Genomic DNA, 144,179 nt, shown 5'->3' with positions numbered 1-144,179 from the left:
GGAAGGTAGAGGTGATGGTGGAGGATAATGAAGAAGGGAAGGTAGAGGTGATGGTGGAGGGTAATGAAGGTAGGGAAGGTAGAGGTGATGGTGGAGGGTAATGAAGGAAGGGAAGGTAGAGGTGATGGTGGAGGGTAATGAAGGAAGGGAAGGTAGAGGTGATGGTTGGAGGGTAACGAAGGAAGGGAAGGTAGAGGTGATGGTGGAGGGTGAAGAAGGAAGGGAAGGTAGAGGTGATGGTTGTAGGGTGAAGAAGGAAGGGAAGGTAGAGGTGATGGTTGGAGGATAATGAAGGAAGGGAAGGTTGAGGTGATGGTGGAGGGTAATGAAGGAAGGGAAGGTAGAGGTGATGGTTGGAGGGTAACGAAGGAAGGGAAGGTAGAGGTGATGGTGGAGGGTGAAGAAGGAAGGGAAGGTAGAGGTGATGGTTGGAGGGTAACGAAAGAAGGGAAGGTAAGGGTGATGGTTGGAGGGTGAAGAAGGAAGGGAAGGTAGAGGTGATGGTTGGAGGATAATGAAGGAAGGGAAGGTAGAGGTGATGGTTGGAGGGTAACGAAGGAAGGGAAGGTAGAGGTGATGGTTGGAGGGTAACGAAGGAAGGGAAGGTAGAGGTGATGGTGGAGGGTGAAGAAGGAAGGGAAGGTAGAGGTGATGGTGGAGGGTGAAGAAGGAAGGGAGGGTAGAGGTGATGGTGGAGGGTGAAGAAGGAAGGGAAGGTAGAGGTGATGGTTGGAGGGTAACGAAGGAAGGGAAGGTAGAGGTGATGGTGGAGGGTGAAGAAGGAAGGGAAGGTAGAGGTGATGGTGGAGGGTGAAGAAGAAGGGGAAGGTAGTGATTATGATGGAGGGCGATTTTGGAATGTTAGAGGGGATATGTGGAAAGCATTGTAGTAAATTTGAGTCTTTTACATTTGTGGATTTATTTCCCCTTACAGAAACGAAACGAATGTACTTATTTATTGAAGAGGAAGCCTCCTTAGGCCAGTGTTCTTCTCCATGATCAGGTATAGGCCTTACATTGGTGTCATGGGTGATTTACTTTTTCTGCCTGATTAGTGTGTATTTCATGATGAGAAATGTCAGTTCACACTGAGAGGTTAAGTAACAGAGCTGTGATCCCTACATCTCCGTACATGAAGCGCTTTGTTGGTACAGTTCAAAGGCAGAGTGCGATTCCTCCGACTATCTACAGTAAATCTGCACTCATAATACAATCCGGGTCACCGATCTCCAAAGACAAAACAGACATCAAAGTGTCTGACACACCAAGAGACGAGTACTAATAATTCTCAGCTGCAGGCCGGGTATCCGACACCCATCCTATTATACATCTGAACCTGGAAGAGGGCGAAGACCCAAATCCTCCGGTCCTTACCGGACCCAGACATTTCTTATCCATCTTCTAGATAGAAAATCAGCCCAGGTAATGAGCGGATTATACAGGAAAAAACAATAACCGGGAGCCGGATCCTCACCTCCATGTACTCAGCATCTCTATTCATTATTACAATTACAATGTATCAGATTGGGACAACTGTCCTTTTGGTTCTTATTTGCTGAATGAATTGTCAGCTTTAAATGTATGTAAAGTATTCTTTATCCAATTTTAAACCCAATCAAAACCTCCATATATACATCTCATTCTGTATGTATGGACTCTGCACAGTACTACTTCTCGTGTCCTGCATGCAGGGCAGCCATCACAAATTTTGGGGCCCCTTTACACAGCTTTAGGCAGGCCCCCCCTGGAGCAGAGAACAGGGGGGGGGGTGTGTTATGATGGGGAAAAAAAACAAGTGTAATCTCTTCTCTCCTGAAGCAAGATAATAAACAGGAGGGGGACCATCACAGGTGTAATGCAACCGTAGGAGGGCCAGCCGAGCCTGTAAGGGGCCCTGGGGAACATTGGGCCCCTTACAGGTGAAATGCAAACAAAAATAAAAAATTAATAAAAAAATAATAATAATAATAATAATAAAAAAACGGGAGGGGGGCCAGCCGAGTGTCTGTAAGGGGCCCTGGGGACTATTGGGCCCCTTACAGGTGTAATGCAAAAAAAATAAAAAATAAAATAATTAAAAAATAAATAAATAAAACCGGAGGGGGGCCAGCCGAGCCTGTAAGGGGCCATTGGGCCCCTTACAGGTGTAATGCAAAAAATAATAAAAAAATTTAAAATAATAATACAAAAAAAAACGAGAGGGGGGCCAGCCGAGTCTGTAAGGGGCCCTGGGGACTATTGGGCCCCTTACAGGTGTAATGCAAAAAAAAATAATTAATAAAAAAAAAAAACGGGAGGGGGGCCAGCCGAGCCTGTAAGGGGCCCTGGGGACCATTGGGCCCCTTACAGGTGTAATGCAAAAAAAAAAAAAACGGGAGGGGGGTCAGCCGAGCCTGTAAGGGGCCCTGGGGACCATTGGGCCCCTTACAGGTGTAATGCAAAAAATAAAAAATAAATTAATTAAAAAAAATAATAATAATACAAAAAAAAAAGGGGGGGGGGCAGCCGAGCCTGTATGGGGCCTTGGGGACTATTGGGCCCCTTACATGTGTAATGCAAAAGAAAAAGAAAAAATTACAATTAAAAAAAAAAACTGAAAATAATAATAATAATAAAAAAAAAAATGGGAGGGGGGCCAGCCAAGCCTGTAAGGGGCCGAATGGTCCCCAGGGCCCCTTACAGGCTCGGCTGGCCCCCCTCCCATTATTTTTTTTTTATTGTAATTTTTTTTTTTTGCGTAATGCAAAAAATAAAATAAAAATAAATAAAACAAAAACAAAATAATAATAATAATAATAAATAAAACGGGAGGTGGACCATCGAGCCCCTTACAGGTGTACCCCCCTGATGGCGTCCCTGCTTGTATGCTGGGTGTAATTCTCGGTATCTCTTCTCATTCTGTATGTATGGACTCTGCACAGTACCACTTCTCTTGTCCTGTATGCCGGGTGTAATTCTCGGTATCTGTTCTTATTCTGTATGTATGGACTCTGCTCAGTACTACTTCTCTTGTCCTGTATGTTGGGTGTAATTCTCGGTATCTGTTCCTATTCTGTATGTATGGACTCTGCACAGTACTACTTCTCTTGTCCTGTATGTCGGGTGTAATTCTCAGTATCTGTTCCTATTCTGTATGTATGGACTCTGCACAGTACTACTTCTCTTGTCCTGTATGCCGGGTGTAATTCTCGGTATCTGTTCCTATTCTGTATGTATAGACTCTGCACAGTACCACTTCTCTTGTCCTGTATGCCGGGTGTAATTCTCGGTATCTGTTCCTATTCTGTATGTATGGACTCTGCACAGTACTACTTCTCTTGTCCTGTATGTCGGGTGTAATTCTCGGTATCTGTTCTTATTCTGTATGTATGGACTCTGCACAGTACCACTTCTCTTGTCCTGTATGTCGGGTGTAATTCTCGGTATCCCTGGAGGATGTTGGAATGACTGGCAGGGCTGCGGCAGGACAGGAGTTAAGGATAGCTGTGGTTTGGTGGTAGGATACGGATTTCCTGTATACATGTTCCACCTTGTACTCGCTTGGTAACACGGCGCGGGTGTTGCATCATGTAATGTTAGCCGTATCCGATGAGGCAGAAATGCGATGGACGGGCAGCTGCAGGAGAGGCGGGCAGCGGTTTGTGTAGCGCAGTCACATGTCTGGAATACCTTTGTGAAAATCGCTGTCCAGACTTTTCATCTCTTTGAGGATTTTCTCTCCCGTCTCTCTCTGTGATTCCTGGCTCTCACGTTTCACGGGGCTGCCCAATTCTCACATTAGTGGCATTTTCTTTAGAAATCCCCGCCAGACTGAACTGCGCCAGACTGCACTGCGCCAGACATTCCCAATCCCATTCCTGGAAATTCTTCCATTGAAGTCTATTAGAAAGTGGAGATTTCAAAAGCTGTAATGAATTGGGGGGCAGAAGGTCTGCGCCGTCTCCTGAGATGATCCAACTGAGCCTCTATAATCCGATGAGTGACTCTTTCTGGGTCTGTGCTGTAGATCCGTGTCAGACCTGCGCTGTAGATCTGTGTCAGTCCTGGGCCTGTGCTGTAGATCCGTGTCAGTCCTGGGTCTGCGCTGTAGATCCGTGTCAGTCCTTGGTCTGTGCTGTAGATCTGTGTCAGACCTGGGCCTGCGCTGTAGATCCGTGTCAGACCTGGGCCTGCGCTGTAGATCTGTGTCAGTCCTGGGCCTGTGCTGTAGATCCGTGTCAGTCCTCTGCCTGCGCTGTACATCTGTGTCAAACCTGGGCCTGCGCTGTAGATCCATGTCAGTCCTGGGCCTGTGCTGTAGATCCGTGTCAGTCCTGGGTCTGCGCTGTAGATCCGTGTCAGTCCTGGGTCTGCGCTGTAGATCTGTGTCAGACCTGGGCCTGTGCTGTAGATCCGTGTCAGTCCTCTGCCTGCGCTGTAGATCCGTGTCAGTCTTGGGTCTGTGCTGTAGATCTGTGTCAGTCCTGGGTCTGCGCTGTAGATCCATGTCAGACCTGGGCCTGCGCTGTAGATCCTTGTCAGTCAGGGGCCTGCGCTGTAGATCTGTGTCAAACCTGGGCCTGCGCTGTAGATCCGTGTCAGTCCTGGGTCTGCGCTGTAGATCTGTGTCAGTCCTGGGTCTGTGCTGTAGATCCGTGTCAGTCCCTGGTCTGTGCTGTAGATCCAGGGCTTCTTTTTTCAGGGGGAACTCAGTTCCACCACCTCTGGCTCAGACCCTTTGGTGCCTGCTCATCACAATCACTTGTAAACACAGAAGTCTGGTTTCTGTGTTTACAAGTGACAGCTCTGCACACTGTGTGTAACCCCCTAAATTCTGCACTGTATGGAATGCAATCCTGTTATTTAATGCCCCTTTAAGATCCTTCTACTGTTTGTGAAATATGAACGGGGTCATGGTTGAGTTCCTGCACCTATTTTCTGAGAAAAAAAGCTCTGTGTAGATCCATGTCAGTCCTGGGTCTGGTTTGTAGATCCATGTCAGTCCCTGGTCTGCGCTGTAGATCCATGTCAGTCCTGGGTCTGCGTTGTAGATCCGTTTCAGTCCTGGGCCTGCGCTGTAGATTTGTGTCAGTCCTGGGTCTGCGCTGTAGATCCATGTCAGACCTGGGCCTGCGCTGTAGATCCGTGTCAGTCCTTGGCCTGTGCTGTAGATCCGTGTCAGTCCTGGGTCTGTGCTGTAGATCCGTGTCAGTCCTTGGCCTGTGCTGTAGATCCGTGTCAGTCCTGGGTCTGTGCTGTAGATCCGTGTCAGTCCTGGGCCTGCGCTGTAGATCCATGTCAGTCCTGGGCCTGCGCTGTAGATCCGTGTTAGTCCTGGGTCTGCGTTGTAGATCTGTGTCAGTCCTGGGCCTGCGCTGTAGATCTGTGTCAGTCCTGGGTCTGCGCTGTCGATCTGTGTCAGTCCTGGGTCTGCGCTGTAGATCCGTGTCAGTCCTGGGCCTGCGCTGTAGATCCGTGTCAGTCCTGGGTCTGTGCTGTAGATCTGTGTCAGTCCTGGGTCTGCGCTGTAGATCCGTGTCAGTCCTGGGTCTGTGCTGTAGATCCGTGTCAGTCCTGGGTCTGTGCTGTAGATCCGTGTCAGTCCTGGGTCTGTGCTGTAGATCCGTGTCAGTCCTTGGCCTGTGCTGTAGATCCATGTCAGTCCTGGGCCTGCGCTGTAGATCCGTGTCAGTCCTGGGCCTTCAGGATTTATAACCAATCAATAGTTTTTGCAGATCCATGTCAGCTCTGGATCTGTGTTTATAAATCCATGTCAGTGCCGGGTCTGCACTGTAGATCCATGTCAGTCCTGGGTCTGTGTTATAGATCCATGTCACTCATAGGGTGCACAGGGTGTGCCGGGTGTGCCCAGGCACACAACCTAATCCAGGGTTTGACAAATTTGCTTGGAATCTAGGAGCCAGCTAAAAAAGTTAGGAGACAGAAAACGCGCCCCGTCCCGCCGAGCTTGCGCGCAGAAGCAAACACATACGTGAGCAGCGCCCTGCATATGTAAACGGTGCCCATCAGTGCTGCCTATTGGTGCTCATCAGTGTCGCCTATACGTGCCCATCAATGCCACCTTTCAGTGCCCATCAGTGTCGCCTGTACGTGCTCATCAAGGCCACCTATTAGTGCCCATCAATTCCACCTATCAGTGCCACCTATCAGTGCTCATCGATGCTGCCTATCAGTGTCCATCAATTTCGCCTATTAGTGCTGTTTATCAGTGACTATCAATGCAGCCTGTCAGTGCCCATCAGTGCCACCTATCAGTGCCCATCATTGCTGCAGGGAAACAAAATCCAGCACATCCCCGCTGACAGGACGGAGCTCTGCATTGTTTATATACGCAGAGCTCTGTCCAGTTTGTCTCCTCACCAATCAGCGGGTGCCAGTGGTCATCCATTGTCCGGCACCCGATGATCAGGTTCTGCTGTGACTAACCCCCCCGAGCAGAATGGCGTACAGTATATATATATATATAGTTAATTAGACTCTAGTTACTTCCCAGAGGGAGGGGCATTGTGTGTGCGGTGCCAGGTGGTGCCCGCGGGGGGGGAGGCCGTGGCTGGCACACAGCTCCGCTGTCACGGAAAGGTAACAGAAATGTGACACGGGCTTTATGTAAAGGGAAGTTTCCTTTCATTGGGGATCAGGCTCAGGAGGTGTTGTCACCTGATGTAAAACAAGAAGAAGGCGTGAGCGCCCCCCGGGGGGGAGGATTATAATATTATGAATATACATTATGAGCTGTTTTTATTACCCCCCCGGGAGGGATCATGTGATTGGATCCTGACATGAATCACACACCTTGTCCTGCTGGCTCCTTCCGTCACGATATCCTCCATTATATATATATATGTGGGACTTGCAACATTGTGGACTTTTTTGTTAGTGTTTTTGTTATGATGCATTTATTGACGGCGACCAATCACTTCTGTGTTGTGCAAGGAGTTCAGATTTCACATCCCGTGCGTCTTCCACTTGCACACGCCGGGGCTCCATTCACACAGGAGCCAATCCCAGCAGGAGGAATCTACCGATCGGCACTGAGTGACAACTACGTGCGGAGAGCCGAGGCACTTCAATGACGGGCTGTAGGCGGCCGCAGCCATTCAAGGCTGTTCGGCCCGGATTCACAAAGCACTTACGCCGACGTATCTCGAGATACGCCGCGTAAGTGCAAATACGCGCCGTCGTATCTGTGCGCCGTGCCCACAAAACTGAGATACGCTTGAAAATAGGCTTCATCCGACCGATGTAACTTGCCTACGCCGGCGTATCGTGGGCGCATATTTACGCTGGGCGCATTTGCCGCCCCCATTGATTTTCTATGCACATATGCAAATGAGGGAGATACGCCGATTCACGAACGTACGTGTGCCCGGCGCATCATATACGCGGTTTGCGTAAGACTTACGTCCAGGGTAAAGTTATTCCCCATATAGGAGGCGCAACCCGTGCAAAGGTATGGACCAGGGAACACAGCCGTCGTATTTTACGTCGTTTACGTAGTACATGAATAGGGCTGGGCGTAGATTACGTTCATGTCGTAGGCAGTGATTCGACGTATCTTAGGCAGTTGTTTTGACGTGATTCTGAGCATGCGCACTGGGATGCGGCCACGGGACGGCGCATGCGCCATTCGTTTTAAGTACTTCTTTGACGCTTGGCTCATCATTTTCATGGGGTCACGCCTCATTAGCATGGCTCACGCCCACTTCCACCTACGCCGGAATACGCCGAGGAAACCCAGCGTAGATTTGAGAGCGAGTGCATTGAGAATACTGTGCTTGCCTCTGTGCGCTGCGTTGGCGTAGCGTATATTCCATACGCATAAATATGCGCCGATGTCTGTGAATCCGAGCCTTCATGTTCACACAGCCAGCCATTTCCTGCAGTGATTGCGCCTGGACACTATGCAGGTCAGGTATGTGAAGGAGGCTATACTATAGGTCAGGGATCTCCAAACTGCGGCCCAGGGGCCAAATGCAGCCCTTTGCTTGCATTTATTCGGCCCTTGGGGCACTATTCCTCCCACTGACACCAATGATGGGGCACTATTCCTCCCACTGACACCAATGATGGGGCACTATTCCTCCCACTGACACCAATGATGGGGCACTATTCCTCCCACTGACACCAATGATGGGGTACTATTCCTCCCACTGACTCCAATGATAGGGTATTATTCTTCCCACTGACACCAATGATAGGGTATTATTCTTCCCACTGACACCAATGATAGGGTATTATTCTTCCCACTGACACCAATGATGGGGCACTATTCTTCCCACTGACACCAATGATGGGGTACTATTCTTCCCACTGACACCAATGATGGGGCACCATTCCTCCCACTGACTCCAATGATGGGGCACTATTCCTCCCACTGACACCAATGATGTGGCACTGTTCTTCCCACTGACACCAATGATGGGGTGCTATTCTTCCCACTGACACCAAAGATGGGGCTCTTCTCCTTCCACTGACACCAATGATGGGGCACTATTCCTCCGCTTATACTAAAGATGGGGCATAGTTTACCCCCCACTGACACCAAGACATTTTCTACTCCCAATAGCCACAGTTCGGCCCCCCTAAAGTCTGAAGGACAGAAAACTGGCCCTTCGTTTAGAAAGTTTGGAGACCCCTGGTACACAGTATATCTCAGTAGGGTGACCACATTTCCAAACTACCATTCAGGGACACCCTCCATTCCCAAAAATCAGCTTGTGGTGTAACGAATCACAGCACAGTGATTGGACACAAGAGGCGGGATTTATGATTTCTCCAATCACAAGCAGGGGGCGGGGACTGTGCTCCTCCAAGGCATTCCCGGCCAGGGCAAGTACTGTTAGTGAGTAAAGAGGTGATGTGGCGGCCTTTTTTGGGGGCATTGGATTGGCACGGGGGATGGGGGGGGGGGGGTTGGCTGTGTCAGTTTCATTCTGGGACACTGTATTGTCCTGAAATGAAGGTGCCCGGGACAGACCTGCAAAATGCGGGACACGTGGTCACCCTATAATCTCAGGTAGGGAGCTCCAATAGTTAAGAGTTAGGGAGCACACCAGTTGCGGTTCGTCCATAGAGGGCGCTGGAGCACCGCCCCCTCTGGCTCTCGCCCGCCGCTGAGTCTAATAACATACATTCATGCATTGCATGAATGTATGTTATTGTTGCCAGCTGCAGCTGGTCTATTCAGAGATGGTCGGAAATTGAGCGCCGGCCACCTGAATAACGGCAGCTGGTTGGCTGTGCGGAAGTGCCTATCAGAGCCAGCGGCTTTCCGAGGACAGCCCTCGGCTCCCGGATGTCTTATCCTCGGGACGTACAGGGGGTGAGTGCCTTGGATAAGACTGATGGCCGTCTCAGCCAATCAGGTTCCCCGATTCTGGTTATTGGTAACCTGATTGGCTGAAGAGTCACCAAGGCGGGAGAAGACATCGAGGGACGTGGAAGGATTAAGGTAAGTGCATTTTACAGGGCACAGCGGCGACAATGGGCACAGAGGCGACAAAGGGCACAGTGGCATCAATGGGCACAGTGGTGACAAAGGGCACAGTGGCATCAATGGGCACAGTGGTGACAAAGGGCACAGTGGTGACAATGGGCACAGTGGTGACAATGGGCACAGTGGCGACAATTAAAGGGCACAGTGGTGACAATTGGCACAGTGGCGACAATTGAGGGGCACAGTGGTGACAATTGAGGGGCACAATGGCTGCGTTTGATGGCATGGCACAGTGGTGATAATTGATGGCACAGTGGCTGCGTTTGATGGCATGGCACAGTGGTGACAATTGAGGGGCACAGTGGCTGTGTTTGATGGCATGGCACAGTGGTGACAATTGATGGCACAGTGGCTGTGTTTGATGGCATGGCACAGTGGCTGCGTTTGATGGCATGGCACAGTGACTGCGTTTGATGGCATGGCACAGTGACTGCGTTTGATGGCATGGTACAATGGTGATAAATAATTGATGGCACAGTGGCTGCGTTTGATGGCATGGCACAGTGGTGACAATTGATGGCACAGTGGCTGCGTTTGATGGCATGGCACAGTGGCTGCGTTTGATGGCATGGCACAGTGGCTGCGTTTGATGGCATGGCACAGTGGCTGCGTTAGATGGCATGGCACAGTGGTGACAATTGAGGGGCACAGTGGCTGTGTTTGATGGCATGGCACAGTGGTGACAATTGATGGCACAGTGGCTGCGTTGGATGGCATGGCACAGTGGCTGCGTTTGATGGCATGGCACAGTGGCTGCGTTTGATGGCATGGCACAGTGGCTGCGTTAGATGGCATGGCACAGTGGTGACAATTGATGGCACAGTGGCTGCATTTGATGGGCACAGTAAGGCTGCAATTTTTTTTTCTTTTTTTTTTTTTGATTGCGCCCCCCCAAAAAATTCTGAGCACCAGCCGCCACTGGAGCGCACTATATAGAGGTACCTTGATGTGGCTTCAGGTGTATTTGCAAATGTACGCCACAAACACCTCTGTTTTTAACCTAAAATATTAGACCCTGCGCACCGACTAGCTGAAGGGGGGGGGGCATACATTTATGAAGGTGTAGGCCGGCCTTTCTTAATATTTTCAAGACAGAGGAACCCTTGAAATATCTTTCTGGTCTCAGGGAACCCCTGTTCTGTTTGTCTCAGGCAAAAAATTGCTGCATCAGTTTATCGGTGACCGCCGGTCAGATGAGTTCAGCGGGACTGGCTGCGGGTTTTATATTGCACCTCGTGAACGGTACTTCCCCTTAGACAATGATTGAGCAACGTTCATCTGAATGAAGTGTTATAAGAAGATTAGGAAGAAAGGTTCCCTATTCATGGAACTCGTCCGACACTCGGGGTCAGGCTTTGTCTGCAGATATTAGGTATTGGTAAGAAGAGAAGTCCGGACATCTGATGCTCTGAATGCAGACAGTCAGCTGACATCACCGCAGTATAAACCGGAGTCACACCTATAAACACCGCTTATGTATCAGATAATCCCCAGCATGACATCACCCAGCGCCAGTCTGTTATGTATCTGAACTATCAGTATACAGACATGTGCATCAGGAATTATGGGGCTCCCCCTACACAGCTTCAGGCATGGGCCCCCTGGAGCAGAGAACCCGGGGAGGGGGGGCAACGAATTGAGAAGCAGGGGACTTTGGGTGCTGACGAACAAAAAAAAAAAAGTGGGGGTTTCCCTGGGGACCTATGGCCCCCCTTACGAAAAATATATATATATAAAAAAAGGGGGGTAGCCATCCTAGGGACCTCTGGGCTCTTTAATAAAAAGAAAAAATAAATAAAAAAAATATAAAAAAAATTATATTTTTTTTATAAAAGGAAAAAAGGGGGGTTGCCATCCGGGGGCCCTGGGGACCTCCGGGCCACTGGGGACCTCTGGGCCCTTTAATAAAAACAAAAAAAATAAAGAAAAAAATATATAAAAAATAAATAAAAAATGTAATTTATATATATAAAAAATGGGGGGTTGACCTCCGGGCCCCTTACAAAATAAATAATAAATAAAAAAATGTACTGCCTGTACCCCCCTGATGGCGGCCCTGCATGTGCAACAACTCCCAACACCCAGCCCTGGGCAACAGGGGCGGATCCAGAGTCTAGTCTCGGGAGGGGCACTGCCAGGGCACTGCAAATACTGCAGCTGCTGACTTTTAATATAAGGACACTTACCTGTCCTGGAGTCCAGCGCCGTCCTCAGCAGAGGACTAACGATCGCTCGTCACTCTGCTGCCCCCCGCTGCCATCCTAAATGATTCGTTCCACAACCATTTATTCCTAAATCCTTCAGTTTATAGTCCATATAAAAAGATTAGAGCGATGTGATTGGTTGTGTAACCATAAAATGTCCATCCACAAATGGAAGCCTCCACAAGGGGATTAGAAACAAAATCCAGCAGGAGCTACAGAGTATAAAAGAGAAGAGAGGCGCCTCTAAGTGTAGCAATATGTTGCTAAATGTTGTATCTTCATTAACCACTTAAGGACCGCCTACTGCACGTATACGTCGGCAGAATGGCACAGCTGGGCACAAGCACGTACCTGTACGTCCTCTTTAAGTGCCCAGCCGTGGGTTGCGGGCGCGTGCCCGCGACCCGGTCCAATGCTCCGTGACCGTGGGGCCCACGGACCCGATCGCCGCTGGAGTCCCACGATCGGTCCCCGGAGCTGAAGAACGAGGAGAGCCGTGTGTAAACACAGCTTCCCCGTTCTTCACTGTGGCACTGTCATTGATCGTGTGTTCCCTTTTATAGGGAAACACGATTAATGACGTCACACGTCCAGCCCCGCCCCCCTACAGTTAGAAACACACATGAGGTCACACTTAACCCCTTCAGCGCCCCCTAGTGGTTAACTCCCAAACTGCAATTGTCATTTTCACAGTAATCAGTGCATTTTTAATGCATTTGTTGCTGTGAAAATGACAATGGTCCCAAAAATGTGTCAAAATTGTCCGAAGTGTCCGCCATAATGTCGCAGTCACGAAAAAAAATCGCTGATTGCCGCCATTAGTAGTAAAAAAAAAATTTATATATTTTTTGGGGGATATTTATTATAGCAACAAGTAAAAAATATTGAATTTTTTTCAAAATTGTCGCTCTATTTTTGTTTATGGTGCAAAAAATAAAAACCGCAGAGGTGATCAAATACCACCAGAAGAAAGCTCTATTTGTGGGGAAAAAAAGGACGCCAATTTTGTTTGGGAGCCACGTCGCACGACCGCGCAATTGTCAGTTAAAGCGACGCAGTGCCGAATCGCAAAAACTGTCCGGGTCCTTTAGCTGCCTAAAGGTCCGGGTCTTAAGTGGTTAAATGCAACCATATTGCTACACTTAGAGGCGCCTCTCTTCTCTTTTATACTCAGTTGGGATGTGACGATACTCTTATATCAAGACATCGCTTGTATATCAAGACATCACTTGTATATCGAGGCAAATTACCGTATTTATCGGCGTATACCGCGCACTATTTTGCCCTGAAAATCAGGGCAAAATCGTGGGTGCGCGGTATACACCGATACCCGCTTTCCCGCGCCGAGTTTGAATACTGCGCCGGCATATACCGAGCGCAGTACACTCGTGTATCTTCGGGCAGTTTCGGCGCCTCTCGCGCTGACGTCTTGAGCGTACAGGACGTCAGCGCGAGAGTTGCCGAGCCTGCCCGATGATACACGAGTGTACTGCGCTCGGTATATGTCGGCGCAGTATTCAAACTCGGCGCGGGAAACGAGCGGGGAGGACGCCGCAGAAGGACGCCGGACCTGACGAAGAGGACACCCGAAGCCGCAGACGGACGCCGGACCCGACGAGGCCGCCGATGGACGCCGCGCAAGACACCAAAACTGTAAGTACATAAAAACTTTTTTTCCACAGGAATTCGGGCAACTTTAGGGGTGCGCGCTATACGCGGGAGCGCGCTATACCCCGATAAATACGGTATGTTAAAAAAATGTTGCTTGTCTTGCAAAACGCTCTCAAACCAAGTTACTCTCAAACCAAGGTTTTACTGTACTAGGAATTTGGATGACTGATATGAGAACGGCTTTACTGAAAAATGTTTCGTCTTTTGTAATGACCGCCCGGCAGCGCGCAGGAGAGCCGCGCCGCCCCCAGAGAAATATTTCACAAAACAGGCCGACCGTGTTTGTCAACAAAAGGAAATGGGTTTAGCTGAGGTGTTGAACAGAGAAAAGGGGAATTATCGGAGTGTCAGGTCTAATTTTCTCCCTGTTACTTTCATTCAGCGAGTGTCAGGCCTTTCAGACGCCCCGGGGGAGGGGGGCGCATAGATAAACACAGCAGAGGTGTCAGGTATGTGCTGCTCATGTGCCTGACCTCTGACCCCATTCTGTGTGTTGCCAATCACTCTCTTAGAACTGCCGCTGTTCAGCTTCCCTGTACCAAGGAGGAAAAATCAATGTACGTAGCTTTAGCCGCTTAACCACTTCAGCCCCGGAAGAATTTACCCCCCTTCCTGACCAGAGCACTTTTTTTGCGATTCGGCACTGCGTCGCTTTAACTGACAATTGCGCGGTCGTGCGAAGTGTCTCCCAAACGAAATTGGTGTCCTTTCCCCCCCCCACAAATAGAGCTTTCTTTTGGTGGTATTTGATCACCTCTGCGTTTTTTATTTTTTGCGCTATAAACAAAAAAATAGCAACAATTTGAAAAAAAATATGTGGGCCAGATTCACGTAGAATCCCGGCGGCGTAACGTATTGCATTTACGTTACACCGCCGCAAGTTTTATGGGCAAGTGCTTGATTCACAAGGCACTTGCCTGTAAACTTGCGGGGGCGTAGCGTAAATCCGTCCGGCGCAAGCCCGCCAAATTCAAATGGGGCGTGTATCATTTAAATGAGGCGCGTTCCCGCGCCGAACGTACTGCGCATGCGCCGTCCCTAAAATTTCCCGACGTGCATTGCGCTAAATGACGTCGCAAGGACGTCATTGGTTTCGACGTTAACGTAAATGGCGTCCAGCGCCATTCACGGACGACTTACGCAAACGACGTTAAATTTCAAATTTTGACGCGGGAACCATACTTAACATTGGCTAGACCACCTAGGGCGCAGCTTTATCTTTACGCCGCGTATCTCTACGGAAACGGCGTACATTTACAGCGACGGGCAAAGCGTACGTTCGTGAATCGGCGTAACGGCTCATTTGCATATTCTACGCCGACCGCAATGGAATCGCCACCTAGCGGCCGGCCTGAAATTGCAGCCTAAGATCCGACGGTGTAAGTCACTTACACCTGTCGGATCTTAGGGAGATCTATAGATATAGATACGACGGCCGGATTCAAAGATACGACGGCGTATCAGGAGATACGCCGTCATATCTTCTTTGTGAATCTAGCCCCCTATGTTTTTTTACTTTTTGCTATAATAAATATCCCCCAATTTTAAAAAAAAATAAACACATTTCTTCATCCGTTTAGGCCGATATATATTCTTCTACAAATTTTTGTGGTATTTGCTCACCTCTGCAGTTTTTATTTTTTTGCACTATAAACAATAAACGAGCAACAATTTTGAAAAAAAAAAATATATTTTTTGTACTTTTTATTATAATAAATATCCCCAAAAAATATGAAAAAAACAATTTTTTCCCTCAGTTTAGGCCAATATATATTCTTCTACGTATTTTTGGTGGTATTTGATCACCTCTGCGGTTTTTTTTTGCGGTATAAACAATAAACGAGCAACAATTTTGAAAAAAAATATATATTTTTTACTTTTTATTATAATAAATATCCCCCAAAAGTATATGAAAAAAAAATATTTTTTCCTCAGTTTAGGCCGATATATTCTTCTACATATTTTTGGTGGTATTTGATCACCTTTGCGGTTTTTATTTTTTTGCACTATAAACAATAAACGAGCAACAATTTTGAAAAAAAAAATATATTTTTTGCTTTTTATTATAATAAATATCCCAAAAAATATATGAAATTTTTTTTTTCTTCCTCAGTTTAGGCCCATACGTATTCTTCTACATATTTTTTGTGGTATTTGATCACCTCTGCGGTTTTTATTTTTTGTGCTATAAACAATAAACAAGCAAATATTTTGAAAAAAAATATATATATGTTTTTTACTTTTTATTATAATAAATATCCCCCAAAAATATATGTAAAAAATTTATTCTTCCCCAGTTTAGGCCGATACGTATTCTTCTACATATTTATAGTAAAAAAAATAACACAATAAGTGTTTATTGATTGGTTTGCACAAAAGTTCTACAAGTTTCCAAAATAGGGGATAGTTTTATGGCATTTTTATCGTACGCCTTCGAATCCCACGCCACGCTGGCGCAGCGTTGGGAGCACTGGCTTGCTGAATGCTTTGCTTTCCTCTCTGCGCTGCGTTGGCGTAACGTACATTGGTTACTCTACGGCGGCGTAATGTGCGCCCACACTCTGTGAATCTGGGCCATTGTTTTTACTGGTAATGGCGGCGATCTGCGATTTTTAGCAGGACTGCGACATTGCAGCGGACAAATCTGACCCCAAATGGGGACCAGTGACATTATTATATTGATCAGCATAGCTCCCAACTGTCCCTGATTTCGAGGGACTCTCCCTGACTTGTAGAAATGTCCCTCATTCCTCCAGTGACCAGTATGAGAGAGTAATGCCGCATACACACGACCATTTTTCGGATTCTAAAAAATTTAGTTTTTTTTTTTATGTCAATAAAAACGATTGTGTGTGGGCTCCAGAGCATTTTTCACGATCTAAAAAATGGGCATTAAAAATTTCGAAGCGCTCGTTCTGGTAAAACTACCGTTCGTAATGGAGTAAGCACATTCATCACGCTGTAACAGACAGAAAAGCGCGAATCGTCTTTTACTAACACGGAATCAGCTAAAGCAGCCCCAAGGGTCATCCGCATGGAACTTCCCCTTTATAGTGCCGTCGTACGTGTTGTACGTCACCGCGCTTCGCTAGAGCATTTTTTTTTCACGATCGTGTGTGGGCAAGGCCGTTTTAACTATCGGGTTGAAAAAAACGTTGTTTTTTCTAGACCCTTAGACCCCTTTCACACTGAGGCCCCGTACACACGACAGAGGAACTCGACGTGCTTGGCACGTCGAGTTCCTCGTCGAGTTTTGGGATGAAGCCGCCGAGGAGCTCGGCGGGCCGCCTTCTCCCATAGAACAACGAGGACAACGAGAAAATAGAGAACATGTTCTCTATTTTCTCGTCGAGTTCCTCGGCGGCTCCATCAAGCCAAAACTGTACAGACGACAGAGTTTCTCGGCAGAATCCGGGTTTTGACCGAGTTTCTCGGTGAATTCTGCCGAGAAACTCTGTCGTGTGTACGAGGCCTGACATGTTTTTCAGGCTAAAAATAGCGCTGCTATACCGCCTGAAAAAATCGTGCCCTGCAGTCTTCAGTGTGAAAGCCCGAAGGCTTTCACACTGAACCGGTGCGCTAGCAGGAGCGCTCCAAAAGTCCTGCTAGCCGCATCTTTGGAGCGTTATAGGAGCGGGGTGTTTACGCTCCTTCCCATTGAATTCAATGGGAAACCGCGGTAATACCGCCCGCAATGCGCCTCTACAGAGGAACATTGCGCGCGGTATTAACCCTTTTTCGGCCGCTAGCGGGGGTTAAAACCGCTAGCGACCGAATATTTCGGTAAATATGACGGTATATCGGCGCTAAAAATCGCGTCGCTATAACGTCACCGCACCTCCACTGCCCCATGTAAAAAGGGGCCTTAGAGCCTATAGCGAAGCGTTAAAATCGCGTTAAAACACCACGATTTTACCGCGTTTTTACGGCGTTTTCAATTCATTTCAATGGAGAGGGGCGTTTTTGGAGCGTTTTTTTTTTTTCAGCGCTCAAAAGCTGCTCCAAAGATGCTGCTTGCAGGACTTTTCTCAACGCTCCTCCATTGCAACACCTCAGTCCATTGAGATGCATAGGGAGTGTGAAATGAGCGTTTTAATAGCACTATTTTTTACCGCAAAAACGCAGCAAAAACGCACCAGTGTGAAAGGGCTCTTAAAAACGTAATTCTTTAGAACCCCGAAAAACGGTCGCGTGTACGCGGCATGAGAGCGATAACACCACATTTAACACACCTGCTCCCCATTCACACCTGAGACACTTGTAACACTAACGAGTCACATGGCACCGGGGAGGGAAAATGGCTAACTGGGCCCAATTTGGACATTTTCACTTAGGGGTGTACTCACTTTTGTTGCCAGCGGTTTAGACATTAATGGCTGTGTGTTGAGTTATTTTGAGGGGACAGCAAATGTACACTGTTATACAAGCTGTACACTCACTACACAACATTGTAGCAAAGAGTCATTTCTTCAGTGTTGTCACGTGAAAAGATACAAGAAAAGATTTACACAAATGTGAGGGGTGTACTTACTTTTGTGACATACTGTATATAGGATCATACTTTTGTGATAACATAAATATTTCACAAAGTTTACAGTAGTAAAAATACATTATAAATAATAATGCAAAGCCCGGTGTTCACCGATTGGCTGGAGTCGGGTGGGCGGGGCTGAAAAGCGTCTTCCATCCTCTCCTTGGCTGTTTCTCCTCTTTGGCCGCGGAGAGAAGCCCCTGAAAACAGAGCCGTCCCGGGAGACCCCGCAGAACATTCTGAGCAGTGACCGGGACAAAGTTCAGCCTGGATCTGCCGCCGGGTCTGTGTATGGAGTCCCATCTCCGATTGGGGCCTGGGGATCACATAGCAGGGAATCTGACCCATCCTACAATCAACAACCCGACTCACTTCACTGCAGAGTTACAGATTACCGATCCGATCAATATATGTAATGATGGGGCTCAGAGCAGAGAATGGCAATCGTCTAGATCAGTGCTCTCCAAACTGCGGCCCGGGGGGCCCAATACGGCCCTTTGCTTGCCGTTATCTGGCCCATGGGGCACTATTCCTCCCACTGTCACAGATGATGAGACACTATTCCTCCCACTGGCACCCATTATGGGGCACTATTCTTCCCACTGACACCAATGATGGGGCACTATTCCTCCCACTGACACCAATGATGGGATACTATTCTTCACATTGATACCAACAATGGAGCACTATTCCTCTCACTGATTCCAACAATGGGGTACTATTCCTCCCACTGACACCAATGATGAGGCACTATTTCTCCTACTGACACCACTGATGGGGCACTATTCCTCCCACTAACACAGACGATGAGACAATATTCCTCCCACTGGCACCCATGATGGGGCACTATTCCTCCTACTGATACCCATGATGGGGTACTATTACTCTCACCGATTCCAACGATGGGGTACTATTCCTCCTACTGATACCCATGATGGGGCACTATTCCTCCCACTAACACAGACGATGAGACACTATTCCTTCCACTGGCACCCATGATGGGGCACTATTCTTCCCACTGACACCAACAATGAGGTCCTATTCCTCCTACTGATACCCATGATGGGGTACTATTACTCTCACTGACACCAATGATGGGGCACTATTCTTTCCACTGATACCAACAATGTAGCACTATTTCTCCCACTGACACCAATGGTGGGGCACTATTCTTCACACTAATACCAACAATGGAGCACTATTCCTCTCACTGATTCCAACAATGGGGTACTATACCTCCCACTAACACAGACGATGAGACACTATTCCTTCCACTGGCACCCATGATGGGGCACTATTCTTCCCACTGACACCAACAACGGGGTCCTATTCCTCCTACTGATACCAATGATGAGATACTATTCTTCCCACTGATACCAACAATTGGGCACTATTCTTCTCACTGATTCCATTGATGGGGCACCATTCCTCCCACTGACACCAATGATGGGGCACTATTCCTCCCACTGACACCAATGATGGGGCACTATTTCTCCCACTGATACCAGTGATGGGGCACTATTCCTCCCACTGATACCAATGATGGGGCACTATTCCTTCCACTGACACCATCAATGGGGCACTATTCCTCCCCCTAATGTAAAAGATGAGCTGTTTATACTCACTGGAGCCAGGAAAATGTCTACCACCACTGGTCACAGTCTGGCCCCCCTAAAGTCTGAAGGACTGGCCCTTTGTTTAGAAACTTTGGAGACCCCTGTTCTAGATCCCCCTTCTTTGCCATGTAGGAAGCTTTGAAATATTTTTCAGTTCTTTGGAATGTACAGATCACGGCACATCAGCTGTAGATATAATAGTAAAAGAAAGAATAAGGAATGGGAGCAACCTAGAGCGGCGTTTGTCAACCAGTATTCCGCGGCACCCTGGTGGTGCCACAAAGAGGGTGCCGAGGTAAAAGGCCAAAAATCTGCCTGTACAGTCCGATCTGAGTGCTTTACAGACTGGAAAGAGAGAGAGCAGAGCCTGCACCTGCTCCCTCCTCTCTCCTCCTCTCGGTACTCCCGTCGGCAACATAGGAAGCTGATAACACCATGGGTTGCTGAAGGAAAATGCTTATATTTGTGATCAGTAGAGAAGGCCCTTTTGCACTGGTGGCCAGTGGAGAAGGGATCCTTTATATTTGTGGTCAGTGGTGAAAGAGTCCCTTATGTGGTGGTCCTGGAAGAATGGGCCCCTTTATATAAGTGGTAAGTGGTGAAAGGTCCCTTATATAGTGGTCATGGAAGTCCCTTTTGCACTGGTGGCCAGTGGAGAAGGGGCCCTTTATATTAGTGGTCAGCGGTAAAGGGCTCCCTTACAATGGTGCTCTGTGGAGAAAGACCTCCGTACATTGGTGTTATGTGGAGAAGGGCCCCTGACATTGGCGGTCAGAAATCCGACACCCTTACCTTGATAAAAGGCCCCTTACATTGGTGGTCAGTGGAGACGGCTTCCTTATATTGGTGGTCAGTAGAGAAGAATCCATATTTTTGTTGGTCAGTGGAGAAGCGCCCCTTTATATAAGTGGTCAGTGGTGAAAGGTCCCTTATATAGTGGTCATGGAAGTCCCTTTTGCACTGGTGGCCAGTGGAGAAGGGGTCCTTTATATTTGTGGTCAGTGGTGAAAGAGTCCCTTATGCGGTGGTCCTGGAAGAATGGGCCCCTTCATATAAGTGGTCAGTGGTGAAAGGTCCCTTATATAGTGGTCATAGAAGTCCCTTTTGCACTGGTGGCCAGTGGAGAAGGGGCCCTTTATATTAGTGGTCAGCAGTAAAGGGCTCCCTTACAATGGTGCTCTGTGGAGAAGGACCTCCGTACATTGGTGTGATGTGGAGAAGGGCCCCTGACATTGGCGGTCAGAAATCAGACACCCTTACCTTGATAAAATGCCCCTTACATTGGTTACATTGGTGGTCAGTGGAGATAGCTTCCTTATATTGGTGGTCAGTAGAGAAGAATCCATATTATTTTTGGTCAGCCCCTTTATATTAGTGGTCAGTGGTGAAAGAGTCCCTTATATGGTTGGTCATGAAAGAAGGGTCCCTTTATATAAGTGGTCAGTGGTGAAAGGTCCCTTATATGGTGGGTCATGGAAGAAGGGCCCCTTTGTATTGGTGTTTAATGGATCTCTTATATAGGCGGCCAGTGGAGAAGGCCCTGCTTTTATTTGTGATCAGAAGAGAAGGCCCTTTTGCACTCGTGGCCAGTGGAGAAGTGCCCCTTTATATAAGTGGTCAGTGGTGAATGGTCCCTTATATGGTGGTCATAGGGCCCCTTTATACAAGTGGTCAGTGGTGAAAGGTCCCTTATATGGTGGGTCATGGAAGAAGGGCCCCTTTATATAAGTGGTCAGTGGTGAAAGGCCCCTTATATGGTGGTCATGGAAGAAGGGCCCCTTTATATAAGTGGTCAGTGGTGAAAGGTCCCTTATTTGGGGGTCATGGAAGAAAGGCCACTTTAATGGATCTCTTATATAGGTGGGCAGTGGAGAAGGCCTCTTTTATCAGTGGTCAGTGAAAAAAGACCTCTTTATATAAGTGGTCAGTAGAGAAGGGCCCCATTTATTTGTGGTAAGTGGAGAAGGACCACTTATATGGTGGTCAGTGAAGAAGGACCCTCTAATATTGGTGGTCAATGGAGGGCCCCTGACATTGGCAGTCAGAAGTCAAAGACACCCTTACCTTGATAAAAGGCCCCTTACATTGGTGGTCAGTGGAGCAGCATCCCCTTACAGTATAATAGTAGTCAGTGGAGACGACTTCCTTATATTGGCGGTCAGTAGAGAAGAATCCATATTATTTTTGGTCAGTGGAGAAGTGTCCCTTTATATAAGTGGTCAGTGGTGAAAGGTCCCTTATATGGCGGTCATGGAAGAAGGGCCCCTTTATATAAGTGGTCAGTGGTGAAAGGCCCCTTATATGGTGGTCATGGAAGAAGGACCCCTTTATATAAGTGGTCAGTGGTGAAAGGTCCCTTATTTGGGGGTCATGGAAGAAAGGCCACTTTATATAAGTGATCAGTGGTGAAAGGTCCCTTATATGGCGGTCATGGAAGAAGGGCCCCTTTATATAAGTGGTCAGTGGTGAAAGGTCCCTTATATGGTGGTCATGGAAGAAGGGCCCCTTAATATAAGTGGTCAGTGGTGAAAGGTCCCCTATGTGGTGGTCCTGGAAGAAGGGCCCCTTTATATAAGTGGTCAGTGGTGAAAGGCCCCTTATATGGTGGTCATGGAAGAAGGACCCCTTTATATAAGTGGTCAGTGGTGAAAGGTCCCTTATTTGGGGGTCATGGAAGAAAGGCCACTTTATATAAGTGATCAGTGGTGAAAGGTCCCTTATATGGCGGTCATGGAAGAAGGGCCCCTTTATATAAGTGGTCAGTGGTGAAAGGCCCCTTATATGGTGGTCATGGAAGAAGGACCCCTTTATATAAGTGGTCAGTGGTGAAAGGTCCCTTATTTGGGGGTCATGGAAGAAAGGCCACTTTATATAAGTGATCAGTGGTGAAAGGTCCCTTATATGGCGGTCATGGAAGAAGGGCCCCTTTATATAAGTGGTCAGTGGTGAAAGGTCCCTTATATGGTGGTCATGGAAGAAGAGCCCCTTTATATAAGTGGTCAGTGGTGAAAGGTCCCCTATGTGGTGGTCCTGGAAGAAGGGCCCCTTTATATAAGTGGTCAGTGGTGAAAGGTTCCTTATGTGGTGGTCCTGGAAGAAGGGCCCCTTTTATTTAAGTGGTCAGTGGTGAAAGGTCCCTTGTATTGTGGTCATGGAAGAAGGGTCCCTTTAATGGATCTCTTATAAAGGTGGGCAGTGGAGAAGGCCTCTTTTATCAGTGGCCAGTGAAAAAAGACCTCTTTATATTAGTGGTCAGTAGAGAAAGGCCCCATTTATTTTTGGTAAGTGGAGAAGGACCACTTAAATGGTGCTCAGTGAAGAAGGTCCCTCTAATATTGGTGGTCAATGGAGTGCAGCCTCTTAAATTGGTGGTCAGTGGAAAAGGGCCCCCTTACATTGGTAGTCCAGTGGTGAGGAGCCCCTTACATGAACAGTCAGTAGAAGAAGAGCCCCTCACATTGGTAGTCAGTGGAGAAACTCCTCTGATACTGTTGGTCAGTGAAAAAGGACCCCCTTACATTGGTAGTCCAGTGGTGAGGAGCCCCCTTACATGAGCAGTCAGTAGAAGAAGAGTGCCTTGCATTGGTAGTCAGTGGAGAAACTCCTCCGATATTGGTGGTCAGTGTACAAAGGTTCACCGTAAATTGTAGACCGTGGTGTTAGATGAAGAAGAGCCATTGATTTTGGTCATCGGTAGAGAAGGGCCCCATTTATTTTTGGTAAGTGGAGAAGGACCACTTAAAGTATATGGTGGTCAGTGAAGAAGGTCCCTCTAATATTGGTGGTCAATGGAATGCAGCCTCTTACATTGGTGGTCAAGGAAAGGGCCACTGATATTGGTGGTCAGTGGAAAAGGGCCCCCTTACATTGGTAGTCCAGTGGTGAGGAGCCCCTTACATGAACAGTCAGTAGAAGAAGAGCCCCTCACATTGGTCGTCAGTGGAGAAACTCAGATGATATTGGTGGTCAGTGTACAAAGGTTCACCGTAAATTGGTAGACCATGGTGTTAGAAGAAGAAGAGCCATTGATTTTGGTCATCGGTAGAGAAGGGCCCCTGATATTGTAGTTCGGTGAAGAAGAGCCATTGATTTTGGTCATCGGTAGAGAAGGGCCCCTGATATTGTAGTTTGGTGAAGAAGAGCCATTGATTTTGGTCATCGGTAGAGAAGGGCCCCTGATATTGTAGTTCGGTGAAGAAGAGCCGTTGATTTTGGTCATCAGTAGAGAAGGGCCGGTGATATTGTAGTTCGGGGGAGGAAGAGCCATTGATTTTGGTCATCGGTAGAGAAGGGCCCCTGATATTGTAGTTCGGAGGAAGAAGAGCCATTGATTTTGGTCATCGGTAGAGAAGGGCCCCTGACATTGTAGTTTGGTGAAGAAGAGTCATTGATTTTGGTCATCGATAGAGAAGGGCCCCTGATATTGTAGTTCGGTGAAGAAGAGCCGTTGATTTTGGTCATCAGTAGAGAAGGGCCGGTGATATTGTAGTTCGGGGGAAGAAGAGCCATTGATTTTGGTCATCGGTAGAGAAGGGCCCCTGACATTGTAGTTCGGTGAAGAAGACCATTGATTTTGGTCATCGGTAGAGAAGGGCCCCTGACATTGTCGTTCGGTGAAGAAGAGCCATTGATTTTGGTCATCGGTAGAGAAGGGCCCCTGATATTGTAGTTTGGTGAAGAAGAGCCATTGATTTTGGTCATCGGTAGAGAAGGGCCCCTGACATTGTCGTTCGGTGAAGAAGAGCCATTGATTTTGGTCATCGGTAGAGAAGGGCCCCTGATATTGTAGTTCGATGAAGAAGAGCCATTGATTTTGGTCATCGGTAGAGAAGGGCCCCTGACATTGTCGTTCGGTGAAGAAGAGCCATTGATTTTGGTCATCGGTAGAGAAGGGCCTCTGGCATTGTAGTTCGGTGAAGAAGAGCCATTGATTTTGGTCATCGGTAGAGAAGGGCCCCTGATATTGTAGTTCGGTGAAGAAGAGCCATTGATTTTGGTCATCGGTAGAGAAGGGCCCCTGATATTGTAGTTTGGTGAAGAAGAGCCATTGATTTTGGTCATCGGTAGAGAAGGGCCCCTGACATTGTAGTTCGGTGAAGAAGAGCCATTGATTTTGGTCATCGGTAGAGAAGGGCCCCTGATATTGTAGTTTGTGAAGAAGAGCCATTGATTTTGGTCATCGGTAGAGAGAAGGGCCCCTGATATATTGTAGTTCGTGAAGAAGAGCCATTGATTTTGGTCATCGGTAGAGAAGGGCCCCATTTATTTTTGGTAAGTGGAGAAGGACCACTTATATGGTGGTCAGTGAAGAAGGTCCCTCTAATATTGGTGGTCAATGGAGTGCAGCCTCTTACATTGGTGGTCAAGGAAAGGGCCACTGATATTGGTGGTCAGTGGAAAAGGGCCCCCTTACATTGGTAGTCCAGTGGTGAGGAGCCCCTTACATGAACATTTTAGTAGAAGAAGAGCCCCTCACATTGGTCGTCAGTGGAGAAACTCCTATGATATTGGTGGTCAGTGTACAAAGGTTCACCGTAAATTGGTAGACCATGGTGTTAGAAGAAGAAGAGCCATTGATTTTGGTCATCGGTAGAGAAGGACCCCTGATATTGTAGTTCGGTGAAGAAGAGCCGTTGATTTTGGTCATCGGTAGAGAAGGGCCCCTGACATTGTAGTTCGGTGAAGAAGAGCCCCCTCACCTTGGTGGAAGAGTACAGATTTTGGAAATGGCCCGTCTCGGGTTTGGTGCCGGTATTTTTCAAGGTGAAATGATTGGAAAGACTCAGGTTTCCAGTCCTGGTAGGTTCCTGTGTAAATAAACTCGTGTCTACACATAAACACATCACTTTACACGGCCTGTGTTGTGGCCATTAGTCCGGCCAGGTCTTCCCACCACAGCCGTCTTTCAGCGGTGACCTCGCCCGGCGTCTCGCCTATAAACAGCCCTCATACCATCCCAGAAGCAGCCATCTTCTCCCTTCCTTTTGTCTCTCATCGTTCTGCTTTTATCCCGAGAGCCTTAGATGTCCCGTTCATTAGGCAACCATCTTTCATGACCTCGGCCCTGCCTGTAGGTGGATCAGTCCCATCGTTTAGTCGCCGGCGTTTAATGGCGCATGTTTCACAGGCTCTTTCACATTCACTGAACCAGAGGGAAGAGGATTAGTGCATCCCTGCCATGTCAGTTCAGCCAGATAAAAGGGCCTGGATTACCTGTGACCTTCTGTCATTGAAGCTGAGAGGCGCTCCATGCTCCTCGCTGACCCGCGGCCTGTGTGGACAGCGGCGTCTACTAATGGGAGCACAATGTCACACACCAACCCCCGGCACATGAAAGACGAGACCGGCGTGCATTTTCCTCTAATGACTGTTTGTTGTGTCGGTATTGAAATGTGGGACCTGTTTATAAGGGTGACAAAAATGCTAATTATGTCTTCACTCGTTTGCACCCAATTCCAAATAGAGGGAAAAAATGATGGGAAAAACAAAAAGGTTTCACCACATGCTGTTTCCTGCAAGGGGGGGGGGGCAGAGAGAGAGACAGAGAGAGAGAAAGAGAGAGAGAGAGAAAGGGAAAGAGAGAGAGACAAACAGAGAGAACGAAAGATTGACAGACAGACAGAGAGACAGGGAGAGAGACAAAGAGAGACACAGAGAGAGAGACAAAGTGAGACAGAGAAAGAGAGCGACAGAGAGAGAGACACAGAGAGCACGAGAGAGACTGACAAACAAAGAGACAGAGGGGGAGACATAGAGAGAGACTGACAGAGAGACAGACAGAGAGAGAGAGACTGACAGATAGACAGAGAGAGGGGGAGACAGATAGAGAGACTGACAGACAGAGAGACAGACAGAGAGAGTGACAGAGAGAGCGAGAGGGGGAGAGACAGCGAGAGGGGGAGACAGAGAGAGAGACTGACAGACAGAGAGACAGACAGAGAGAGGGGGAGACAGAGAGAGAGACTGACAGACAGAGAGAGAGTGACAGAGAGAGGGGGAGAGACAGCGAGAGGGGGAGACAGAGAGAGGGACTGACAGACAGAGAGACAGACAGAGAGAGGGGGAGACAGAGAGAGAGAGAGAGACAGACAGAGAGAGAGTGACAGAGAGAGGGGGAGACAGAGAGAGAGACTGACAGACAGAGAGAGAGTGACAGAGAGAGAGGCAGGGGGAGAGACAGCAAGAGAGAGACTGACAGAGAGAGAGAGAGTGACAGAGACACAGAAAAAGAGAAAGGGGGGAGAGAGAGAGACAGAGAGAGAAATAGAGAGAGGGGGACAGAGAGAGAGACAGAGAGACAAAGACAGAGAAACAGAGAGAGAGACAAAGAGAGACAGAGAGAGAGACAGAGAAAGACACACAGAGAGACAAAGAGAGACACAGAGAGAGAGACAGAGAGAGTGACTGACAGACAGAGAGACAGACAGAGAGAGAGTGACAAAGACAGACAGAGAGGGGGAGGGGGGGAGAGAGAGAGAGAGAGAGAGAGACACAGAGAGCCTGACAGACAGAGAGAGCCTGACAGACAGAGAGTGACAGAGAGAGATGGAGGGGGGGGAGACAGCGAGAGAGAGACTGAGAGATACAGAGAAAGTGACAGAGACACAGAAAAAGAGAAAGAGAGAGAGAGACAGGGGGAGAGAGAAATAGAGATAGGGGGACAGAGAGAAAGACAGAGAGACAAAGACAGAGAAACAGAGAGAGAGACAAAGAGAGACAGAGAGAGAGAGACAGAGAGAGAGAGACAGAGAAAGACACACAGAGAGACACAAAGAGAGAGAGACAGAGAAAGACAAACAGAGAGAGAGTGACAGAGAGAGGGGGAGGGGGAGAGACACAGAGAGAGAGAGAGAGAGAGAGAGACACACACAGAGAGCCTGACAGGCAGAGAGAGCCTGACAGACAGAGAGAGAGAGTGACAGAGAGAGAGGGGGAGAGACAGAGAGAGAGAGAGAGAGACACACACAGAGAGCCTGACAGAGAGAGAGTGACAGAGAGAGATGGAGCGGGGGGGGGAGACAGCGAGAGAGAGACTGAGAGATACAGAGAAAGTGACAGAGACACAGAAAAAGAGAAAGAGAGAGAGACAGGGGGAGAGAGAAATAGAGAGAGGGTGACACAGAGAGAGAGACAGAGAGACAAAGACAGAGAAACAGAGAGAGAAATAGAGAGAGGGGGCAGAGAGAGAGACAAAGACAGAGAGACACAAAGAGAGAGACTGATGCCGCGTACACACGATCAGTCCATCCGATGAGAACGGACCAATGGACCGTTTTAATCGGTTAACCGATGAAGCTGACTGATGGTCCGTCACGCCTACACGCCATTGGTTAAATAACCGACCGTGTCAGAACGCGGTGACGTAAAACACAACGACGTGCTGAAAAAAATGAAGTTCAGTGCTTCCAAGCATGCGTCGACTTGATTCTGAGCATGCGTGGATTTTTAACCGATGGTTGTGCCTAATAACGATCGGTTTTGTTCTATCGGTTAGGAATCCATCGGTTAATTTTAAAAACGAGTTGCCTTTTTTTTAACCTATGGATAAATAACCTATGGGGCCCACACACGATCGGTTTTGACCGGTTTGGTCCATCAGACCATTCTCATCGGTTGAACCGATCGCGTGTACGCGGCATGACAGACAGAGAGAGAGATACAGACAGAGGGAGAGCTGAGAGGCGCTCCATGCTCCTCGCTGACCCGCGTCCTGTGTGGACAGCGGCGTCTACTAATGGGAGCACAATGTCACACACCAACCCCCGACACATGAAAGACGAGACCGGCGTGCATTTTCCTCTAATGACTGTTTGTTGTGTCGGTATTGAAATGTGGGACCTGTTTATAAGGGTGACAAAAATGCTAATTATGTCTTCACTCGTTTGCACCCAATTCCAAATAGAGTAAAAAAAAAAACATGGCGGTCAGGTAATTTTGCAACTTCATAAAGTGTAAACATTGGGGTGGATTCAAGAAGCAATTGCGCCTGTGTAACCATACCATAGGTTACACAGCGCAATTGCTTACTTGCCCCGGCGTTACGAATGCTCCTGATTCAGGAACCTCGTTACGCCGACTGCAGCCTAAGATCTGCGCGGCATAAGGCTCTTATGCCCGCATATCTTAGGCTGCATTCTTGCGATGGCCGCTAGGTGGCGTTCCCGTTGTGCTCAGCGTATAGTATGCAAATTGCATACTAACGCCGATTCACAACATTACGCGAGCCCTGCGTACGCAATTTACGTCGTTTCCGTACGGCGGTTTTTGCGTAAGGCTGCCCCTGCTATTAGCAGGGGCAGCCAATGTTACGTATACCCGTCGTTCCCGCGTCGCGAAATTTGAATTTTACGTAGTTTGCGTAAGTGAATCGTGAATGGCGCTGGACGCCATTCACGTTCACTTTGAAGCAAATGACGTCCTTGCGACGTCATTTGCCGCAATGCACGTCGGGAAAGTTTCCCGACGGAGCATGCGCTCTACGATCGGCGTGGGAACGCGCCTAATTTAAATGATTCCCGCCCCCTACGGGATCATTTAAATTGCGCGCGCTTGCGCCGGGCATTTTGCCGGCGCGCCCACGCAATTTACGGAGCTTCTGCTCCGTGAATCGAGGGCAGCGCCAAAAAAATGCGGGGACGCAGGGCAAAAACGTTGCCCTGCGCCTCCGTAAAAATAGCGCAATTCTAGCTGAATCCGGGCCATTGTACGAAACCAATGTTTATAGGTCAATGATTCTGAACACATCTGATCAAAATAGCTTGAAATTAAACAGGATGTCAGGATTAATAACGGAAAACTCTCTATAGGTTGACCTGGACATTCTTTATCAAGTTCATTTATTTAGACAAAAAAAATGTACACTATGGGCCAGATTCTCAGAGACTTACTTCATCAGTAGATACGCCGTCGTAAGTTCGAATCTGCGCCGTCGTAAATTTAAGCGTATTCTGGAAACCAGATACGCTTAAATTAGGCTTAGATACGAGCGGCGTAGGAGTCTCCTACCCTGTCGTATCTTAGGGTGCATATTTACGCTGGCCGCTAGGTGGCGCTTCCGTTGAGTTCGGCGTAGAATATGCAAATGACTAGATACGCCGATTCATGAACGTACGTGCGCCCGTCGCAATTAGTTAGGCCGTTTACGTTAGAGATAAAGCTGGTCTCTAGGTGGCGCATCCCATGCAAAGTATGGACGTCGGAACAAGCGTATCTTTTTACGTCGTTTGCGTAAGTCGTACGCGAATAGGGCTGTGCGTAAATTACGTTCACGTCACAGGCATTGAGCCGACGTATTTTTGGGCGTAAATACGACGTGATACTGAGCACGCGTGCGCATGCGCCGTTTGTTCGGCCATGCATCTACATGGGGTCAAGCCTCATTTAAATACAACACGCCCCCTACAGCCTACTTTGAATTATGCGCGCTTACGCCGGCCCATTTACGCTACGCCGCCGTAACTTAGGAGGCAAGTGCTTTGTGAATACAGCACTTGCCTCTCTAAGTTGCGGCGGCGTAGCGTAAATACGGTACGCTACGCCCGCGCAACGTAGATCGGCCGTACCTGAATCTAGGCCTATGTTACCAAAAGTATTGGGACGCCTGCCTTTACACACACATGGGGCTAGATTCAGTAAGGAGATACAATGGCGTATCTCCAGATACGGCGTCGTATCTCTGAGTTGCGGCGTCGTATCTATGCGCCTGATTCTTAGAATCAGTTACGCATAGATTTGACTAAGATCCGACCGGCGTAAGTCTCTTACGCCGTTGTATCTTAGTTGCAATTTTACGCTGGCCGCTAGGTGGCGCTTCCGTCGATTTTTACGTGAGGAATATGCTAATTAGGTAGATACGCCGATTCTCAAACGTACGTACGCCCGGCGCATTTTTTTACGCCGTTTACGTTAGGCTTTTTCCGGCGTAAAGGTTACTCCTGCTATATGAGGCGTACGCAATGTTAAGTATGGACGTCGTTCCCGCGTCAAATTTTGAAATTTTTACGTCGTTTGCGTATGTCGTTCGCGAATAGGGCTGTACGTAAGTTATGTTCACGTCTAAAGCATTGACGATTTGCGGCGGAATTATTCGAGCATGCGCACTGGGATTCTTTTACTAACGGGGCATGCGCCGTTTGTAAAAAACGTCAAATACGTGGGGTCACACCAAATTTGTATAAAACACGCCCACATCATCCAAATTTGAATTAGGCGGGCTTACGCCGGAGCACATACGTTACGCCGCCGTAACTTAGGGCGCAAGTTCTTTCTGAATACGGAACTTGCGCCCTAATTTACGGTGGCGTAACGTATCCGAGATACGTTACGCCCGCACAATGTTACGCAGGGCTACCTGAATCTAGCCCATGAACTTTAATGGCTTCCCAGTCTTAGTCCGTGGGTTCAGTATTGAGTTGGCCCCGCCCTTTGCACCTATAACAGCTTGACCTCTTCTGGGAAGGCCGTCCACAAGGTTTAGGAGGGTGTCTATGGGAATGTTTGACCCTTAGGTGTGCGCAGCCTATGGCATAAGGGTGTGCACCTCAAAGCTCCAACACATATACATTTGTGACATATTAACCGGCCTCTTCCCCGCTCGTCATCCTGAAACAATGGGGGGGGGGGGGGGCAGGGAAGCACACAGGGGGGACCTGGGGAGCAGAAAGAAGAGGAACGGGGACAAGAGGGGTGGCATATATTGGTACCGATCCCCTGTATTTTCTTCCTGTGGCAGCTGAATGTCGGCGAGAGGAAGAGGAGGAGAAGCCTACTTTCAGCTGCTGCAGACGAAAATACAGATGGGGACAAAGAGACAGACAGAGAGAGAGAGATAGAGAGAGAAAGAGAGACAGACAGACAAAGAGACAGGGGGAGAGAGACAGGGGGAGAGCGAGAGAGAGCAAGATGGGGGAGAAAGAGACAGACAGAGAGAGAGAGATAGAGAGAGAGCGAGAGACAGGCAGAAATGGAGAGAAAGAAAGAGAGAAAAAGAGAGAGAGAGACACAGAGAGAGACTGAGAAAGAGACAGAGAGTGAGAGAGAGAGAGAGATACAGGCAGAGAGAGCGAGAGAGAAAGGGGGAGAGAGAGCATGAGAGAGAGACAGACAGAGAGAGACAGACAGACAGGCATAAATAGAGTGACAGAGAGAGAGAGAGTGACAGAGGGAGACAGGGAGAGAGACTGACAGAGAGAGGGGGAGAGAGAGATATATTACCCCCTTCCCCTTTTCCTATACAAACTCAACTGCTTCGGCAATGCTAACATGTATTTGGTCCTGCCAATAAAGCTTATTTGAATTGAAATTTGAATTTGAGAGACAGACAGAGAGACAGAGCGAGAGAGAGAGAGAGAGAGACAGAGAGAGACATGCTGAGAGAGAGAGAGAGAGAAAAAGACTGACAGACAGAGAGACAGAAAGTCACACTGAGAGAAAGACACAGAGAGAGAGACAGACTGAGAGAAAGACACAGAGAGAGACAGATTGTGTGTAAGGGAGACAGACAGAGAGAGAGAGAGGGGGAGACAGAGAGACAGACAGAGAGAGACAGAGATAGAGAGAGAAAGAGAATGAGAGAGAGAGAGACAGTCAGAGAGAGACAGAGAGAGATCACAGACTGAGTGAGAGACACAGAGAGAGACAGACTGTGAGAGAGAGAGAGAGAGGGGGAGAGATACAGACAGAGAGACAGACAGAGATAGAGAGAGAGAGAGAGAGAGATACAGACAGAGAGAGATACAGACAGAGAGAGACACAGACTGAGAGAGTGACAGAGAGTTACAGAGAGAGACAGGGAGAGAGAATCCATAGGTAAAGCACACTGCTGTCTCTTCTCTCACAGAATGGCAGACTACGGTGACCACGTGTCCCGTATTGCCCGGGACAGTCCCGCATTTTGCATGTCTGTCCTGGGTCCCGGGCACCTTCATTCCAGGACAATACAGTGTCCCAGAATGAAACTGACACAGCCACCCCCCACGGGACCATCTGATGCCCCCAAAAAAAGGCCTCCACAGGTCTCGGCCGGCCAGGACAAGTACTGTCAGTGAGTGAAGTGGTGATGCGGCGGCCTTTTTCGGGGCGTGATCAGTGTATCTGGGTAGAGCGCGTACCCGCCGCACCGCCTGTACTGTGATTTGGCACATCACGAGATGATTTTTGGGAGGGGGTGTCCCTGAACAGCAGTTTGGAAATGTGGTCACCCTATGGCAGACATAGATAATAATAATTGATTTTCATGCATTGTGAGCAGTTGGGACTCTTCTGAGGTTATCTTTTAAAAACGCTTCTAACCTCAAATGCTCATGACCGATTCTAAACTCACATAACTCGATATGTAAAATGAATGTTTTTTATTGTCGGTTATCAGCTTTCAGTTTCCAGCGCTCAGAAGAGGGTTTCGCCTGCCCCGTGTACATGAGGTCTAACTTTTTTTTATTATTCCAATCTCTCTTTTTTGCTGATTTTTACTTTTTATAAAAGTTTTTGTTTTAACTTTTCAGTTCCAACTTGAATAGACTGGAGAATAATTTAGTGACAGGAGTGTTGTGTTTGTTCCTCTATGTTCTGACCAATGGTTCTCCGGCTCTCAGCGACTCGTCTCTCAGCGCCACATTACCCACCATTCCGGGAAGAAGGCGCACACTGCCGACACACGATACCGCCGCCGCGTCATCATTTCCTCTGGCTCCTGTTTCGTTTAATTTGTTTTTAGCTGAATTGTGCTGTGAGGACATTTGGTACAAATCACAGTTCATTGTTCCTGAAATGTCATCCAGGACAAAACCCTCACATATGATCTCTGCAAATATTCTCTCCATTGCCCACCCTGGAGAACACGGCCTAGCGGTATAGTGCAATTAATACGTACATTTCATAAAGTCACAACTAAAAGATTAAAATTTAAACATTGTAGCAAACTATTCTATCATTTTTAAGTTTAGGAAGCTGTGGCATCATATAAGATCGGGGGACACCTCAAGAAGATTAGGGGAGGGGGTTGGGGTGCCCACGTGTCCCGGATTGCCCGGGACTGTCCCGCAATTGACATGTCTGTCCCGGGTCCCGGGCACCTTCATTCTGGGACAATACAATGTCCCGGAATGAAATCGAGGATACAGCCACCCCCTGCTAACAAATAACTAAATTTCCGAAACTGGTTGCTAGGGCCGGCGCTGCCTGGCGTCTTGCAACCAGTGACAATTTACTCTGAGACAGTGAGACCGGGAGCGAGGCCTGCGCCTAGTGCAGCACGGCTGTCCCCACCCACCTCGGCACCTCCTCCTTCTCCGGCACCCAGCGCCAAGCAGCAGGGCCTGGTGTGATCTTCACTCTCCAGATGGTAACTCCACTCCTTTCCTTCTACACACTTGGCTCATGCAGAGGGAGTGACGGCAGCACTGCATCTGGAGGCAGGCTATGGGGGGCAAGTGCCACTGCTTCTGGTGGCAAACTATGGGTGGCAAGCGACACTGCATCTGGTGGCAGGCTATGGGTGGCAAGCGGCACTGCATCTGGTGGCAGGCTATGGGTTGCAAGCGGCACTGCATCTGGTGGCAGGCTATGGGTGGCAAGCAGCACTGCATCTGGTGGCAGGCTATGGGTGGCAAGCGGCACTGCATCTGGTGGCAGGCTATGGGTGGCAAGTGGCACTGCATCTGGTGGCAGGCTATGGGTTGCAAGCAGCACTGCATCTGGTGGCAGGCTATGGGTTGCAAGCGGCACTGCATCTGGTGGCAGGCTATAGGGGGCAAGTGCCACTGCTTCTGGTGGCAAACTATGGGTGGCAAACGGCACTGCATCTGGTGGCAGGCTATGGGTGGCAAGCGGCACTGCATCTGGTGGCAGGCTATGAGTGGCAAGCGGCACTGCATCTGGTGGCCGGCTATGGGTGGCAAGTGGCACTGCATCTGGTGGCAGGCTATGAGTGGCAAGCGGCACTGCATCTGGTGGCAGGCTATGGGTGGCAAGTGGCACTGCATCTGGTGGCAGGCTATGGGTTGGAAACAGCATTGCATCTGGTGGCAGGCTATGGGTGGCAAGAGGCACTGCATCTGGTGGCAAGTGGCACCTTCACCTGACAAATAACCCGCCGCCAAATTCCCCATCAACCCTGAGACTATATTACCCCCCACCTAATCTTTTTTTGGGGAAGGTGAGAGAGGGGGTGTGTCCCTGAATGGTAGTTTGGAAATGTGATCACCCTAGAGGGGGTTTGTGTTGGGGGAATTTGGGGGATAAATATGTTTCTAAGAGGGGAAATTTGTGCTTGGGGGGCGCTAAGAGTGGTGATTTGTGTTGGGAGGGGGGAAGACATTTTTTGCTAGGAGGGGGGATTTTGGGGGAATTGGTGGTGGGAGGGCAATTTGAAGTGGGGGGGGGGATGTGTACTAGGAGTATTACACTTTCAAAGCCTTAACAAAAAGGAAGACATTGGGCCAGATTCAGGTACAAATACGTTACGCTGCGGCGGCGTAACGTATCCCATTTACGTTACACCGCCGCAGGATTACAGCGTAAGTGCCTGATTCACAAAGCTCTTACCTGTAAACTTGCGGCGGTGTAACAAAAATCCGCTCGGCGCAAGCCCGCCTAATTCAAATGGGGCGGGCACCATTTAAATTAGGCGCGTTCCCGCGCCGAACGTACTGCGCATGCTCCGTCCGTCAAATTACCCGACGTGCATTGCGCTAAATGACGTCGCAAGGACGTCATTGGTTTCAACATTAACGTAAATGGCATCCAGCGTCATTCACGGACGACTTACGCAAACTACGTGAATTTTTAAATTTCGACGCGGGAACGACGGCCATACTTAACATGGGTTACACCACCTGGAGGGCAGCCTTAGTTTTACGTGGCGTATCTCGACGGAAACAACGTAAATTTAGAGCGACGGGTAAAGCGTACGTTCGTGAATCGCCGTAACTAGTCATTTGCATATTCTACGCCGACCGCAATGGAATCGCCACCTAGCGGCCGGCATAGAATTGCATCCTAAGATCCGACGGTGTAAGTCAATTACACCTGTCGGATCTTAGGGCTATCTATGCGTAACCTGATTCTATGAATCAGCCGCATAGTTACGACGGGCGGATCACAGAGATACGACGGCGTATCAGGAAATACGCCGTCGTATCTCTTTTGTGAATCTGGCCCATTGAAGCAGAAACTTGGGCTAAATCTGACTGCAATTAGTGTGTTATATAACGTCTTGTAGAATGTCAGCATCACATCAGGCGTTTTGTAAAATAAACGTATTTAGGAATATTTCAAACGCATTTCTTCGGAATCGCAGGTCAAGTAAAGTGATCCCCGCTTATTGGAAGCAGCTCCATTATTCTCGAGAAAACATGATGTTTTGCTATTAGAAGCCCAACCGCACGCTCTGACTTCATATAATCTGTACCATATTCCTCTGTGTCAACCGAAAGCCCCTAAAACTTTATTTTACTCGAATTAATGGACACAAAACAGGTTTCCTGGGACGACTCAGCCATTCTCTGATTTAGAACGTGAAGGTTGAAAGGTCATTGGCAGCATCATATCTCTTAAAGTGATACTAGAGCTTGTTTTTTTTTTTGTTTCTTCTTTCCGGGTCCCCAACTGGCGCTCCTGGCTCCTTCCCCTCGTGCAGAGCCCCCAGCTTGTGCTCAATTTTTTTGGGGGGCGTCAAACATGGTCCCCCTCACTCCCACCCCCCCTGGTCAAACGATCGATCACCGTTTCGCTCGCCCGTCGCCCGCCAGCCCTGCTGTCACGGAGTCTGGAATGACGAGGTCGGCCTCCCTTGTATCTCCAACCCAAGCCCCACTGAAGTTGGAACAGATGGTGGCTAGGGTGAGGAGGAACACGAGTGCCTGTAGGTGTTGCGTGCAGAACTTGTAAGTGGAGTTGCCGGCTTGAAGGTGCAGGCAAAACATCCGGTAAGGAGCTGGACCCAGGAAAGCTGATAGGATGGTGTAACGGTCAGGGGTTAACGCCGTTACAATATTCCATTCCACCAACCCAAGACAGCTTCCGACACTCCACAATCTAGCAGACAGGACCCATTGGATTTTCCCCAGAAAAACGAGACGCAGCTCTGTTCTCTGGTTCCAAACAGAATGACACTTTAATGGTAAACTCAGCTGGTTATATACAGTTAGAAAAAAATCTGGACAATGACTCACTCCACCCACAACATCACACAATGGGTGCTTAACGAGTCCCCCTCAATCCACATCTTAGACAGACTTTCTGGCACCAACTCTACATGAATCAATTACTATAGCTGACATGGCAGACATCATGACTTTTAGAGTGTGTTAACTCACAACACATATTAGCATCAATAGAACTTTCACACAATACAGGGTTAGTTAGCATAGCACAATGAAATATCTTAGGAGCCAGACTTAATTAACACAATAGACAATAGAACGCAAACACAGCAAGCTTTTATCACTACAGCCAGGTAGACTTAATTAGCACCTCAACAGTCTGTGTCCCCACATGAATGAGTCACTCTGCTATTGACCTGTTGTGGTCAGAATTAACCACCTGTAATATTTCAAGATCCTGCAATACCAGCCAGCACTTGTAAGAAGTCAGGACATCCTTTAAATAGGACGTCTGGCGCCAATTAAGGCTAGGGGCATGCTCCTGCGCATGCACGCTGTGCGAGGCACGCCATGCAATGCACATGTGCATTGGCGCGTGTGAGAATCTGCCGTTGCACGCGCTTATGCGCGTGCATGCCGGATGCATTCTAACAGTCCTCTTACACCTGCACTTACCCCATCCAGGCTTCCCCCCCTACATCTTCTCCTGAGTCCTGGCAGTTGCTTCTCCTTCCGGCCAATTGGGTCTTAGGTCTCTCGGGCTAATTGGGTCTTAGGATTCCTGGTGAATCGGGTCTCAAGACGCGCTTCCCGATTGGCCAGCAGGAGCAGGAATGATCAATATTTCTATGGCACACGTTCCTGGCAGATATGGCTCATAAAATGATGAGTTGGGTCCTGGAAACATTAAACAAGCATACATATTCGCCAGCTCACCAAGGATCGTCAACTTCCGTCCAAAAGTTTTTAATGAAAGAGATCACATCATAAAGTAAAGTGCAACGTTTCGGAGCTGCAAAGGGCCCCTTCGTCAGGCATGTGATGATCACCCTGCGCAGGGGAGGGCTGGCAGCCTTAGGCCTGGGGGGAAAGTCCAGTCAAGTGGCCCATTGAACCGTCGAATGAGCTCACCATCCGGTCCCAGGGAGTTGTATTTTCCTCTGCACTGCTCTGTTTTCCACCCACCGGGACCTTGAGCGTGGACTACAACTCCCAGTATGCAACAGCTAATGGCGAGCCGCTGTGGCTGTGCCCCTGGCCCCACTTCCTAGTGCAGAATAAAAAAAGATGGTAAAGGGCAGAGGCTGCCGACCATTTTAAACATAAGTTAGAGCGGCCTGGGAGGCAATTGCCACCCTGCCCCCCAGCCCAGCCCTCCCCTGACCCTGCGTAAAGGAAGCTTTAAAAGGAGGGTGGTGCTTGAAATCATTGCATTCCTTTGTTAATCATGGTTACCTGCAAGGAAACCTGTGCAGTCATCATTGCTTTGCACAAAAAGGGATTCACAGGTAAGGATATTGCTGCTACTAAGATTGCACCTAAATCAACCATTTATCGGATCATCAAGAACTTCAAGGAGAGAGGTTTGATGGTTGTGAAGAAGGCTTCAGGGTGCCCAAGAAAGTTCAGCAATCGCCAGGACCGTCTCCTACAGTTGATTCAGCCACGGGATCGGGGCGCCACCAGTGCAGAGCTTGCTCAGGAATGGCAGCAGGCAGGTGTGAGGACATCGGCACACACAGCGAGGAGAAGACTTTTGGAAAGATGGTCTGGTGTCAAGAAGGGCAGCAAAGAAGCCACTTCTCTCCAGGAAAAACATTAGGGACCGACTGATATTCTGCAGGAGGTACAAGGATTGGACTGCTGAGGACTGGGGGAAAGTCATGGTCTCTGATGAATCCCCTTTCCGATTGTTTTGGGCATCCGGAAAAAATACTTGTCCAGAGAAGAAAAGGTGAGCGCCACCATCAGTCCTGTGTCATGCCAACAGTAAAGCTTCCTGAGACCATTCATGTGTGGGGTCGCTTCTCAGCCAAGGGAGTGGGGGGGGGGGGGGCTCACTCACAATTTTGCCTAAGAATATAGAATGGTACAAAAACATCCCCCAAGAGCAACTCCTCCCAACCATCCAAGAACAGATTGGTGAGGATTATGGATGAGCCGAACACCCCCCCATTCGGTTCGCACCAGAACCTGTGACCAGACCAAAAGTTTGTGTGAACTTTAGAACACTGTTAGGGCCAGATTCACGTAGCTCAGCGGATCTATAGATCCGCTCGATCTACGTGAATTAAGATCCGCTCCCGCAAGTTTAGGAGGCAAGTGGCTAATTCACAAACCACTTACCTCCAAACTTGCGACGGCGGATCCTAAATCCCCCGGCGGAATTCAAATTCCGCAGGTAGGGGAGTGTACTATTTAAATCAGGCGCGTTTCCGCTCCGATTTAAATGTGCATGCGCCGTCCGGGGAATTTCCCGGCGTGCATTGCTCCCACTGACGTCGCTAGGACGTCAGTGGTTTCGACGCTTACGTAAACGACGTCCATCCGTATTCTAGAACGACTTACGCAAACGACGTTAAAAAATTTAAAATCGACGCGGGAACGTCGGCTATACTTAACATTGGCTGCGCCTGATGAAAGCAGGGGTAAGTATACGACGCGTACGCCGCTACGGAAACGTCATAAGAAGACTGCGTCGGGTCCGCGTACGTTCGTGAATTTGCGTATCTCGCTGATTTACATATTATTTATCGTAAATCAGCGGGAACGCCCCCGGCGCCATTTTTAAATCGAAAAAAAGATCCGACAGTGTAACACAGTTACACCTGTCAGATCTAAGCCCTATCTATGCGTATCTGATTCTATGAATCAGGCGCATAGATAGGACCAGTTTACGTCAGAGATACGATGGTGTATCTGTAGATACACCGTCGTATCTCTTTGTGAATCTGGCCCTATAAGTCTATGGGACTCGAACGTTTGAAATCTAAAGTGCAAATTTTAAAGGCTAATGTGCAAGTTATTGTCCTAAAAAGTGTTTGGGGACCTCAGTCCTGCCCCAGGGGACATGTATCAATGCAAAAAAAAAGTTTTAAAAACTACGGGCCAGATTCTCAAAAGAGTTACGCCGGTGTATCTACTATATTCTCAAAACAAGATACGCTGGAATTAGGCTAGGATCCGACTGGTGTAAGTCACTTACACCGTCGGATCCTAAATGCAATACTACGCTGGCCGCTAGGTGGCGTTTACGTTCAGTTCTCATTTGACTATGCAAATGAGCCTGATACGCCGATTCCCAAACGAATTTGCGGTGCGTCGTCGTCGTTTACGTCGTTTCCGTAAGTGTAAGGTTACCCCTGCTATATGAGGGGTAACCTTACGACAGTCCGCCATATGCCATGTTAAGTATGGCGTCGGGTCAGCGTCGTCTTTTTCCGTCGGTTACGTCGTTTTACTAAGTCGTTCGCGAATACGACTTTACGTCAATGACGCTCACGTCGGCGTCATTGACGTTTTCCGTCGTGAACTGGAGCATGCGCACTGGGCTATTTTTTCGCCCGGCCCATGCGCAGTTCGATTAAGCGCGGGGGCGCGCTTAATTTGAATACAAGCCGCCCCCTTTGAATTACGGGGCCATACGCCGGGCCATTTACACTACGCCGCCGCAAATTACGGAGCAAGTGCTTGGAGAACACAGCACTTGCTCCAGTAAGTTGCGGTGGCGTGGTGTAAATGGCTTACACTACGCCAACGCCGATTCTATGAGAATCTGGCCCTACGTGATTTTAATAATGCTTAAAGTGAAACAATAAAAGTGAAATATTCCATAAAATTTCGTACCTGGGGGGGTGTCTATAGTATGCCTGTAAAGCAGCGCTTGTTTCCCGTACTTTAGAATTGTCTCTGCACAAAATGTCATTTCTGAAGGAAAAAAAAGTCATTTAAAATCACTTGCGGCTATAATGAATTGTCGGCTACCGGCAATAAAGAGAAAAATCAATTATAAAAAAAAAAAATGCGTGGGGCACCCCCCAAATTCAACACCGTTGGGAAAGTCCTTTATTAAAAATAAAAATGAAAAAAAAGATTCCAGCAGTGGTAATCCACTCTCGGCCTCCAGTCTTTTTATGAATTACTTTTCTCTGTATTGCCGGGAGCCGACAATTCATGAATAGCCGCGAGTGATTTTAAATGACTTTTTTCCTTCAGAAATGACACTTTGTGCAGAGACAGTTCTAAGTACGGGAAACATGCGCTACTTTACAGGCATACTATAGACACCCCCCAGTACAACATTTTTATTATTTCACTTTTATTGTTTCACTTTAAGCATTATTAAAATCACTGCTCCTGAATTTTTTTTAGTTTTTTAAAACTTTTTTTTGCATTGATACATGTCCCCTGGGGCAGGACCCGGGTCTCCAAACACTTTTTATGCCAATAACTTGCATATTAGCCTTTAACCACTTAAGGACCGCCTCCTGAACATATACGTCGGCAGAATGGCATGGCTGGGCACAAGACCTGTACGTCCTCTGTATCGCCGCTGGAGTCCCGCGATCGGTCCCCGGAGCTGAATACGAGGAGAGCTGTGTGTAAACACAGCTTCCCCGTTCTTCACTGTGGCGCTGTCATTGATCGTGTGTTCCCTGATATAGGGAAACACGATCAATGACGTCACACGTCCAGCCCCGCCCCTTACAGTTAGAAACACATATGAGGTCACACTTAACCCCTGGTGGTTAATTCCCAAACTGCAATTGTCATTTTCACAGTAAACAATGCATTTTTATAGCACTTTTTGCTGTGAAAATGACAATTGTCCCAAAAATGTGTCAAAATTGTCCGATAATAATGTCGCGGTCACGAAAAAAAATCGCTAATCGCCGCCATTTGTAGTAAAAAAAAAAATTTATAAAAATGCAATAAAACTATCCCCTATTTTGTAAACACTGTAAATTTTGCGCAAACCAATCGATAAACGCTTATTGCGATTTTTTTTTACCAAAAATATGTAGAAGAATACGTATCGGCCTAAACTGAGGGAAAAAAACGTTTTTTTATATATTTTTGGGGGATATTTATAATAAAAAAAGGAAAAAATATTGCATTTTGTTCAAAATTGTCGCTCTATTTTTGTTTATAGCGCAAAAAATAAAAACCTCAGAGGTGATCAAATACCACCAAAAGAAAGCTCTATTTGTGGGAAAAAAAGGACGCCAATTTTGCTTGGGAGCCACGTCGCACGATCGCGCAATTGTCAGTTAAATCAACGCAGTGCCGAATCGCAAAAACTGGCCGGGTCCTTTACCTGCATTTTGGTCCGGATCTTAAGTGGTTAAAATGAGCACTTTCGATTTCTCCCATAGACTTTTACAGGGTGTTCCGCGGCTTTTCGAATTTTCCCATGAACCCCCCCTAAATTGTTCGGCGAACAGCGAACAGGCAACGTTCGACTCAAACTCGAAGCTCATCCCTCGTGAGGATCAATGCCTTTTCCAGCATGATGGAGCTCCTTGCCATAAGGCAAAAGTGATAACTAAGTGGCTTGGGGAACAAAACATGGACATTATGGGCCAGATTCACAGAATAAGTACGCCGGAGTATCTGCTGATACTCCGGCATACTTTCAAATTTGCCGCGTCGTATCTTAATTTGTGATTCACAAACAAAGATACGACGGCATTTGGCTAAGATCCGACAGGCGTACGCCTTCGGATCTTAGGATGCAATACTTCGGCGGCCGCTGGGTGGAGATCGCGTCGTTTTCCGCGTCGGGTATGCTAATTAGCTGTTCACGGCGATCTACGAAGGTACGCGCATTCGTCACATTCTCTTACGTCGTCACTAGTCGGCTTTTCGCGTCGCAAAGTTACGGCTGCTATTTAAGTGGTGTAATAATAGACAGCCCATGTTAAAGTATGGCCGTCGTTCCCGCATCGAATTTAAATTTTTTTTTTATTTGCGTAAGTCGTCCGGGAATGCGAAAGTACGTTACGCACGTCGCCGTTCAAAACATTACGTTGGGGGCGACGTCATTTCGCGCAAAGCACGGCGGGAAATTTCCAAACGGAGCATGCGCAGAACATTCGGCGGGGGAACGCGCCTAATTTAAATGGTAAACACCCCATTTGAATTAGGCGGGCTTGCGCCGGACGGCTTTACACTACGCCGCCAAAAGTTTACACGCAAGTGCTTTGTGAATCAAGCACTTACGCTGGAAACTTGCGGCGGCGTAACGTAAACGGGATACGATGCGCCGGACGTACTGCGCATGCTCCGTTTTGAAATTTCCCGCCGTTCTTAGCGCGAAATGACGTCGCCTGACGTAATGTTTTGAACGGCGACGTGCGTTACGTACTTTCGTATTTTCCGGACGACTTACGCAAAAAATAAAAAATTTGAAATTCGACGCGGGAACGACGCCCATACTTTAACATGGGCTGTCTATTGTTACACCACCTAAATAGCAGCCGTTACTTTGCGACGCGAAAAGCCGACTAGCGACGACGTAAGAGAATGCGACGAACGCGCGTACCTTCGTGGATCGCCGTAAACAGCTAATTAGCATACCCGACGCGGGAAAACGACGCGATCTCCACCCAGCGGCCGCTGAAGTATTGCATCCTAAGATCCGAAGCCGTACGCCTGTCGGATCTTAGACAAATGCCGTTGTATCTTTGTTTGTGAATTAAAAATTAAGATACGACGCGGCAAATTTGAAAGTACGCCGGAGTATCAGCAGATACTCCGGCGTACTCGCTCTGTGAATCTGGCCCAGAGTTTTTTTTCTCTTTCAGTCAGAGATGAAGAATGCGGTCTTCATCTGGGGGGGTCTCCATTATAGTTTATATTGTATAATAATAATAATAACCACAAACTCCGGGCCAAGTAAGATGATATCCTCTTAGCAGGAGCAGCTCCATTAATCCAGAGAAAAATGATGTTATGCTCTTCGGAGCCTGACCGCACACATACACAGATTTCATACAAATGTCCAACATATTCCTCCGAGACCACTGAAAGCCCCGAAAATTTTAATTAAACATAATAAATTGATGCAATCATTTTGTATGATTTTTTTTTTTTTTTTTTACAAATATAGCACTCCCTAATTTTCTAATGTTTCACTCATTTGTCTGCTCAAGTGTCCTGAACTGGGGTTAGATCTCCTGAGATTGGACATTAAATAAGAGCCAGATTCAGGTAGGAGATACGACGTCGTATCTCTGAGTGTGCGGCTTCGTATCTATGCGCCTGATTCTCAGAATCAGTTACGCATAGTTTTGACTAAGATACGACCGGCGTAAGTCTCTTACGCCGCCGTATCTTAGTTGCATATTTACGCTGGCCGCTAGGTGGCGCTTCCGTCGATTTCCGCGAGGAATATGCAAATTAGGTAGATACGCCGATTCAGAAACATACGTCCGCCCGGCGCATTTTTTTACGTCTTTTACGTTAGGCTTTTTCCAGCATAAAGTTACCCCTGCTATATGAGGCGTATCCTATGTTAAGTATGGACGTCGTTCCCGCGTCAAATTTAATTTTTTTTACATCATTTGCGTAAGTCGTCCGTGAATGAGGCTGTGCGTAATTTACGCTCACGTCTAAAGCATTTTTGCGGGTTAATTTGGAGCATAGGGTACTTTCACGGACAGCGCATGCGCCGTTAGTCAAAAACTTCATTTACGTGGGGTCATGTTTTATTTACATAAAACACGCCCACCTCTTCACAATTTGAATTAGGAGCGCTTAGGCCGGCAGATTTACGCTACAGAATACAGAACCTGCCTCACTAAGTTACGGCGGCGTAGCGTATCTGAGATACGCTACGCCCGCACCAAAATAAGCCATTCTACGTAAATCTACCCCTAACTGTGCAAACTAATTCAGCTAAGTTATTATGAGCCGCAGTCCCATGCCTGACCCACGGCCCAAACTTCCTGAAAAAAATAAAATGTGCCTAAAGCCAGCTTCAGAAGTGCACCAAGAAATATCCGAATTTTGATCCGTCTATGGGCAGGCTGGTTGTACTGAAAGCGGAGTTCCACCCACTTTTACAAGGTGGTACTAAACTAAACACCACCCCGCAGGTAAGAGCAAGTGCCCCCCCCCCCCCCGAATCAGGGATCAGCAATATGTCCGCCATAGGGGTGAGCACAGGGCCGATAGTAGGGTAAAAAATCGAATTTCTTCATCAATTTAGTCCAAAATGTATTCTGCTACATCTTTTTTGTTAAAGAAAATGGCAATAAGCGTATATTGATTTGTTTGCGCAAAAGCTATTGGAGCAGATCCACATACAATTGCATGGGCGCAGCGTATGTGAGATACGCTACGCCGCTGTAACTTACTTTTTTTATCTTTGAACCCACAAAGAATTTGCGCCGTAAGTTATGGCGGCGTAGTGTATCTCTCGCGGCGTAACAACGCGTAATTCAAATCGGCGAGTAGGGGGCGTGTTTCATTTAAATGAAGCGCGTCCCCGCGCCGAACGAACTGCGCATGCGCCCTAAGTTACGGCGGCGTAGCGTAAATCTGCCGGCGTAAGCACGCCTAATTCAAATTCTGAAGAGGTGGGCGTGTTTTATGTAAATAAAACATGACCCCACGTAAATGACGTCTCTAACGAACGGCGCATGCGCCGTCCGTGAACGTATCCCAGTGCGCATGCTCCTAATCACGTCGCAAATAGTCAATGCTTTCGACATGAACGTAATTTACGCAAATCCCTATTCGCGAACGACTTACGCAAACGACGTAAACAACGCAAAATTCGACGCTGTCCCGACGTCCATACTTAACATTGGTTACTCCTCATATAGCAGGAGTAACCTTACGCCGGAAAAAGCCTTACGTAAACTACGTAAAAAAATCCGCCGGGCGTACGTACGTTTCTGAATCGGCGTATCTAGCTCATTTGCATATTCTATGCCAAAATCAACGGAAGCGCCACCTAGCGCCCAGCGTAAATATGCACCCTAAGATACGACGGCATAGGAGACTTACGCCGCTCGTATCTTAGCCTAATTTAAGCGTATCTGGTTTCCAGAATATGCTTAAATTTACGACGGCGTAGATTCAGAGTTACGACGGCGTCTACTGATACGACGGCGTAACTCTCTCTGAATCTAGCCCAATATTTTTTTGTTATAAAACATATCCAATAAAAAAAAAAAAATTTAAATCAAATTTCTTCATCAGTTTAGACCAATATGTATTCTGCTACATATTTAAAAATAAAAAAAAATAAGCGTATATTGATTGGTTTGCGCAAATGTTATGGCGTCAGTAAAAAGTGTTCGCCCTTTGTGGGACGGCGGCGCTGTATTTGGAGAATATCGCGCGGTTAATCCCTAGGTGTCTGCCTTGTAAATCTCAGGGTGATGAGACTCTCAGTATCAGACGGGTCTTCCTCCTCCTGCCGTATCTGCTGAGGTTTCCTCCCACGGAAGAATTCCATCCGTTCACACATTCCCCTCATTGGTGGGATTTTCGGGATTAAGTTTTTTGTATTTATTGGATTGTGTGCAGTTTAGAGGAATTTAAAAGACCCATTTGGGATTAACCCTGAAATGTTGCAGGGGGGGAGCGTGGATTTAGCTGTGACTTTATTTGTGTTTGAATGATTAACAGCCAACGTACGGCAGAAACTCGCTAGGACTGAGATCTGAGTCTCCTCTCTTCTCTCCATTGAGGTTGATTTAGTAAAGGCAAATACAAGGGCCCGGATTCAGGTAGAACTGCGCATTATTTACGGAGGGGCAGGGCAACGTTTTTGCCCTGCGCCCCCGCAAATTTGCTCCGCTGCCTTTGATTCACGGAGCAGAAGCCCCGTAAATTGCACGGGCGTGCCGGCAAAATGCCCGGCGCAAGAGCACGCAATTTAAATGATCCCGTAGGGGGCGGGAATCATTTAAATAAGGCGCGTTCCCGTGCCGATCGTAGAGCGCATGCTCCGTCGGGAAACTTTCCCGACGTGCATTGCGGCAAACGACGTCGCAAGGACGTCATTTGCTTCAAAGTGAACGTGAATGGCGTCCAGCGCCATTCACGATTCACTTACGCAAACTACGTAAAATTCTAATTTTGCGACGCGGGAACAACGGGTATACGTAACATGGGCTGCCCCTGCTAACAGGGGCAGCCTTGCGCGAAAACCGCCGTACGTAAATGACGTAAATTGCGTACGCAGGGCTCGCGCAACGTTGTGAATCGGTGTTAGTATGCAATTTGCATACTATACACTGAGCACAACGGGAACGCCACCTAGCGGGCATCGCAAGAATGCAGCCTAAGATATGCGGGCATAAGAGCCTTATGCCGCGCAGATCTTAGGCTGCAGTCGGCGTAACGAGGTTCCTGAATCAGGAGCATTCGTTACGCCGGGGCAAGTAAGCAATTGCGCTGTGTAACCTATGGTTACACAGGCGCAATTGCTTCTTGAATCTTCTTGCCCCCTAAACTTAATAACTGGTTGGGCCACCCTTGGCGGCAACAACTGCAATCAAGCGTTTGCGATAACTGGCAATGAGTCTGTCACATCGCTGTGGAGCAATTTTGGCTCCACTCTTCCTTGCAGAATTGTTTTAATTCAGCCACGTTTGGAGGGTTTTCTAGCATGAACGGCCTGTGTAAGGTCATGATACAGCATCTCGAATTGGATTTAAGTCCGAGCATTGACTGGACCACTCCAAAATCTAAATTTTGCTTTGTTTGAACCAGTGGCGTCGGAGGGGGGGCTGGGGGGAGCTGGAGCCCTGAATGAATCCTTTAAAAAGCCCCGGGTCTCAGGCATGCACCATTGCATTGTTAGCCCCGAGCGCCACCGCTGAGCGGGAACCGATCTGATCCTGAGTGCCGCCGAGTGACATAGCAGGTCCCGCCTTCTGGAGCCTGCAGCGCCTATGATAAACGTACCACTGGTTCAATGCCGGGACCGCGGGATGTGTGACGTCCCCCATAGGCGCTGCAAGCTCCAGGAGGCGGGAATTTACAATGCGGCCGCTGCGCCACATCACTGTGAGATCCCCGCTCCCCGCTCGGTGCTCGGGCAGGCAGCTCTCCTCTTGTCCTCTGGCTTCCTGCTGTGATGATGGGCGCGCCGCACACTATGGCTGAGCTGAGCTGCAAGCAGTGGCGGTGCATCCATAGAGGGAGCAGGAGCGCCGCCCCCTCTCTCCTGCACCGCTCTAATTACCAATAGATAGATTCATGAATTGCATGAATCTATCTTTTGTCGCCGCTGCAGCCCCCTATTCATGTGTCCGGCCCCTTGTCGGGCGCGGGGCATATGAATTACAGTGGTGGGTGTGTTTTGGAAGCACCTGATTAGAGCCAGAGGCTCTAATAGGCTTCCTGATTAGAGCCTGTGGGCTCTAATAAGCTTTCAAAATGGTAAACAGCGTGCGCACTGCTGTGCGTTCGCTGCTTACACAGTGCTGAGTCCCGCTGCTGTCAATCAAATCCAATGACGCTGCCGCTGGGGGGGCGGGGCAGAGTCATACACTCGCCGAGTGTATGACACAGGAGCGCGCCCGCAAGGTTACCCCCTAATGCGGGGAGGAGTCGCGAGAGCCGGCGTGGCACCCCAGAAGAGGAGGATCGGGGCCACTGTGCAAAATGAACTGCACAGTGGAGGTAAGTATAACATGTCTGTTATTTAAAAAAATATATACCGTAGTTTCCGGTGTATAAGACAACTTTTTAACCCATGAAATTCTTCTTAAAAGTCGCGGGTCGTCTTATACGCCGGTAACCTAACATGCAGACCGCGGCCGTCCATTTTTCAAAAGCTGCTACTCCTCCATCTGCTGTTCCGTGATAGGCGAAACACGCAGCTTCCCAACAGAGCCTCTGGTCAGTGTTCCGCCTATCACGGATGCCCTCTTGTCCTCGGTCTCGGACGAGAGGGCATCCGTGATAGGCGGAACACTGAACACAGTGGGCCGGATTCAGGTATAATTGCGCTTTTTTGCGGAGGCGCAGGGCAACGTTTTTGCCCTGCGCCCCCGCAATTTTTTTGCGCTGCCCTCGATTCACGGAGCAGAAGCTCCGTAAATTGCGCGGGCGCGCCGGCAAAATGCCCGGCGCAAGAGCGCGTAATTTAAATGATCCCGTAGGGGGCGGGAATCATTTAAATTAGGCGCGTTCCCGCGCCGATCGTAGATCGCATGCTCCGTCGGGAAACTTTCCCGACGTGCATTGCGGCAAACGACGTCGCAAGGACGTCATTTGCTTCAAAGTGAACGTGAATGGCGTAAACGCAAACTACGTAAAATTCTAAATTTCGCGACGCGGGAACGACGGGTATACGTAACATGGGCTGCCCCTGCTAATAGCAGGGGCAGCCTTGCGCGAAAACAGCCGTACGTAAACGATGTAAATTGCGTACGCAGGCCTCGCGCAACGTTGTGAATCGGTGTTAGTATGCAATTTGCATACTATACGCTGAGCACAACGGGAACGCCACCTAGCGGCCAACGCAAGAATGCAGCCTAAGATATGCGGGCATAAGAGCCTTATGCCGCGCAGATCTTAGGCTGCAGTCGGTGTAAACGAGGTTCCTGAATCAGGAGCACTCGTTACGCTGGGGCAAGTAAGCAATTGCGCTGTGTAACCTATGGTTACACAGGCGCAATTGCTTCTTGAATCCACCCCAGTGTCTCCTGGGAAGCTGAGTGTTCCGCCTATCACGGAACAGCACGAGGAGTCGTTTGAAAAATGGACAGCCGTGGTCTGACAGATTCTGCATGTCAGGGATAAGGTAAGGGATCGTCGAGACATGCAGTGGCACAGTGAGGTATGCAGTGACACAGTGAGGCATGTAATGGTGGCACAGTGAGGCATGTAATGGTGCACAGTGAGGCATGTAATGGTGGCACAGTGAGGCATGTAATGGTGGCACAGTCTGGCATGTAATGGCACAGTCTGGCATGTAATGGTGGCACAGTCTGGCATGTAATGGTGGCACAGTCTGGCATGTAATGGTGACACAGTGAGGCATGAAATGGCACAGTGAGGTATGTAATGGTGACACAGTGAGGTATGTAATGGCACAGTGAGGCATGTAATGGCACAGTCTGGCATGTAATGGTGGCACAGAGAGGCATGTAATGGTGGCACAGTCTGGCATGTAATGGTGACACAGTCTGGCATGTAATGGCACAGTCTGGCATGTAATGGTGGCACAGTCTGGCATGTAATGGTGGCACAGTCTGGCATGTAATGGTGACACAGTGAGGCATGTAATGGCACAGTGAGGCATGTAATGGTGACACAGTGAGGTATGTAATGGCACAGTGAGGCATGTAATGGCACAGTCTGGCATGTAATGGTGGCACAGAGAGGCATGTAATGGTGGCACAGTCTGGCATGTAATGGTGACACAGTCTGGCATGTAATGGCACAGTCTGGCATGTAATGGTGGCACAGTCTGGCATGTAATGGTGACACAGTCTGGCATGTAATGGCACAGTCTGGCATGTAATGGTGGCACAGTCTGGCATGTAATGGTGGCACAGAGAGGCATGTAATGGTGGCACAGAGAGGCATGTAATGGTGGCACAGTCTGGCATGTAATGGTGGCACAGTCTGGCATGTAATGGTGGCACAGTCTGGCATGTAATGGTGACACAGTGAGGCATGTAATGGCACAGTGAGGCATGTAATGGTGACACAGTGAGGTATGTAATGGCACAGTGAGGCATGTAATGGCACAGTCTGGCATGTAATGGTGGCACAGAGAGGCATGTAATGGTGGCACAGTCTGGCATGTAATGGTGACACAGTCTGGCATGTAATGGCACAGTCTGGCATGTAATGGTGGCACAGTCTGGCATGTAATGGTGACACAGTCTGGCATGTAATGGCACAGTCTGGCATGTAATGGTGGCACAGTCTGGCATGTAATGGTGGCACAGAGAGGCATGTAATGGTGGCACAGAGAGGCATGTAATGGTGGCACAGTCTGGCATGTAATGGTGGCACAGTCTGGCATGTAATGGTGGCACAGTCTGGCATGTAATGGTGACACAGTGAGGCATGTAATGGTGACACCGTGAGGCATGTAATGGCACAGTGAGGCATGTAATGGCACAGTGAGGTGAGGCGAGGCTTGACTAGTAGGAAGAGGGCCCCATTGCACATTGTTACGGCCCCCCGGATTTATCACTTCAGCAAATATCAAAAAATTCACTTCATTTTTCTTTCTTCCTTCCAAACATATGAAAAAAAAGCCACACAATAAGGACGACGTGACAATTTTAATTAGAGAAGAAGGAATGCAGAGCAAATTAAGATCCTGTCACCCTCGACTTTTGACAAATTGATCTGTTCCTCTGAAGAGTAGCGCTGTGCCGCTATGACCGTCCTTTCTGTTGTCACCTTGGAGAAGGAGAGGTGACACGTGTGACAGGAGGCATCTGCATTAAGAATGTACCTTTGTGAGGCCAGTTCCCGGTATGGAGATAAAGCTTTGCGGGAGATGAGAAGTCTTCACCTGCTCTGACAGTGACACGGGTAAAAACATCCCGCTCCTTCTGGCCAGCCTTTCATCTTCGCCGCCGCTTTTTCACCTCCGCGAGTGTCACCTACCTTGACCTACCTGTTCACATTCTGCATTGTCAGGGGAGCCGGTTCTTTCAGGCTCCTCCAGCCCCCAGCCGGTTGGTGACTAGTGTTGCTCACGAATATTCGCATTGCGAATATTCGGCTCGAATATGGCATATTCGAGTATTCGCGAATGTTTCGAATTTCGCGGTCAATATTCGCTATTTCGAATATTCGGATTTTTTAAATTTTATTTTTAGAACAGATCACATCCTAGAGATCTCCATCGACGTCTAAAAGCATTGCTGGTATGATTAGAGACCTTGGGCCGAGTAGCTGAAGCGATCATTTTATATTGCCGAATATTCGCAATGCGAATATTCGGCAATAGGAATATTGCGCGATTATTTTCTCCGCCCTTCTTTTGCATCAGAGCCAATCAGAGTGCTCCTACCGCAGTTGTCGAAATTCCGCAATAAATATCGCATTCGCATTTTGCGAAATTTTGATAAAATATCAGGAATATTCGATTTCATAATGAGCCAATCAGAGTGCTCCTACCGCAGTTGTCGAAATTCCGCAATCAATTTCGCATTCGCATTTTGCGAAATTTCGATAAAATATCACGAATATTCTGAGCCAATCAGAGGGCTCCTACCGCAGTTGTCGAAATTCCGCAATAAATATCGCATTCGCATTTTGCGAAATTTCGATAAAATATCACGAATATTCTGAGCCAATCAGAGTGCTCCTACCGCAGTTGTGGAAATTTCGCAATTATTTTCGCATTCGCAATAGCGAAATTTCGCAAACATTTCATTTCGATAAAATATCACGAATATTAGAATTTAGCGAATATTTCTCGAATATTCGGCTATATATTCGTGATATATCGCGAAATCGAATATGGCGTATTCTGCTCAACACTATTGGTGACGCCGCTTGGCCTTCGGGGGGTTTGGTGCCCCCTTTTGTTGTGTTGACCACCTTGATCTCCATCACCATAACAGCTAAGTGAGGCCTTGTTGGACCTTCGAAGAGCTAGAAAAACTGTAATTACACCTCTCAGCTTCCAGTGGTGCCCTTTGTCCCCCATTATCTTAATCACAGGGCTTTGGTGTCAGGAGAAAGGTCCCTGTGGGGACGGGAGATCACAATACACAACAAACAAACAGAGGAATGTGTGTGGCTCCTGCCATGCTAAAGAGACAAGTTCAACATTGACCCACTTCTGGCCGAGGGAACTCCGGAAAAAAAATATTCAGGGCAAACGGCAACAACAGAAATAACCGAGAGAAGCGAGTACAGTGCTTGTGATATTACCGAGAAAACAGGACGGAACTTGGGGAAAAAAACAGACCATAAACGCAGTGAGGGGCGCAATCCTGGAATGCCTATCATGTCACTCTGTGTACGACGGAGACCGCCAAATGATTTCTAGTGATAGCGGAGAATCTCTTTAACCACTTAAGGATCGGACCAATATGCTGCTAAATGACCCAAGGGGTTTTTACAATTCGGCACTGCGTCGCTTTAACTGACAATTGCGCGGTCGTGCGACGTGGCTCCCAAACAAAATTGGCGTCCTTTTTTCCCCACAAATAGAGCTTTCTTTTGGTGGTATTTGATCACCTCTGCGGTTTTTATTTTTTGCGCTATAAACAAAAATAGAGCGCCAATTTTGAAAAAAATGCAATATTTTTTACTTTTTGCTGTAATAAATATCCCCCAAAAACATATATAAAATGTTTTTTTCCTCAGTTTAGGCCGATACGTATTCTTCTACCTATTTTTGGTAAAAAAAATCGCAATTAGCGTTTATCGATTGGTTTGCGCAAAATTTATAGCGTTTACAAAATAGGGGATAGTTTTATTATTATTTTATTTTTTTACTACTAATGGCGGCGATCAGTGATTTTTTTCGTGACTGCGACATTATGGCGGACACTTCGGACAATTTTGACACATTTTTGGGACCATTGTCATTTTCACAGCAAAAAATGCATTTACATTGCATTGTTTATTGTGAAAATGACAGTTGCAGTTTGGGAGTTAACCACAGGGGGCGCTGTAGGAGTTAGGGTTCACCTAGTGTGTGTTTACAACTGTAGGGGGGTGTGGCTGTAGGTCTGACGTCATCGATCGAGTCTCCCTATAAAAGGGATCACTCGATCGATGCAGCCGCCACAGTGAAGCACAGGGAAGCCGTGTTTACATACGGCTCTCCCCGTTCTTCAGCTCCGGGAAGTGATCGCGAGGGGGCGGCTAGAAACAAATAGCCGCGCCCTCGTCCCGGATCGTTCGGACAGCCACGGGAACCGCCGCATGTACCGGGGGGGGGGGGTCCCGATCGGACCCCCGACCCACGTTTAGGCAGGGACGTACATGTACGCCAATGTGCCTGTCCGTGCCATTCTGCCGACGTATATGTACATGCGGTGGTCCGGAAGTGGTTAACCACTTCAGCCCCGGACCATTTCGCTGGTCAAAGACCAGAGCACTTTTTGCCATTCGGCACTGCGTCGCTTTAACTGACAATTGCGCGGTCGTGCGTCGTGGCTCCCAAACAAAATTGACGTCCTTTTTCCCCCACAAATAGAGCTTTCTTTTGGTGGTATTTGATCACCTCTGCGGTTTTTATTTTTCGGCGCTATAAACAAAAAAGAGGAATGTCAGGTCTCTGTAGCTGCTGTTTGTCAGTCTCTGGGTGTGCAGCTTTCTTTCTGTCCTTTCACGTCCCCTAGATTTTTTATATAAGATTGAATTTTTGGAAAAAGGCTGCATGCATGAGTTAAATGTGTGAAGCCCCATACACACTATCAGTTTTCCTGACGGTTTTCTCTTCAGGTTTACCAAAACCATGTAGTACAAGGACCTGCCTGATTGCATTCAAATTGAAACGCCTAGGGTTTGACCTCATATTAGATGGTTTTGGTAAACCTGAAGAGAAAACCATCAGGAAAACTGATAGTGTGTATGGGGCTTGATGGTTTCCTAGCCTGATGCCCCGTACACAGGTACGGGTTTCCCGGTGGACTTTTTACCGCCGGGAAACCCGAAGGGAAAAGCCGAGAACCGGTTCGGCAGCTTCTTCCCCTACACACGGCCGGTTTTCCTGGCAGGAAATCTGCCATGAGAGCTTTGGCCGGGAAACCCGGCCGTGTGTATGCTCCACCGCAGTGTTTCACATAGGAAAACTGCCGGGAAAAAGACCGCCGAAAATCTTATGTTCTCATTTTTCCTGCCAGGATTTCCGGCGGTTTTCCTGACAGGAAAACTGCCATGGAGCATACACACGGAGGCCCAGATTCTCAAAGGGCTTACGACGGCGCAACGCCATGTACGCCGTCGCTATGCGACTGATTCTTATGCCGCGTACACACCATCACTTTATGTGATGAAAAAAAAACGACGTTTTTAAAAACGTCACTTTAAATGACTGTGTGTGGGGGGAAAACGTCGTTTTATGTCTTGTGAAAAAAAAAAAAAAATTGAAGCATGCTTCAATTTTTTGTGTCGTTTTTCAAAACGTCGTTTTTTGTTTCACAGAAAATCACCGTGTGTAGCAAAAACAACGTTTAAAACAAAGTTTTTAAACCCGCGCATGCTCAGAAGCTAGTTATGAAGCGAGCTTCAATGGAAAAAAGTGGTGAACGTAACCGCGCTTTGCTAGAGCATTGTGAAAAAACGATGGTGTGTAGGCAACGTCGTTTTTGAAAATTGAAGTTTCAAAAACCTTGTTTTTTACTTCACAAAAAATGACGTTTTTTTTCATCACATAAACTGATGGTGTGTATGCGGCATTAGAATCAGTTACGCATAGATATCCATTAGATCCGACAGGCGTAAGGCTCTTACGCTGTCGGATCTTAAATGCATATTTTTTTTTCGCCGCTAGGTGTCGCCTCCGTCGTTTTCCCCGTCGAGTATGCAAATTAGCTAAATACGCGAATTCCCGAACGTCCGCGTGGTCGACGCAGTGAAGTTACGACGTTTACGCTAGGTTTGCGCGGCGTAAAGTTGCCCCTGCTATATGAGGGGCAACCAATGTTAAGTATGGCCGTCGTTCCCCCGTCGAAATTTAAAAGTTTACGTTGTTTGCGTAAGTCGTCCGTGAATGGCGCTGGACGCCATTTACGTTCACGTCAAAATCCTTGCGACGTCATTTGGAGCAATGCACCCTGGGATATTTTCCAGACGGCGCATGCGCAGTACGTTCGGCGTGGGAACGCACTTAATTTAAATGCTCCACGCCCCCTACCCGGCTAATTTGAATTAGGCGGGCTTGCGCCAGGTGATTTACGCTATGCCGCCGCAACTTTACAGGCAAGTGCTTTGTGAATAAAGCACTTGCCTGTAAAACTTGCGGCGGCGTTACGTAAATTACATACGTTACGCCGCCGCAGAGATACGCCGGATCTACGAGAATCTGGCCCGGACAGTTTTTCCGGCCAAAAGCTGTCATTGGCAGTTTTCCCGACGGGAAAACTGGTCGTGTGTACGAGGCATGAGGGTGTTTTAGGTGGAGGTAATGGCTTTGTTTACGTTGGTATATTTAGTTTTCTTTATGCTTTTGCTATGCTGATGTAAGCTATTTTTGTTTATATATATTTTTTATTTATTTTGTATATATGTAAATATGTTATTATTATGTTTGTAAGATTTTTAATAAACAAAAATGTCCACACTTATTGGGCTAAAACTCGCATCTGAGTGCACAACCCCTTTATTTAGTTTTGGTTTTAGCCTGACACCAAAGTTCGTTGCCATTGTTCACGCTGTTCTTGGTAATCGGGAAGTTTATTCACTTGGCGTGGTGTTTGTCGCATTCTATGGAACATGTCTTCCAGATAATGTACCCTTGGCTCTGCCACGCGTTGCTGCTGTTATTATGTGTAATGGTCCTTGTTCTCCACATATTGCTCTTTGCTCCATATAATCTTCTCAGATATGAAGAGATGGACTCTGTAGGAATGTTCACCCTTTGACCCGATTAATACTTTGAAAATAGGAAAGTAGAACAAAGACCAAATACAGCAGATTACATATCCCACAGTGCTCTTCACGCAGATAGGACGCAGGCTGGGATGAGAAGGGTTAATGGCAGGATGGTAGAGCACCATGTTTGGGTTTTGGGTTAATGGGGGGATGGTGGAGCACAATGTCTATGTTTGGGGTTAATGTCAGGATCATGGAGCACCATGTTTGGGTTTTGGGTTAATGGCAGGATGGTGGGGTACCATGTTTAGGCTTTGGGTTAATGGTGGGATGGTGGGGCAAAATGTTTAGGTTTTGGGTTAATGGCAGGATGGTGGGGCACCATGTTTAGGTTTTGGGTTAATGGGGGAATGATGGAACACAATGTTTATTTTTTTGGGTAATGGGGGAATGATGGAACACAATGTTTATGTTTTTGAGTTAATGGTCGGATCATGGAGCATCATGTTTGGGTTTATGGCGGGGTGTGGAGCACCATGTTTGGGCTTTGGGTTTTGGGTTAATGGGGGGATGGTGGAGCACAATGTTTATGTTTTGGGTTAATAGCAGGATCATGGAGCATCATCTTTAGGTTTTGGGTTGATAGCAGGATGGTGGGCACCATGTTTAGGTTTTGGGTAATAGTGGGATGGTGGGGCACCATGTTTAGGTTTTGGGTTAATTGCGAGATGGTGGGGCACCATGTTTAGGTTTTGGGTAATAGTGGGATGTGGGGCAACATGTTTAGGTATTGGATTAATGGCGGGATCGTCAAGCACTGTGTTTAGGATTTGGGTTAATGGCGGGATGTGGCGCACCATGTTTATGTTTTGGGGGAATAGCAGGATGGTGGGGCACCATGTTTACGTTTTGGGTTATTGGTGGGATAGTGGGGCACCATGTGTAGGTTTTTGGTTGATTGCAGGATGTGGAGCACCATGTTTAGGTTTTTAGTAATGGCAGGGTGTGGAGCACCATGTTTAGGTTTTGGGTAATAGTGGGATGGTGGGTCACCATGTTTAGGTTTTGGGTTAATGACGGGAAGGTGGGGCACCATGTTTAGGTTTTGGGTTAATGGTGGGGCACCACGTTTAGATTTGGGTTAATGGTGGGGTGGTGGGGCACCACGTTTAGACTTGGGTTAATGGCAGGATGGTGGGGCACCACGTTTAGATTTGGGTTAATGGCGGGATGATGGGGCACCATGTTTAGATTTGGGTTAATGGCAGGATGGTGGGGCACCACGTTTAGATTTGGGTTAATGGCGGGATGGTGGGACACCACGTTTAGATTTGGGTTAATGGCGGGATGGTGGGGCACCACGTTTAGGTTTTGGGTTAATGGCGAGATCGTGGAGCACCATGTTTAGGTTTTGGGTTAATGGTGGGGCACCACGTTTAGATTTGGGTTAATGGTGGGATAATGGGGCACCATGTTTAGATTTGGGTTAATGGCGGGATGGTGGGGCACCACGTTTAGATTTGGGTTAATGGCAGGATGGTGGGGCACCACGTTTAGGTTTTGGGTTAATGGCGAGATCGTGGAGCACCATGTTTAGGTTTTGGGTTAATGGTGGGATGGTGGGGCACCACGTTTTAGATTTGGGTTAATGGTGGGATAATGGGGCACCATGTTTAGATTTGGGTTAATGGCAGGATGGTGGGGCACCACGTTTAGGTTTTGGGTTAATGGCGAGATCGTGGAGCACCATGTTTAGGTTTTGGGTTAATGGTGGGATGGTGGGGCACCACGTTTTAGATTTGGGTTAATGGTGGGATGGTGGGGCACCACGTTTTAGATTTGGGTTAATGGTGGGGCACCACGTTTTAGATTTGGGTTAATGTTGGGATGGTGGGGCACAACATTTAGATTTGGGTTAATGGCGGGATGGAGGGGCACCACGTTTAGGTTTTGGGTTAATCACGGGATGGTGGGGCATCACGTTTACATTTGGGTTAATGGTGGGACATGGAGCGCTATGTTTAAGTTTTGTATCATGTCCAGCTCCTTCCCTCCTTCCAGTAACTCACAAAAGACAATTTATAAAGGGCAGCCAAAGGTTTGCTGTGTTGTGATGCACTCTGCCCTACTGTTCAGAGAATTGTTACTGTGTTGGTAAACATTCCACATGGAAATTTACACTAAACACAATGATGTCACCCTGAGAAAAGTCACCTCACTGCAAGTAATCAGCGTCTTATTTCCAACAGTTTTTATGTATTTTTTTTTTCTTTTCAATCAAAGCTAAATAATGATGAGGTCCTAAAAAAATAGTTTGCACATTGAACATGGACACCCGAAAACATGTTCCTGCAAGTGAGTGTGTGCCAAGCGCTCATCTGCCATCTGCATTTCTTATCACTGAGGTTCAGGGGTTAAAGTGAATGTTTTACCTACTGCCCCTTTATATCCTCTGCACTCCTCTTCTGAACATACTGCCCCCTGTCATACCCTCCACACTCCTTTCCTTTACATACTGCCCCCTGTCATACCCCCCACACTCCTCTCTTGTACACACTGACCACTGTCATACCCTCCACACTCCTTTCCTTTACATACTGCCCACTGTCATACCCCCCACACTCCTCTCTTGTACATACTGCCCACTGTCATACCCCCCACACTCCTTTCCTGTACACACTGACCACTGTCATACCCTCCACACTCCTTTCCTTTACATACTGCCCACTGTCATACCCCCCACACTCCTCTCTTGTACATACTGCCCCCTGTCATACCCCCCACACTCCTCTCTTGTACACACTGACCACTGTCATACCCTCCACACTCCTTTCCTTTACATACTGCCCACTGTCATACCCCCCACACTCCTCTCTTGTACATACTGCCCCCTGTCATACCCCCCACACTCCTCTCTTGTACATACTGCCCCCTGTCATACCCCCACACTCCTCTCTTGTACATACTGCCCCCTGTCATACCCCCACACTCCTCTCTTGTACATACTGCCCCCTGTCATACCCCCCACACTCCTCTCTTGTACATTCTGCCCCCTGTCATACCCTCCACACTCCTTTCCTTTACATACTGCCCCCTGTCATACCCCCCACACTCCTCTCCTGTACATACTGCCCACTGTCATACCCCCCACACTCCTCTCCTGTACATACTGCCCCCTGTCATACCCTCCACACTCCTTTCCTTTACATACTGCCCCCTGTCATACCCCCCACACTCCTCTCTTGTACATACTTCCCCCTGTCATACCCCCCACACTCCTCTCCTGTACATACTGCCCACTGTCATACCCCCCACACTCCTTTCCTGTACATACTGCCCGCTGTCATACCCTCCACACTCCGTTCTTGTACATACTTCCCACTGTCATACCCTCCACACTCCTTTCCTTTACATACTGCCCCCTGTCATACCCCCCCACACTCCTCTCTTGTACATACTTCCCCCTGTCATACCCCCCACAGTCCTCTCCTGTACATACTGCCCACTGTCATACCCCCCACACTCCTTTCCTGTACATACTGCCCGCTGTCATACCCTCCACACTCCGTTCTTGTACATACTTCCCGCTGTCATACCCATCACAATCCTTTCCTGTACATACTGCCCGCTGTGACTGTCATATCCTCCACACTCCTTTCTTGTACATACTGCCCACTTTCATACCATCCACACTCCTTTCCTGTACATACTGCCCAATGTCATACCCTCCACACTTCTTTCCCATACATACTGGCCACTTTCATATGCTCCACACTCCTTTCTTGTACATATTGTCCACTTTCATATGCTCCACACTCCTTTCTTGTACATATTGTCCACTGTCATATGCTTCACACTCCTTTCCTGTACTTACTGTCATATCCTTCACACTCCTTTCATGTACTTACTTCCCACTATCATACTCTCCACACTCCTTTCCTGTACATACTGCCCACTTTCATACAATTCACACTCCTTTCCTGTACATACTGCCCAATGTCATACCCTCCACACTCCTTTCCTGTACTTACTGCCCACTGTCATACCCTCCACACTTCTTTTCTGTACATACTGCCCACTGTCATACCCTCCACACTTCTTTTCTGTACATACTGCCCAATGTCATACCCTCCACCAGTGGCGGTTTGTCCATAGAGGGCGCTGGAGCGCCGCCCCCTCTGGCTCTCGCACAGGCACTGAAATACATAGATCCATGCATTGCATGAATCTATGTATTTTCGCCGCTGCCGCCCACTATTCAGATGGCCGGATGGTGAGCGCCGGCCACCTGAATAACGGCAGCTGGTTGGCTGTGTGGAAGTGCCTATCAGAGCCAGCGGCTTTCCGAGTACAGCCCTCAGGCTGTAGTCGGCTTCCAGGAAACTTATCTAAGGGACGTACGGGGGGTGCGTTCCTTAGATAAGACTGGCAGCCAATCAGGTTCACCGGTTCTGGTTACCGGTAACCTGATTGGCTGAAGCGTCATCGAGGGCGGGAGAAGACATCAAGGGACGTGGAAGGAGGATGGCTGCCCCCCAGAAAGGTAAGTGCCGGGCGGGGGGAGGGGCATTTTACAGGGCACAGCGGCGACAATGGGCACAGCGGCGACAATGGGCACAGTGGTGACAATTAAAGGGAAGTGGCATCAATGGGCACAGCGGCGACAATGGGCACAGTGGTGACAATTAAAGGGAAGTGGCATCAATGGGCACAGTGGCGACAATGGGCACAGTGGCGACAATTAAAGGGCACAGTTGGATCAATTGGCACAGTGGCGACAATTAAAGGGCACAGTGGTGACAATTAAAGGGCACAGTGGCGACAATTAAAGGGCACAGTGGCATCAATTGGCACAGTGGCGACAATTAAAGGGCACAGTGGTGACAATTAAAGGGCACAGTGGTGACAATTGGCACAGTGGTGACAATTGATTGGCACAGTGGCTGCGTTTGATGTCATGGCACAGTGGTGACAATTAATGGTACAGTGGCTGTGTCTGATGGCATGGCACAGTGACTGCGTTTGATGGCATGGCACAGTGGTGACAATTGATGGCACAGTGGCTGTGTTTGATGGCATGGCACAGTGGCTACGTTTGATGGCATGGCACAGTGGTGACAATTGATGGCACAGTGGCTGCATTTGATGGGCACAGTGGCTGCATTTTATGGGCACAGTGAGGCTGCAATTGTTTTGTTTTTTTCGCTTGCGCCCCCCCCACAAATTTTGAGCACCAGCCGCCACTGCCCTCTACACTTCTTTCCTGTACATACTGCTCACTGTCATACTCTCCACACACCTTTCTTGTACAACATATTGCCCACTGTCATACTCTCTGATTTCCTCTCCTGCACACACCGCCTGCTGTCAAACCCTCCACTCTTGTCTCCTGTACATTCTGCCCACTGTCCTACCCTACTGGTGCTATATGACCACCATTCAGGAGGACGAAGATGAAAGTTGTACTTTTCTTACAATCTCCTGCCATCAGAAACCTGCAGCCGGTGTTGGATGAAGCCAATGAACCATCGTAGTAGTCTACAACTCCCAAAATGCAATTTCGGCACCGAGGCGCACCTAGTGTAGCAGGATAGAGGCAGCGGCAGGGAAGGGGTTACAGCTCTTCCCTTTCACCTTAGCTGACCTCCAGAGGGGGCCACTCCTGACTTCATGTGGAGCTGAACCATACCAAGTGCCGGCATTAGATAAAACAATTTACTTCTAAAATGATACACACAACGTGATGTTTAAAAAGGAAGTAATCAAAGCGTAGAGTACGTGAGCTCCCCGGCCTAATATGCCACTTTCCTGCCATCGGGGTTGTATATAGTCCCTTTCATCTTTGTAAATATTTTTATAAGAGCAAAGAGACTTTCAGGCAGATCTGTGAGTTTTTAATGGAGCATTTTTCCCCGCGCCTCCGGGCCTTTGTATATGGTACGGGCGGAGCACCGCCTGTCATTGCCCGCTACTTACATGACACACATGCTGCTGTGCTACGTGCGCGCCGCTCAGCTCTGGCCGAGGATCTTTAGCACAGTAGCTGCCTGGGGATTCTCAATATACACTATGGCCCAGATTCACAAAGCACTTACATCGACATATAACACGTTACGCCGACATAAGTGCAAATGTGCGCCGGCGTATATGTGTGCGCCAGACCCACAAACCAATATGTGCCTAAAAACAGGCTACACCCCGCCGACGTAGCTTGCACATGCCGGCGTAGGGTGGGCGCACATTTAGGCTGGGAGCATGGTGCCGCTCCCATTGATTAGCCATTCAAACATGCAAATGAGGGAAATGCGCCGATTCACGAACGTGCGTGTGCCCGGCGCATGCTAGTCGAGATGCGCGTAAGTTGTACGTCCGGCGTAAAGTTATTCCCCATAAAGGAGGTGCAACCCGGCAACAGACATGCAAAGGTCTGCACCAGGGAACACAAGCCGGCGTATTGTGCGTTGAACGTGTGTCTGGCTGGGCGTACGTTATGTTCACAGCGTACTCAGTGATCCGGCGTAGCTTAGGCAGTTGTGTCGGCGTGGTTGTGAGCAGGCGCATTGGGGCTTGCGTACACATCAGGGCGCATGCGCAGTTCGTGATACGTACCTGTCTGGCGCTCGGCCCATCATTTGCATGGGGTCACACCTCATTTGCATGGGTTCACGCCCACTTCTACCTACGCCTTCGAAACCCACACCACGCTGGCGCAGCGTTGGGAGCCCTGGCTTGCTGAATGCAATGCTTGCCTGTCTGCGATGCGTTGGCGTAGCGTACAGTGTTTGCTCTACGTAATGTGCGCCTTGCTCTCTGTGAATCTGGGCCTTTATTGTCAAAAGTATTGGGACGCCTGCCTTTACACAGACATGAACTTTAATGGCATCCCAGTCTTAGTCCGTAGGGTTCAATATTGAGTTGGCCCCGCCCTTTGCAACACATAACAGCTTCAACTCTTCTGGGAAGGCCGTCCACAAGGTTTAGGAGGGTGTCTATGGGAATGTTTGACCATTCTTCCAGAAGAGCATTTGTGAGGTCAGGCACTGATATTTAACGAGAAGGCCTGGGCTGCAGTCTCCACTCTAATTCATCCCAAAGGTGTTCTATCGGGTTGAGATCAGGACTCTGTGCAGGACAGTCAAGTTCCTCCACCCCAAGCTCACTTATCCATGTCTTTATGGACCTTGCTTTGTGCTCTGGTGCGCAGTCATGTTGGAAAAGGAAGGGGCCGTCCCCAAACTGTTCCCACAAAGTTGGGAACTTGTCCAAAATGTCTTGATATTCTGACGCCATTAAGAGTTCCCTTCACTGGAACTAAGGGGCCAATCCCAACCCCTGAAAAACAACTACACACCATAACCCCCCCCTGGATCAACTGTGGGTATAGAATTGGGTATATGGGATTGTATTTTCTATTTTTTTTTGGTTGAACTAGATGGACTTTTGTTTTTTTTCAACCTGACTAACTATGTAACTAGGTAAGAAGTGAGTAAACTATTGCATTAATTTAGGAAGAGAGAGGAAAGGTGCCTCGTCCCGACGTGTTTCGCTTTATGAGCTTCCTCAGGCACTCTAGGGTTGCAGTTGAGTATGGTTACTGGAAAAAGAAAATATATGATAGTATACAGTCAAAAATATTCTATACAATAAACAATATCTATATTGAAGATTATGGAACTTACAATGAATGTTAAAAAAACAATATTCATCTCTAAACAAACTGGACCAAAGGACATTTATATATTTTTTTTCCCAGCACAGTCAGAGGTGTAGATGGAAAACAGTTTGGAAGCAGATACCCCAGGCAGGCCTCCCACAGGGTCACAGAAAGCACCCAGATGGGAGAAATGGTCTGAAGAACCTCATAGAACAAAACGCGTCGGGGCCAGGCACCTCTCCTCTCTTTTCTTGATTTTCCTGATTTTGTTTTACTCCCCTTTTATTGGTTGAACTGGATGGACTTGTGTCTTTTTTCAACAAGACTAACCCCTAGATTAAGGTAGAGTTAGGCCGGCGTATCAGTAGATACGCCGACGTAACTCGGATTCTGCGCCCACCTAAGTTTAAGTGTATTCTCAAACAGAGATACACTTAAACCTATCTAAGATACGACGGCTTGCGCCGTCCTATCTTAGGGTGCAATATTTAGGCTGGCCGCTAGGTGGTGCTTCCATTGCGGTCGGCGTAGAATATGTAAATCACTAGATACGCCTATTCACGTACGTACGCCCGGCCGACGCAGTACAGATACGCCGTTTACGTAACGCTTTATCAGGCCTAAAGTTATTCCATAAAATAGTTGGAATAGTAATGTTAAAGTATGGCCGCCGTTCCCGCTTCGAAATTCGAAAATTTTACGTCGTTTGCGTAAGTCGTCTGTAATTAGGGATTTACGTCATTTACGTCCACGTCGAAATCAATAGGCCCGTGCGGCGTACGTTGCCGCAATGCACACTGGGAAATGTAGGCGGACGGCGCATGCGCCGTTCCAAAAAACGTCAATCACGTCAGGTCAAACGAAATTATCATAAAACACGCCCCCTCAGCCTATTTTGAATTAGGCGCGCCTGCGCCCGCCGAATTTACGCTACGCCGCCGTAAGTTAGGAGGCAAGTACTTTGGCCCGGATTCAAGTAGATTCGCCCCTTATTTGCGGAGGCGCAGGGCAGCGTTTTTGCCCTGCGCCCCCGCAAATTTACTGCGCTACCCGCGATTCACGGAGCAGTAGCTCCGTAAATTGCGTGTGCGCTGTGTAAACTTGCCCTGCGTAAGGGCGCCTAATGTAAATGATCCCATAGGGGGCGGGAGCACATGCTCCGTTGGGAAACTTTCCCGACGTGCATTGCGGCAAATGACATCGCAAGGACGTCATTTGCTTCAAAGTGAACGTGAATGGCGTCCAGCGCCATTCACGAATCACTTACGCAAATTACGTAAAATTCGAACGTCGCAACGCGGGAACGACGGGTATACTTTAGCATTGGCTGCCCCTGCTATTAGAAGGGGCAGCCTTACGCTAAACACGCCGTACGGAAACGACGTAAATTGCGTACGCAGGGCTCGCGCAACATTGTGAATCGGTGTTAGTATGCAATTTGCATACTATACACAGAGCACAATGGGAGCGCCCCCTAGCGGTCATCGCTAGAATGCAGCCTAAGATATGCTGGGCATAAGAGCCTTATGCCACGCAGATTTTAGGCTGCAGTCGGCGTTACGATGTTCCTGAATCAGGAGCATTCGTAACGCCGGGGGAAGTAAGCAATTGCGCTGTGTAACCTATGGTTACACAGGTGCAATTGCTACTTGAATCCGGGCCTTTGAGAATACAATACTTGCCTCTCTGACTTAAGGTGGCGTAGCGTAAATACGATACGCTACGCCGCCTTAAAGTTGCGGCGCTCTCTGTGGATCTACCCATAACTATGTAAGTATTACACTTTATTATTGTTATGTGGGGTGGGGGAGGGGATACATTGCTCGGGATAATTTAGTGGTGAAAGTAAACAGTTGAATGTTATTAGCGATTACGCAGGTGTTGTATAATGTCGGGATGAGGATGTGAGAGGAGAACGGTGTCGGTGGCGGTCTCAGCAGTTTAATTATCCGTCGGGCTCAGCGCCTCGTGTGCTGACATTGGCTCCGACTCCACAAATAAACAGTTTACTTTCTGTTGCCTTTTATTGAATTCCTCCGCGTCCGTCGGTTGCTTCTCTTGGCTCCGGGCTCCGCGCGCGTGTGGTTTTCCTGTCCTTCACCTCGCAATGAAGCAGCTTGTTGGTTGTCGAGGTGTCAGAGATAACAAAACCGGGGGGGGGGGGGGGACGCCGGGCTTCCTAAAAGGGACTGCGGCAGGTGCCTGACTTTCCTGGTCTTTCTTTGCCGTTTCCATTAGAAGTGCCCATTTCCTGGGTCTTTAACCTCTTGGCACCGGCAGCACGCAAATATGCGACCTCTTGGCTGGTGGGTCTTGGGGCCGACCTAGGTAACGCTCACCTCTAATTCTTAATGACGGAAAGAACTGAAAATGAATGAATCATGGCTCAGGGACAGCCAGACTCGGGAGGGGATGGCTAGATGATGCTGGATGTCTTCCATCCAGGAAATTAAGTGGGCTTTATATGACTTGCTGCAGCTTCTAATCAGTGGCGGCTGGTGCTCAAATTTTTTGGGGGGGCGCAAACAAACGAAAAAAAAAAACCCATCAATTGCAGCCACTGTGCCCTTCAAACGCAGCCACTGTACCCATAAATTGCTGACACTGTGCCCATCAATTGCAGCCACTGTCCCCTTCAAACGCAGCCATCCCCTCAGCAATTGACACTGTGCCCATCAATTGCTGACACTGTGCCCCTCAAACGCAGCCACTGTACTCATCAATTGCTGACACTGTGCCCATTAATTGCCGCCAGTGTGCCCATCAATTGCCACTACTGTGCCCCATAAAATGCTGCCAGTGTGCCCATCAATTGCTGCTACTGTGCCCAACAATTGCCTCTAATGTGCCCATCAATTGCCACCAGTGTGCCCATCAATTGCCACTACTGTGCCCCATCAAATGCTGCCAGTGTGCTCATCAATTGCCACTACTGTGCCCCATCAAATGCTGCCAGTGTGCTCATCAATTGCCACTACTGTGCTCCATCAGATGCTGCCAGTGTGCCCATCAATTTCCACTACTGTGCTCCATCAGATGCTGCCAGTGTGCCCATCAATTGCCACTACTGTGCCCCATCAGATGCTGCCAGTGTGCCCATCAATTGCCACTACTGTGCCTCATCAGATGCTGCCAGTGTGCTCATCAATTGCCACTACTGTGCCCCATCAGATGCTGCCAGTGTGCCCATCAATTGCCACTACTGTGCCCCATCAGATGCTGCCAGTGTGCCCATCAATTGCCACTACTGTGCCCCATCAGATGCTGCCAGTGTGCCCATCAATTGTCGCTACCGTGCCCCATCAATTGTTGCCAGTGTGCCCATCAATTGTCGCTACCGTGCCCCATCAGATGCTGCTCGGCACTTACCTGTCTCGCAGTGGGTCAGCGGTGGTCTCCTGCACATCCTCCATGTCTTCTTCCGTCCTCTCTCAGGCGTCCAATCACAACGCCTGACGTTTCAGCCAATCAGGGGCCCGGTAACAGACTGGCAACCTGATTGGCTAAGAGGCGGTTCAGTGTTAGCAAAGCAAATTCCTTCGCTTTGCTAACACACAGCTGAGTGAGCAGCGAATGCCCAGCATGGCGCCCGCTTTTCACATTTTGGGCGCCTATTAGAGCCTATGGCTCTAATCAGGTGCTTCCAAAAAACACCCCGCAGCTGTAATTGAGGTGCCCACCGCCCGAAAAGGGGCCGGACATCTGAATTGGGGGTGTCAGCGGCGACCATAGATAGATTCATGCAATGCATGAGTCTATCTATGGTGAGAGAGAGGTGGCAGGAGAGAGGGGGGCGGCGCTTCTGCACCCTTTATGGACGCACTGCCGCTGCTTCTAATGCACATTGTGAGGAGCTCACAGTGTGCGGTGAAATCAGACTACCGGCGTATAAGACGACTTTTTGGATGCAAAAAAATGCATCCAAAGTCGGGGGTCGTCTTATACGCCGGGTACGGTCTCCGTGCAGCTGCGATCGTTCATAATTTCAAAGCCGCGCCGTCTTCTCAGCGTGTCCTGTGATTGGCGGAACACAAAACTTCTCAGCATCGCCTCTGTTCTGTGTTCCGCCTATCACGGATGCCTTCTCATCCTCGGACGAGATGAGAAGGCATCCGTGATTGGCGGAACACAGAACAGAGGCGCTGCTGGGAAAATTTGTGTTCCGCCAATCACAGGACACGCTGAGAAGACAGTGCGGCTTTGAAATCATGAATGCTCTCAGCAGACGGAGACTGTCACCGGCCTGCAAAACGTGGGGGGGAAAGTGGGGGCAAGTGATGGCACTGTGGGGGCAAGTGATGGCACTGTGTGGGCAAGTGATGGCACTGTGGGGGCAAGTAATGTGATGGCACTGTGGGGGCATGTAATGTGATGGCACTGTGGGGGCATGTAATGTGATGGCACTGTGGGGGCATGTAATGTGATGGCACTGTGGGGGCAAGTAATGTGATGGCACTGTGGGGGCAAGTAATGTGATGGCACTGTGGGGGCAAGTAATGTGATGGCACTGTGGGGGCATGTAATGTGGTGGCACTGTGGGGGCAAGTAATGTGATGGCACTGTGGGGGCAAGTAATGTGATGGCACTGTGGGGGCAAGTAATGTGATGGCACTGTGGGGGCAAGTAATGTGATGGCACTGTGGGGGCATGTAATGTGATGGCACTGTGGGGGCATGTAATTTGATGGCACTGTGGGGGCATGTAATGTGATGGCACTGTGGGGGCATGTAATGTGATGGCACTGTGGGGGCATGTAATGTGATGGCACTGTGGGGGCAAGTAATGGCACAGTGGGGGCATGTAATGGCACAGTGGGGGCATGTAATGGCACAGTGGGGCATGTAATGGCATAGTGGGGCATGTAATGGCATAGTGAGGCTTGAAAAAAGTCTGTTGCTGTCAGCGGTTGTTCTGGCTACCCCTCAGCTTCCAGAAAGACTAGTAGGAAGGGGGTCGTCTTATACGGCGAGTATATCCCAAAACCAAGATTTTTCCTGGAAAATTAGGGGGTCGTCTTATACGCCGGAAAATACGGTAAGTGGTTTCAGTCCATGAGGGGAGCCGGTACAACTGTGCGAGACTGAAGGGAAGGCCGGGGGTCAGCTGTCCTCCTATTGGGATATGAGAGGGTATGTGTGCCGAGCTTGGAAGCCGATACAAGTGGTGGTGACGTCACGCCGGCCTCATCTCTATACAAGTTAAGTGTTTCCAGGCGGAACAGATGGATTGAGTCTGCAGGACACGGCGCTTAAACTGTTGTAAAAACGCATCCGTGCGTCTTCCATGGAGGTCTGCTGTGTTTACAGGGAGAACTCCCGATACTTGGGGGGGGGGGGAGGGGGGGACTTGGCTCACAATGAGAAAGATGGAGAAGATCTGATACAAGTCCAGCACAAAAATGAATTTCATACGTTTACTTGTATGTCCGCCGTGATTAATGGAGCGGATTATTTGATTCTCAGCGTTCATACTTTACAGCTGTTCAGTCCCAATTATTTCCCGGCAAAAGCAAAAACTTCGACCCCTCCGGCCGTTTCCTCCGATTGTAAACAAGACAAACATCTGACCGAAGGACGTCTGAAGGAGAGAAGAAGAACTCTGTTCTCTGTTTATGTACCAAGTGGATCTGTCATCAGATATACACTCACCGGCCACCTTGCCAGTCGCGGGTTGGACCCCCTTTGGCCTTCATTCTTGGTGGCAGAGATAGAAGGTGTTGGAAATGTTGGCTGCGCACGTCCATGATGCCAATCTCCCATTCCACCACAAAGGTTCTCTATTGGATGAGATGTGGTGAGTGTGGAGGCCATTGGAGGACAGGGACCTCATTGTCCAGTGGTGAGATGATTGGAGGACAGGGACCTCATTGTCCAGTGGTGAGATGATTGGAGCTTTGTGACATGGTGGCATTATCCTGCTGGAAGGAGCCATCAGAAGATGGGGAGACTGTAGTCATAAAGGGATGGACATGGTCACCAACAATACTCGGGTAGGCCGTGGTGTGTAAACGTTCCTCAATTAATAAAAAGGGGCCCAAAGGGCCAGATCCACAAACGAGATACGACGGCGTATCTATTGATACGCCGTCGTATCTCTGTTTCTAACTATGCGACTGATTCATAGAATCAGTTTCCCATAGTTAGGACGAAGATCCGACAGGTGTAATTGAATTACACTGTCGGATCTTAAGGATGCAATTCTAGGCCGGCCGCTAGGTGGCGAGGCCATTGCGGCCGGCGTAGAATATGCAAATGAAGACTTACGGCGATCCCCAAACGTCCCGAACGGCCCGTCGATCGAAATCTACGTAGTTTCCGTCGGGTTACGCCGCATAAAACTAGGGCTGAGCCCTAGTTCTCTTAAGCCATGTTAAGTATGGCCGTCGTTCCCGCGTCAAAATTTAAACCTCAACGTCGTTTGCGTAAGACGTCCGTGAATGGCGCTGGACGCCATTTACGTTAACGTCTAAGCAAATGATGTCGGTGCGACGTTAGTTAGCGCAATGCACGTCGGGTAATTTACCCGACAGAGCATGCGCAGTACGTCCGGCGTGGGAGCGCGCCTAATTTAAATGGGACTCGCCCCATTCGATTGGGCCCGCCTTGCGCCGGACGGATTTAAGTTACACCGCTGCAAATTTCCAGGTAAGTGCTTTGTGGATCGGGCACTAACTTGGAAAAATTGCGGCGGTGTAACTTAAATCGGGAAAGTTAAGTTGCGCCCGGGCTTCGTGAATCTGGCCCAAAGTGTCCTAAGAAAATATCACTTCCACCACCAGCCTGAACCGGTGATACCCCATCCCCCCACCATTACACCCCCACCACCAGCCTGATCTGGTGATACCCCTTCCCCCCCACCACCAGCCTGAACCGGTGATACAAGGCAGGATGGATCCATGCGCCAAATTCTGACCCCACCATCTGAATGTCGCAGATGGAATCCAGTTCTCCAATTTTCTATTGTCCAATTTTGGTGATCCTGTGCCAATTGTAGCCTCAGTTTCCTGTTCTTAGCTGACAGGAGTGGTAGTCTGCTTCAAGGTTCGATGTGTTGTGTGGTCAAAGATGGTATTCTGCATACCTTGGCCTAGATTCACGTAGAGCGGCGTATCTTTTGGCCGGCGTAGCGCATCCCATTTGCACTACGCCGACGTAACATAGTGAGGCAAGGCCAGTATTCACAAAGCACTTGCTCCGTAAGTTACGTCGGCGTATCGCAAATGGGCCGGCGTAACCCCACCTAATTCAAAGTAGGCATGTAGTGGGCGGGCTACATTTAAATTAACCGTGACCCCATGTAAATGAAGGGCCGTTCGTACGGCGCATTCGCGTGCATGCTCAGAATCACGTTGCAAATACTTAATGCTTTCGACGTGAACGTCACCTACACCCAGCCCCGTTCACGTACGGCTTACGCAAACGACGTAAAATACGACGGCTGTTCCGACGTCCATACCTTGCATGGGCTGCGCCACCTAGAGAGGTGTTTTATCTTTACGCCGGCATATGTCTTACGTAAACGGCGTAGCTTACTGCGACAGGCGCAAGTACGTTCGTGAATCGGCGTATCTTGCTCATTTACATATTCGACGCGTAAATCATCGTAAACACCCCTAGCGGCCAGCGTAAATATGCACCCAAGATACGACGGCGTAGGAGACTTACGTCGGTCGTATCTTGGCAACAGTGAGGCGTATCTCAGTTTAAGAATGCGCACAAAGATACGACGGCGTATCTACTGATACGCCGTCGTAAGTCTCTCTGAATCTGGCCCAATGTGTGTAACGAGTGGTTATTTGAGTTACTGTTGCCTCTTCTATCATCTGGAACCAGTCTGCCCATTCTTCTCTAAACTCTAACATCAATAAGCCATTTTCCTCCACACAACTGCCACTCACTGGATATTTTCTCTTTTCCCACCATTCTCTGTAAACCCGAGAGATGGTTGTGTGTGAAAATCCCAGAAATACTCAGACCAGCCCGTCTGACACCAACAACCAGTGATGAGTCCAATAGGATGCTTCAAAGTACGTACCTCCCTCCCTGCAATGGCAGTTTACTTGTATCTGGAGTCCAAGTTGTAGCATATTTGTCATAAAGGACGACTGAATGTGATTTTTATTTTATTGCAAGCCATTTGAATCTCTTTTGATTTCTAAATTACAATAAAAATAAATAAACCAAAACATGTGTTTGGCCTGTTTCCTGGAATAACATTTCCCGTTCTTCTCCTTCTTCTTGTCTGGCTCTTTAGCTTTGCTTTGGTTTCAGGATTTGGTTAGGATGCAATCTTATTGCTTGGTTGGGATGTCAAGGTATGCACCTCCTATATCGCCCTGACATCTTTTCTAGGAGTCTTTTGGTCGAGGTTCCTATGGGTGTGCATTCACTTGGGACATTCAGCCAAATGAAAGGTCATGGGGCAATCATAAGTGATTGTAAGTTTGAAAATGTTATGTATCGTGTGCAGGGCTTTTTTTCTCAGAGAATAGGTGCAGGAACTCCCTACTTCCGAGTCACCCGTTGTGTCCCCCCCCCCCCCTACACACCTCCAAGCACCATTCCTTGGTTCCACTACCTACCTACCCGCCTCCGAGCACAATTCCTTGGTTCCACCCCCTACCTACCTCCGAGCAACATTCTTTGGTTCCACTCCCTACCCACCTCCGAGAACCATTCCTTGGTTCCACTCCCTACCTACCTCCAAACACCATTCTTTGGTTCCACCCCCTACCCACTTCCGAGCACCATTCCTTGGTTCCACCCCCTACCTACCTCCAAACACCATTCTTTGGTTCCACCACCTACCCACTTCGGAGCACTATTCCTTGGTTCCACCCCCTACCTACCTCCGAGCACCATTCTTTGGTTCCACTCCCTACCCACCTCCGAGCACCGTTCCTTGGTTCCACCCTCTACCCACTTCCCAGTATCATTCTTTGGTTCCACCCCCTACCTACCTCCAAGCACCATTCTTTGATTCCACTCTCTACCCACCTCCGAGCACCATTCCGTGGGTTCCACTCCCTACCCGCCTCCAAGCACCATTCCTTGGTTCCACCCCCTACCTACCTCCGAGCACCATTCTTTAGTTCCACACTCTACCCACTTCCGAGCACCATTCCTTGGTTCCACTCCCTACCCACCTCCGAGCACCATTCCTTGGTTTCACTCCCTACCCACCTCCAAGCACCATTCCTTGGTTCCACCCCCTACCCACCTCCAAGTATCATTCCTTGGTTTCACTCCCTACCCACCTCCGAGCACCATTCCTTGGTTCCACCCCCTACCTACCTCTGAGCACCATTCTTTGGTTCCACTCCCTACCCACCTCCGAGCACCATTCCTTTGTTCCACCCCTACCTACCTCCGAGCAACATTCTTTGGTTCCACTCCCTACCCACCTCCGAGCACCATTCCTTGGTTCCACCCCCTACCTACCTCTGAGCAACATTCTTTGGTTCAACTCCCTACCTACCTCCGAGCAACATTCTTTGGTTCCACCCCCTACCCACCTCCGAGCACCATTCCTTGGTTCCACCCCCTACCTACCTCCGAGCAACATTCTTTGGTTCAACTCCCTACCCACCTCCGAGCACCATTCCTTAGTTCCACCCCCTACCTACCTCCGAGCACAATTCCTTGGTTCCACCCCCTACCCACCTCCGAGTATCATTCCTTGGTTCCACTACCTACCCACCTCCGAGCACCATTCCTTGGTTCCACCCCTACCTACCTCCGAGCAACATTCTTTGGTTCCACTCCCTACCCACCTCCGAGCACCATTCCTTGGTTCCACCCCCTATCTACCTCCGAGCAACATTCTTTGGTTCCACTCCCTACCCACCTCTGAGCACCATTCCTTGGTTCCACCCCATATCTACCTCCGAGCACCATTCCTTGGTTCCAATCCCTACCCACCTCCGAGCACCATTCCTTGGTTCCACCCCCTATCTACCTCCAAGCACCATTCCTTGGTTTCACCCCCTACCCACCTCCGAGCACCATTCCTTGGTTCCAATCCCTACCCACCTCCGAGCACCATTCTTTGGTTCCACTCCCTACCCACCTCCGAGCACCATTCCTTGGTTCCACTCCCTACCCACCCCCGAGCACTATTCCTTGGTTCCACCCCCTACCTACCTCCGAGCACCATTCTTTGGTTCCACTCCCTACCCACCTCCGAGCACCGTTCCTTGGTTCCACCCTCTACCCACCTCCGAGTATCATTCTTTGGTTCCACCCCCTACCTACCTCCAAGCACCATTCTTTGATTCCACTCTCTACCCACCTCCAAACACCATTCAGTGGGTTCCACTCCCTACCCACCTCCAAGCACCATTCCTTGGTTCCACCCCCTACCTACCTCCGAGCACCATTCTTTAGTTCCACACTCTACCCACTTCCGAGCACCATTCCTTGGTTCCACTCCCTACCCACCTCCGAGCACCATTCCTTGGTTTCACTCCCTACCCACCTCCAAGCACCATTCTTTGGTTCCACCCCCTACCCACCTCCGAGCACCATTCCTTGGTTCCACTCCCTACCCACTTCCAAGTACCATTCCTTGGTTACACTCCCTACCTGGAGGCAGAGGGAGATTGGAGGCAGAGGGAGATTGGAGGCAGAGGGATATTGTGACACCACAGAGGGGGGTGAAGGCAAGGGGTGTTGGAGGCAGAGGGAGATTGGAGGCAGAGGGAGATTGTGACACCACAGAGGGGGGTGAAGGCAAGGGGTGTTGGAGGCAGAGGGAGATTGGAGGCAGGGGGAGATTGGAGGCAGGGGGAGATTGGAGGCAGGGGGAGATTGTGACACCACAGAGGGGGGGTGAAGGCAGGGGGTGTTGGTGGCAGAGGAGGTTGGAGCCAGGGGGTAAATAATTTGCCCTTATTTTATCGAAAATAACAAAAATATATTTTTTTACCTTAATATCTACCTTAAATCACATTACTATTTGCCTAGCGTACTTGTTTGTAGCCTAAATACTGAAATTTGCACCTAAAAATTGAATTTAGTAACTTGTGAAATGCCAGTAAAAACGTGGCTGCGCCAGTAAATTTTGGTTGTCGTGCCAGTAAATTTCGGTTATCGTGCCAGTAAACTTCAAACTGGTAGGTTGGCAACACTGGTGATTCTACCAACAATCGCTCGTGAAATGTGGACGTGTTGTGTAGACTTGTGTTTCCCCCCGAGATGACGGGTTCTGTAGAGCTCATTGTATGAGGCACCCAGTTCATATTTCTCATTGATATATAACGGATCACACCGCACCTGCTGGAGCTTCCCGTAGCCGAAGATCAGGATGTGATGAACACAACGTGCGTTTGTGATGAGGAACAAGATATGACTTCCAGAGTGCGGCAGCTATTAACAGCTCAACGATCCCCTTCAAAGTGCACTTTGTTCGGCATGAGGGGCGCGATGACCCGGTCCTCTTGAACCGATGCAGATCGCGCTGAGCACATTCCCGTGAGATTCAATAATAATGGAAAAGATGCTTGGTTGCTTGTATAACACAGCGGAAAAGACCAGAAGTGTGAGCTTTAAATCCTCCAGTTTCTGAGAGCCGAGGGTCCTCTCTGGGAAGGAGGTGTGATTGATGGAAACCTTAACTTAGTTATATTTGGCTTACTGTGCGCGCTGTGTATAATAACCAACTGCCATAAAAATGATATACTGTTTGTGTATTATCCCTTCAACTCAATGCTAATGCTTTAATCCTGTTCAGCTATTTCGTGTGCTTCAAACACTCCTGGAACTCTGTATAGCCAAAAGGGAGACATCGCTACAGGCATACCCCGCGTTTAAGTACACAATGGAACCAGAGCATGTATGTAAAACGAAAATGTACTTAAAGTGAAGCAATAGCTTTTTTCACTTCTCAATGCATGTTAATACACTAGCTCTATGGGAAAATCTTGGCCAGCTTGACATGGCACTGCTCCCGAACCATAAGTGACAGGGACGCCAAACTTGTGGAGCACGTTAAAGGGGACCCACGACTAAGACATGGTAGATTACCTTGGCAAGCTGGCCAGCTCCCAAAATATGTTGTAGTCCTGGGCAATGCTGTATCCTGGCCTAGGCCAATAAGGCCCAGGCCTAGGGCAGCACTTTCCAGTGGGGCAGCACGGAAAGAGTCCCTGCTGCCTTACACTACACTGTTAGTGTAGCGCCAGTCTTATGGGGCGGACTGGGCTAAAAGGCAAATTAGTCTAGCGCCCCCAGCTTCCAGTTTTTGAGCGGCCAACATTCCACAACTGTGGGGGGGGGGGGGGGGTCACTGCTTCTAATTTTGACTGTCCTATTTTTTTACCATCCTTATCCCATTGCAGAGATGTCCCTTCACTTCCTGCCCCATAGCTAAACAGGAAGTGATAGGAAATCTATGCAAATTAAGGGAATTCATTGCCCCCCCCCAGGCCCTCAGAACTAGCTAGCCCTCAGGGCTGGTCTTAAACAGCAAGGGGTGTGGCCTTGACAGAAAGGGGTGGGTGATATGAGTTTAGTCAGGCCTAGGGCAGCACAAAACCTAAATGCATCACTGGTCCTGGGTCCCCTCTTGGTGCTCCCCAAGTTTGGTGTCCCTTCACTTATGGTTCAGGAGCAGTGCCATGTCAAGCTGACCAAGATTTAACACAGACGTCAATGGTAAAAACCGAGAACAGTGCCATGCCAAGCTGACCAAAATGTAACATAGACGCTAATGGTAAAAACCGAGAACAGTGCCATGCCAAGCTGAACAAGATTTAACATAGAGGCCAATGGTAAAAACCGAGACCAGTGCCATGCCAAGCTGACCAAGATTTAACATAGACGCCAATGGTAAAAACCGAGAACAGTGCCATGCCAAGCTGACCAAGATTTAATATAGACGCCAATGGTAAAAACCGAGAACAGTGCCATGCCAAGCTGACCAAGATTTAACATAGACGCTAATGGTAAAAACCGAAAGCAGTGCCAAGCTAACGAGCGATCGCGGGTGCCCGGCGGTGATCGCGACTGGCGGGCACGCGCGTCGGCGTCAGGGGCTAGCGGGAGGCGCGTGTGTGTGCCTTTGGCCGGCGCGCGCGCCCCTATTGGCTGCTTGGCGAGGTGACGTATAGCTACATGCTCTCGCCCAACATAGGCGACCTGCCGCCGTATAACTGAGGCGGCTGGTCGGCAAGCAGTTAAGTACCCCTCCCCAGCATGTACAGCGAGGTCACCACTCCCACTGCACCACTGCCGAGAAGGGACACCCAATACATGGTACATCTGCGTTCCAACATAAGGCCGAGATGGTAACGCCACCTGCAGGCAACAAGGGAAAACTACCAGATAGTATGACAGCCAGAGCCGAGGCAAATTTGTATTAATCAAACAGGTCTGGGCCCAAGTCATCCCTTAAATTTGAAATAGCGCCCCCTAGATTTGGGGTGGGCGCTGCACAAGCAATTGGAAAATCAAACTAACATTTTGACAACAAAAAAAGTGAATGAAATTCTACTAGTGTCTGGCCAGCTTAGCGTAGCGTAGCGTTTTGTGGCGTTTTTTACCGCGATTTGCTGCGACAAAACGCAGTGTTTTTTACCGTGATTTGCCGTGACAAAATGCTGTGTTTTTTACCGCAATTTTTTACAGGTCTAGGGTCACCAATGTAAAACGCCCAAATTTGAGCGACAAAAAAGGGTCCAGAACTTGTTTGGGCTTCAGGCGTTCGGCGTCAGGCGTTTTGTAGTGGAGATGTGAACCATCTCTATAGAGAATAATGTATTTTTTCCCCTCTAGCGTTTTGGGGCGTCGCGCTTCAGGCGACAAAACGCTCAGAAGTGAATGCAGCCTTAGTACTCCAGAAAAGAGTTGCAGGTAGGGTTGCCACCTGTACGGGATTCACCCGGACAGTTCGGGTTTTGAATCATGTGTCCAGGTTTCAGGCGGACTGAAACCCGGACACATACTTGAATTCAGACCAGGCTGTGGCTCCCCAAGTAACTAAGATAGTCACACACAAATATGTTGCTGTCCGAGAGCTTCAGCGGCCGTCTGGTGGCAGGTTTGGCATCACTGGAGGGCAGGATGATGATGTCGGGAAGAGTAATCTGGCCACACCCATCATTCGCTGCGGCACGCTATGCGCACCTCATTACTACTCTCCTTGGGGCACCCAAAGGTGTCCCAGACAGCTAAAGTGTTCGGGTTTGTCTTGAAGAAAAGGTGGCAACCCTAGTTGCAGGCCCATAGAAGTCCTGGAGGTGAGCGTGCTCGGGGGGGTGGGCGTGCTCGGGGGGTGGGGGGAATAAGAGACATGGCAGGTGACAGATCTTTGGATGGGTGGAGGGTTTGGGCAGGTTGGGTTTGGAAATGAGATGGTTGCTGTCGGGTGGAGGAGAGTTGTGGATAGATTTTTATGAACAGAAATGTGTCGCTAACCACCTCTTTGTCCGCCATCTTTACTGACAACACGGCGTTCCCTCACATGCAGAACGTCCTCTGATTCCATAACCGCTGCCTTCTGTCATTGTCTGTTTACATAATTTCATTTCACTAATTGCCGTGGTAAAGAGTTTTCTGTTTCAGCATATTTGCTGGAGAAACAAAGCGGCTTTTGTTCTGTGTTATTATCTCATAAAAGCCTCCCCGTCAGAGTTTTATAACCCGGAATAAAGTTTTTTCCATTGTCTGTGCCATGTTATGAAGCCAGACACACACCCATCCATTCACAGAGCATGTCGTTCACCTGATCCCATATTGTCCCACGTGGGGATTCCAGCCTCCTCCGCTGCGCCTGTCTCCTCCTGCGACCATTAATGTGTCCTTCTGACCACAGAATTCCCAGACTCATTGGGAGGCGCGTTCACTATTACTGGGGGGGTCAGATTATACAAAGTGTTCTGCTAGCCGCAGAATACCCAGAATCCTTTAGGAGGCGTGTCCATGCAAGTAAAAACAACCTCAGAAAAAGACAGCCGCAACAAAAATGATGCCAATAGAATAAAAAAACCAAAGGAAAATGTATTTAAAACAATATTCAAAATTCAATGATGATAACAGTCAATGGATGCAGAGCTCTCCTTAGGACCGTCAACCGTCGGGCTGGAAGGCGCCACGGTAGGGTGACCACGTGTCCCGGATTGCCCGCATTTTGCAGGTCTGTCCCGGGCAAATTTATTCCAGGACAATACAGTGTCCCAGAATGAAACTGACACAGCCACCCCCCTGGGCCAATACGATGCCCCCAAAAAGGCCGCTTTACTTACTGACAGTACTTGTACAGGAAAGCATGGAGGAGCACAATCCCTCCCCCTGCGTGTGATTGGAGAAATCATATATCCCGCCTCTTGTGTCCAATCACTGTGCTGTGATTCGTTACAGCACAAGCTGATTTTTGGGATGGGAGGGTGTCCCTGAATGCTAGTTTGGAAATGTGGTCACCCTACGCCACGGTGGGCAGTGACTCGGCCGCTGGAAGAGGAAGTGCTGGTGTTCTGTTGAGAAGCGCCCCCCCGTCGAATAGTTGCCGGGACAAACTGCGCATGTGCTGTACGTCATAGCACAAATTCTGATTTGCTGATCAGCTGGGCTGACGTAACCATTGGGGCGAGGGTGACCACATTCCAAAACGGCCATTCAGGGATCCTCTTCCCAAAAATCAGCTTGTGCTGTAACGAATCACAGCACAGCTGGGGCAACGGATGCGCGCTCTACCCAGAAGAACTGATCACGCCCCCAAAAAAGCCGCATCACCACTTTACTCATTGACAGCACTTGTCCTGACTGGCCCGAGACCCGTTTTACCCGTTCTGTTCCAAGGATGGCGTTTTCAGTGCTAAACCATGCATTTTCCGGCACCTTAAAGTTTGAAGGACAGTAAACTGGCCATTTGTTTATAACGTTTGGAGACCCCCTGCTCTAAAGGGTTTGATTTACTAAAACCAGAGAGTGCAAAACCTTGTGTAGCTGCGCATGGTAGCCAATCAGTTTCTACAGCTTGTTCAGTTAACCACATGCCGACCAGCGCACGACGATATACGTCGGCACAATGGCTTGGCTGTGCAAATGGCCGTACAGGTACGTCCCCTTTTAAATTGCGGCATTCTGGGACTTGATGTCCGCCAGTGTCCCGCGATCGGGTCATGCAGAGGCAGAACGTAGCGCAAATGTCTGTGAATCTGGCCCCTGGTGTCTTCCTCTACAGAAGTGTACTGTACATCCAGTATTCCCTGCAGTCAGTCTACCTTCTGTTACAATCCAGATAGAAGTATTAGGAAAAAAAAAAGATGTTTCCTCTCTGTGAATCATTTTATTCCAGGGAGGGGCAGGAACTTTTTACAGAGTCTTCTCACACTGTTAGAAGGTTTTGGATCTGGTGAAATCTGTCTGAAGACACCTCATTAGTGTCTGCACGTGAGATCAGTATAATGCCTGGTAATTCCCATTATATCCTTTCTATTCCAGGGAGAGAAGACAGCAAAATGAGGCTACCAGTCCTGGCGATGATGTGACTGATTCTTCCACATTAACAATCCATGACGGCTGGAATTCTGAGCTGCGCATTGCATAGTCCTGTGTTCTGCAATGACTGGGGGCAACCCATTGATTTTTTTTTCTTTTTAAATCCACGGTGGTGCGCAAAACACACGCAAAATGCACTTAAGGGTGTGCCTTTGTCCAACCTCCCCGAAGGGGTAGGACCTTACCCTGAACCCCTACGGTGACTTAAGGCTCCTGACAGAGACAAAGGGCCAGATTCTGGTACATTCTGCGGCAGCGGCGCGTAAGCTATTTACACTAAGCCACCACAACTTACAGGAGCAAGTGCCGTATTCCCCAAACACTTGCTCCGTAATTTGCGGCGGCGTAGTGTAAATGGCCCGGCGTATGGCCGCGTAATTCAAAGGGGGCGGCTTGTATTAAAATTAAGCGCGCCCCCGCGCCGATTGAACTGCGCATGCGCCGGGCTGAAAAATAGCCCAGTGCGCATGCTCCATCTCACAAGGGAAAACGTCAATGACGCCGACCTGAGCGTCATTGACGTAAAGTCGTATTCAAGAACGACTTAGGAAAACGATGTAACCGACGGAAAAAGCCGACGCGGACCCGACGCCATACTTAACATGGCATACGGCGGACTGGCGTAAGGTTACCCCTCATATAGCAGGGGTAACCTTACGCCTACGTAAACGACGTAAACGACGACTACGCAACGCAAATTCGTTCGGGAATCGGCGTATCAGTCTCATTTACATAGTCAAATGAGAACTGAACGTAAACGCCACCTAGCGGCCGGCGTCGCATTACATCTAAGATCCGACGGTGTAAGTGACTTACACCTGTCGGATCTTGGCCGTATCTATGCGAAAATAATTCTAGGAATCACTCGCATAGATACCCGGGGGCCAAAAACAGAGATACAACGGTGTTTCCTGAGATACTCCGTCGTAACTCTTCTGAGAATCTGGCCCAAAGTCTGAACATGGCCCACCTGGCCAAATAGCTTGGCCGACCCCTCTCCTCAAGCTTTAACCTAGGCAGGGTGCATATGCATAGGGTGCTTTGCACCCAGGCGATACCCAGAAGACACGCCAGGCAAGATGACATCTCGCTCGGCGTGGACCAGGTAAGTTCTCTACACCTCGTTTTAAGGTAAGTATTTCATAATGAGCTAATATGCAGTGCATACTAGTGATAGAGACTCATTAATTAATTGATTTCCTGATACAACCTCAGGGCTAACTAATTTCTGCCGGAAGACCCAAATTAATATATATATAAGGTGACATGTACAATCCAGGCACAGAATCTACATCTCACCTTCCAACGTTCAGCCAGCAAAAGAGAATGGCTGCCAACTGGGCAGTTGGTTTTATTATCAGCACAAGATCACAAAATGCATTCTCATTGGTCAACCTATACATTTCACACCCACTGATTACTCCCATTCAGTCTCTTATTACACGCCCCCTGTGAGTCTGTCATTGGTCAGTTCATATAGAAGGGTGGTTTCTCCTCACAAGTTCATTCCAGACTAGCTGCACACACCCTTCTTGTCATGTGGCACAAAGGGCCAGATCCACAACGAGCGGCCGTAACTTAACTTTTCCTAAGTGCCCCGATCCACAAAGCACTTACCTAGAAATTTTCAGCGGTGTAACTTAAATTCGTCCGGCGCAAGGCCGGACGTACTGCGCATGCTCCCGACGCGATTTTCCCGACGTGCTTTGTGCAAAGTTACGTTACGCCGAGTTTTGTGAATAGCACCGGGTAAAAAAAGTTGCGTCGGGGAAAAAAAAGAGATGCGGCGGAAAAAAAATAATAATTTTGACAGCGTCGCGGGAAAGAAGGGTCTACTTTTACATGGTGTACTAACTTTACACTTTGTAAAAGTAGCCCTAATTTTGCGTTTGCAAACTAACAACTTACGGAGACTTCACGAAGGGAAACCGCTTCGTGGATCTCCGTAAGTGCTAATTTGCATACCCGACGCGGAATTTCGACGAGAAATGCCCCCAGCGGCGGCCGAGGTACTACATCCTAAGATCCGACAGTGTAAAACAATTACACCTGCCGGATCTTAGGAATATCTATGCGTAACTGATTCTATGAATCAGCCGCATAGATAGAAACAGGGATACGACGGCGTATAAGTAGATACGCCTGTGTATCCCTTTTGTGGATCTGGCCCATAGTCCCCTTGTGTCTTTTTTCAGACTCATTCGCCATTTTACATAGAATTCCTTTGGTGGGGGTGAAGAGAAGGGGGTTTTGGAATGAGGAATTTAGGAGTGAGGGGAATGGAGCTGCTTCTTGATTTCAATAGTTCTCTCTCGGTATGTCCATCCAAGTTGAAATATACTCTAAAAACATATTTGACAAAACTTATCAAGGAAAATAAGCAGTATTGATCATTCTCATACATACGTATGCATAATGCGTATAAAAACAAATAAACAGTATAAGGAATATAAAAACAATATATAAGAATATAAGAAAAGCAACATTTAAGTGATTCTAATAATAAAAAGAATTAGCCTAATTTGAAAATAGGGATTTTAGAATCATCTCCACCACACTAGCTCATTATGGCTTTTGCCTTACAGGTGTAAAAAAAAAAAAAAAAAAGAATCCGGGTATACAACCGCTTTAAGCGACTTGGTAACATTTGCGGGCCACAATGAGCGGAGCGGGTGGATGGCAGCTCACTCGACTCTATAGAGCTCACTCCACTCTCTTTTTTTTGCAGATTGGATTGGAGGTAGGCGTTTGTAAGCAGACACAAGTCCATTTACACCTTCCACTCCTTAGAGGTGAATAGAGGGTCAGATTTGGTCGCACTGGACGTGTGAAAGGGGCCTAAGGCTGCTTTCACACTGATGCACAGTCAGGGGGTGTCAGGCGTGTGTGGCGGCAACCAGGTGAGGAGTACAAAGACAAGTGTGTCTTGTCTACAGTCAGGCATGGTGGTGGGGGTGTCATGGTCTGGGGCTGCATGAGTGCTGCCGGCACTGGGGAGCTACAAATCATTAAGGGAACCATGAATGCCAACATGTACTGTGACATACTGAAGCAGAGCATGATCCCCTCCCTTCAGAGACTGGGCCGCAGGGCAGTATTCCAACATGATAACCCCAAACACACCTCCAGGTGACCAATGGTATCTGTCTAACCTAAGGTTACCAGATTTTTTAAATGAAATCCAGGGACATATTTTTTCACTAACCTACCTGATTCCTACACTGACCACTACACTGACTTACCTGATTCCTTTACTGACCTACCTGATTGCTATACTGACCACTACACTGACCTACCTGATTGCTGTACTGTTCCCGACACCCAGCCACTCCTCAGTATCCTCTGCCAAGAGCTTCTCCAATAGCCGCCGTACTCTCTGCACCACCCCTCTTCTCCACTGATCTCACACACACAGGCCACCCGCTCCAGAGGGATCATGGGGGGACAACAGGTTAGACAACAGGAGTCCCTGGGCAGGGGGAGAGCAACACAGCACACTTGGGGGGGGGGGGGGCACAGTAATGATTTTGCACCCCCCTCCAATGTTGCACCTGGGGCGAGAGTACCGGATGCCCCCCATGCCACTGCAATCCGGGGACAGACTGGCTTTAGGGGACAGTGTCCTCAATACTGTCCATGGAAACCAGGGATGTCTGGTCACCCTAGTCTAACCGGGACAGGTGGCACGTAAGTGGCTGCCATGACTCAAGGAGGAGGGGTTGTTACAACCATTGTATCTTCACCAACAATATTATAAAACATTCCTCAGTCATTGAGAGGTATGATTTTATAGTGCTGGCTGGATGGCGAAGAAGGGAGAGATGGCAACAAGATCCGTCATCTCCTGGCATACAGAAAGGCTTCAGCAGACTGCGGTGAGAGATCATTATTAAAAGGTGTTGGGTCCTCATTAAAAAAAAAAATAATAGGTTTTGAAGAGGCCTACTGAGTCAAATGGGTTGATGATTATCTCATGTTGACACATATATAGACATGGGTTTTGTTCTTATTTGTTTATTTTTTATTTGGAGGCCCCGTTCCTTAACCCCTTGCTTACTGGGCATTTAACCCCCCCCCCCCTCCTGCCCAGACCCAAATTAATATAGCTTTCAGCGCTGTCACACTTTGAATGACAATTGCGCGGTCATACAACACTGTACCCAAATTAAAGTTTTATCATTTTTCCCCCACAAATAGAGCTTTCTTTTGGAGGTAATTGATCACCTCTGCGGTTTTTATGTTTTGTTAAAAAAATTTAAAAAGAGAGATTTTTTTTTTAAACAAATTATATTTTTTTATATTTTGTAATAACATTTTGCAAACAGGTAATTTTTCTCCTTCATTGATGTACGCTGATGAGGCTGCACTGATGGGCACCGATAGCCTGCACTGATGGGAACCAATGGGCTGCGCTGATGGGCACCAATAAGGAGGCAAGGGTGGGCACTGATAGGCAGCACTGGTGGGCACTGCGAGGTGGCACTAATAGGTGGCACTGATAGCTGGCAGCAGGGATGCCATCAGGGGGTACAGGCATTACACCTGTAAGGGGCCCGATGGTCCCCAGGGGCCTGGTCCCTCCGTTTTTTTTTTTGTTTCAATTTTATTTTTCGTTTGACCCCCTCCCCCCTCCCCACCTTTAGAAATTCGCGGCAGGGGCCGTTTTTTTTATTTTAATTTTACATCATTTTTTTTGTCTGACCCCACCACCTTTAGCAACTCACGGCAGGCGTTTGTTCATCAGCAAACCCCCCCCCCCCTCCCCGTGGTGGCAATGATGGGCACTGATCAGCACTGGTAGGTAACACTGATAGGCGGCACTGATGAGGCACCGATTGGCACCACTGGTGGGCATTGATAGGTGGCACTCATGGGCATTAATAGGTGGCACTCATGGGCATTGATAGGTGGCACTCGTGGGCACTGGCAGGCGGTAATTGTGAGCAAATCTGCCTTCTTCCTCTTCGGGACCGATGTCTCTTGCACATAAGCCGGCGATCGGCTTTTTTTTCTCCTCACGCTGTCACTGAGCTTTTGTTTACATCACGTGATCAGCTGTCATTGACTGACAGCTGATCACGTGGTAAGGTGCCAGGATCGGCCCGTTACTCGGATCTGTGATCACCCGAGTCTCAGTGACTCGGTGATCACAACGCGCGCCCTGCAGCAAGAAAAGGGGAGGACGTTTATTGACGGCCTCCCGGAAATTCAGGTCCGCGCTGCGGCCGTCATTCGGCTATGGCGCGGAAGCCAAGTGGTTAAAGAACATGTTCAAGTTGTTCACACCCTGTCAAGGTTCCATGTAAATTATGGCTCAGCTATCTGAGCTCATAATAGATTACTTACGGGTTTTATGCTACTGATTGATAATATATTATCTTATCTAACCAGCAGGGCCGTCTTAATAGCATCATGGGCCCCTGGGAAAAGTAATGCTCAGGGGCCCCTACAATGGAGACATTAAGTAAGTAGGAGGTAGGGGATATCTGGGGTGTAGAGGGGATGACTACGCAAATGCCCTCTATCTAGGACTCCCCAAATACCAAATCACTCGTCTGCAAGTCGTTCAAAATACGGCCGCTCGATTAGTGACTGGCAAAAAACCATGGGAATCAATCTCACCTTCGCTGAGATCCCTTCATTGGTTGCCAGTAAAAGACAGAATCACTTTCAAGGCACTCTGCCTAACGCATAAGTGTGTTCACGGTAACGCCCCCCAATATCTATGCGAAAAAATAAAAGCCCATAACCCCAATCGCATTCTGCGATCCACAAATCAAAACCTACTCCAAATACCCAAAGCCAAATACAAGTTAAAAGGTGATCGAAGATTTGCAGTCCAGGGACCTCGCCTGTGGAATGCGCTACCAACCACCATCCGACTTGAGTCGGACCACTTGGCCTTCAGGAGAAAGATTAAAACCCATCTCTTCTGAGGTCAAGGGGGTTTCCATACCGTTGGAATGGAAACAGCGCCCAGAGGCGATTCAGTTCGCATGTGTTGCGCTATACAAGTTTCTCACTCACTCACTCAGAGTGCTGGGGGCAGGGCCGGCCCTACCATGGGACAGGATGGTACCATTGTACCAGGCAGCACTTTCAGGGGGGCAGCAAATTGCCGCCCGCACGCCATCCCATTCCGCCAGCTCCGCTCTCCACTCCACTGTGGGGCTTATTGCCGCCCGACCGCTCCTCCCCTTCTGCTCTCCGCTCCACTGTGGGGTTAATTGCACGAATATAGCCATAACAGGTCATTTTTATACTCCTATATACATGAATAGAGCCATGATAGGTCCACTTTAGTTATCATGATATAAAATAATGGATGTTTGGGCATTTTGGTGGGCGTCATTTTTTTTTTGGGGGGGGGGGAGCAGCATTTCATTCTTGGTACCAGGCAGCACAATGTCTTGGGCCGGCACTGGCTGGGGGGATATCTAGGGTGTAGAGGGGACAGAGTGCTGGGAGGATATCTGGGGTGTAGAGGGGTCAGAGTGCTCGGGGGATATCTGGGGTGTAGAGGGGTCAGAGTGCTGGGGGGATATCTGGGGTGTAGAGGGGTCAGAGTGCTGGGGGGATATCTGGGGTGTAGAGGGGTCAGAGTGCTGGGGGGATATCTGGGGTGTAGAGGGGTCAGAGTGCTGGGGGGATATCTGGGGTGTAGAGGGGTCAGGGTGCTGGGGGGATATCTGGGGTGTAGAGGGGTCAGAGTGCTGGGGGGATATCTGGAGTGTAGAGGGGTCAGAGTGCTGGGGGGATATTTGGGATGTAGAGGGGTCAGAGTGCTGGGGGGATATCTGGGGCGTAGAGGGGTCAAAGTGCTGGGGGGATATCTGGGGTGTAGAGGGGTCAGAGTGCTGGGGGGATATCTGGGGTGTAGAGGGGTCAGAGTTCTGGGTGGATATCTGGGGTGTAGAGGGGTCAGAGTGCTGGGGAGATATCTGGGGTGTAGAGGGGTCAGAGTGCTGGGGGGATATCTGGGGAGTAGAGGGGTCAGAGTGCTGGGGGGATATCTGGAGTGTAGAGGGGTCAGAGTGCTGGGGGGATATCTGGGGTGTAGAGGGGTCAGAGTGCTGGGGGGGGATATCTGGGATGTAGAGGGGTCAGAGTGCTGGGGGGATATCTGGGGTGTAGAGGGGTCAGAGTGATGGGGGGATATCTGGGGTGTAGAGGGGTCAGAGTGCTGGGGGGGATATCTGGGATGTAGAGGGGTCAGAGTGCTGGGGGGATATCTGGGGTGTTGAGGGGTCAGAGTTCTGGGGGGATATCTGGAGTGTAGAGGGGTCAGAGTGCTGGGGGGATATCTGGGGTGTAGAGGGGTCAGGGTGCTGGGGGGATATCTGGGGTTGAGAGGGGTCAGAGTGCTGGGAGATATCTGGGGTGTAGAGGGGACAGAGTGCTGGGGGGATATCTGGGGTGTAGAGGGGTCAGAGTGCTGGGGGGATATCTGGGGTGTAGAGGGGTCAGAGTGCTGGGGAGATATCTGGGGTGTTGAGGGGTCAGAGTTCTGGGGGGATATCTGGAGTGTAGAGGGGTCAGAGTGCTGGGGGGATATCTGGGGTGTAGAGGGGTCAGAGTGCTGGGGGGATATCTGGGGTGTAGAGGGGTCAGAGTGCTGGGGGGATATCTGGAGTGTAGAGGGGTTAGAGTGCTGGGGGGATATCTGGGGTGTAGAGGGGTCAGAGTGCTGGGGGGATATCTGGGGTGTAGAGGGGTCAGGGTGCTGGGGGGATATCTGGGGTGTAGAGGGGTCAGAGTGCTGGGGGGATATCTGGGGTGTAGAGGGGTCAGGGTGCTGGGGGGATATCTGGGGTGTAGAGGGGTCAGAGTGCTGGGGGGATATCTGGGGTGTAGAGGGGTCAGAGTGCTGGGGGATATCTGGGGTGTAGAGGGGTCAGAGTGCTGGGGGATATCTGGGGTGTAGAGGGGTCAGAGTGCTGGGGGGATATCTGGGGAGTAGAGGGGTCAGAGTGCTGGGGGGATATCTGGGGAGTAGATGGGTCAGAGTGCTGGGGGGATATCTGGGGGGTAGAGGAGTCAGAGTGCTGGGGGGATATCTGGGGTGTAGAGGGGTCAGAGTGCTGGGGGGATATCTGGGGTGTAGAGGGGTCAGAGTGCTGGGGGGATATCTGGGGTGTAGAGGGGTCAGAGTGCTGGGAGGATATCTGGGATGTAGAGGGGTCAGAGTGCTGGGGGGATATCTGGGGTGTAGAGGGGTCAGAGTTCTGGGGGGATATCTGTAGTGTAGAGGTGTCAGGGTGCTGGGGGGATATCTGGGGTGTAGAGGGGTCAGAGTGCTGGGGGGGATATCTGGAATGTAGAGGGGGTCAGAGTGCTGGGGGGGATATCTGGAATGTAGAGGGGTCAGAGTGCTGGGGGATATCTGGGGTGTAGAGGGGTCAGAGTGCTGGGAGGATATCTGGGATGTAGAGGGGTCAGAGTGCTGGGGGGATATCTGGGGTGTAGAGGGGTCAGAGTTCTGGGGGGATATCTGTAGTGTAGAGGGGTCAGAGTGCTGGGGGGATATCTGGGGTGTAGAGGGGTCAGAGTGCTGGGGGGGATATCTGGAATGTAGAGGGGGTCAGAGTGCTGGGGGGGATATCTGGAATGTAGAGGGGTCAGAGTGCTGGGGGGATATCTGGGGTGTAGAGGGGTCGGGGTGCTGGGAGGATATCTGGGGTGTAGAGAGGTCAGAGTGCTGGGGAGATATCTGGGGTGTAGAGGGGTCAGAGTGCTGGGGGGATATCTGGGGCATAGAGGGGTCAGAGTGCTGGGGGGATATCTGGGGTGTAGAGGGGTCGGGGTGCTGGGAGGATATCTGGGGTGTAGAGAGGTCAGAGTGCTGGGGAGATATCTGGGGTGTAGAGGGGTCAGAGTGCTGGGGGGATATCTGGGGCATAGAGGGGTCAGAGTGCTGGGGGGATATCTGGGGTGTAGAGGGGTCAGAGTGCTGGGGGGATATCTGGGGTGTAGAGGGGTCAGAGTTCTGGGTGGATATCTGGGGTGTAGAGGGGTCAGAGTGCTGGGGAGATATCTGGGGTGTAGAGGGGTCAGAGTGCTGGGGGGATATCTGGGGAGTAGAGGGGTCAGAGTGCTGGGGGGATATCTGGAGTGTAGAGGGGTCAGAGTGCTGGGGGGATATCTGGGGTGTAGAGGGGTCAGAGTGCTGGGGGGGATATCTGGGATGTAGAGGGGTCAGAGTGCTGGGGGGATATCTGGGGTGTAGAGGGGTCAGAGTGATGGGGGGATATCTGGGGTGTAGAGGGGTCAGAGTGCTGGGGGGGATATCTGGGATGTAGAGGGGTCAGAGTGCTGGGGGGATATCTGGGGTGTTGAGGGGTCAGAGTTCTGGGGGGATATCTGGAGTGTAGAGGGGTCAGAGTGCTGGGGGGATATCTGGGGTGTAGAGGGGTCAGGGTGCTGGGGGGATATCTGGGGTTGAGAGGGGTCAGAGTGCTGGGAGATATCTGGGGTGTAGAGGGGACAGAGTGCTGGGGGGATATCTGGGGTGTAGAGGGGTCAGAGTGCTGGGGGGATATCTGGGGTGTAGAGGGGTCAGAGTGCTGGGGAGATATCTGGGGTGTTGAGGGGTCAGAGTTCTGGGGGGATATCTGGAGTGTAGAGGGGTCAGAGTGCTGGGGGAATATCTGGGGTGTAGAGGGGTCAGAGTGCTGGGGGGATATCTGGGGTGTAGAGGGGTCAGAGTGCTGGGGGGATATCTGGAGTGTAGAGGGGTTAGAGTGCTGGGGGGATATCTGGGGTGTAGAGGGGTCAGAGTGCTGGGGGGATATCTGGGGTGTAGAGGGGTCAGGGTGCTGGGGGGATATCTGGGGTGTAGAGGGGTCAGAGTGCTGGGGGGATATCTGGGGTGTAGAGGGGTCAGGGTGCTGGGGGGATATCTGGGGTGTAGAGGGGTCAGAGTGCTGGGGGGATATCTGGGGTGTAGAGGGGTCAGAGTGCTGGGGGATATCTGGGGTGTAGAGGGGTCAGAGTGCTGGGGGATATCTGGGGTGTAGAGGGGTCAGAGTGCTGGGGGGATATCTGGGGAGTAGAGGGGTCAGAGTGCTGGGGGGATATCTGGGGAGTAGATGGGTCAGAGTGCTGGGGGGATATCTGGGGTGTAGAGGGGTCAGAGTGCTGGGGGGATATCTGGGGGGTAGAGGAGTCAGAGTGCTGGGGGGATATCTGGGGTGTAGAGGGGTCAGAGTTCTGGGGGGATATCTGTAGTGTAGAGGTGTCAGGGTGCTGGGGGGATATCTGGGGTGTAGAGGGGTCAGAGTGCTGGGGGGATATCTGGGGTGTAGAGGGGTCAGAGTGCTGGGGGGGATATCTGGAATGTAGAGGGGGTCAGAGTGCTGGGGGGGGATATCTGGAATGTAGAGGGGTCAGAGTGCTGGGGGGATATCTGGGGTGTAGAGGGGTCGGGGTGCTGGGAGGATATCTGGGGTGTAGAGAGGTCAGAGTGCTGGGGAGATATCTGGGGTGTAGAGGGGTCAGAGTGCTGGGGGGATATCTGGGGCATAGAGGGGTCAGAGTGCTGGGGGGATATCTGGGGTGTAGAGGGGTCAGAGTGCTGGGGGGATATCTGGTGAGTAGAGGGGTCAGAGTGCTGGGGGGGGTATCTGGGGTGTAGAGGGGTCAGAGTGCTGGGGGGATATCTGGGGTGTAGAGGGGTCAGAGTGCTGGGGGGATATCTGGGGTGTAGAGGGGTCAGAGTGCTGGGGGGATATCTGGGGTGTAGAGGGGTCAGAGTGCTGGGGGGATATCTGGGGTGTAGAGGGGTCAGAGTGCTGGGGGGATATCTGGGGTGTAGAGGGGTCAGAGTGCTGGGGGGGATATCTGGGGTGTAGAGGGGTCAGAGTGCTGGGGGGATATCTGGGGTATAGAGGGGTCAGAGTGCTGGGGGGATATATGGGGTGTAGAGGGGTCTGAGTGCTGGGGGATATCTGGGGTGTAGAGGTGTCAGGCAGTGCCCAGGTGTGCCCTCTCATTAAGACAGCCCTGCTAACCAGTACTTTATGTTGTGAAGGACCAAAGAACATTATTGTACAGTTTTGTGCTTACCTGTTCTCCTGAAAACTTCAATAACATTTTTGAAAAAAAAAGTAGTAGAGAATTCTAAGGATCGGGTGGGGAGACGATAAACTCTTTTTTTAATAGTTTAGCTTTAATTAATTTCCAGGTTCACAGAAAGAAGTGTTTTCTAGCACCCAGCTAGGCACATATTCCTCGGTTAATTGATTAAGAGGCAGGGAAGTGCCGAGACCACCATGGAAAGTGAATGTGGAAGGCGAGTTGAGTGGAAAGGCACATGGAACCTCGGCCAGCCGGCCCTCGCACGGCGCATAAATCAGCCGCTACTGACAGCCTAATGCAAATCCTGGCCTTGCTCTGCTTAATGTCAACATTAGATCCAATATTGAGATGGCCTCCCCCTCATACCTAATGGAAGGATGAAATTCGCTGAAGTGGGGATTTTCAGTGACGTGATTAAGCTTCCTGACCGCACACTCCCAACAACAGCTCCTGTCTACAGCTGCTGCTCTCAAACGCAAAGCAAATATTTCCAGAGGCGCAACGAGTGCCGCCGCAAAAGCCACACACCGGCCAGACTTCTTACGGGTCGAAACCCGTTACATGTCCTGCAGGGGCTATTCAGCAACAAAACACTAAAGAACTGTTTTCTCATGGGCAGGTCCAGTTTATTCAGCTGGATCTTTATCTCAAGAAAGATTAATTTCCACAAAACAGATGTTGATGAACTCGATTACAGGGACTCAATAACGCCTCAATTTATATGCGCTAATGGGCGGCAGTACATCCAAACTGTTTCCATTTTCACCAATGGGACATTTCACCAGTGGCGACCCATCCATAAGGGGCGCGGGGGTGGCGCCCCCTAATCCATTGATTTCAGTGGGGTAGATTCAGAGAGCAATTGCGTCTGCGTAACCATAGTTACGAAGCGCAAATTGCTTAGTTGCGCCGGCGTATCGAATGCCTCTGATTCAGGAACCTCGATACGCCGACTGCAGCCTAAGATATGCCTGGCATAAGGCTCTTATGCCGTCATATCTTAGGCTGCCTTCTTACGCAGGCCGCTAGGTGGCGTTCCCGTAGTGGTCAGCGTAGAGTACGCAAATCGCATACTAACGCCGGTTCACAACCGTACGCGCGCCCTGCGTACGCAGTTTACGTAGTTTGCGTACGTCGGTTTTTGCGTAAGGCTGCCCATGCTATTAGCAGGGGCAGCCAATGCTACGTATACCCGTCGTTCCCGCGTCGCGTTTTTGAAAAATGACGTCGTTTGCATAAGTGAATCGTGAATGGCGCTGGACGCCATTCACGTTCACTTTGAGGCAAATGACGTCTTTGCGACGTCATTTACCGCAATGCACGTCGGTAAAGTTTCCCGACGGAGCATGCTCACTACGTTCGGCGCAGGAACGCGCCTAATTTAAATGATCCACGCCCCCTATGGGATCATTTAAATTGCGCGCTCTTACGCCGGGCATTTTTCAGGAGCGCCCACGCAATTTACGGAGCTACTGCTCCGTGAATCAAGCGTAGCGCAGGAAATTTACGGAGGAGCAGCGGCAAAACGGTACGCTGCGCCTCCGTAAGAAATGGGCAAATGTACCTGAATCTACCCCATTGTTTTTTTGGAAGCACTGAGGCTCTAATTGGCTTCAAAAATGGTGGGTTTGGGGCGCAGAGTACTGTGCCCTGAGCCTACCCAGTTGTGTTGCAACAGCGAATGAATATTCGCTGTTGCAACACTGATCCTCCTCCCCAGGCCAATTAGAAAGCGAGTCTGATACCCGTCATCCGATTGGCTGAAAGGAAATGCGATCCTATTGAACGCCTAAGAGGAGGGGAGGAGACGTACAGTGGAAGATTGTTGTCCTGATTCTCCTCCCGGCCAATCAGGAAGCGGGTCTTAAGGCCGCATCGGCCGCTGAGGAGCAAGCCGCAGAGGAGAAGGAGATGCAGGGGAAGCCGCCGAGGAGGAGGAGATGCAGGAAGGAGCCAAAGCTGTCCGCGACCTAGATGGGGTAGGTGCGGGGCTGGTGGGCAGACAAGCGAGCTACCAGGGGGATCGACCGACTGAACGGCGGTTTCACACTGCAATGTAGCTGATGCAGCTCCTTCAGTTGGACATTTCTGTACTGCAGCTTGCAGCCGTTTTGGTGGACTTAACACGGGTGACTGGCAACTTTTGTCCCTGGGTCCCATGGTGCAGTGACTCAGCCCCCCCTCCCTCTATCCCTCTTTCCTGCCTCCTCCTGACCTCCATTCCAGGCTGGAGCCCTGCTCCAGGTACTCTATCTGCTTGCTTGGCATATCGGGCTAGACAGCCCCTTCTGCATTGACTCTAGGTTCCCGAACTGGCCAGCAAGGGGTGGCTAGGGGCTGCAGGGGGGAGACAGGGCGGTTTCGTTGGAGTTGGCCCCATGGTGCAGTGACTCAGCCCCCATCCCTGCCTCCTCCTGACCTCCATCCCAGGGCTGAACTCCTGCTCCAGGTACTCTCTCTGCTTACTTGGCGGATAGGGCTGGACAGCCCCTGCTGCATTGACTCCAGCTTCCCGAACTGGCCAGCAAGGGGTGGCTAGGGGCTGCAGGGCGAGCCGGGTGGCTTCGTTGGGGTTGGCCCCATGGTGCAGTGATTCAGCCCCCCTCCCTCTCTCCTTTTTCCCTGCTTTCTCCTGACCTCCATCCCAGGCTGAAGCCCTGCTCCAGGTACTCTCTCTGCTTACTTGGCGGATAGGGCTGGACAGCCCCTGCTGCATTGACTCCAGGTTCCCGAACTGGCCGGCAGGGGTGGCTAAGGGCTGCAGGGGGAGCCGGGGTGGCTTCGTTGGGGTTGGCCCCATGGTGCAGTGACTCAGCCCCCCCCCTCCCTCTATCCTTCTTCCCTGCTTTCTCCTGACCTCCATCCCAGGCTGAAGCCCTGCTTCAGGTACTCTCTCTGCTTACTTGGATTGGGCTGGACAGCCCCTGCTGCATTGGCTCCAGGTTCCTGAACTGGCCAGCAAGGGGTGGCTAGGGGCTGCAGGGGGATCCGGGGTGGCTTCGTTGGGGTTGGCCCCATGGTGCAGTGATTCAGCCCCCCCTCCCTCTTCCCTGCTTTCTCCTGACCTCCATCCCAGGCTGAAGCTTTGCTCCAGGTACTCTCTCTGCTTACTTGGATTGGGCTGGACAGCCCCTGCTGCATTGGCTCCAGGTTCCTGAACTGACTGGAAAATGATGGCTAGGGGCTGCAGAGGGGAGCCGGGGTGGCTTGGTTGGGGTTGGCCAAGGGAACGGAGCCTCCAGTGGGACACAAAGCTGACCTCTGCTGGGACATGGCGCACACCAACCATGCTGGGGTCTGCTTCCGGTCCTCATTCCGCATACAAAGAGCATTTATTTCAGATACTGAATGTTTAATTTTCCTGCCAGCTCAGTCAGGTGCATGCCTTAAAGCGAAGTTCCACCAATTTATTTATTTTTTTAAAGTCAGCAGCTACAAATACTGCAGCTGCTGACTTTTAAAGTAAGGACACTTTCCTGTACAGGATGCCCGCGATGTCGGCACCCGAAGTCGATCTGTTCATCGGCTTTCGGGTGGAGGCGCCGCCATCTTTGGTAAGGGAATCAGGAATTAAAACCTTGCGGCTTCGCAGCCTGGTTCCCTACTGCGCAATGGGCGACTCACGCTGATCGATCTTACTGGTCCCCGCTGTCTTCTGGGACCTGTGTTTCTCCCAGTAGGGGGGACGGGGGAAGGAGGAGGCACCCGCCGTGGCTTAGATACCTGTGGGTGGCTCGGCTATCTATGCCCAGAAGTGGAAGCAAAATACCTGTATTAGACAGGTATCTGCTCCCCCCTCCCCCTGAAAGGTTCCAAATGTGACACCGGAGGGGGGTAGGATGCCAAAAAGCAGAAGTTCCATTTTTGGGTGGAACTCCGCTTTAACTCAGACATCGTGAATGCTCTCTGAGCCTTTTTACTATAACAGACCCCCAATGCTGGGATTATCCAGGAGGTCCCCCATACCCCAAACTGTACATATCCTCATCATCACCAGTCTTATTAAGTACCAGTATGACTGCACAGGATGTCACTAGTTTGGTGTTACTTTCCCTGTCGATTGACAGGAATGGAACACCTGAAAGAAAATGAGCAATTTGTTTAGTCCCGAATTAGTTTTTCAACAGATTTTGAGAAATTCGTTAATTCCGAAATTTCCTGAAATTTTTAATTTCTGAATTTCCGAAATTTGGATTTTAAGAATTTAAGAATTTCGTAAAATTTCGTACATTTGGAATTTCCAAAATTTGGAATTTCCAAACTTCGGAATTTCCGAAATTTGAAAATTCTAACTTTCGTAAATTCAGAAATTTCAAAATTTCGTAAATTCAAAATTTAGTAAATTCGAAAATTCTGAATATTGAAATTTTGGAAATTTGGGAATTCTAAATTTCGAACATTCCAAATTTCGAAAATTCCAAACTTCGAAAGTTCCAAATTTCGAAAATTCAAAATTCGAAGATCGGGGATTAAAAAATCAGAAATTCAAAAATTCCAAATTCCGAAATTTGGAAATGTGAAAATCGGAAATTCTGAAAATTCTGAATTAAACAAAATCTAAACATTTGGATTTTTGAATTTTTTCAGAATTTTCGTATTTCAGAATTCCCGAATTTTGGAATTCTGAATTTACCAAATTTCCGAACAATGCAAAAAAAAAACAAATGTAACGAAAACAAACACATTTTTCGGCAGGGCACATGTCTAAAAATGATAAGGATTTTCTGTTTATATAAATAAAGGCAGGTCACAAATACACAAGTTAGGAAGATTTTTGCTGTTGTTTTGGTCCAGTAACTGATCACATTATTCACGTCACTGACACATCAACACACACACAACTCTGACCATGCTAACATATCAACTGGCAATACTGGGAAATACTAAACATGGATCTGTTGAGTGATCTGATCTCTGATTGGTCTGCAGCTTCCCTATAAGTAATGACAGTGATATTTGATATAGATACAACCAATTAAGGACCCCCGACTAAGCAGATGTCAGGTGTCAGGCCGGCATCTTTCCTGCAACCACAGGTTGCCTCAATTCCACCATCAACACTGACTGTGCCAATACCGGCTCCCACGGATCTGTTGTGTTCCCGGAGAATACACAGCGATTATTCGTAGAGGCTATAGGAATAAATCACATGAAAATCACGGAACGCACTGAGCTGGCTTCATAACACTGTGCTTTGCATTCTGTGATCACACTATATACAGCGCCTGTATTTTCCCAACATTGATGTAAGTACAATACTTTTTTTAACCACTTCACCCCCTGGAAGAATTGGCTGCCCATTGACCGGGCCATTTTTTGCATCGCTTTAACTGACAATTGCGCAGTCGTGCGACGTTGTACCTAAACAAAATCGATGTCCTTTTTCCCCCACAAATAGAGCTTTTTTTTGGTGGTATTTGATCGCCTCTGCGGTTTTTTATTTGTTTGCGCTATAAACAAAAGAAGAGCGACAATAAAAAAAAAAAAAAACACAATATTTTGTACTTTTTACTATAATAAATATCCGAATTAAAAAGAAATAATAATAATTTCCTCAGTTTAGACCGATACAGTACCTGCCGCAGATATTGTGTTTCCAGCGTGAGAGCAGGAGGAGTGACAGAGCTCGGCGCTGGCTCCTGTGACGGGGCTCGCAGGTGTCAATCTCGCCGCTAACAGAGGCGAGATTGACACAATATCGGCAGCAGGTACTGTATGTATTCTTCATATTTTTGGTAAAAAAATCACAATAAGCGTATTGATTGTATTTGTATTTGTATTATAACTGTATCGTCTCCCTTTTATATTGTAAAGCGCTGCGTAAACTGTTGGCGCTATATAAATCCTTTATAATAATAATCATATATGATCTGAGCAAGTCAATGTATCTGCTATACGTTGTCTGCAAGCAGATTGATGTTTTTTTTTTACTACTAATGGCGGCGATCAGTGTTTTTTTCGTGACTGCGACATTATGGCGGACACTTCGGACAATTTTGACACATTTTTGGGACCATTGGCATTTTTATAGCGATCAGTGCTATAAAAATGCATTGGATTACTATAAAAATGCCACTGGCAGGGAAGGGGTTAACACTAGGGGGCGGGGAAGGGGTTAAGTATGTTCCCTGGGTGTGTTCTAACTGTAGGGGGGGTGGCCTCACTAGGGGAAATCACTGATCTTCTGTTCATACATTGTAGGCATTTCTTCCCTCTGACAGGCCCGGAAGCTGTGTGTTTACACACACAGCTTCCGGTCCTCACTCTGTAACGTGCGATCGCATGTGCCCGGCGGCGATCGCGCCCGCCGGGCACGCGCATGGGAGACTGGGGCGAGCGGGGGGCGCTCACGCCCCTATTGGCTGCTGGGCGAGGTGACGTATAGCTACGTGCTCTCGCGCAGCAGAACCGACCTGCCGCCGTGGAACTGCGGCTGCTGGTCGGCAAGCAGTTAATATATTATTTTTTGGTTTTATCTCTCTGCACTTCATTGTATTTTATTAAATCTCAATAAAAAGTTATAAAAGTAAAAGATCTGATGTGCATCACACGGTACACTGCAATCAGCAAATTGTAGAGTCAACAATAAATAAAAAACAAATTATGAATGAGCTCTTTAATGGGAAACTGATGTTCGCTTTCTTGGTTTCTTGCTCAGTACCGGGTCCAACTTCAGACAAGCATGTGTGGATCAGGATGAGCAAAATGGGAGGCCAATCTTGTTGCAATGGATTTATCTGGTTTATTTCAAGGCTAATTTGCAAGATTCTGTTGAAACATAGAAATGGGTAGCTGGGCACTGCTGTGGGGGACATGCATCCAGGGGAGGGCTGGGCCGGGGGGCAAGGTGGCAATTGCCTTTCCAGGCCGCCCTAACTTATGTTCAAAATGCTGTTGCATTCCAGGAGTTGTAGTCCACGCTCAAGCTCCCGGTGGGTGGAAAACAGAGCAGCGCAGAGGAAACTACAACTCCCTGGGACTGGATTCTTGGAAGCAGGCAGAGGCAGGGCAATGCCAGGGAGTCGGGACGCAGGGCTAAGCGATGGCTGCAACTTGACCCCAGGACCAGGAGTATTACCCCCCCCCCAGGAGACCGTGGCGTGCAAGGACCTGCTGAGCTGAGATCAGAGGCGGTGATCTGCCGATATGGTTCCGGCTAACGACATGGTTCCTGTAAGGACTGCGCAGGCGCAATCCTTGCTGACGGAAATCTCCGAACCTCGGCCGGCATCCAGGGCAACGTGGAATTTGAGGAAAGTGGCCAGTCGGCCTCACGTCCTCGCTTCGCTCGGACGGCTCGCTCTGCTCGCTCGGCCTCCTGGCTCTTTTTTTAACATCCTCCAATCCACGGGGATGTTAAGGATTGAGCGTGGATGCCGGCCGAGGTTCGGAGATTTCCATCGGCAAGGATTGCGCCTGCGCAGTCCTTACAGGAACCATCTCGTTAGGGGAACCTTAACGACAAGTCAGCGGCTCTTGGCTTTGTGAGGCCTTAAGCAAAACTTAGACACGGGGGCCCCACTCGTGCCCATAATGGGTAAAAAAAATCAAGCAAATAAAAATGGCTGCAAAAAGTTGCACGGATCTATCACACAGTGATTGAGCAGAGGCAAATTAGGCGGCCGCGAGGTCCCTGTGAGTGCGAGGCCTTAGGCGACCACCTAATTGAAGAGCCGCCTCAGGTTGAGATCACTGAGGTGAGAGACCCTGATACCCCTAGCTGACCCCCATCCCCCCCCCAACACCCCATGTAACCTGTCTCTGTGATCAGGCTGCATTGATGGGCACTGGAGTTGGCTGCACTGATGGACATTAGTGAGGCTGCATTGAAAAAACAGATGGGCCATGGATGGTGAGCTGATTCGGCAGTTCAATGACTGGACTTGCACCCCAGGCCTAAGGCTGCCAGCCCTCCCCTGCATGTACCAATAGCAACAATAAATAAAAAACACTGATCAGCAGGGAGCGAGTCTATTAATGCAGCTTGAAGAACAACATTAAAAGTACACAAATCATTTAATGAACATGCTTGCTGCAAAAGATCTGGAAAAGGGGTCCAATAGACATCCTTATCCACTTCAGAGGATTTGGCTGCCAAATGACCAGGCCACTTTTTGTGATTTGGCACTGCGTCGCTTTAACTGACAATTGCGCGGTCGTGCGACGTGATTCTCAAAAAAAATTGTCGTCCTTTTTTTCCCCACAAATAGAGCTTTCTTTTGGTGGTATTTGATCACCTCTGCTGTTTTGATTTTTTGCGCTATAAACAAAAATACAGCGACAATTTTGAAAACAAAAAAGCAATATTTTTTACTTTTTGCTATAATAAATATCCCCCCCAAAAAGATATAAAAAAACATTTTGTTTTCCTCAGTTTAGGACAATACGTATTCTTCTACATATTTTTGGTGAAAAAAAAAAATCTCAATAAGCGTTTATTGATTGGTTTGCGCAAAAGTTATCGCGTCTACAAAATAGGGGATAGTTTTATGGTATTTTTATTACTTATTACTTACTATTACACTGTTGCCGCTATTTTGGGACCATTCACATTTATACAGCGATCAGTGCTATAAAAATGCACTGATTACAGTGTAAATGTCACTGGCACGGAAGGGGTTAACCACTAGGGGGCTAGGAAGGGGTTAAGTGTGTCCTAGGGATTTGTTCTAACTGTGGGGGCGGGGCTACCAGTGACACGACACTGATCACTGCTCCCGATGACAGGGAGCAGACGATCAGTGTCCTGTCACTAGGCAGAACAGGGAGATGGCTTGTTTACAGTAGCATCCCCCCGTTCTGCCTCTGCATGACCGATCGCAGGACACCGGCGGACATCGAGTCCCACAATGCCGCAATTTAAAGGGGACGTACCTGTACGCCCATTTGCCCAGCCGAGCCATTGTGCCGACGTATATCGTCGTGCGCTGGTCGGCATTTGGTTAACTGAACGGTCGCAGGACACCGGCAGACATCGGGTCCCGCGGGCACGGTCACGGAGCTCACGGCAGGGGTGCGCGTGTGCCGCCGGTGGAGAGTGCGCGCCCACATGGCGGCAAATTTAAAGGGACGTGCCTGTACGCCCATTTGCCTGTCCGTGCCATTCTGCCGACGTAAAAGTGCGCGCGCTGGTCGGCAAGTGGTTAAAGATTTTTTCTTCCTGTTCAGCACTGGGGGTGAAGTCTGGGCATACAGCCAAGACAGCTGATTGGAGGAAAGGAACACCCCCCACTCCACATTGGCAGAGACTTGCAGAGCTGTTTCATGAATAGTTCAGCTCTCTGCTAATCTATCTATAGCAACCCACGACACAAAATTCAGTCTGGTTTTATCTCGGTTGTCGGAGAACTTGTCAGAAGTTATCAGGCTGATAACAGAAGAATGGAGCAGGAGAAAGACACGGGACATAATGCTTTGACGAGAGATAAGATAACACTGCAGATATATGTGCCCAGCTCAAATTTCATGAAACGAGTTTACATCCACTTTAATGCTTCTCTTCCAGGTGGAGGATATTCATATTCAAATTCTAAGTTCCTGCAGACAGTGGCGGGGTTTGGTGTTAGTTTGCCGCCCCCCCCCCCACAACATTTTAAGCACCGGCCGCCACTGTATGCAGGAACTTAGAATTTATATATGAATATCCGCCACCTGGAAGAGAAGCATTAAAGTGGATGTAAACCCGATGTGGGAAGCGATCCCACGTCTCCTCCGGAGATGGATGTGAATGCGGCGATTGAACCACCCACTACCCACGGGAGACAGACGGGAATGTGATGATCTCCCCCCCCCCCGCGCGGGAGACGGAAGGGATGGCACGGCAGCAATCAGGGAATTCCCTTTGGAATCAGGGGGAATGAAGAGCTGGGCCGCTGATTCTCCTCGCGGGCGAACAGGAAGTGTGTCCTGAGACACGATCGGGTCACAGGAACTGCTTCCTAATTGGCCAGGGAGGAGAATCAGGAAGACAATAGCAAATTAATATTCCAATATGGCTGTAACGGTCAGGGTTTACCACCGTTTACGATATTCCATTCCACCAACCCAAGACAGCTTATCCGACACTCCACAATCCAGCAGACAGGACCCATTGGATTTTCCCCCAGAATAACGAGACACAGCTCTGTTCTCTGGTTCCAAACAGAATGAATACTTTAATGGTAAACTCAGCTCTTCTTATACAGTTAGCAACCAAATATGGACAATGACTCAACTCCACCCACAACATGACACAAGGAACTTCAATACACATTCCTTTAGATAATGACATTCAGATAATCTACATGAACTAATTTCTAATCATTACCCAGACGTTCTGACTCCACGACAAGCTATTCTCACCTCATACACAATACACATTCCTGTAGTGAACATAAGTCAGACATCTGACCTTTTAGATTGTGTTAATTCTCATCACATATTATCATCAATAGAACTTTCACACAATACAGCGTTAGTTAGCATAGCACCATGAAATATCCTAGGAGCCAGGCTTAATTAACACAATAAACAATAGAATGCAATCACAGCAAGCTTTCATCACTACAGCCAGGTAGCTGGAGGTGATTAACATCAATTAACATCTTAACAGTAGCAGACTTAATTAGCAGCTCAACAGTCTATGTTCCACATTGAAAGAGACACTCTCCTATTGACCTGTTGTGGTCAGAATTAACAACTTGTAATATTTCAAGATATCCTGCAATACATGAATTATCATTACTGTCCCATCTCATGTAATCCGAGATATCATTTCTCAGTCATCCTATGCCTCTATTGGACATAGGATGACCCTAGACCCAAGAGTCATTAGTGAAGCTGGCACAGGAGTACCCCGCATCCTTCAAAAGTCTCTGGGTATCACGGGCCATTCCGTAACAATGGCCACTTCTCCTCTTAGTCAATAGGGTCTTAAGACCTGCTTCCTGATTGGCTGGGAGGAGAATCAGGAAGACAACAGCGAATTTAAAATTTGCTATTGTTACACAAGTGGGTGGGCTCGGGGCGCAGTGCTATGCGGCCCGAGTCCACCCTTTTTTTAAATCAGTTACAGCCTCAGGCTCCAATCATGTGCTTAAAAAATGAAAAAAAAAACATTGAAATCCATGCGTCCGGCACCCTGCATGTAGATTAGGAGGCTGGACGCATGGATGCGGGGGGGGGGGGCGGCGCCTGCGCACCCTGCATGAGCGGCTGCCACTGACTGCAGACATTTTTTTCAACTTTGGTGCCTGTCCTTTGTTAATTAAAAAAAAAAAAACTTTGGATACTTACTATTCAAAAAGGAAAATTTAGGTGACAGAAAAGTTCAACTTGCAAATGTTAAAGGCGGTGCAAACTGTGCAGTTTTATAGAATTCCTTCCTGTGATATAATGAGCAAAGAGCAAAGTAACTTATGTTGAGTTGTAGTCGGGAATGACTTCTCCCGAGCAGAACATGAAGAGTTTGCCGCCGGGAAGAGTCGGTCTCTTTCAGACGCACATTCCGCCACACACTTGCTGTACAATGCTTCATGCCAGCGTGTTGCTGGCACTCATTTCATGAAGGATTAAACTTTGCCTGCGGCTAGAAAGGCTTGTAAAATAAAGTGAAAGGAGGAAAAGGCTGAATGAACTCGTGCAAATGCTCAGTATCGGTCCCGATACCGATACTAGTATCGGTATCGGGACAACCCTAATTATAACTTTTGCGCAAACCAATCAATAAACGCTTATTGCGATTTTGTTTTACCAAAAATAGGTAGAAGAATACGTATCGGCCTAAACTGAGGAAAACATTTGTTTTTTTTATATTTTTGGGGGATATTTATTATAGCAAAATTGTCGCCCTTTTTTTGTTTATAGCGCAAAAATAAAAAACGCAGAGGTGATCAAATACCACCAAAAGAAAGCTCTATTTGTGGGGGAAAAAAGGACATCAATTTTGTTTGGGTACAGCGTCGCACGACCGCGCAATTGTCAGTTAAAGCGACGCAGTGCCGAATCACAAAAGGTGCTCTGGTCAGGAAGGGGGGTACATTTTTTATGGGGCTGAAGTGGTTAACTGTTTTTTTTTTCTTAAATTATTGTGTAATATCATTATACATGGGACAGATTACGCCGCCCTCAGAATTCAGCACAGACGTCATCTCATACTCGGCATTCTCACTAAGTAGTTCTGGTATTCAGTAATGACCTAGTACGCGATTATTGAGCATGATGTTGATAAACTCGAGTTTTATGATGGAATTTTGTAAATAAATGTAAATCCAGACTTTTTCCAGCATTGGGTGTTGCTCGCAGAGTTGTCGGCACCCACCGATATTTCGCATTCATGTCCATGTGTCGAGTTTTAAAATAAAATTAGGTGACCGTTTAAAAAAATTATTGCGCAAATACCGTGCAAGATAAAAAAAGTTGCAATGACCGCCATTTTATTCCTTAGGGTGTCTTCTAAAAAAACACATATAGGCCTAGATTCACGTAGGACGGCGTAACTATGTGCTGGCGTAGCGTATCTTATTTACGCTACGCCGCCGCTACTTAGAGAGGCAAGTGCTGTATTCAAAAAGCACTTGCGTCCTAAGTTACGGCGGCGTAGCGTAAATCCCGCCGGCGTAAGCGCACGTAATTCAAAGTAGGCAGGTCGTGGGCGTGTTGTATTTAAATTAGCGTGACCCCATGTAGATGCATGGCCGAACGAACGGCGCATGCGTGCGCATGCTCAGTATCACGTCGTATTTACGCCCAAAGATACGCCGGCTCAATGCCTGTGACGTGAACGTAACCTACGCACAGCCCCATTCACGTACGACTTACGTAAACGACGTAAAAAGATACGCTTGTTCGGACCTCCGTACCTTGCATGGGCTGCGCCACCTAGAGACCTGCTTTATCTTAAAGCCGGTGTATGTCTTACAAAAACGGCGTAACTAATTGCTCATTTACATATTCTACGTGGAAATCAACGGAAGCGCCACCTAGCGGCCAGCGTAAATATGCACCCCAACATACGACGGCGTAGGAGACTTACGCCGCTCGTATCTTGGCCAAATCTATGCGTAACTGGTTCTATGAATCAGGCGCATAGATACGACGGCGGCCATTCAGACTTACGACGGCGTATCTGGAGATACGCCGTCGTAAGTCTTTGAGAATCTGGGCCATAATGTTTGAGGGTTCTGAGTAATTTTCTAGCAAAAGAATGATGATTTGTAGGAGAGAAGTGCCAGAATAGGCCCGGTAAGGATGTCGGTATAAAAGGCCTGTATTGAAGGGGTTAAGGATAGAGGGCCAGATTCACAGAAGAGATACGACGGCGTATCTACTGATACGCCGTCGTATCTCTGTGATCCGCCCGTCCTAACAATGCGGCTGATTCATAGAATCAGTTACGCATAGATAGCCCTAAGATCCGACAGGTGTAAGTGACTTACACCGCCGGATCTTAGGATGCAATTCTAGGCCGGCCGCTAGGTGGCGATTCCATAGCGGTCAGCGTAGAATATGCAAATGACTAGTTACGGCGATCCACGAAGATCCGCGCGTTCATCGCAATCCCGTACGTCGTCGCTAGTCGTTTTTACCCGTCGCAAAGTTACACCTGCTTTAACATGGCTTATCTTTTATTTCAAAGACGTCCGGGAATACGAAACGCCGTAACGCACGGGGGCCGTAATTTCGCGCAAAGCACGTCGGGAAATTTAAACACGGAGCATGCGCAGAACGTTCGGCGCGGGAACGCGCCTAATTTAAATGGTGCCCGCCCCATTTGAATTAGGCGGGCTTGCGCCGAGCGCATTTACGTTACACCGCTGCAAGTTTACAGGTAAGATCTTTGTGAATCAGGCACTTACGCTGTAAACCTGCGGCGGTGTAACGTAAATGGGATACGTTACGCCGCCGCGGAGTAACGTAAGTGTCTGTGAATCTGGCCCAGAGATCATATAAAGCCATTTAATATCTCATTTGTTTGGCCCTGATGAAAAGTTTCCACCCCCTGGAATGTTTGGCCTTGGTACAGACATACAAGGTGACACTCACATATTAAAATGACAATCAAAGGTTAATTTCCCACATCCGTGGCTTTTTAAATTGCAGTTAGTGTCTGTGTAAATAAATAGTCAATGAATCAAAATCCCCAGCGCTTCCCCGCGTTTAGGAGAAATTCAGACATTTGCCCATGAGCAGGTAAAGGCCAATGCAGAAGCCATCAGCATTTACATGAATATGGCTGCATACGGCCATTCACTTGTATGGGCGGCTGTACCCAGCACCTCTTTCTCCCCGGGCACGGGGAAAGTGCCAGGGGATTTGCGCTTGAGGGAAGTGAGAATGTGAGAAGCGGGCACAACACAAGGATTCGCTTTGCTAACATTGAACCGCCTCTCGATCAATCAGGTGCTCGGCGGGTCTGTGTTACCTGACGCCTGATTGGCCTACCAGGAGTCCAATCATAGCAGAGGATGAGAGGAGGAGCGGTCGGGAGAAGACATCGGGGTCGGGGAAGCAATGGAGGACACCGGACACCGCTCACCACTCGCCGCCTGCCAGCTTGCGGGCGGGGGCACAGTGTCAGCACTTGGGGCACGGTGGCAACATTTGGGGCACAGTGGCAGCACTTGGGGCCTAGTGGCAACATTTGGGGCACGGTGGCAGCATTTGGGGCACAGTGGCAACATTTGAAGCACGGTGGCAGCACGAAAGGGACAAAACACATCTGTAGAGAGATGGTGCTGCTCACCCCGAAATGGATATTAAGGGTATTTTCCCCAATGGGGTTTTTAGGCAGCTCAAGGCACAGTGGCAACATTTGGGGCACAGTGGCAACATTTGGGGCACAGTGGCAGCGTTTGTTGGGCACAGTGGCAGCATTTGGGGCACAGTGGCAGTGTTTGATGGGAAAAGTGGCTGCGTTTGATGGGCAAAGTGGCTGCGTTTGATGGCATAGTGGCAGCGTTTGATGGCACAGTGGCTGTGTTTTATGGGCACAGTGGCTGTGTTTGATGGGCAAAGTGGCTGCGTTTGATGGGCACAGTGGCAGCGTTTGATGGGCACAGTGGTAGCGTTTGATGGGCACAATGGCTGTGTTTGATGGGCACAATGGCTGCGTTTTATGGGCACAGTGGCTGCGTTTGATGGTACAGTGGCTGTGTTTGATGGACACAGTGGCTGCATTTGATGGTACAGTGGCTGTGTTTGATGGGCACAGTGGCTGCATTTGGTACAGTGGCTGCAATTAATGGGGGATTTGCAATCTACTCACTGCCTTTGGTTTCCTAACATAGATAAACTGAATCTCAATAATCCATCTCGAAAACCTTGGAGCCTTCTTGACCATTGTATAACAGATGTACTATACTTCCCATACTGGCTGACCAACCGCTACTCCAACTCCCATCCCATTTCCAATTAATAGAGACCACACCAAGCTGGAGGAAATATTGACCGCAGCAGCCTCTTTATTAATCAATACATTTAAATGAACATAACCATAAAACATCTGATATTCGTGTTGGTCTTTGCAGGCACTCCACATACCATCCGTTTAGTAAATGCACTGCGGTAACTTTTTCATATGATAATAGGCCTCCAGCCGACATACTGGCTCGGAGACAACCAACTGGCCGCAGTGCACCCGTTAACCAAATTCCAGCTAAACCACCGTTAGCTGGCATACCACCGTCGGGGCCCATACCACCTGTAACGGAATGACCCGGGACACCCAGAGACTTTGTGAGGATGGGGGATAGTCCTGTGTCAGCGTCACTGATAACTCTTGGGTCTGAGTCCACCCTGTGCCCTTTAGGCATGGGGTGGCAAGTGAATCATAATTCATGTATTACATGAGATAGGACATCACTGTTAGTTCGTATTGCAGGATTTTGAGATACTGCAGGATGTTGGCCCAACCAGTCAATAGTGACTTATTCTATGCTTAGCCCTGACTAGTGACATGCTAATTGAGTCAGGGCCTGGAAGACATTCCATTGTCCTTGTGTAAAAGTGTTAACCCAGGTCTGCTCCCAGAAATCTAATTATGCACGCTAAATACTGTTTATGTGTGATAACACTGTCTAAAGCCTAGTGATGCTCAGAGGTGTGAATAGGTGTCAAGCTGTATGTGGAGACGGAACGTCTGCCTAGGGAACTCAGTGTGTGATGGGGTTTTGTTTGTTATGCTGTTAATGAAGGAATGTGCAGTGATTAGACATGATAATTATAGGCCGGCGCCGACCTGTCTAGAATGGTTAGTAATTAGCCTTAGTGTGTGGGTGGGGAGTTGATTGTTCCTTTAATGCCTTGTACGGTATATAAGCTGAGAAGAAACCATTAAAATTGTCTTCATTTGAAACCAGAGAACATGGAGCAAGTCTCGTTATTCTGGGAAATGGGAAGCCTGCTGGTTTGTCTGTGTGTCAGGTGAGCTGTCGTGGATGGGATGGAAGGTCGTAAACGGTGGTGACCGTTACACCACCGATGGGTCCCGAACTTAGAGCCAGTTCACACTGGGGCGACTCGTCAGGCGACTCAGCCGCCTGACAAGTCACATCCCATTCTAGTCAATAGAACCGTTCTAATAGGAGCGACGCAAGAAAAAGGTTCTTGTACGACTTCTGGGGCGATTTGCATTGACTTCTATACAGAAGTCATTTTGCAAGTCGCCTCTAAAGACGTCTTCAGGACGCCTTGCCGAGTCTCCCCCGAAGTCGTGCCGCCCCAGTGTGAACCGGCTCTGATCTGAGATTTCTTCATTTACCCGCAAAGACCAACACCTGGCACTCAGGGCCGATCCTAGGGTCACAGGCGCCTGGGTGCAGAAATGTTTCTGGCGCCCCCACATGGGCGTGGTAATTTTACTAACTCCACCCCTTTACAAATGTTTTTATGGCAACAACTCAACCACACAAATGCCCCCCACGAAGTCTTCATTACCCTGGGATCCTTACATGATCTCTTAACAATAAACAAAATACAGGAAGAGAAGCGGAGTACTTTATTGGGACCTAGAGGGGGGGGGGGCTCTCTGATGGACACAGAGAGGGCTTCTGTTAGAGAGTCTGTTAGAAAGACCCCCAGACATACTACAGACATGATACAGGAGATGGTCAGAGACTGCAGACATACTACAGGAAATGGTCAAAGACTGCACACATGATACAGAAGACAGTCAGAGACTGCAGACATGGTACAGGAGATGATCAGAGACTACAGACATGATATAGGAGATGATCAGAGACTACAGCCATGATATAGGAGATGGTCAGAGACTACAGACAATAGTACAGAAGATGGTCCATTAGACCCCTTTCACACTGGAGGGTTTTTCAGGCACTTTAGCGTTAAGAATAGCGCCTGAAAAAAGCCTCATCTGCAATCCCAGTGTGAGAGCCCGGGTGCTTTCACACTGGAGCGGTGCGCTTGCGAGACATCCAAAAATTTCCTGCAAGTAGCTTCTTTGAGACACTTTCGTGTGTGTATACACATTGGCGCCCCCACCTCTGCAGGAGCCTGGGTGCAAAGCACCCTGCGCACCCTGCCTAGGATCGGCCCTACTGCCACGACATCCTGAGGACACACCGATCTGATGTAAAAAGATATATCAAACAAACAAAACAGTGAAGGTGGGTGGGTTTGCTTGTTCCTGTACTACACTGATGCTGGGGGAGGGGCCAGCTCCCTTTTTACTCTCCTGTCCCCCTCCTCCCCAAGACTCCTGCAATCAGGTAAGACCTATCATTTCTGCTTGTACCCTGTTTCCCCCGTCATGCCAGCCCTACGCTATTTTGCATTCTATTCATTTTCGCTCCAGGCTTTTCTGTCTTGCAGCAACCATCTCCTGCAACTCAACACTCAACTCCACAGGCCCTTTTTCCTTGATAACTTGGCACTTGATGGAAGATAAAGCCATTTGCCTGTGGAAGGGAACTACAATGAAATCTCCCTGCACTGTCAGCACCTATGGCACGGGCTACTGGCACTACAGGACTGACCATTGAGGCACTTAGGCACTGCCAGAGGGCCCCATGCCACTAGGGGGCCCCATCAGGGTTGCCAGGCTCATTAAAACCAGGGACAGTATGGAAAAATCTGTGTTTTTTTTATATCTGTCCCTGATATGTCCGAAACCGACATGCTTTTGATGTGAAAATCCTGAGATTTTAGCTGCCCCATCTCTGTAATGCCTCCTGGCTTGGTGGCCATCTGTAAGCCCGGGGGCCCCATAATTAGGGTTGCCACCTGTCCAGGAATCACCCGGACAGTTCGGGTTTGGGATCTTGTGTCCGGGTTTCAGTCTGCCTGAAACCCGGACACATTATTTAGACTGGGCTGTGGCTCCCCAAGTAACTGAGGTAGTCACACAAAAACCTGTTGCCATTCGGGAGATGCGGGCCGCTGTCTGGGGGCAGGTTTGGCATCACTGAGGGGTGCCATGATGTCAGCAAGAGCAGTTTGGCCACGCCCACTGTTTGCCGCAGTGCGCTGCATTACCACTCTCCTTGAGGCACCCAAAGGTGCCCCAGGTCTTTTATAATCCTATTGTGTATACTACGAAAAAAAATGTGCCCTGTGCCGCTAAAGGGTTCGGGTTTGGCTTGAAGAAAAGGTGGCAACTCTACCCATAATCTTCTATTGCCCGGGGGCCGGGGCCCCATGAGTTGTCAGTCTGCCCCTGATGTTCGGTAAGAAACTTTTGTATCACTGCAATGATTATGGCGCAGCCAAGGGATGAGGAAAGAACCTTTGTCCATCATGAGACTGGGCCAGCCCTATGGTTACTGCACAATGGAGAATATCTTCAAAAATGTGCCCCGTGTCACCTGCTGACCCTCCACCCCACCCCTTGCCAATGCCATCTGATGCTTTGGTGGCGTCTCATGTTTGTCAGTCGCTGTGGTTGACGTTCATAATTAAACCTGATAGCCCCTTCCATTGTGACGCCGCTAACAGGTTTCCCGTTGCGGTGCAGACAAAATGGTGCCTTGCCCACGTCTGACTCTACGATTGTGGCGTGTGATTGCAGTCTCTGTATAAACAGCAAATCGTAGCCTGCGCTATTTTATGAATTTATTCTTTCAGGCTATAATTAAATAAAGGTTTACGCCCAAGTTAAACTTAAATGTGACAACATTCCCTGCACAAAGAATCCACAGAGAAAGGATTGTCTGGTTGGGCAGTGTCTCCGCTACGCGCCGCATTCCTGATAATAAACCCCAGTCTGAAAATAAAATGTCTGAAATACACAATTGTATCATACATATGACCTAACGCATGGGTGGGATGATATAATATCTGTCACCCTGTAGCTGTACGTAGAATCTGTGCGAAAAACAAAAAACGCAACTTATAAAAAAACGAAAACAAAAAAGTACAAATGACCCAACAGGCCAAGTCAGTGAAGCCTCGTACACACGATCGGTCCATGCGATGAGAATGGTCTGATGGACCGTTTTCATTAGTTAACCGATGAAGCTGACTGATGGTCCGTCACGCCTACACACCATCGGTTAAAAAAACGATCGTTTCAGAACGCGGTGACGTAAAACACAACGACGTGCTGAAAAAAACGAAGTTCAATGCTTCCAAGCATGCGTCGACTTGATTCTGAGCATGCGTGGATTTTTAACCGATGGTTGTGCCTACTAACGATCGGTTTTGACCTATCGGTTAGGAATCCATCGGTTAAATTTAAAGCAATCACTGTGCTGTGATTCGTTACAGCACAAGCTGATTTTTGGGAAGGGAGGGTGTCCCTGAATGGTAGTTTGGAAATGTGGTCACCCTATCCCCCGTCCTTTATCCACATTTCCCACAATATATATAAATAGTGTCCCAGTTAGTGAGAATTACCCTTTACAGATGTAAAGTAGGATCACATTTGGATTTTTCTGAGAGACCGGAGGTCCTCTAGGGTGGAGAATGGGCCCCCTTAGCAGGATGTGCACAATCCATGTTCTTTCTGCTTGTGGTCCTATTAACAATCTCCTCATTTTTTTCAACCAGTTAGTTATATCCAGTAGCAGGGGAGTAGACAAAGGGGGGTCAGGGGGGTTCAAACCCCCTCTTCTCCCAGAGAGTCCATCAACATCACAGCAGTACAGTTAGTATAGTATATGAAATATTTGGCCAGCAAGAGAATGATGCTCTCCACTTCGATCCACTATTTTCTCATCTATAACAGTTTAGTAGATCCGTTTTTTTTTTGTTTTTTTTTAAAGTGTATTTTGTGCGTGTACTCGAGAGAGGAGCCGGACTGCAGGAGTTGGGAGTAGGCAGGCCTCCCCCAGAGACAATCTGCCACCTTTCTCCATGCCCCGTGTGGCAATGGCGGGTGTGTGAGGGGGTCCTCCCACACAGCCCGCCCTACCTTCTCCGCTTTGAAGCCCAACAGGGCAGAGGGACTCCCTATAAGGGAGTGAGAGGATCTAGCCCGCTCAACCAGCCCCGTCAGTCCTTCACCTCTCTTTTTAGAGACCGCGTGGTCAAAGTGCATGCATGTTAACCCAATTTCGAGTGCGTGTAAGTGTGGGGGTTTTTGCGGGAGGGGGGTGGGCGTACTAAGCGCAAGCTTACCTCGCATAGCACACCCACCGGGAGCCGGGCTGAGACCACCAAACTCAATTCACCTGTAGCTGAGACCGGGATCCGAACCTCTAGCTGCAGAGGTGAATGGCTTGTCAGCGCAGTGCCAATCGCGTTGAGCCACCGCAGCTCCCCCCTTTTTTTTTTTTGTCCGTTTTAATGCATCCCAGTGAAGCCTGCAAGGGGCGTGTCTGAGAATTCCTCTCCTGCATTCCAAACAGGTGAGCGAAAGGGGTTCTCAGATCAGCAGATTTCCCCACACAATGGAGTTTGGAGGCCTGCTAAATTATAGAAATATCTGAAATACAAAAATCTTCCCGCCTCTCCTCCCTCCTGATTGCATCTCAAAGGCTCCTACTTCACTTTTCACTGGAGTGTGCCTTTCATACATCATTATATTACAGGACAGAGTATTAAATCATTTTTTTGAGGTCCCACTAGATGTCACTACCTGTGTGTATATCCAGCATTAGGTCACAAGCAACCTTTACACTGCATGCCACCCGGGGCACGCTGGATGAATTAATAACATTTCACACCTGGTTAGAGAAATTAAAGAGTCACTCCACTCCTCCAAACTGATCTTTCTGTGATCTATCTACACTTTCAACTGTCTCTGGGAGACTCGATTGGTATTATTCCTGCACAGGGTTCCTGGCTATAACCCCCACAACTGCTGTGTCCAATATCAGAGGCCCCAACCATCCCTGCATTGAGTTATTAGGCCTGCACTGTGTCCATTATGAGGTTAACCCCTGAGGTCAAGGTTCTACACACCTTGTGTATCCATTATGAGGGGTTCCCACCATCCCTGCATTGAGTTCATGGGTCTGTACACCTGCTGTGCCCATTATGAAGATTTTCCATCATCCCTGTGCTGAGTTCCTGGGTCTGTATATCTGATATGTCCATTATGAGGGGTTGCTACCATCCCTGAGCTGAGTTCCTGGGTCTGTACACCTGCTGTGCCCATTATGAAGAGTTTCCACCATCCCTGCCCTGTGTTCCCGAATCTGTATATCTGATGTGTCCATTGTGAGGGGTTGCCACCATATCTGTGTTGAGTTCTTGGGTTTTTACACCTTTCGTACCCATTATGAGGGGTTCCCACCATCCCTGTGCTGAGTTCCCAGGTCTGTACACCTGCTGTGTCTATTATGAGGGGTTCCCACCATCCCTGTGCTGAGTTCCTGGGTTTGTACACCTGCTGTGTCTATTATGAGGGGTTCCCACCATCCCTGAGCTGAGTTCCCGGGTCTGTACACCTGCTGTGTCTATTATGAGGGGTTTCCACCAGCTGAGGCTCTGGGTCTGTATACCTGCTGTGCCCATTATGAGGGATTGCTTCTCTGTGTTGAGTTCTTGGGTTTTTACACCTGTCATACCCATTATGAGGGGTTCCCACCATCCCTGTGCTGAGTTCCAGGGTCTGTACACCTGCTGTGCCCATTATGAAGATTTTCCACCATCCCTGTGCTGAGTTCCTGGGTCTGTACACCTGCTGTGCCCATTATGAAGGGTTTCCACCATCCCTGTGCTGAGTTCCTGGGTCTGTACACCTGCTGTGACCATTATGAAGGGTTTCCACCATCCCTGTGCTGAGTTCCTGGGTCTGTACACCTGCTGTGCCCATTATGAGGGGTTCCCACCATCCCTGAGCTGAGTTCCCAGGTATGTACACCTGCTGTGCCCATTATAAGGTGTTCCCATTTTCCCTGTGCTGAGTCCCTGGGCCTGTACACCTGCTGTGCCCATTGTGAAGATTTTCCACCATCCCTGTCCTGTCTTCCTGGGTTTGCACACCTGCTGTGCGCATTATGAGGCGTTCCCATCTTCTCTGTGCTGAGTTCCTGGGTCTGTATATCTGATATGTCCATTATGAGGGATTGCCACCATCCCTGCCCTGTTTTCCCGGGTTTGTATATCTGATGTGTCCATTATGAGGGGTTGCCACCATCTTTGTGTTGAGTTCTGGGGTTTTTACACCTGTTGTACCCATTATGAGGGGTTCCCACCATCCCTGTGCTGAGTTCCCAGGTCTGTACACCTGTTGTGCCCATTATGAAGGGTTTCCACCATCCCTGAGCTGGGTTCTCAGGTCTGTACACCTGCTGTGCCTATAATGAAGGGTTGCCACCATCCCTGAGCTGAGTTCTCAGGTCTGTACACCTGCTGTGCCTATAATGAAGGGTTGCCACCATTCCTGAGCTGAGGTTCTGGGTCTGTACACCTGCTGTGCCTATAATGAAGGGTTGCCACCATTCCTGAGCTGAGGTTCTGGGTCTGTACACCTGTTGTGCCTATTATGAAGGGTTTCCACCATCCCTGAGCTGGGTTCTCAGGTCTGTACACCTGCTGTGCCTATAATGAAGGGTTGCCACCATCCCTGAGCTGAGTTCCCAGGTCTGTACACCTGCTGTGTCCATTATGAGGGGTTCCCACCACCCCTGAGCTGAGGTCCTGGGTTTGTACACCTGCTGTGCCCATTATGAAGGGTTTCAGTTTCAACCATCAATGCTCTGTCTTCCCAGCTTTCACCTACTGCGATGGTAGAATGCAAGAGTGGAAACATAAGGTAGGTAATAACAGAGCCAAGAAATATAAGAAACTAGCGGGTTTCAGTGGACTCATCTACAACTTCTATATCACTTCTGGGTGGACTGATCCTTTAAGGAAAGTCACGGTCGACTCGCCTGGCATGCCAAGTTTGTTTCTTTAATTTGCAGAACATGAGAGGTTTTAGCTGTTGTGTTTTCTCCGGTCATCAAACTCCTTTCAACGTCCTTGAGGCCTGCGAGGGTGACGCATGGATCTGAAGTTCATTAGAAAATGCGCTGGAAAAACAAACAGAAGGAAAAAAAAACAGAAAGCCGGGCAGATTGGGTTACAGCAGATATTATTTACTCCTATTATCACGTCTCTCCATGTGGAGGTTTAGCCTGAGTGTTATTGTTGTGTGATTTCAGGTGGGTAAAAAAAGAAAGAAGAAGAAAAAAGCATAACAAAAACGAGCCTACAACACTGCGGTACCTGGAACTGGCACGGGAGGATGCCATGTAACATCCAGGGACGCGCCACTGATACGACGGGCCTGATCCACTTATTACGAAATACATACAGAGAAACAACAATAGATTCAGTAGAACTAAACCCGGAACTGATGATAATAGCAAAGTTCAGAAGTAATGTAGCCAGGTTGTTACTATATTCACACTCAGCGGCGGTGCGTCCATAAGGGGCGCGTGGGCGCCGCCCCCTCTCTCCTGGCACCGCTCTATCACCATAGATGGATTCATGCATTGCATGGATCTATCCATTATCGCCGCTGACACCCCCTATTCATATTTACAGCCCCTTTTCAGGCTCCGGGCACCTGAATTACAGCGGCGGGGGTGTTTGGCTCTAATAAGTGCTCAAAAAGGTGAACAGCGGGCGCCATGCTGGGCGCTTGCTGTTCACTCAGCTGTATGTTAGCAAAGCAAAGGAATTTGCTTTGCTAACACTGAACCGCCTCTCAGCCAATCAGGTGCTCGGGTCTGTTACCTGTCATCTGATTGGCTGAAACGTCAGGCGCTGTGATTGGACACCTGATAGAGAGGACGGAAGAAGACATTGAGGAGCATGCAGGACACCGCTGCTGACCCGCTGCAAGACAGGCAGGTGCCGGGCGATGCACACTGGCAGCATTTGATGGGGCACAGTAGCGGCAATTGATGGGCACAGTAGCGGCAATTGATGGGCACAGTGGCGGCAATTGATGGGCACAGTGGCTGCGTTTCATGGCACAGTGGCTGCGTTTCATGGCACAGTGGCTGCGTTTCATGGCACAGTGGCTGCATTTGATGGCACAGTGGCTGCGTTTGATGGGCACAGTGACTGCGTTTGATGGCACAGTGGCGGCAATTGATGGGTGCAGTAGCTGCGTTTGATGGCACAGTGGCTGCAATTGATGGGCACAGTGGCTGCGTTTGATGGGCACAGTAGCGGCAATTTATGGGTACAGTGGCTGTGTTTGATGGGCACAGTGGCTGCATTTGATGGGCACAGTGGCTGCTTTTGATGGGCACAGTGGCTGCGTTTGATGGCACAGTGTTGGCAATTGATGGGCACAGTGGCTGCGTTTGATGGCACAGTGTCGGCAATTGATGGGCACAGTAGCTGCGTTTGATGGGCACAGTGGCTGCAATTGATATGTTTTCATTTCAGTTTGTTTGCGCCCCCCCCCCCCCCCAAAAAAAATGTTGGGCACCAGCCGCCACTGTTTACACTGTAAGCTCCCTTGCACATGGGGTCGTCTAGCTATTGTGCATCCTTAACGGTGTTTTAGTGTGCCTGGGAGGGACAGGTGCAGTATTGAGCCTCGCTGCCTGCAACCTGTCAAAGTCTATGGTAGGCAACAGATAAACAAGGCTGAACGCTGTACCAAGTAATACCCACCTTTAAGTCTGTATGCATTTAGGATTTTTTTTGCTTGGGTGCTTCCTTCCGCCAAACAGTGCCTCCTGCCCTCAAATCCATTCCGAGCAGACTGAGAGCTAATACCAGCCCTTTTTACCCCAAGCATCGTACACAGATAAGATGTGGGGATAGAACCAAAGGAATGACTGTTTATTGAAACTCATGATTTATGCCTTGTACACACAGTCGAACTTTTGACCGTGCAAAGGTCCGCCGTAAGTCAGACGGAAAGAAAGAGAACAGGTTCTCTATCTAAAGGTCCGTCAGACTTTCGAAAAAAAAAAAAATGATGGAGGCTACACATACACACCGCCGGACTTTTCGAGAAAAAAGCCCGTCTGACTTTTTTTCTCTGAAAATCCAGCAGTGTGTACGAGGCATTAGGTATACCAGAAGTAGTGAATTTTGGGTCTAATGTCCCCGAACCAAAGAACCAAGGGGGAAGAATGGGCCAATTAGGACTATCACGGTACTGGTGCATGCACCAGTACCGTGATAGTCCTAATTGGCCCATTCTTCCCCCCTTGGTTCTTTGGTTCGGGGACCTTAGACCAACAATTTTTTTTATTCCCAGGATGATGGTACCTCATATTTTAGTATTTACATATCTTACCCAGAGGCTCTTACTCTATACCAGAAGTAGTGCTGGATGAGCTTTCCGTGGACCTCTACAGCCCAGTGAACCTCACTTTCCATAGATAAATAGGTATCTTCTAATGCTAATGTACATTATTGACCGTCATGTTAAAAAACATTTGAGTAAAGTTGAATCAATTGTTCTGAGCCTGGTCCGAAGGCGCATGTGGGCTCTGGCGTGTCAAAAGAACTAGGGTCAGTAAAGCACACCCAGGGTACGAAGCAGCACTACAGCAGGTCTACTCAACAAGTCAAGCAGGAGGCATAATGCAGTTGCTATGGGTAATCAAGTGATAGAACAAGTTACATGCAGCTGGTCGCAAATCGTGATACCTGGTGCAGGAGAGGGGTCCTCCGGTAGCGAGAGATCTGCGTTCTGGCTGTATCCCTTAGCAACCAGGACCAAATCCGTGTTATGGAGCAATTTTTTCACACATTTTCCTGCCTAGTAACAAGATTTCTGTAAGATACAAATACAATTAGATAACAAATACAAATTGCTCAAGTCTGAATTGTGTCCAAACCCCCCCCCCCCCCAAAAAAAAAAAAATGACCAAAGATACTGAGCTCAAGTGTAAATGGACAAGCAAGTTAGCCTCTCAACCAATCACAAGTAGCGGTGAGTAGACATGTGCATTCGTTTTCGTCCAAATGCATTTTCATCCGAATTTCAGGTATTTTCGTTATCGTTTTAACAAACGATAACGAAGGCACAGAGGATGAAAACTGAAAGATCCGACATAAACAAAATGCTTTATTTTCGTTGCGGTCGAATGTGCCTAACCTTAACTCTATTAGTCCAATATTATTCTACATAAAGAGAAAAGATTCGACATAGAGAGAAAAGATTCGACATGAAGATTCGACATGAAGATTCGACATAGAGAGAAAAGATTCGACATAGAGAGACATGAAGATTCGACATAGAGAGACATGAAGATTCGACATAGAGAGACATGAAGAGTCGACATAGAGAGACATGAAGAGTCGACATAGAGAGACATGAAGAGTCGACATAGAGAGACATGAAGATTCGACATAGAGAGACATGAAGATTCGACATAGAGAGACATGAAGAGTCGACATAGAGAGACATGAAGATTCGACATAGAGAGACATGAAGAGTCGACATAGAGAGACATGAAGAGTCGACATAGAGAGACATGAAGATTCGACATAGAGAGACATGAAGATTCGACATAGAGAGACATGAAGAGTCGACATAGAGTGACATGAAGAGTCGACATAGAGAGACATGAAGAGTCGACATAGAGAGACATGAAGAGTCAACATAGAGAGAGATGAAGAGTCGACATAGAGAGAAAAGATTTGACATTATAGAGACATGAAGAAGAGTCGACATAGAGAGAAAAGATTCGACATAGAGAGACATGAAGATTCGACATAGGGAGACATGAAGAGTCGACATAGAGAGACATGAAGAGTCGACATAGAGAGACATGAAGATTTGACATAGAGAGAAAAGATTCGACATTATAGAGACATGAAGAAGAGTCGACATAGAGAGAAAAGATTCGACATAGAGAGACATGAAGATTCGACATAGAGAGACATGAAGATTCGACATAGAGAGACATGAAGAGTCGTTTTTTTTTTTTGTTTTTTTTTAAGATTCTGTCAAATCTTTTTTTTTTTTTCTTAGAACATTCGACAGACACCATAGCCTTCAATGACAGATTTGATTGGATTTTCGGACGAATGCATTTTTTTAACGAAAAACAAAATAAATAAAAACGAATTTCGGGAGTGACTAAATAAATGTATTTTTCGGACGAAAACGAAATTACGAAACAAAATATTTCAGTGTGCACATGTCTAGTGGTGAGTGGCGTTATTTAAGAAAATTTTACTTTTCTGCAAAAAGTGAAGGATCTCAATTTCACTCATTGAGCTGCAAAGATAAAATTTGTTTGAGAAAAAAAAAATATTAACTTTTTTTGCTCTGTTTTCTTGACTAGCATTTACAAATTTCTTCCCCTTCCTCCCGGCAGATGACACAGATGGAGAAAAGAACCGGTTTATATGCCGATATCATGACAGCATGAATCCGCGTGTTTCCATATTTATCACGTGCGAGTTCTGAGACAGGTCAGGCCAGTCCTCGGGAGGCGCTATAAACCTGGATCTGACCTGACAATAAACTCCTGGAAGAGGAAATTTTACCTGCTGTCAGTAATCCCAAAACACAAAACACAGTCTATACTGAGAGAAATAAATAAATAAAGAGTGATGGGGAGGGAGAAAGAAAGAAAGAAAGAAGGATGGAGAAAGAAAGAAAGAGGGATGAAGAAAGAAAGAGGGATGGAGAAAGAAAAAGGGATGGAGTGAGGAGGAAAGAATGAAAGAAAGAAAGAAAGAAAGAAAGAAAGAAAGAAAGAAAGAAAGAAAGAAAGAACAAAAGAGTGATGGGGTCGGAGAAAAAAAGAAGTAAAAAAAGAAATAAAGAAAGAATGAATGAAAGAGGGGTGGAGAAAGAAAGAGGGATGGAGGGAGGGAGGAAGAAAGAAAGATGGAGAGAGAGAATGAAAGAGAGATATAAAGAAAGAAAGAAAGAAAGAAAGAAAGAAAGAAAGAAAAAAAGAAAGAAAGAAAGAGAGAAAGAAGAATGGGGAGTGTTATGGAAATATTTATACCTCACTTAAATATTTAAAATAAGTGATTAAAACCTTTTGTCTATATAAAAATTAAACCAAAGAATAGTGGTGCGACAAAGAAAAGAATTACATTTATTTACACAGAAAAGAAACTTGTATTAATCCGATATTAGTAACCATAACATAAATGATATCATCTTTAAAACAAAGGTGATACCGCTGATACACATAGGAATATTGCTATAACATAAAAGCATTGAAAGCTTAAGTCACATACATAATAAAGTCTTGTAGAAACATATACATGCATATATACACTGTACACAGACACACGTATATATAAATTAGGGCTGTTACTGATCAAAAATTTTCTGTTCGATTAATCGTTTTTTTTTAAATCGATTAATCTACTAATTTCGATTCATTATAATGCACATACAGATCCAACTACTTTTAGCTGATCTCCTTGCAGGCTGATTCCCAGTGCAGCTACCAACCACTGGAAAAATGGATAGCAGGATACAAAAAACACACACAGGCAGCGCTCGATGGGAATAGCATTAAAACTTTTATTGTCTTCAAGTAGGTAACAAAATAAATATTGCACTGGAGATAAAATCGATGTAGCTACATAAACTGTAAAAATGGTGCGAGTAATACCAAACGGTAACAAAAGCAGTCATAAAAACATGTAGCTAAGTATGATACTGGTATAAAAATGTGTACAACGATGCCACTGCTGAATCCAGATGAGGAGAAGTTAACATCAGTCCGTCGGCATGTAGATGTCCCGTGAAGGGAACTATCACAACTCCCAGTGGATGGTTGTAGAATCCCAGGTTGATGGAGGGAAGTGTAACAGCCCTTGCATGTGGCAGATAGTAAGGTCCCGCTGGCATGCAGATATGAAGGCACAGCAAAGGAGCCCTTCAGATGGACACGGCATGCGCCGCCGGTGGCTGTGACGTCACCGGATCTCCGACGGAACTCCCTGAAGCCAGCGGAGGGGCGAGTACAAATCAAAATAATTTTGATCGATCAAAAAAATTAAAGATTAATCGATTAATTAAAAGTTAATTTCCACAGCCCTAATATAAATATAAATACACGTGTCCACTGGGGCATGGTATTTTCAGAGCAAAGAGAGACCTTCAATTAGAGAGTTCCCTTGAAGCTTCTTGTTATAAATATGGATTTCAAACATCTCCACCACAGTCCCCCCTGAAGTTCATTCTTGAACTTATATCCTCCCTCAATGATTTTGTACCCCCCCCCCCCACAACAGCCTGGAAGCCCCGACCCTTCCCCACCACCACTGTGGCCTCCTCTTCCTTTCTTGAACACGCCGGAACCCATCAAGGTAGACTTAAGACAGCAAAGAAATCCTAGTGCCTTTGAGACTTCACATCCAAACCATGAGTATCTGTACTGCAATGTTTCATCGCCCCTCTGCTTTGGAAGAGTGGAATTCCAACATTGATGTCGGGATCCTGGCATATCTAGTCCTGTAACTTGGGAATATGATGTACTGATTGTAACGATTGGATCGGACCACGAGACAGCACTTTTCTGCATGGCGAAGGAAAGTTCAGGAGAGTCTTATTCGTGGCACATTTGTCTCAAGAAATGACTTGGTTATCGTTGCTCCTTCAGGTGGTGGTTGGGCGGGCATGAATATAAAAAAAAGAACGTCAGTGTACAGTTATTGGAGGAATGTCAGACAGAAGCAGTGGGGTGGCATTTACGACTATACAGCAGTAGGTAGACTAGGGGAGGTAGAATTACATTTGGGAAGTAAAAACCTGGATGTCCAGGGATACTTTGGTTTCACTTGGTGTAAAATATGGTACTGGCGAGCAGGAATGCTCATGCATCTTAAAAAAACAAAATGATATGACTGATGTCCTAGTTACATTATCCTGAAGAAGAAACGATAACCAAGTCATTTCTTGAGACACATGTGCCACAAATAAGACTCTCCTGAACATCATATTCCCAAGTTACAGGACCAGATATGCCAGGATCCCGCCATCAATGTTGGAGTTCCTCTCCTCCAATGCAGAGGGGTGATGAAACATTACAGTACAGACTCTCATGGGTCGGATGTGAAGTCTCAAAGGCACCAGGACTGTCTCAAATCTACCATGATGGGTTCCGGCGTGTTCAAGAAAGGAAGAGGAGGCTGCCATGGTGGTGGGGAAGGGTCAGGGCTTCTGGGCTGTTGTGGGTGGGTACAAAATCATTGAGGGAGGACATAAGTTCAAGAATGAACTTCAGGGGGGACTGTGGTAGAGATTTTTCAAATCCATATTTATAACAAGAAGATGTGTATGTTTTTACAAGACTTTATTATTAATGTGACTTAAAGCGGAAGTTCACCCAAATAACATCTATATAAGACCAAATTCTTTATACTTCTAACATGTACAGAAGGCACTTTTTTTTTTTAGGCTGTACATACCTTATCGCTATTTTCAATCCGGCTTCCGGGTACTCACTCCCGCGGGAGTAGGCGCTTCTATGCTGAGCCGCAATGTAATCTGGGAGTTCGCCCAGATGATTGATGTCCTTCAGAAAAATTTCCCCCCAGCGGATAAGGCCAACCCCCGTATTGCGTAGGTGGGTCACGAGAGTCACGGAGTTTCCGAAAGTAGCCGAACATGTAGAGCCACGAGTTAGCTCTATACGGCGCCTGCGCAGTCAGCTCTACGCGGCTCCTAGTTGGTGCGCAGGCGCTGTATAGAGCTAACTCGCGGCTCTACATGTTCTGCTACTTTAGGAAACTCCTTGACTCTCGTGACGCGCCTACGCAATACGGGGGGTGGCATTATCCGTCGGGGGGAACTTTTTCTGAAGGACATCAATCATCTGGGCGAACTCCCAGATTACATTGCGGCTCAGCATAGAAACGCCTACTCCCGCGGGAGTGAGTACCCGGAAGCCGGATTGAAAATAGCGATAATAAGGTATGTACAGCCTAAAAAAAAAAAAAGTGCCTACTGTACATGTTAGAAGTATAACGAATTTGGTCTTATATAGATGTTATTTGGGTGAACCTCCACTTTAAATGTATCTTTCAATGACTCTATAGTGTCAGAACATGTTTAGAATCAACAGAATACCCAGCTATGGAATTTCATCTGACATAAGCCTCTTATCTGACCATTTGTTGGTATATTGATGTTACTTCAAAGGAGGTGGGAGGTGACAAAGGAACAGGAAGAACTTGATGCTAAAATGGTAGCTGTGTCCTGGCGTAACTGAGCCCCTCACCCCATCTAGCTTATGTGCAAGCCCCATCCTTTGAAGTCTTACCATATGGAAGGGGGAGTTGAGGAGGGGTGGGGTTTTACAAAGGTGTGTATATATCAGAATGCAGCCCTATAGCTCACCCCATTGGCCTGAGGATCTGATCTGAACGAGACATGGTGACGTAGGATCTCTCTGTAATGTATTCCTTTTTCTCTAAGGCCCCTTTCACATTGAGGAGTTTTTCAGGCGGTACAGCGCTAAAAATAGCGCTGCTATCCCGCCTGAAAAACTCCTTCACTGCAGACTCAATGTGAAAGCCCGAGGGGCTTTCACACTGAGGCGATGCGCTGGCGGGAGACAAAAAAATCTCCTGTCAGCAGCATCTTTGGAGCAGTGAAAGGAGCGGCATGTATACCGCTCCTTCACCGCTCCTTCCCATCGAAAACAATGGGAAACCGCGGCAATACCGCCGGAATGCGCCTCTATAGAGGCGCATTGCGGGCAGTATTAACCCTTTATCGGCCTCTAGCGGGGGTTAATACCGCACCGCTAGCGGCTGATTCCCGCGGCAATCCCAGCGGTATAGCGCCGCTATTTTTAGCGGCGTTATACCGCCACCGCGGCTCCCACCCCAGTCTGAAAGGGGCCTAACTCTCTCTTTACTTTCCTTCTATCTTAAAGCGGAGGTTCACCCTCAAAATGAACTTTCCAGCATCCTTAAAGCGGAATTAAACCCATCAATTTAACAGTTTGAAAAAGCAGTTACATTCCTGGCATGCCGGGAATGCTAACTGTCACATTGGTTGTGCTCTCAACCAAACTGTCAAACCATCCAATGGCTGGTGTCATAACTGATCACATGTGCAGCATCATGGCAGTTGAAGATTAAACAGAGGCCAAGACGCGCCTTAGCAGCCGTCAATCAACTCCTCTTTGCTTAGAAACGCCCATTCCCCCGCAGGATTCCCCGCTCGGAGCCGGAAAACAAGGGCTCATATAACGATAAGTACAAGTAAAAAAAAAAAAAAAAAAACAGCATACTGCAGATGTTAGCAGTATGCTACAGCTAATGTCAAAAAGTGGATTTTTGGGTGAACCTCCGCTTTAAGATTTTGCCTAAGAGTATAACAGGAGCCTGTGGATGTCCATTGTAACCATATCTGAGTTAGGTCTTAGTTATCCTTGTAACCTGGCAACACTATACCTGTAACATCACCTAGGGATATTTGGTCATTTCTAATCATTAATTTTCTTCATCTCTGTAACTTTTCCTTTCCTACGACTTGTCCTGATATACTGATGTGTCCATTAAAGCAATATTCCTATTTGTATTATTGGGTATCATCGGTAACATCTTTGTGTTAAAGGTGGTATCATTTATGTTACTGTTACCAATATCAGATTAATACTTTTCTGTATCAATAAATGTAACAATTTTCTCTTTTTTGCACCGCTATTCTATGTTTTAATTTTAATATTAATCACTTATTTTAATTATTTAAGTGAGGTAATAATATTTCCGTAACAGGAGGCAGAAAGAAAGAAGGATGGAGAAAGAAAGAATGAAAGAGGGGTGGAGAAAGAAAGAATGAAAGAGGGGTGGAGAAAGAAAGAGAATGAGGGAAAGAGAAAGAAAGAAAGAAAGAAAGAAAGAAAGAAAGAAAGAAAGAAAGAAAGAAAGAAAGAGAGATAGAGAGAAAGAAAGAAAGAGGGATGGAGGGAGGGAGAAAGAAAGGAAGATGGAGAGAGAAAAAAAGAGAGAAAGATGTAAAGAAAGAAAGAAAGAGAGAAAGAAGGATGGGGAAGGAGAAAGAAAGAAGGATGGAGAAAGAAAGAGGGGTGGATGGAGGGAGTGAGCGAGGGAAAAAGAAAGAAAGGTGGAAAGAAATAAAGAAAGAAAGAGAGAACGAAAGAGTGATGGGGAGGGAGAAAGAAAGAAAGAAAGAAGGACGGAGAAAGAAAGAGTGATAGGGTGGGAGAAAGAAAGAAAGAAAGAAGGACAGAGAAAGAAAGAGTGATAGGGTGGGAGAAAGAAAGAGGGATGGAGAAAGAAAGAGGGCAGGAAGGGGGTATAAGTGCCCAGTAGACAAGTGGTTAAACTTTCATTTTTTATTTTTTTTACTTTTTACATTATCTTTGTTACTATCACAAAGGGGCTAAGCCGCTAAGAGGTCCCATATGTGATAGTGTAGTGCAGGCGACAGACCCCTAATTAGGGTGACCACATGTCCCGGATTGCCCGGGACAGTCCTGCATTTTGAAACTGACACAGCCCCCCCGGACCAATCTGATGGCCCCAAAAAAGGCCGCCACATCACCGCTTTACTCTCTGACAGTACTTGTCCTGGCCGGGAATGCCTGGAGGAGCACAATCCCGCCCCCCTGCTTGTGATTGGAGAAATCATAAATCCCGCCTCTTGCGTCCAATCACTGTGCTGTGATTCGTTATAGCACAAGCTGATTTTTGGGAAGGGAGGGTGTCCCTGAATGGTAGTTTGGAAATGTGGTCACCCTACCCCTAATGTCACCCCTGCCTTCTGTTGAAGCCAGCTGAGCACAGACTGTGGTCCATCAGCTTCTTCCCCAACTAGGGCAGCGAGGGTTTAACAGCTGTGAACCTTGAAGTGCTCAGAGTTGAGCACCTCTGGGTTCCCACTACCTGTTCACTGATCTCCCGCTGCGCTCTTGATCCAGACATCCACTATGAAGGTTCAGAGCACCCAGGAGGGACAGGTGAGACGGGACTAATGGCTGCTGAAATTTCAGGGAAGTGAAAACTCTTGCTGATTCCTATTTACAAGTTTGTTTTATTCGGAGTGTTCCCTAAACCCGGAGACAGGTCGCCACACCCATCGGCGTCAGCGTGATGTAAGAGCTGTGGAAAATGCCATCACCGACTCAGGTGATCAGAGTTATGAAATAAAAGTCACAATGTAATTACAAATCTCTTCCCCTCCCGGCAGATGACACGGAGTAAAGAACCGGTTCTTATGCGACCTGAGTCGGTGATGACATTTTCCACGGCTCTTACATCACGCTGACGCCGATGGGTGTGGCGACCTGTCTCCGGGTTTGGGAGAGGAAATTTTACCTGCTGCCTATAATTCCAAAACACAAAGACAGTCCATTCACTAGAAGACCTCTTCTGTCACTTTTTGTTTACAAGTTTAAATCAGTATTTTTTGCTAGAAAATTATTTATAACCCCCAAATAATATATATATATATATATATATATATATATATATATATATATATATATTAGGGTTGTCCCGATACCACTTTTTTTCATGTACTCGCCGATACCGAATACAGATACTTTTTTTTTATGTCATGTGACAGTTTTCAAATTTAAGAATGTCTCTTACATTGGTGGTCAGTGGGAAAGATGTCTCTTACATTGGTGGTCAGGGTACTGGGCACAGGGTATGTGCACATCAGGTTACTGGGCACAGGGTATGGGGCACATCAGAGTACTGGGCACAGGGTATGGGGCACATCAGGGTACTGGGCACATCAGGTTACTAGGCACAGGGTATGGTGCACATCAGGTTACTGGGCACAGGGTATGGGGCACATCAGAGTACTGGGCACAGGGTATGGAGCACATCAGGGTACTGGGCACATCAGGTTACTGGGCACAGGGTATGGTGCACATCAGGTTACTGGGCACAGGGTATGGGGCACATCAGAGTACTGGAAACAGGGTATGGGGCACATCAGAGTACTGGGCACATGGTATGGGGCACATCAGGGTACTGGGCACAGGGTATGGTGCACATCATTGTACTGGGCACATCAGGGCAGAGCGGGGTACTGGGCACTGCGGAGTACTGGGCACATCAGGGCACAGCGGGGTACTGGGCACATCAGGGCACAGCGGGGTACTGGGCACAGCGGGATACTGGGCACATCAGGGTACTTGGGCACATCATACTGGGCACAGTGGGGCACTGGGCAAGGCGGGGGTACTGGGCACAGCAGGTACTGGGCACATCAGGGTACTTGGGCACATAAGGGTACTTGGGCACATCGTACTGGGCACAGTGGGGTACTGGGCACATCAGGGCATAAGGGGAACATCAGTGCACTGGGCACAGGGTACTGGGCATATCTGGGCACGGCAGGACACAGTTTTGTTTCAGTTTCCTTTTAATTGCAGAGTAGCGCAGGAAGCGGCTGACATCTGCAATAAGTGACTGTAATAAGTTCTTACTGTTCTTTATCCCGTCGCGCTGTTCCCGGCAGCCCCTCCTCTCCTCTCCTCTCGTCCATCTCAGATGATGTCACAAGCGTACGACGAGAGGAGAGGAGGGGAGGGGCCACCGAGAACAGCGTGACGTGATAAAGAACAGTAAGAACTTATTACAGCCACTTATTAGCCTCCTAAGGACTGCTCTCCACCCCCCGCCCACTCTCCGGCCGCTCTCCGCCCCGCCGCTCTCTTGCAATAGAGAAGTATCGGGTCAGGCAAATGCTCGGTATCGGGACAACCCTAATATATATATATATATACTGTATATGTGAGGGAAAAAAGTATTTGATCCCCTGCTGACTTTGTACATTTGCCCACTGACAAAGAAATGATCCCTCTATAATTTTAATGGTGGGTTTGATATAACAGTGAGAGACAGAAAAACAACAAAAATATCCAGAAAAATGCATTTAAAAAAAGTTATAAATTGATTTGCATTTTAATGAGTGAAATAAGTAGTTGACCCCTTCGCAAAACATGACTTGGTACTTGGTGGCAAAATTCTTGTTGGCAATTACAGAGGTCAGACGTTTCTTGGAGTTGGCCTCCAGGTTTGCACACATCTCAGGAGGGATTTTGTCCTCTTTGCAGATCCTTCTCCAAGTCATTAAGGTTTCGAAGGTTTGGTAACTCGAACCTTCAGCTCCCTCCACGTATTTTCTATGGGATTAAGGTCTGGAGACTGGCTAGGCCACTCCAGGACCTTAATCTGCTTCTTCTTGAGCTTCTCCTTTGTTGCCTTGGCCATGTGTTTTGGGTCATTGTCATGCTGGAATATCCATCCATGACCCATTTTCAATGCCATGGCTGAGGGAAGGAGGTTCTCACCCAAGATTTGATGGTACATGGCTCCATCCATCGTCCCTTTAATGTAGTGAAGCTGTCCTGTCCCCTTAGCAGAAAAACACTCCTAAAGCATAATATTTCCACCTCCATGTAAGACGGTGGGGGATGGTGTTCTCCATGTATGATGATGGGGGATGGTATTCTCCATGTATGACGGTGGGGATGGTGTTCTCCATGTATGACGGTGGGGGATGGTGTTCTCCATGTATGATGGTGGGGGATGGTGTTCTCCAAGTATGACGGTGGGGGATGGTGTTCTCCATGTATGACGGTGGGGGATGGTGTTCTCCAAGTATGACGGTGGGGGATGGTGTTCTCCATGTATGATGATGGGGGATGGTGTTCTCCATGTATGACCGTGGGGGATGGTGTTCTCCATGTATGATGATGGGGGATGGTGTTCTCCATGTATGACGGTGGGGATGGTGTTCTCCATGTATGATGGTGGGGGATGGTGTTCTCCATGTATGACGGTGGGGATGGTGTTCTCCATGTATGACGATGGGGGATGGTGTTCTCCATGTATGACAATGGGGGATGGTGTTCTCCATGTAAGACGGTGGGGGTGGTGTTCTCCATATATGACGGTGGGGATGGTGTCCTCCATGTATGACGATGGGGGATGGTGTTCTCCATGTATGACTGTGGGGATGGTGTTCTCCATGTATGACGGTGGGGGATGGTGTTCTCCATGTATGACGGTGGGGATGGTGTTCTCCATGTATGACGGTGGGGATGGTGTTCTCCATGTATGACGGTGGGGATGGTGTTCTCCATGTATGACGGTGGGGATGGTGTTCTCCATGTATGACGGTGGGGATGGTGTTCTCCATGTATGACGGTGGGGGATGGTGTTCTCCATGTATGATGGTGGGGATGGTGTTCTCCATGTATGATGGTGGGGATGGTGTTTTCCATGTATGACGGTGGGGATGGTGTTCTCCATGTATGACGGTGGGGGATGGTGTTCTCCATGTATGATGGTGGGGGATGGTGTTCTCCATGTATGACGGTGGGGATGGTGTTCTCCATGTATGACGGTGGGGGATGGTGTTCTCCATGTATGACGGTGGGGATGGTGTTCTCCATGTATGACGGTGGGGGATGGTGTTCTCCATGTATGACGGTGGGGATGGTGTTCTCCATGTATGACGGTGGGGGATGGTGTTCTCCATGTATGACGGTGGGGATGGTGTTCTCCATGTATGATGGTGGGGATGGTGTTCTCCATGTATGACGGTGGGGGATGGTGTTCTCCATGTATGACGGTAGGGGATGGTGTTCTCCATGTATGATGGTGGGGATGGTGTTTTCCATGTATGACGGTGGGGATGATGTTCTCCATGTATGACGATGGGGGATGGTGTTCTCCATGTATGATGGTGGGGGATGGTGTTCTCCATGTATGACGGTGGGGATGGTGTTCTCCATGTATGACGGTGGGGGATGGTGTTCTCCATGTATGACGGTGGGGATGGTGTTCTCCATGTATGACGGTGGGGGATGGTGTTCTCCATGTATGACGGTGGGGGATGGTGTTCTCCATGTATGACGGTGGGGATGGTGTTCTCCATGTATGACAGTGGGGATGGTGTTCTCCATGTATGACGGTGGGGGATGGTGTTCTCCATGTATGACGGTAGGGGATGGTGTTCTCCATGTATGACGGTGGGGGATGGTGTTCTCCATGTATGACGGTGGGGGATGGTGTTCTCCATGTATGACGGTGGGGATGGTGTTCTCCATGTATGACGGTGGGGGATGGTGTTCTCCATGTATGACAGTGGGGGATGGTGTTCTCCATGTATGACGGTGAGGGATGGTGTTCTCCATGTATGACGGTGGGGGATGGTGTTCTCCATGTATGACGGTGGGGGATGGTGTTCTCCATGTATGACGGTAGGGGATGGTGTTCTCCATGTATGACGGTGGGGGATGGTGTTCTCCATGTATGACGGTGGGGGGTGGTGTTCTCCATGTATGACGGTAGGGGATGGTGTTCTCCATGTATGACGGTGGGGGATGGTGTTCTCAATGTATGACGGTGGGGGATGGTGTTCTTGGGGTCATAGGCAGCATTCCTCATCTCCTCCTCCAAACACGACGAGTTGAGTTGATGCCAAAGAGCTTGATGTTGGTCTCATCCGACCACAACACTTTCCCCCAGTTCTCCTCTGAATCATTCAGATGTTCATTAGTAAACTTTAGACGGGCTGTACATGTGATTTCCCAATCAGGGGGACCTTGCGGGCGTTGCAGGATTTCAGTCCTCCCCGGCGTAGTGTTGCCAATTGTTTTCTTGGTGACGATGGTCCCAGCTGAGATCAGTGACAAGATTCTCCCATGTAGTTCTGGGCAGATTCCTCACCGTTCTCATGATCATTGGAGCTCCATGAGGTGAGATCTTGTATGGAGCCCCAGACCCAGTGGCGGCTGGCGCTCAAAATTTTTTGGGGGGGCTCAAGAAAAAAAAACAAAAAACAATTGCAGCCTCACTGTGCCCATCATTTGTCACCACTGTGCCATGCCATCAAACGCAACCACTGTGCCATGCCATCAAACGCAGCCACTGTGCCATCAATTGTCACCACTGTGCCATGCCATCAAACGCAGCCACTGTGCCATCAATTGTCACCACTGTGCCATGCCATCAAACGCAGCCACTGTGCCATCAATTGTCACCACTGTGCCATGCCATCAAATGCAGTCACTGTGCCATGCCATCAAATGCAGTCACTGTGCCATCAATTGTCACCACTGTGCCGTGCCATCAAACGCAACCACTGTGCCATGCCATTAAACTCAGCCACTGTGCCATCAATTGTCACCACTGTGCCATGCCATCAAATGCAGCCACTGTGCCATGCCATCAAACGCAGCCACTGTGCCCATTGTCGCCACTGTGCCCTTTAATTATCGCCACTGTGCCCTTTAATTGTCGCCACTGTGCCCATCGATGCCACTGTGCCCATTGATGCCACCGGTATGTGCCCCTCTGGTGTATTCCAGTTACTAAGGTTAGCTGGAATACGGTAGTGGTAGCACTGTGGGTGTGGGTTGTCTCCGAGCTGGTGCGTCACGGCTTGAGGCCTGTTATAAGTGGAACAAGTTGGAATTCTGGGTGCCGTCATAAGACCAACAGGCTGATAAGTTGTTTTTGTTAATAAAAAGGCTGCTATGGCCATTTGTACTCCAATTCATGTGTGGTCTCATTAATTTAGTTAATAGCAAGGGGGATGGTCAGTACTCATGGTCGGGCAGACTCAAAACAAGGTGGGACATCTTATCTACAATGGTCAAGTAAGTTGGGGAGTATGCCATAGCCCTGTGGTATGGCACAGTGAAATCTGGGATTAAGACCCCATGTACAACTGGGCATTTAGCCCTGATGCATTGGGCTCCGGCATTTAGGGTGGAGGGCACAGGTGTCCCGTTAATCTCTGCTGCAGGTTGCTGTGGCTGGACGGTGAACAGAGCTGTACAAACGTTTAGGACAGTATGCACCCAAGGACTAATTCTCAGAATGAAAGGGTTTTTTTCTGGGCACTCGTCCCTGGGCACATACTCTTACATGTTCATATAGCTAGGTGCCTCGTATAGCCACAGCAACTGTTAACTTCTCCAGTGGGGTTTGACAGAACATCCATGCCCCCTGCCTGCAGCTAAATGTCAAACTCTTATATACAGTACAAGGGGTAAACGCCCAGTGTGCATGGGGCCTAAGAAGAAACGGAGACAGGGCTGGACACCTGGGGGTTAGGCTAGAGGAGCTCAGGCTGGATCTTTGCATTTATTGCGAGGAATAGTTGCTGGTGATCACTAGGTACAGTTAGGTAGATTCAGGTACCTATGCCTAACTTTGCGGCGGTGTAGCTTAAGGCATTTAAGCTACGCCGCCGTAAGTTAGCTAGGCAAGTACATGGGGCCTGATTCCCAAAGAGCTGTGCAAATTTAGGATTATCTAACTTATGTCATTTAAGTTACGGCGCCCTAAGTTGGTGTCGTAAGTACTGTATCCACAGCGCATTTGCGCACAAAATTGCGCCATCCTTAACCTAAGTTCCAATGCGTAAAGCGTGGTTATGGCAAGTGGGAATGAAGTGGGAGTGCTTTATTGTAATGAGCCGTGACCCCATGCAAATGAAGGGCCGGCCGTACTGCGCATGCGCGCACGAATCTGGACCTCACTGCGCATGTGCAGAACTTTGGTCATCGCAATCAGTGAGATAGGTAAAAGGCCAAGAGTACTTAGTTTGAGGATCACCCTGTGTCTAAATAGCCCCAGTCAAACACACTTCTATTGCAAAAGTATTTCCCTGTGTTCCCTTCCTAAAGCAAGTTGCTTCTGCTTTGAACGTTTGTCAGTGTTTGTTGGTAAGATTTGTTTGTGATAAAAGTTTTTGTGGAGTTGGAGGGTATAGTTGGTGTTTGTTTTTGATAATTTGTTCTTTGTTTTGATTGTTTGCCTGTTTGTTTTTGATAAGTGTGTCTTTTTTGGTGTGTGATTGTTTTTTGTTTCCCTTTTTTGCCTGTTTGTTTTTGAATTTATAGTAGCTGTCTGTTTTTTGTTTTTTTTTGCTTGTTTTTATTTTCTTTGTTGTGTGTGTGTATTGTTGTTTGTTTTTTGGGTGAGTTCCCTGTTGCTGGGTGTTGTCTGTCATGGCTCCCAAGCGCAGGAAGCTAAATTTTACAGTGGCAGAGAAGCATATACTTGCTCAGGGCGTCATTAAATATGGGCGATTTCTCCATGGCCCTGAGAGCCACAACACCACCCCGGCCAGGAGGAAGGAGATCCTTAAAAATATCACCGATCGGATCAATGCGGCGGGGGGGGGAGACCAGGACCATCGCTGGAGTTCAAAAAAAGATCAATGACTTGAGGAGCGTGTCCCGGAACAAGCTGGCAACGCTGCATGCCCATACCAGGGGCACTGGAGGAGGGGGACCCTGCCCAGTCAGGATGAGTGAGGAGGAATGGGCAGTGGCCCAGTGTTTCCACCCACAGCAGGTGGTGGGCCTGCCTGGCTTTGACAATAATCCTCTTATGAGGACAGGTAATTTTTTTGAATTTCTATCTGGTGATTAGCATGTGTGGGTGGGGGAAGGGAAGATGTGCCAAGTGTGTGGATCCACCAACCTGTGATTGTTTTGTGTCATCCCCAGATGGCCAGGAGGTTGCAGCCCCATCAGCCCAGGAGGTTGCTGGGTCATCAGCCCAGGAGGTTGCTGGGTCATCAGCCCAGGAGGTGGCAGCCCCATCAGCCCAGGAGGTGGCAGCCCCATCAGCCCAGGAGGTGGCAGCCCCATCAGCCCAGGAGGTGGCAGCCCCATCAGCCCAGGAGGTAGCAGCCCCATCAGGTCAGGAGGTGGCAGCCCCATCAGGGCAGGAGGTTGCTGGCCCATCAGGGCAGGAGGTTGCTGGCCCATCAGGGCAGGCTGCTGCACCACCCCCAAGACAGGCTGATGCAGAGTCCCAAGAAGGGCAGGATTCGCCATGGGAGGGGAGTGCCTACAACTCCCCTAATTTGGATGTTGAGTGGGGGGAGGATGAGGGGGAGGAAGATGACAATATTGAGATTGGGCAGCAAATCATGATGGGCCAAGATATGACCTTTGAGTCATCCCCTAAGGGAACCCCAGAGGCGCCCAGCAGTCAGGCCACCATCATGGGTGGCCCCTCCCAACCCTCCTCCAACATGCAGCAGCACCCATGGCTCACTCCAACCCCTCCTCCAAGGCCACAAGCCTCAGGGGCAAGTAGGAGGCCGACCCCGGAAACCAGGGGGGGGTTTGTGCGTCTGCCGGTCAGTCTGTTGAGGGACAATGCCCGGCAGACCCGCAGTCTGGCTGAACTAAAAAAATCAATGACCAAGGTGGAGCACAGCCTGGGTGCAATGAGGGAGTCACTGGGTGAGGTGGCCACCAACTCAGTGGGGGTCATCACCTGTTTGTGGGACCTGAAAAACGCAACAACAGGCGTGGCCCAGGAGGTGACTGCCCTCACCCAGGCTGTGCAGGCCAATACCCGGGCTGTGCAGGCCAATACCCGGGCTGGCCAGGCTAATACGGCTGACATTACTTCCTGTCTGACAAGGATAGCCGTTGCCTTGGAGGGAAGGCCAGCAGGAGGACAGACACCAGGGGAGGCTCCTTCTTCCCCTGCACAGACCCCCCCATGAAAATACTCCCTCCCCTGCACAGCCCCCCCCCCCATGAAAATACTCCCTCCCCTGCACAGACCCCCCCCATGAAAATACTCCCTCCCCTGCACAGACCCCCCCCGTGAAGATCCCCCAGTCGGCCGTGGCCGTCCCCGTGCCCGTGGGCAGCCCAGAAGGAGCACTCGGCAACATCCTTAAGTTGCAGGGGTACTTTTGATTTTTTTTTTTTTTTTTTTATACTGTACTTATGATTTGGTTTATGTGTGTGAATGATGTGTGAATGTGGGGGGGTGGCATTCCTGAAAACATAAGGGTGTCACCCTCAGTTTTGGTGGAGTAGGGATCCCCAGGACCAGGGAGAAGTCATCCTAGGTTCCTGAATGGTGTATGAATGCACAGTGACATAATTGGAGCCGTGGCGGGGCGTTACTGCTCCCAAGTACCAAAGGGGGGGGGGGGTACTTGGATCTAATCCAATTCGATGTGCATGTGATGTGTCTGTGCTAGGGACCATAGTGACGTGCATTCATGCATTCTCATTGTGAGATAATTAATGTGCGTTTTGTACCAAAAAAAACATTCTCATTGACATATAAGTAATGTGCATTTTATGTGCAAAGAAAATGTTTAAAGGTCACATAATCTCTGTGATTTTTTCTGGGCAAAGCAAAAAAATATAGATAATTAGGGTCCATTTACTGGGCAAAGATGCCTTCAGCCAGTTGTCTCCTTATTGCCTGGCCCTCAGCAGACCGGGTAGAGGGGTTTGGGGGGGGGGATTGCCTGGGTGGGGGGTTAGGTCAGGACATATCTCAACATGCAGGCCCCTTCTCAGAGCAAAATTATGGAGGATGCAACATGCCCCAATAATTTGGCAGACAAAGTCTGGGGAATACAAGAGTGTACCCCCAGTCTTGTCAAGGCATCTGAATCTGGACTTGAGAAGGCCAAATGTCCGCTCTACTATTGCCCGGGTCTGGATGTGCACCTCGTTGAATTTGCGTTCTCCGGGTGTTTGGGGGTTCCTAAAGGGGGTCATCAGGTGGGGTCCCAACGCATATCCAGAGTCACCTGTAAGGGAAAAGACAGGAGGATATTAGTCATGCATGTGCCCCTTGTGATGTCTGCATCATGGGGGGGGGCATACCTGACACCAATGTCACTCACCAATCAGCCAGCTGTCTCCATACACATTCTGCTCCAAGTCTTGGTAGATCTTGGTCTGCCGTAGAATGTAACTGTCGTGGCACGACCCTGGAAACTTGGCACAAACGTGCCAGATGAGGCCATGGGCATCTACGATCATCTGGACGTTGATCGAATGCCAGCCTTTCCTGTTTCTGAACAGGTGTTCAGTTTCATGGGGGGGCTGTAGTGCCACATGGGTGCAGTCTATCGCCCCGATGGTCCTTGGGAAGCCAGCAATGCTGTAGAAGTCTGTCATGGCTTGCAGACGCTGCTCCTCCTGGGTGGGCATCACAAACTGGTTGGTCATGCGCCGCAGTATGGCAGGGACCACTTGATGGACACATCGGCTCATTGTCGACTGCACCATCCCAGCCAGACCTCCAGATGCACGCTGGAATGAGCCACTGGATAAAAAATGGAGGGTTGCCATCACTTTATGGAGAGGTGTCAGGGCATGGGAGCGTCTGGTTGGGGTGATAAGATCCTCATGAAGTAGTTGGGTGATCTCCAGGATGGCTTCCCTATCAAACCTGTAGTTGCCATACACCTCATAATCTGGCATTTGGAAAAGATCACGCCGTGGCCAATAGACTCTCGCCTGTGCCCTCATCCTCCTCCTCTGTGCCCTCCTCCTCCTTTGTGCCTGTATGGCGGCAAGTGCCGTCAGAATCATAGCTGGCCCTGGCATTTTTCAACAAAGATCCTTCTCAACTATAGCTCTAAGCTCTAGTCACTACCTACAGCAAACCCTTCCACAGCATGTGTAAAATTAGGGCTGGTTTTATAATGTGGAAATTTAGTTTAACTAACAGGTAAACTAAGGGAAACTAACAGGTGCGCACAGGGTGGAAAATACGGCGCACACACTTAATTTTGAGAATCGCCCTAACTCCCTCATTTGCATCTTTGCCTATCAAAAACAGCGGCGAGGCTAGCGTAATTTGCGCCCGGGGATGCGCAGGTGTAACTAATTAAGGTACGGCTGAAAATACGGAAATCTGGGCTTAACTCGTTTTGAAGATCGTGCGCAAATATACGCGCCGTGTAAATTTAGAAAACATGAGTTAAGTCTGCGTATCTCTTTTGGGAATCAGGCCCTTGATTCACAATGTACTTACCTGCTAAGTTACGGCGGCGTAGCCTAAATCGGCGGGCGTAAGGGCGCCTAATTCAAATGTGTTTGAGGGGGGCGTGTTGTATGTTAATGGGGCTTGACCTTACGTTTTTTTCGTTGTGAACTGCGCATGCGCCGGGCGCCTACATTTCCCAGTGTGCATTGCGGCTAAGTACGCCGCATTGGCCTATTGATTTTGACGTGGACGTAAACAATCCCGATTCACGGACGACTTACGCAAACGACGTAAAAAATTCATATTTCGACGCGGGAACGGCGGCCATACTTGACATTACTATTCCACTAGGGCCTAGCTCTAACTTTAGGCGGCCTATCTCTTACGTAAACGGCGTAAAAGTACTGCGTCGGCCAGGCGTACGTTCGTGAATCGGCGTATCTCCTTATTTACATATTCTATGCCGACCGCAATGGAAGCGCCACCTAGCGGCCATCCAAAATATTGCAATCTAAGATAGGACGGCGCAAGCCGTCGTATCTTAGATATGTTTAAGCGTATCTCTGTTTGAGCATACACTTAAACATAAGTCGGCTTAGATTCTGAGTTAGGCCGGCTTATCTACTGATAAGCCGGCCTAACTCTTACTGAATCTACCTAAGTGTATCCTCATTGTATCTCAGCGGTGGTGGGATGAGCTCATGGGAAACTCGTTAGGTATACATACAACGTACACTATATCCGGCACTTGGCCACCTTCCCTGCCACAAATGAACGTTGATCTCCAGGTAGTTCCCAGTTAAGTGCTTGTAAACCAGAAATAGCAGATAATTGGCTCAGCCACAATGATAGACGCAGGTTATTCTCGGTTCCATGATGGATTCCGGTGCGGTTTCCCATAAACCGCCGCTGTGGTGACAAATACGTGTTTGTGAAGTTTCCAGAACTTGTAAAATGCTTCAGAGCAAGAAATGATGGGTAATTACGCAGGTAATTACGCTTTGTTATCTAAAGAGAGACTCCAGTCAGAACTGAAAATTCGTCCTTGAAACGTATACGGGATACAACCAACCCGCTGCGGGTTTCAGGTCACCATCACAGCTGAAGGCCCCTATAAGCTTCCAAACTCCTTCAAATTCCTTGCAGCCCATAATTATGGAAAACCAATGGCAGAGACATTGTGTAGGTAGGTTGCAAATATGTTGGTTTAGTGACTTAGTGGCTCTAGCCAGCCCACCAAAAAAGGGGAAGGCTGAGGTCCAACGGGGCCCTGTTTGGTTGGTTCTGTTCCCGCTAGTGGTTCGATGTACCGGTACTGCTGTGTCTTGCAGTCCACTAACGGCACCAGGATCCTCGGGTTGATGCCAAAGAAATTTTGGTCTCATCCGACCACAACGCTTTCTCCCAATCCTTCTCTGAATCATTTAGATGTTCATTGGCAAACTTCAAATGGGCTGTACATGTGCCTTCCTGAGGAGTGGGATCTTAAATCCATGGAGGCGTATTGTGTTACCAATGGTTTGTTTGATGACTGTGGTCCCAACTGCCTTGAGATCATTCACAATCTCCTCCCGTGTAGTTCTGGGCTGATCTCATGATCATCCTTACCCCATGAGGAGAAATCTTGCATGGAGCCCCAAACCGAGGGCAATTGATGGTTATTTTCTATTTCTTCCATTTGCGAAAAATTTACACCAACAGTCGTCTCCTTCTCACCAAGCTTCTGCTGATGGTCTTGTAGCCCATTCCAGCCTTGTGCAGGTCTACAATATTGTCCCTGATGTCCTCTGGCAGCTCTTTGGTCTTCCCCATGATGGTGAGGATTGAATGGAAGAAAGAGATTCTGTAGACAGGTGTCTTATACACATGACAAGTTGATATTTTGGTTGATATTCTGTCTCTATCATATAAAACAGGGGTCTCCAAACTGTGGCCCTGGGGCCGGATGTGACCCTTTGCTTGCCTTAATGCGGCCCTTGGGGCACTAATCCATCCAATATAAATGGGGCATAATGCTTATTGCTGACACCAATGGGGCACTATTCCTCCAACTGACACCTTCAATTATTACCATTAACACCACTAGTCCTATGGGGCACTAGTCCTCCCACTGTCACCAAAGATGTGGTATTATTTACTCCCACTGGACACCTGTATTTTTTTTACTGCCAATGGCCCTAGTCCAGCCCCCCTAAAGTCTGAAGGACCGTAAACTGGCCCTTTGTTTAGAAAGTTTGGAGACCCCTGATATAAAATATACCTACAGTATGATAAAAATTATAGACCCTTCATTTCTTTGTAAGTGGGCAATCTTACTCGTATACCGTATTTTCCGGCGTATAAGACGACTTTCTGGATGGAAAAAAATGCATCCAAAGTCGGGGGTCGTCTTATACGCCGGGTACGGTCTCCGTGCTGCGAGAGCGTCAATGATTTAAAAGACGCTCCTTCTCCTCAGAGTGTTCTGTGATAGGAGGAACACAAATCTTCCCAGCAGCGCCTCTGTTCTGTGTTCCTCCTATCACAGATGCCTTCTCATCCTCGGACGAGTTGAGAAGACGTCCGTGATAAGCGTAACACAGAACAGAGGCGCTGCTGGGAAGATTTGTGTTCCGCCTATCACAGGACAGTCTGAGGAGAAGGCGCGTCTTTTAAATCATTGACGCTTGCAGCACGGAGACTGTCATCGCACCGCCTGCTATTCAGAAAAAAAGTGAGTAAATGCACCGTTTGCAGTGATGGCACAGAGAGGGGGCAAGTGATGGCACAGAGAGGGGGCAAGTGATGGCACAGAGAGGGGGCAAGTGATGGCACAGAGATGGGGCAAGTGATGGCACAGTGAGCAAGTGATGGCACAGAGAGGGGGCAAGTGATGGCACAGAGAGGGGGCAAGTGATGGCACAGAGATGGGGCAAGTGATGGCACAGTGAGCAACTGATGACACAGAGAGGGGGCAAGTGATGGCACAGAGAGGGGGCAAGTGATGGCACAGAGATGGGGCAAGTGATGGCACAGTGAGCAAGTGATGGCACAGAGAGGGGGCAAGTGATGGCACAGAGAGGGGGCAAGTGATGGCACAGAGAGGGGGCAAGTGATGGCACAGTGAGCAAGTGATGGCACAGAGAGGGGGAAAGTGATGGCACAGAGAGGGGGCAAGTGATGGCACAGAGAGGGGGCAAGTGATGGCACAGAGAGGGGGCAAGTGATGGCACAGTGAGCAAGTGATGGCACAGAGAGGGGGCAAGTGATGGCACAGAGAGGGGGCAAGTGATGGCACAGAGAGGGGGCAAGTGATGGCACAGAGAGGGCCAAGTGATGGCACAGTGAGGGGCAAGTGATGTAATGGCACAGTGAGATTTGAAAAAGCCTGTTTCTGTCAGCGGTTCCGGCTACCCCTCAGCTTCCAGAAAGACTAGTAAGAAGGGGGTAGTCTTATACAGTCAGTATATCCCAAAACCAACATTTTTCCTGGAAAATTAGGGGGTCGTCTTATACGCCCAGTCGTCTTATACGCCGGAAAATACGGTAATTATTTTCCCCACTGTCCATGACACCACAGCAAGTCTGCAATAAAGACAAGTGTTTTTGCACGCTGCAGGAATACAAGCAATTTGGTACGCATTTTCCCAGTGCGCAGATGTGAATAGGAATAATGTGCATTGCATTGTAGTACGCTTCCAAAAAAAATGGTGTATGCGTTATTCTTTTGGCTGCACACTGGAATGCATTGAGGTACATTGCTACGTGTTGTGTTTTGTTGCACTGCAACACATGTCCAACAGCGAAGTGCGTTGGAAGCCATTGAAATGCATGGAAACACACTCCACCAGCACACTAAGTGCATTCCTGATACTGAAGCTTAATGGTGTGAACGGGTCCTAAATGTCTTACAAATAATGCGGGCTGTTACCCAGAATAACCCCACAACGCACAGAGCGCTGCAATCCAACCATCTGATGGAACACAGATGTTATCCCGCACACACATGAGGAACACGTGTGATCCATTCCAACCTCCATACGTTCCATGTATCACAGCTGGATGAAAGGTGACCACAGCCACATCCTCACACCGGGGACACTGGACTGTCCAAGTGCCGAGTCACCCAGTCCCACCCCCCCGAGAGAAACATTAAACGAGGATGAATGGTTACTGAAATTCCCAGAATCTGTTATATATTCTGCAAAAAACCTCCACTGCAAGCCAAATGGTAAATCTGCAACTGAGCACAACAAGACGTGTTTGTTTCTGTAGAATTCCTAGTATACGTTCTGTATGTATGGACTCTGCACAGTACCACTTCTCTTATCCTGTATGTCGGGTGTAATTCTCGGTATCTGTCCTTATTCTGTATGTATGGACTCTGCACAGTACCACTTCTCTTATCCTGTATGTCGGGTGTAATTCTCGGTATCTGTTCTTATTCTGTATGTATGGACTCTGCACAGTACTACTTCTCTTGTCCTGTATGTCGGGTGTAATTCTCGGTATCTGTTCTTATTCTGTATGTATGGACTCTGCACAGTACTACTTCTCTTGTCCTGTATGTCGGGTGTAATTCTCGGTATCTGTTTTTATTCTGTATGTATAGACTCTGCACAGTACCACTTCTCTTGTCCTGTATGTCGGGTGTAATTCTCGGTATCTCTTCTTATTCTGTATGTATGGACTCTGCACAGTACCACTTCTCCTGTCCTGTATGTCGGGTGTAATTCTCGGTATCTGTTCTTATTCTGTATGTATGGACTCTGCACAGTATCACTTCTCTTATCCTGTATGTCGGGTGTAATTCTCGGTATCTGTTCTTATTCTGTATGTATGGACTCTGCACAGTACTACTTCTCTTGTCCTGTATGTCGGGTGTAATTCTCGGTATCTGTTCTTATTCTGTATGTATGGACTCTGCACAGTACTACTTCTCTTGTCCTGTATGTCGGGTGTAATTCTCGGTATCTGTTTTTATTCTGTATGTATAGACTCTGCACAGTACCACTTCTCTTGTCCTGTATGTCGGGTGTAATTCTCGGTATCTCTTCTTATTCTGTATGTATGGACTCTGCACAGTACCACTTCTCCTGTCCTGTATGTCGGGTGTAATTCTCGGTATCTGTTCTTATTCTGTATGTATGGACTCTGCACAGTACTACTTCTCTTATCCTGTATGTCGGGTGTAATTCTCGGTATCTGTTCCTATTCTGTATGTATGGATATTTTTATTTATAAAAACAGACAAGATACACATCAATACACAACAATCACAGACATGTTCCGGTCAATATCTAGCAATTAAAAACAAGCATCATAGGAGAATAAAAAGTCCATAAAAATGTCCCAATGTTACAAGAAAACCCCTTCCCATAAATCTGAACTCCTACAACACTTCCCAATCTCCAGACATTTGATCCATCGCAATTCGGATATCACTAAACCTGCGATTTTGCGGGAGTTAAACTGCTCATTATGCATGGCCACTCTGGCCCTTGCATGCCATTGATAGTATTTGACTATGGTAATGATCATGTACGTTGTCCCTCTGTCTACACCCTGTACCGTTGGGGGAACACCATAAAGCCTGTCTGAGTAACTCAGGTTTTCCAACCCCGGGATCCCAACTCCGGCAGCTACTTCCTTCCAGACTTCACGGCCTCCCCAACAATCCACCAAGAAATGCTCCATGGACTCCTCCTGACCACATCCCAAAGGGCAGGTCCTTTCAGATGCGGCCAGACCCTTCATGTTCCCCCTCACATACATTCTCCCATGGAAGGACAGCCAGGCAATGTCATGAAACTTCAAGGGTAATCTGGGACTATTCAGCAACTTTAAGCTTTCCTCCATAACAGCCGTAGTGCAGTCTCTGAGTACAAGTGGAGAACAGAAGAAGGTCCTACAGATCCTTTGGTATAAAAATTTCCTTGAACTATTTTCAAGGTAGGACTTCTCAATCCCCCACCTCCTCAGAGACTTCAGAGCCGAGTCCAGATATGGTGGGAGATAACCCTGAGTACATCTCTTCCTCTTGAGAGAACCGTTGCCCTGCATCCAGGACTCTGCACGGGGCAATATCCAGGCCCTAACGCTGTTTACCCACGGAGGGCCCACACTGGAGTCCAAGCACCCAAAATTTACTTTAAAAAAGAGAGAATCAAAAAACACCTTTGGGTTTATCATATTTAACCCACCCTCCTTCTTCTGCAGGTAAGTAACCCCTCTTTTTATTGGATTCAATCTATTACCCCAGAAGAGCTGAAAAAACAACCTAAAGAGCCTTGCAGAAAAAGATTCCGGCAACGGAAAAACCATAGAGACATACAGAAAAATAGGAATTAAATAAGTTTTCAACATTGTGACCCTTTCTCTGTAAGTCAGCTTGCAATTCTTCCATCGCTGAACCTTTGCATTCCCAGCATCCAACTTCTCCTCCCAGTTTAGCCTGGCGTTATCTTCCCTTCCAAACTTAACCCCTAAGATCTTGAGACAACTTGAGGCTATTGCAAACTGGGGCAGATCAAAATCTGGATCACCCTGCAGTGTCCAGAGGGCTTCACTCTTCTCAAAGTTGACAAGAGAACCAGAGGCCTCAGAGTAAGCTCCAATGGAAGCTCCTAGCAACTGGGCCTCCTGGGAGGCAGACACCACTACAGTGACATCATCCGCATAAGCGAATACGGATAGGGCCGAGGCATGGGGCACGGGTACCCCCTGAAATCCACATCCCTGCAGTGATCTCAAAAAAGGATCAATGGCAAAAACATATAAGAGGGGACTCAAAGGGCAACCCTGCCTCACCCCAGCCTCAACCCCAAAAATACCACCCTGCCACCCATTAATAAGTGGAAAGCTCTCAGCCTTCCAGTATAAAGTTCTCAGCCAATCAACAAATAACCTTGGGATGCCATACTTTAACAGGGTCGCCCACAGATACCCATGGTCAACCCTGTCAAAAGCTTTAGCTTGGTCTAAACTCACCATATATTTCCCATGCCTAAGAACCTTACACCTCTCAAAAGCTTCCCTTAAGGAAATGAGAGCACCAAAAATATTCCGCCCTTCTACCGTACCATACTGACAGTCTGTCAAAAGTGCTGAAGAAAAACTCTTCAACCTAGAAAACAATATTTTTGCCAGAATTTTCCGGTCTACATTCAAGAGGGATATAGGCCTCCAGTTCTTGATGTCATTTGGTTCTCTACCCTTGAACAGCAGAACTAAGGATGATATTCTCATGGATGGAGGCATCAGGCGTTTCTCCAAACAACTTTTAAACACATCCACCAGAATCGGAGCCAGGGACTCTTTAAACTTCTTATAAAATTCGGCTGTAATGCCATCGGGTCCTGGTGCCTTCTTTTGACGTAATTTGTCAATAGCCTCCCTAACTTCCTCCACCGTTATGTCTGCTGTCAAGGGAGAAAAGTCCAAATTATCAACAACAGGACCTGGAACTGCCTCTAAAAACTGTGCCATCTTCTCCTTATCCAGACCCTTCTCCTGAAACAAGTCAGCATAGTATGATCTTACCACTCCCAGAATGCCCTCCCGAGACTCCTGCAAAATCCCCTGGGAATCCTTCAGGCCCGTTATTAACTTTTTAGCCACCTTGTCCCTACAATTCTCAAAGGGATCAGGTGTCCCCAGGGATCCATAGTCCCGTTCAAATACTAGGGAGTTGTATCTGCTATATTGGTATTGACTTAGCTCGGATTTTACTTGATCAATTTTCCTCCCTGCCTCCAACCCGCCTGAATAAAGCAGCTCCAGCTCTTTCCGCAGCCTGAGATAACGGCTATATCTACTTTT

This window comes from Rana temporaria, chromosome 4 (assembly GCF_905171775.1).
Source record: "Rana temporaria chromosome 4, aRanTem1.1, whole genome shotgun sequence".
Taxonomy (NCBI): Eukaryota; Metazoa; Chordata; class Amphibia; order Anura; family Ranidae; genus Rana; species Rana temporaria.
The sequence above is the reverse complement of the archived record's forward strand: the minus strand, read 5'-3'. Positions refer to the sequence as shown.